At 42.5% G+C, this 113488-nt stretch overlaps 3 protein-coding genes, 1 long non-coding RNA gene and 1 pseudogene across 11 annotated transcripts; 2 read left to right on the top strand and 3 right to left on the bottom strand.

Moving 5' to 3' along the window:
* Positions 1-24110: 24110 nt before the first annotated feature.
* On the bottom strand, positions 24111-91953 carry MRPS6 (mitochondrial ribosomal protein S6). Its single transcript, XM_009202297.1, has 3 exons — positions 91735-91953; positions 41626-41765; positions 24111-24730 (listed from the first exon to the last, which is right to left on the bottom strand). The coding sequence occupies exons 1-3, from the start codon at positions 91777-91779 to the stop codon at positions 24538-24540; spliced, it is 378 nt and encodes a 125-aa protein (XP_009200561.1). The 5' UTR covers positions 91780-91953; the 3' UTR covers positions 24111-24537.
* Positions 29819-30474, top strand: LOC101025242 (annotated as a pseudogene).
* Positions 31686-32282, bottom strand: RPS4X (ribosomal protein S4, X-linked). The gene has a single exon (NM_001168790.1). The coding sequence runs from the start codon at positions 32280-32282 to the stop codon at positions 31686-31688; it is 597 nt and encodes a 198-aa protein (NP_001162261.1).
* On the bottom strand, positions 59444-92272 carry SLC5A3 (solute carrier family 5 member 3). 7 transcript variants are annotated; one of them, XM_009202279.4, is made up of 3 exons: positions 77774-81475; positions 72575-73292; positions 59444-70763 (listed from the first exon to the last, which is right to left on the bottom strand). In XM_009202279.4, the coding sequence occupies exon 3, from the start codon at positions 70429-70431 to the stop codon at positions 68275-68277; it is 2157 nt and encodes a 718-aa protein (XP_009200543.1). In that variant the 5' UTR covers positions 70432-70763; positions 72575-73292; positions 77774-81475; the 3' UTR covers positions 59444-68274. The 7 variants fall into 7 exon arrangements, with proteins under 7 accessions (XP_009200543.1, XP_009200547.1, XP_009200541.1 ...); XM_009202283.3 differs by lacking the exons at positions 72575-73292; positions 77774-81475 and adding an exon at positions 92212-92272; XM_009202277.4 differs by lacking the exons at positions 72575-73292; positions 77774-81475 and adding an exon at positions 91735-91843.
* A 134-nt stretch (positions 92273-92406) lies between these two features.
* Positions 92407-103849, top strand: LOC103882619. 2 transcript variants are annotated; one of them, XR_644520.4, is made up of 4 exons: positions 92409-92642; positions 93898-93939; positions 96553-96637; positions 103261-103849. It is a non-coding gene; the product is annotated as an uncharacterized LOC103882619 (long non-coding RNA). The 2 variants fall into 2 exon arrangements; XR_004183378.1 differs by having other exon boundaries at positions 92407-94045.
* Positions 103850-113488: the final 9639 nt, after the last annotated feature.

The following is a 113488-nucleotide window of genomic DNA, read 5'->3' as shown; positions in this document are numbered from 1 at the left end:
CTGCACTCCACCTTAATCAACAGAGCAAGACCTTGTCAAAAAAAAAAAAGGAATTCTATTACCTAACTGAGCTCAAAAGCAAACAGAAAGCCCAGAAATAAAGGATAACACACAACAGTGAGCCATAGCTAAAGTCTCATAAACAGTCCAAGGCCCATCAAAGTCAAATATAGGTTTAGCCAGCTGAGTTGAGGTTCTGGGTCCACACAGGAAGAGCAGGCCAGACTGGGAACCAGAAGGAGCCACTGGCATAAAGATAGGAGTTACTCAGAGTGACTTTGCTCCTGAAACCGAACTAGAACTGTACCCACAGGCCCAGGAAGCTTGCCTCAGACCCAATCTGAACCTTGGGGGATAGCAAAAGAACTACCTGCAAGAACAACCCCCAAGTAATTACAATGAATGAATATATTATGGTTTCCTCTTGTCCCTGAATTCAGAACTGCCCCCACATTCATTACGGAGTGCAGCAGATCAAAACTGCATCTGCCCAAATCTTTTACCTAATTACCAAGTAGAACTGCACCCACTGGAGACAGTGGCATGGACTGTGCTCCCAACTCCCTTGGCATGGACTGTGGCATGGACTGTGCTCACTTGGAGGAATGTTTGTTGGAAAACATCAAAATCACACTGCAGCTGATTCTTGTCACCATTACTGTACCCTGCTGTGCTGCCCGAGGTCAAGTGCATTCTACAGGAAGCAGCACCCTTCTGAAAATGCCACTGTGGCGCCAGCTACATGGTGGACCTTGCAGATTTGAGAAACTGTCAGAAGGCAGACCGTAAGATAGTGAGGAAGGCCAGACTTTGGAGACACAAGAGCTGGGGGGATCTTCAAAAAGGATTGCGCTTCTTCAAACCCCAGTTTCCTCATCTGAAAACGGGTGTGATCACAACTACTTTTGAAGGTTATCATGCATTAGATAGAATAATACTATAACAAACAAATGAGTATTATGATGATGATGACATTTTTGGTATAAATCAATTACGAGATCGCGCCACTGCACTCCAGCCTGGGCGACAGAGCAAGACTCCGTCTCAAAAAAAAAAAAAAAAAATACCCCCAGTGGTTTGTTTTTATTTTTAGTGTCAATATGTTGCTGGAATTCCTGACAAAATTTGTAATTTATAGACAAAAGCTCAGTGCTTTGGGATGAGAAGAGGGGTCACCTGATGATGAGACAGCCCGGTGGAAGAGGGTCCCTGGAGAAACTCCAACTAGCCTCCCTACTGAGGTGCAGCCTCAGGAAGTTCACAACGTTTGCAGCTGGGAGAGCCTGAGCTTGGCCCCTCCTCTTCCTGCATAGAGCCTGGAATTTGAGCGGTGGCAGGAAAGCACTCTAGCAGGGACCCTGGCCTAGTAAGAGTCCCCGTTTCCCCCTTTGCTTCCTTTTCACTCAATAAGATCTTGTCTTACTCACCATTCAAATCATCCGCGAGCCTGAATTTTTGAAGAACCCCACCTTTAACTGAACTGAAGAAAAATCCTGCAACATTTTTGGCGCCCAACGTGGGGCTAGAGAAGCAGTGAGTGAAATGGGGACTCAAAACCTCTCATTGTTGCTTCTAAGCCTTTTCCACGCCCCCCACCCCTTCTTCCCCGTCATTCCTGGGCCTTTTCATGGCCTTTTCCTTCCTTTTCAGGACCTACCACTGAGCAGCAGCTCCCTACACTGCCAGGGCTGGAAAGTATGGCCCTAAGGTCCCACACAGCCGGCTGGCTGGTTCCCAGCCACATGCTGCTGCCATAGCCTTCCCTTTCCATGGTCAAGGGGTTTAACCCTATTGGACAGTAATTAAGCTTAAACTTGTCTTCCTGGTGGAGGAACCACTTCCATAAGAATAAGAGGTTCTTCCCCAGGCATTTTTAAACTGTTTTTGTTTTTTTTTTTCTTTCCACTTATCTACCTGGTCAACAAGTTAACCTTTAAAGGTTTTTTTCTTTTAGAAGACACTTTACTAGTCCAGGTTCCCTGCGACTACAGCTGTTTGTATTTTCTGTAAAGTTTTAATTGTGAAAAAGGATTTGTGGGGCTAGTCTTGGGCTAAGGTCAATCCGGTGTGCTTTACATGTCTGTATGGTTTATGTTGCAAGCCTCCATCTTGCTTTACATCCTGGCGGCATAGCTGGTAATTGCTTGGCGAGGCTTTGGCAATCCTGCCTGAGGGGATCAGCCCACTCAGGTTTGATACCTGCATGTTTTCCTAGCCCTGTCTTTTAAAGGTCCCCACCCAGCAACTGGGTTCTCTTCTGCCTGTCTGTATGTGTACTGTGTGTGATGCCTGGAAAAAGAGTTCTTGGATCTAAAATGTTTTAAAGGGAAGTTAAAAACTGTGGTATCTTTCAGTTCACGTGACTTTAATCATTAAGAAATAAAAAAAGCTCTAAAGACTATTGGTAAAATGCAGGTCAGATGCAAGGTTTGCTAATTGTTTTGAGGTTACAAAATGCTTTCGGGGTTTTGAGAACTATTCGACTTGTCAGCTTCACAACTGATAGGGACTGGGGACATATGGAACTAACTACACCCTTAATTATGCTGGAGTCAAACCTTGGCTGCACTTAACACACAAATAAAGCAACTTACCAAATTTACCTTAAAGTTAAAAATTGCTAGGAGTTAATTGAAACTACTAGAAATAGATTTACATGCAAAGTGTGTAAGAACAGTAAAATGTGTTTTTTTGGTAACAAGTTATAAGAAGACATGGAAATGTAAACCTTTACCTAGGGTTTAAAGACTGTTTTGACTTAAATAAGGAAGAAACTGAAGGTTCGAAGAAGTGGTGGAAGAATTGTGGAAATTAATCTTGCATAAGAGGATCTCTATGCAAACATATTAGCTAAATTCAAAAGAGTATCATATGTGTAAAAAGTAAAGGTTCCTCTTCAAAAACTTTCCTCCCGATCTAATTAGGAAAAAATAGTAACTTCTCTTAAAAGCAAAATTTAGGCCAGGAGCAGTGGCTTACAGCTGTAATCCCAGCACTTTGGGAGGCTGAGGCGGGTGGATCATGAGATCAGGAGATTGAGACCATCCTGGCTAACACGGTGAAACCCCGTCTCTACTAAAAACATACAAAAAATTAGCCGGGCGAGGTGGTGGGCGCCTGTAGTCCCAGCTACTACTCAGGAGGCTGAGGGAGGAGAATGGCATGAACCTGGGAGGCGGAGCTTGTAGTGAGCCGAGATCATGCCACCGCACTCCAGCCTGGGTGACAGAGCGAGACTCCGTCTCAAAAAAAAAAAAAAAAAAGCAAAATGTATTCAAAGACTTGTGCTAACATTCTTAAATAGCTGCTAGCCACAATAAAAAAATCAATATACTTTATGTTCTTAGGTCTCACAATTTAGCCTAAATATTTGCCTGGCATGCTTATACTGGTCCAAGCAAGCATTAGGTCATAGCCTGTCCCTATTCCTTATTTAAAGGTGTTTTTACCTTTCTCAGCATTCCACAACTTACTTCCTCCTTTCTTTGTTCTCCTCTGCCTTTGCTTCTTTCAAAAAGTTCTAAGTTGCTAGCCAATCAGGACAAATACAAAACGTAAGGTCCAGTTGCAGCCAGTGAAAACCAGACATAGCAGTAGGGTGGACGTGTCAGGTTATAAATGACCCTGTCTCCTTTGTTTGATATACTCTCATGGCAAAATTGCTGGCAAGTGTACCCTTTCTGCAAAAAATATAAAAATAGTCTTGCTGAGAAAATTAAATTTATGTTCAAGTGCTATTTCTTTATGGCACCGGGGAACAAACATTTCAAACATATGGTTTTTCTGTAAATTGAGCATTGAAATAAAAACACAACAAGGAATTCTTAAAATTCTAATCTGCTATTTGGCAAAATTTATAAAGGTTTATAAAAGCTTTTTGTTTCTTTAAATTTCTAAGTCATCATTTTGGCAAAATAAATAACTTATGGTAATCTGGAACTCTATTTCATAATAGCAAATGTTTTAAACCTTGAACATTTACTAGCCTTCCCAAAATCAAACTTTAGTTTCAAAATTGTCTTTCCTGACATCTGGCTTTTTGAATACTTCAGATGTCCCCTGGAGTGTCCAGAAAAGAGAGGTAAACAGGATTATTTGACATGTTTAGGTGCATGGGATTGCCAAAATGATGCTCAATCTTTTTTAGGTTATATCTTGGAAAATAATGCTAATATATGTTCCAAAATTGTATGGGATTTCTAAAATTCTAATGTCTGAGTATATGCTATCAATCACAATTAAGGTTTTTATGTTATTGTAAACCACGGAGACAACCAAACTTCTTTGTCAATTGTGTTTCTAACTGTAACTACTCTGGACATTTTGCTGTTCATAGACAATTGTTGTCTTGTTTTAATCCTTTTCAAAAGATGGTTTATAACAGGCTACAAGACTCTGACAGGTGCTTTCAGATACAATTTCTGATTGTATTTGAGATGATCAGATTTCTGATAACTTTGGAGATTGTGACTTTGGAATAAAGGAAAACGTACAGGACTCATAAAAAGCAGAAATGTTCACAAATATCAAGCAAAACTGGAGTTAACTAAATGAGCTGAGCTCAGAAGCTGAGGCAAACTTTTTGACTTTTTCTTGGAATATTGCTGATCCTTGTTTTGTTTTTCATAGTCAAGGAAACTTGTTTTGAACTATTTATGGCCTTTAGTAATTGAGTAATGTATACTCCTATGAACAAAAATGTGGAGCATGTTTGTTTCTCTCTGCCTGGTTCCTGTAGAATTTGGAAACTATCTGTGAGTATTCTTATGGCAATGTAGTTATTTGCATCAATGCAATAGGAATCCATTTTTCTTTTGCAACAGGACACAATTGGAGAAAGCGATTATTTTACCAAGGCTCTGACTGGAAGGGTATGCTTCCCTTTAAGGAGTCAATCTCAATCTGCAGAGCTGATAAAAGCCCCATGGGGGAAACTGGCCTCATACCCTCATCTATGCAGTCTCTGTACAGGGTTCCTGACCTGTGGTCAGTAAAGAATGTCACTTTCTAACAGGTCTAGGAGCTCCAAGTTTATCTTGGGACTTTAAGAGGAGAGAATCACCCAACTCACAGGTGTTTGAGGATACAAAGTTGGGCTCAGCTTTAAAAGGTCTTATCTGAGACTTCTTGTGGAACAAACTTCCATCAAAGCCAATCCAAAAGGCCTATGTAGAGATAATTATTCTTGCTGCACTTTACCCAAATAATCAAGCCAAGAATAGACTAAACTTCTTTTGCAAACCATTCAGTCCTATGATAATTTGATTTTTTAAACAAACATGAGGACTGGAGAGAGAGAAATCATGTTTCCAAACTTATATTTGTCATTAAATTCTAAACTCACTAGTTGTTTTTATGTTTTTGCCTACATTTTAGACTAACCCTGCTTCTCCAACCAGCAATCTCCAGCTGCAGCTCAGAAAGAACAAGAGGGATGGGTAATGTAAAAATCTGGATCAATATTCTAGTTCTGAGTAATCATCCTGCAAATCCTGCCAGGTGATGGCAATAAATAGGATGACCATCACCCAGAGGCTTTTCGGGGGGAAAGTAAAGCCAAGGGAGCTAACCAAAGCCAAGTGGCATGCACCCAAATCCCAGAAAGCATAACTATAGCTACCAGTTATCTGGGTGTGTCACAGGACATCCTTTCCTCTCTCTTGTTGGAGGACTCAGTTCCACATCTTCACCTTAGCATTCAGCTTATGATAAGAAGTCCATGCAACCGCCCAGAGACATATTTTTATCCCAAACTCAATTCCAAGCTTTGGGTCAAAGTCCTACGAAAGAAAACTGGACCTGAGAGATCCAGATGCAGACAAAAACAGAAGTTAAAAGGCACAGCACAGGTGAGGGTGCCTGATTCCTGCCGATTAAGCCAAGCCCGAGTTTCCTATTTCATGGATAAAGGCCACATTAATATCCATGGCATAAATGAGGTCCAGGGAACTCCAAGGTTACTGACAGTAGGTGGGAAAGAGACATAGGCGAGAGCAGATAGTTTCTATTCTCTAGGCCCTCCCTGCTTCATGGGTGCAAGTCGCTTTGGCACTCATGGCAAGGTCACCAGGACTTGGGGAATGCAAGGATGGAAGATGAGAGAGGACGCTCTTCCCCTTCTCCCTCAAGTACCCCGGGTATCTGTTAGGAAGAGAAGGGAATCAGGGATACCTGCTCCCCTCTTTCTAGATAAGTTGCCATTCATCTTCAGTCTGTACCCCTTTAGAATGCATCCTGAACCCCTGGGACTCGTTTGAAAAAATGCCATCTTTTTTTCCTTTCTTTTCCTCTGTCCTCTCTTCACTGATAGGTAATTGTGTCTCTGTACTACAGGACACTCCCCTCAGATGCATCCTCCAAACTGGAAAGAGTGAATTTCCCAAACCTTAAACTGGCTGGCTTAGGACTGGGTTCAGGAGAAGGAAACCCAGAAGCGCAACCTGCTGGCAAAAGGGTAAAGTTTTCTTAACCAGTTGGGCTTTGGGCCTCCCTCTCCCTGTGCAAACTGGTAAAAGGCCTTGGAATTTCTGAGCTGTCCTTACCCCTCCATTTGTTTCGTATTGGTACATGTTTTTTAATAACCCCATTTTGTCTCTTCTTGCCTTCAGGCCATCAAACTCCAAGCGGTCATGCAACTGGAGCCTCTGACAATAGCCCCTTCTGCCAGGCACCCTTACATAGGCCTCTGAGGGAGCTCCGATTGCTGTTTCTCCAAAACGGCACCCCCTGTCAGCAGGAAGCAGATCAGTCTTCGTCCTTATCCTAAACCTAAGAGCAATTAGATGTACTTCTTTTTTTTTTTTTGAGATGGAGTCTCGCTGCATTGCCCAGGCTGGAGTGCAGTGGCACAGTCTCAGCTCACCACAACCTCCGCCTCCCAGGTTCAAGCAATTCTCCTGCCTCAGCCTCCCAAGTAGCTGGGATTACAGGCATGTGCCACCATGCCCAGCTAATTTTTGTATGTTTAGTAGAGACAGGGTTTCACCATGTTGGCCAGGATGGTCTCTATCTCTTGACCTCATGATCCACCTGCCTTGGCCTCCCAAAGTGCTGGGATTACAGGCGTAAGCCACCACGCCTGGCCATCTGCTTCCCTTTTTTATTTTTTATTTTATTTTATTTTTTTTTAAAAAAACTATCTTACAGATTAGATATGGCTGCTTCTCTTTTATTTGTACAAATTGAAACAGAAGCAATAGGGTGTGATCAAAGCCTTTCCCCTAAATTGTAGGAATTTCGGGCAAGGCATGTGCCCTCCCCTGTGATTCCATTTTCCTTACTAGAAATAACAATAGAGGCATCAGCCCCTTATTTAAATACCTACTCAGCCCAGCTCTGTCGTAAGAAAACACAGTAGAAAATGGTGGCCAGGTGTGGTGGCTCACGCCTGTAATCCGAGCACTTTGGGAGGTCGAGGCAGGCGGATCATCTGAGGTCAGGAGTTCGAGACCATCCTGACCAATCTGGCGAAATCCTGTCTCTACTAAAAATATAAAAATTAGCCAGGCATAGTGGTGGACACCTGTAGTCCCAACTACTCGGGAGGCTGAAGCAGGAGAACTACTTGAACCTGGGAGGCCGAGGTTGCAGTGAGCCAAGATCCTGCCACTGCACTCCAGCCTGGGAGACAGAGTGAGACTCTATCTCAAAAAAATAATAATAATAAAAATAAAAATAAAGAAAAAGAAAATGGTAAGAAATGTAGATTCACACCTAAGAATGAAAACTTTAAATGTAACAAGACTTCGTGTAAAATACAACCAGATCTTTTACAAGCCTGTTTGAGCAAGTAAGGAACACACTTGATTCCAAAGACGGAGGTTTTCCTTGTCATCTTTCCAGAGCAAGAAAGCAAAGACCAGGGTGATGAATAAGTAACTGGGAGCCACAGTGGCTGTAACCAAAGCTAGAATTAAACGATGTTTTCAGTTGGTTTGAATAGAAAGGCGGAGGTGCAAACTGAATAGTGTACTCAGTTTCTTTTCAGAAGCCCAAGCGACCGCGCTCTGCGGCACATGGCGGCCTTGGAGAGAACTATGAGCAATGGAGGAAATGGACTTCGCGTGTGATGCCAGGGGTTGGCCATACTTTGAATCTTGTATCCGCTTCTGTTGCATTGACAGCATTCACATGGAGAGTCCTTTCAAACCTAAAATGTAATTCTGTTGGTCACAGGCACAAAATCATCATGCTACATCTTTTTTTTTCCACAATCAACTAGGGGGGCAGAGCGGGGGAATATTCTTTTATGTGTTTCTTCCCCTATGCAATTCAAAATGCAAGGCAGTAGAATAATAAAATTAAATGCGCCATAATGGAAAAAACCAATTCCACTATAAAAAAGCTTTATTGCTCCATCTGAGAGAGAAGAAAGGGAGCTGGATAGTGTGTGCCTCTTCTCTTTCAAAACCAAACTGTAATAAAAGGCAAACAGGCTCAAAACGCAACAGATAAAACTGGAATTTGCAGCTGTGATCGAGAGACACAGTGAAGCAGGCCTCACACAAAGCGCGCAGCACACGGCGTTTTGTTTTATTCAGGAGACGCCTCTGAGAAGCTCAGGCCCCTTGAGTAGGGGCCCCAAGCCCTCCGCAGTAGAGACCAGCAGGCAGCTGAGTTTTGGACAGATTAGCAGCCCCAGCGTGGGAGACAGGAGTGGAGTTAAACCATCTGCAGATCATGGACCACCAGCAAAATAAGCCCTCCAGGCACACAGGCTGCAGGCACCGCTGTTGCGTTCTATGGCTTGGGCAGGTGCGTCAGCCGCCTCCAACTTTCAGCAGCGGCGGGCGGGTGAGGCAGGGGAGGCCACTTCCTCCCTTTTTTCTTCCCGAGAAAAGCCTAACAGGGGACGTCCCTGCCCTACAAGCGGGTGTCTGAGGCTGCCCTCCCTGTGCCTTTGGGCTTGGGCAGGGTAGGCTGCGACCTCACTCAGGCACTCAGACCTCCTGTTGATGTCACCAGATAATTTTCACGGTGGATGGATGGGTCTCTCATGGCCTCCTCCCTTCATGCCTCTCATCCTAGAAATCGTTTGGCTTGGTCCAAAATGTTGGCCCTGGCGTGGCGGGGATGGCTTGATCCCAGGAGTTCAAGACCAACCTGGACAATGTGGTGAAACCCCGTTTCTACAAAAAAATTTTTTAAATCAGTCAGGCGTGATGGCAGGTGCCTGTAGTCCCAGCTGCTTGGGAGGCTGAGGTGGGAGGATCACTTGAACCCAGGAGGCTGAGGCTGCAGTGAGCCATGAACGTGCCACTGCACTCCAGGCTGGGCAACAGAGTGCGTCCTTGTCTCAAAAAACAAAACAAAAATCAACTCTGTCCTAGACCCTCATTCTCTGTATAGATCTGTAACATGCACCCCACCCCGCACTCCTTCCCCCCATTCTGTTTAAAAAAGACTTTCGCTGACACCCTTTTCCCTCCCGGGGCCCCTCCACCCTCTGGCCATGGCTGAGGCCTGGTTCTGCCCCAAGCCCTCCACTTCCCTCCAGGCAGCCCAGAGCAGCTGCTACTGTTCCCACCCCAGGGCCTGTCACCGTCAGGGAGGAGCTGAGCGCCCCCACAGGTGGCTCCTTTGACTCCCAGCCACTCTCTGCCTTAACTCCTCTGCTCCAGTGAGCTTCCCACCCCGCTTCAGCCACCTTCTCCCGCAGCTGCACCAGAATTTGTCTCTCCCTGAATTCCTTCCCCTCTGAAATCTGATTCTCCAGTTTGACCCTGGCATCCACCAGGGCTCTTGTTTCAGAACCCCAGTCACAACAGGAGCCAGAATTCCCTCTTTCCAGGCTGGGCATGATGGCTCACACCTGTAATCCCAGGACTTTGGGAGGCCCAGGTGGGTGCATCACCTGTGGTCAGGAGTTTGAGACCAGCCTGGCCAACATAACAAAACCCCGTCTCTACTAAAAATACAAAAATTAGCCAGGCGTGGTGACATGTGCCTGTAATCCCAGCTACTCAGGAGGCTGAGACATAAGAATCGCTTGAACTCAGGAGGTGGAAGTTGCAGTCATGCCACTGCACTCCAGCCTGGGCAGCAGAGCGAGATTCTGTCTCGAAAAACAACAAAGAAGAATTCCCTCTTTCCCACCCTGGCTTCCCAGGGTGGCTTCACCCACAACCCACCAGGCAGACCTTGCTTAGCTAGCTGTTAAGGTTGGAAAAAAATCCAATTAGCTCTTGCTCACCAAGGGGTTAACTAGTCATGGGTCACCTGAGGACTGATGCATCTTCCTGCTTCAAGGAATGACCATATATTCATCTCAGGCAGAGGAGAATCAACGTCACACTCTTAAAGTTATTGCCCTAATGTCTCCTCTCCTTCCTGTCAAAGTATTAAGTTTCAAAATCTAAACACGTGACTCTCACACAAATATAAAATGAACACTGAACTTGTTAATGAGCAAGCCAATAGGATAGTAAAGAGGAATCAAAGAGCACTTGTGTAATGGAATTCATAAGCATTTAAGAACAAAACAGAATGCGAGAAGGACTGCTAGGTTAGATACAAAACCAGGCCAGGCACAGTGGCTCACACCTGTAATCCCAGCACTTTGGGAGGCTGAGGTGGGTAGATCACTTGAGCCTAGGAGTTCAAGACCAACCTGGGAAGCAAGGCAAAACGCCGTCTCTACCAAAAAAAAAAAAAAAAAAAAATTAGCTGGGTGTAGGTGGCGAGCAGCCTTGGGTCTTAGCTACTTGGGATGCTGAGTGTGGACGATCACTTGAGCCTGGGAGGTGGAGGCTGGAGTTAACTGTGATTGCACCACTGCACTCCAGCCTGGGTGATACAGCAAAGCCATGACTCAAACACAGACACACACACACACACACAAACTGGTTAATGTCCTACGCAGGAATAAGACCACAACCTTTCTGGTTATCTTTTCTAAGAAACAGAAATTAACAAGTTAACGTGTGACTTCACTGTGTTTAGGCTTATCATCTAGTAAACAGTAAAGTTAAACACAGGTATACTCTCCCTCAAAATAAAGTAACTCCTGGGTCAGCCTGTCAAACAATGTCCCAGCACAACATTGAGAGGACATGCCCCTTTCTGCTTTGCCTTAGTTCTAAGTTTTGGATAATTTTTCCTAACAATTCCTCAAGAGAGAAAATTCTTCATTAGTTATCTCAAAATCCCCAAATATTACTTCAAGAAGAAGAAGGAGAAGGAGAAGAAGAAGAAAACCATAAGTGCATCACTCACACCCCATTGGGTTCTTTTTATTTTATTATTTGTTTGTTTTTGAGATGGAATCTTACTCCGTCGCCCAGGCTGGAGTGCAGTGGTGCAATCTCGGCTCATTGCAAGTTCTGCCTCCCAGGTTCACTCCATTCTCCTGCCTCAGCCTCCCGAGTAGCTGGGACTACAGGCGCCCACCACCACGCCCGGCTAATTTTTTTTTTTTTTTTGTACTTTTAGTAGAGACGGGGTTTCACCATGTTAGCAAGGAAGGTCTCGATCTCCTGACCTTGTGATCTGCCCGCCTCAGCCTCCCAAAGTGCTGGGATTACAGGAGCCAGCCACGGCGCCCAGGCCCCATCGGGTTCTTGATGACCAAAAAGTAACTATTGCCCGATAGGATCTCAGACATGGCCCGACAGTAGGAATGGTATTTTGGCAGCTCTCCAATCACACAGATGGCCACCAGCTCTCCCAGGACTGGGCCTGGCCAAAAATAGAGACATTGAGTTCCAGGACAGGTCATTCAGGAATGGATTAGGTACGTTTACACCTTCGTCAAGATATCATAGGTCTGGAACTTGAAGGAACCTTCTGGCCAGCCTGCCTCAGGAAAATACCCCTTGATCTTCTATGACAGATGAGGCCTCCTCTTTTGAGTCCTCCTAGACTGAGGGAGCCCAGTGTTCATCAATAGCCAGTGTGTCATCAGCCTCCTTGGCAGGGATCGCTCTTAAGCTCTCCCTTTATGAATTTAGGGCCATTTCTGCTTGTTCTGTCCTCTATGAAAATGGCTAACAATTGGTCAATGTCCTCACCTAAAACCTCTTGACTAACTTAAAGACCATTTTTAAGCCATCATTTTCTGTTAGGCTAAACAATCCAAACTGTTACCATCTTAATTCTATTATTAGTTATGCTTTGCTGAGAACCTTTCCGTTCAGGTCTCTCCTAAGAACAGAAAGAATATAATAAGGCCCAGGGACAATGACTTCGTAAACCAGGTTGACGATCTTCCAAATCAAATTAGCTTTCTCTAAATAAAAGCCTGGCATTTCTCTCATGTTTACAACCTAGGGAAGTTTGCTGTGATCACCGTTTAGGTTGTTTCTTATATTATTTTGCTAGTCCTGTCTTTCTTGACTGTCATTGGAAATTTTTTTAATAGGCTTTTTAACACAGGGTCCTTGGTTTTAAAAATTAGGAATTGGAGTTAAAAAGAAGAAAATAAAGTCCTTATCATCACACTCAGAGATAACAACAGCTCATATGTTGGTGCTCAGCATTTAAGTCTTTTTTTTTCCCCAGACAATTTTCTTTTCTTTTCTTTTGAGTTTTGCTCTTGCTGCCCAGGCTGGTGTGCAGTGGCGTGATCTCAGCTCACTACAACCTCCGACTCTTTGGGTTCAAGTGATTCTCATGCCTCAGTCTCCTGAGTAGCTGGGATTACAGGCGTGTGCCACCACGCCCAGCTAATTTTTGTATTTTTAGTAGAGACAGGGCTTCACCATGTTGGCCAGGCTGGTCACGAACTCTTGATGTCAGGTGATCACCCACCTCAGCCTCCCAAAGTGCTGGAATTAGAGGCGTGAACCACCGTGCCCTGCCAATTTTCTTTTAAGAAGAGAACAGGCTGTACTGACCTGCTCTGTAACCTACTTTTTCACATGGTAACATGGAACATGGGTGGACAACTAGTGCCCCACACCCTCCCCCAGCTCAGGGTGGCCTCACCCCTCACAGCATCTGACTGTCACCATTGTCACAAACCCAATTCAACACAAAAGCAGCTCCTACGTCAGAACCAGTCCTCGCAGCGGTTCCGATAGGCCTAGGAGGCAAAATGAAATGGATCTACCCACACTGATTCATTTACCCTGAAGAGAATCAGCTCAGCAAGTGGGAGAACAACACAGCCACAAGCACACAACAGTGCTCAGACAGGAAGGCTTGGGTTGAGATGTATATATACATTTTAATTTCTCAATTGAGAAGTACAAATTGTGTATATGTATGGTGTATAGCTTGATGTTCTGATATATGCGTATATCGTGGAATGGCTAAATCAAGCTATTTAACACATACATAACTTCCCATAATTTTTATGGTGAGAACACTTAACATCTACTCTCTTAGCAATTTTCAATATACAATATATTATTATTGACTCTAGTCACCATGCTGTATGACAGATCTCTTGAGCTTCGTCCCCCGTCTAACTAAAGCTTTGTGTACTTTGACCAGTATCTCCCCATTCTCCCCATTGACATAATTTTGAGCATGGAAACATCATTAGATTGTCACCAATTTGGAAGAAAACCAGCCAGCGTGAGGGTCATCTACAAGGAAGGACTGGGTTGGCCCTAAGCACGCCATTCCGGGCCACCAAACTGCTCCTTCGGTTACCACACTGGTGCCCACATTACAGCCCTGATGTAGACAGCTTGGTAAACCCACCGTGGGGCACACGGCACCCCAAGGAAGTTCCCTTTGTGGGGCAAAGCACGAGGCAGGGGAGTCCCAGGGGCGTGGGGGGCGCTTTCGGGACAAAGCTTGGCTTCTCTTTGTTAACCGTTATTTCATTAAAGAGACGGAGAGGAAATGACAGGAATTGCAGCTAACTCTTCTGAGTTTGTTTTGTTTTGTTTGTTTGAGACGGGGTCTCGCTCTGTCACCCAGGCTGGAGTGCAATGGCGAGATCTTGGCTCACTGCAACCTCCTTCATCTCCCGGGTTCAAACGATTCTCCTGCCTCAGCTTCCCGAGTAGCTGGGATTACAGGTGCATGCCACCACGCCCAGTTAATTTTTGTATTTTTAGTAGAGACGGGTTTCAACATGTTGCCCAGGCTGGATTCGAACTCCTGACCTCAAGTAATCCACCTGCCTTAGCCTCCCAAAGTTACAGGCGTGAGCCACTGCACCTGGCCTCTTTTGAGTTTTTTCCCAGGAAAAATCAACAGTGTCTTCCTGGTGGGAATGACCATCAAACTGCATGACCAATTTGTTGATGCAGCAGGGTGAGGGAAATTTGTGGGGCGAAGCCCCCAGCGGATCCGAGGGGACCGGACCTTGGGCACAGGAGATGGGAGCACCCCTCCCCCGACCCCCACCTCAGTGAGACGCAGCATCAGGAACATTCACCAGAGCGGGGCTGGAGGGCGCAGTCACAGACACAGGACAGCGGAAGCGGTTCAAACATTCGTGGAATATTTCTTCTGATTCCTCCATTTTTTCAGTAAAATAGGGAACAAAGCCAATCAGCAGAGGTAAAATGAGGGCCCAAAGTGCTGGAAGGTTGAGAAGGGAAAGAAGGACCTAGTTCCCTGGGAAGGTAGAGGTCTGGGGAGCCGTGTGCCCCCAGGAGCACCACAGGCCCCTGTGTGGCTGTGGTCATGAGACCAGTCAGCAGAGATGTGCTTTTCCCCAGGCACATCCAGCCCATAGGTGCAGGCTGTGGTCGAGTCTGAATATCAAGAGAGGCCCAGAAAGTTGATTGCAGCGGTAGACTTGAAATGTAAGGAGGGTGGGAGGGCAGTGAGGGCATGAGGAGAGACAATGGATAGCCACTGGGATGAGTGGGGCCCCTGTGGGGTTGAGGGAATGGGGTTGGAGTCAGGGTATAAGAGGGAGTGAGGAAGGAGGAAGAGCGGGATGTTAGAAATTAGGACTCCGGATAATGCCGTTTCTGGCCATGACAGGGCCTGAGGTGTAACCCAGGAGTGGCTGACTAATGGTGGATGGATGGCAGGGTGGTAGGGAGGAGATTGGGTAGCCAGGAGGCCAGGCTTTTGGAAAGGATCACCTAAGTCACCCAGGGTCATGTGAGATTGGATTGGAGACAGTAACGGTGGCTGGGAGCTGAAGCCTTCAAGGAACACAGGAGGTGGCCTGGGGAACCACAGATGACTGAACCCCCGATGGTTTAGCCCAATGGCATAAGATTCATGTCTAAGGGTTTAGAAGGGCAAGGGGGCAATGGTCTGGAAGGAACAAAGAGGATTGGAGATGCCTGCTCTACCTCTTGGCATCGCAGGGAGAAAAGAGCCACTCCTGAGAGGGCTATGGGGGAAGCAGGGGCTTTAAGGGGCCCCAGTTTTTCATTGGAGCAACAAGCAGGAAATGTTTACAGAAGAGGTGGTGACCAGAGACCACTGATGACTGTGACTTCCAGGGGCACTGAGAACAGGTTTCAGGATTGGAGAGGAAGTTGAGTCAAAGGAAGGAATGTATGAAGCTGAGTGGAGACTGGGTCGCTAAGGGTGAGGGATCGTCTGGAGGGCTTGGGATTCTCACGGTGACTGTCATCAACAAGAATAAAGGGCATCGTAATATTAGTCCCAAAGTTCCCAAGGTAGTTAGTAGAGCCAGGCTCTGAGGGTCAGGAGGTGGGAAGCAGGGGTCTGTTAGAGGGAAGCAGAAGTGCAAGGGGAAGCATGGAGAATTCATGGTGGTGGTCTTTTTTTTTGGGGGGGGGACAGAGTATTGCTCTCGTCGCCCAGGCTGGAGTGTAATGGCATAATCTCAGCTCACTGCAACCTCCGCCTCCCGGGTACAAGCAATTATCCTGCCTCAGCCTCCTGAGTAGCTGAGATTACAGGCACCTGCCACCATATCTGGCTAAGTTTTGTACTTTTCAGTAGAGTCGGGGTTTCTCCACGTTGGCCAGGCTGGTCTAGAACTCCTGATCTCAGGTGACCAGCCCGCCTCCCAAAGTGCTGAGATTACAGGCGTGAGCCACCGCACCCGGCCTCATGGTAGTGGTCTTAAACCCTCTCTGAACTGCACTTGTATAGTAAGCATTGCTTTTCTGTTTTCTTAGGTCAGAAAAATGACAAACAATCCAGGAAGGAAATCAGCAAATTATTATGTTTATAAAATATTATAAACAGGCAATTAACAGGGAGAAAAACTCAGAATGACCGTTCCCATGAAAGTTCATGCTTATTAATAATAGAGAAAATATAACTTTAAAGAGACACTTGTTGACACTTATTAGACTGGCAAGGCTTTAAAAAACATAATACCACATAGTGGGAGGTACTTGAAAACAGAAATCTTAAATCTTGCTGATGGGTGTGTAAACCGATGCAATGGCTTTGGAGAGAAATTTGTTAATAACGGAGGTGAAAATGAAAATACCTAACAAACCAGTTCTTCCCTTCTCTAGCCAGCAGTTCTTCTCAGTTCGCACACTCACATATATGCTCCGGGAGGTAGCTAACTAGCAGTAAGTCCATGGCAGCATTGCTTGAAACTGTCAAATTGGAAATGCCCACAAATAGACAAGTGGACAAATTGGGATATAGTCACACATGGCAAACTATATGACAGGAGAAATCAGTGAACTAGGCCAACAAGTATCCACATGATAGATCTCAAAATGAGTGAAGGAATGAAAAAAACAAAGCCTATTACTGAAGCTTGCATACCACGAATAAAAATCCACAAAACAATAATGAGTTGTAGCTGCATATATATGTATCAAAAATATAAAATACGGATATAAATGATACGCACTGACTGATAATGGTTTGGGTCTGTGTCCCTGCCCAAATCTCATGCTGAATTGTAATCTCCAGTGTTGGAGGAGGGGCCTGATGGGAGGTGATTGGATCATGGGGGCAGTTTCTTGTGGTTTAACACCATCCCCCTAATTGTTGTCATGGCAATAGTGTTACCGTGAGATCTGGTTGTTTAAAAGTGTATATAGTCCCTCCCTGCTTTCTCTCTTCCTTCTGCTCCAGCCATGTAAGACATACCTCCTTCCACTTCTCCTTCTGCCATGATTGTAAGTCTCCTGTGGCCTCCCCCAAAAGCTGAGCAAATGCCGGCACCACACTTCCCATACAGCCTGCAGATCCATAAGCCAATTAAACCTCTTTTCTTTATAAATTACCCAGTCTCGGGTATTTCTTCACAGCAGTGCAAGAACAGACTATTACACTGACTTTAGACATGGCTACCTCTTGAGGGAAGGAATAGGATAAGAGGGGGTACAAAGAATTTCAACTATATCTAATATTTTCTTTAAAATAAAAGCTCTGAAAGATATACAGCAAAAATACAGTATCTATTAAATCTGAGTGGTAAGTTCCACAAATTTGTTACATTAACTTGTTATTTTTAGGTATGTTTGGATTTTTACAAACATAGGTTTCTATTTTCTCAATCCATGTGCCAGTTTTAGGAAAGGAAAGGGAGTATGAATAGCGCTACAAGGTGGGGACACTCACTGTTACAGCGTCATGCTTACCAGAACAGAGCTTTAACCCCAAAACCATTTCTTTATGGCTAGGCAGTTAACAGAGATTTCTTTAGCATTTTACTTAGCCACATTTATAAATAACTTCTTCATATTATTTTTAGATCTGGTAAGGTATATGGAAGAGGAACAAGCTTTTAAAACATGTTTTAACTGCTAACTTTATAAAATCAGCGCCTTTAAAATCGCTTCTGATTCTGCTTTGTGAATGACCCTTTGCTGGTGTTTTAAAAGTAATTAAAATGTATTGTATTTGGAGAGTATTCGAAAACTCCTGAGCTGTCATGGTGCCTGCAGAGGGGAGTTGCTATATTTACTAATTATCCCTTTCCACGGCCTCACTAAACCCCATCCAATCTGCCTGTTCCTGAGCCTGGAAGGTAACAGGAGCACCGCATCCAGGCTCTCCTAGTACAGTCTGGCCCTTTCTGGCCACATCACCAAACTCTCTGCCAAGGTACTTTTTTCTAAGGGCTCCTTTCAAAGAGAAGTCCCCTGGCTCACGCAGATGTCACAGTTGCCTAGTAGATGGGAGATGGTGGAGAATGAAAGTTTGTGTGCATGAGAAGAGGAGGCAGGATGGTGAGAGACAAGAATAAGAAAAATAGTGGGAATCAAACTCCCCTTTATTGCAGATAAAAGTTGGAGATTTACAGACAGATGTCAAAGAGACCCTCAGCAGAAAACAAAGCAAAATTCCAGCATCAAATACAGTTAATTCTTGTTATGTGCAGTAGTTAACGTTCTTTCAAGTTGCCATCAACAATGACTTAGAGAACCCTGAACCGGGAAATACAGGGTTAGGTTAGCCTCTGGTCACAACGCGTATGTCAACCCATCAATACATGAGCTTGTTTTATGTGTGTTTCGTTTTAAAGACGTTTACTACATACTGTCGATTAACATTGAACTCAAGGCCAATGGCACTAGAACTCATGGCTGAACAAGCTTATCTAACATGTATCTTCTCCAAAAGGCACATCACAGCCTTCTTGCGCTTAGAACACAGTCCTGCAGCACTACACTTGGCCATTTTAAACAGCAAAAGCACCACAAAAAAGCACACAAATGCAAAAAACATGACACTAAATAGTGAAAAAGACGCTTGTTTACAGTATGAGAGCTGGAACAAGAAGGCAGAGTGTTGCTTTGTTCGACTTGACTTGTCAAGCAACTCAAATTCTTTGCTACTCTACACGTATCCATTGAATGACTGCAAAAGTACCATGGGTATTCATTTTGGGGACACAAATAAATTTTAGCAGGTAAGCAGACTCGCAAATACAGAATCTGCCAATAATGAGCATCCACGATATCGATTAACAGAGCCCAACACCTCCGCCAAAGTGTAATATCTGGTCTTTCACAAAGAGGTGCTTAACATTTTGGGATCCGATTGGACAAAGGATGCTACATCCAACTCACATCATTTAGCTCAATGCAAGCTTTATGGAAACTATGGAGTCTCCCATTTATTTGGAATAGAGAGGTCAAGAGTCCATTTTGCATAATCCTTACTTCAGGCATTGTCTGGTGAACAATGCCTCCTTGTCTCTTCCACTCACAATGGAATCGTCTCAAGGCGAATTGCTTTCTCTGAGAAATGTGAGGATGCTGGTGTTCTGGAAGTAAGGGTTCAGATGCCACGCCCAGACACCAAGGCTGCTCCCCTTCAGCAGCCCAGCGGACCTGAATACTTTGGAGATGAAGTTTGGTTCCATGAGTCTTTTGTTAATCTCACTGGGTTGTGGTGGCGCTAGGAATGTGCAGGATTATCCAGGTATTACTGTTGTCACTTTAAACTTAAGAGGTCAATTTTGGGGGTTGTGGTGTAGCTCTCGAAAAACTACTTTACTACCAGTATGGACTTTTAGTTTCGACATGGTTTTCCTCCTGCGACTAACAGAATGTGTCTTGCCTGTATTTGGCTGTAAGCCCGTGTCGCTTAAAGCTTCATTTTCAGAGAACAAAAAGAATGCTGGCAATTTGAGCCCAGCAAATGACTGTGCTGACCTCTGGGACTCCTTTGCTGTTTTCTTGTGATTAAAGACAGGCCTATTCTGTTTAGAATGAGAGTAATAGTCGGCCCCACAGAATCCAATGGCAGGTTATGAAAACAACAGCTATGCTTATCAGAAGATGAAAAGAAGTGTGCAAAGAATAAGCCTCTAAGAAATTATTTTAACCCTTCCCCACCTCCATATCCTACCAACTACCAAGTTCCTAAATCATTGATGGAATGACTCCTCAGCAAACCAGGCAGTAACTCAGTCCGGTCATTAGAGACTAGGACAGGCTCTTGGCGACCATCTGCTTCACTGGCCACATTTTCCATGTGAGAACGCTTAGGCCAGGAAAAGAAACTGAACATGGTCAAGACTGGTGGGTGGAGAGTTCTCTGAGCAGGCCTCCAACCCAGTCCTATGATCATTCCACTACTGAATTTTTTTTCAAGGTGACTAAGAATCCCACAAATTGCCTTGGAAACTTCCAACTGCCTTGAAACATCAACACCACACGTGTCTGTTCCCAGATGCAGAAAACAGGCCAAGCTGGCAGGTAGCTTCACAAGGCCATTGCAGGTGCAGTCATCTCTCTGATGAGACCTCCTAACGCAAATGGCAGTAGCCCAGACCACAGCAGAGAGAGAAGAATTTGTACTTTTCACACGCTCCTACGCACATTTCAAAGCACACGCCGTTCAGGAAGGGGTCGCCTAGCAAGCACTCGCGCTCTCTAATCCAACACTGCCCACCTTCTTGTAGACATCTGCACCCCTTGCCTCAGCCCTCTTTGTACTTCTCCAGGGCGAATCCGTGGAATTATTTCCTTCCTCACAAATATGCAGGCAGCATGGGGTTTCTCAATTAGGAGGCACGTCGTATAGCAAGTTAACATGCACAAGACTCATTCTTGGCTCTTTGTAAAGATCTTTCAAGAAACACTAGGCAACCTGACTTCCCAGTCTTACCTCCAGCTACAAGCCCTGCAGCTCTGACATTTCCACCATCCTTCCCACCATCACACTGTACTTGCCCTCCTGCCAGGGGCTCCCAAAGCCCACCATGCCGTCTCGCCACCTCTCCACCTGGCCCCACTCTCATTCCAGGCACTAGTCAATCTAGTTCTCCACCCCCCGGCCCGTTTCCTAGCACTTGGTTTAAACATGTGTTATATTTATTATGGGCTGTGTTTTAAACAGCTGAACAGTCCAACCCCCACATCTGTGAGAGCCCTGAGGCCAGGAACACTGCCCCTCTGATCTTTGTGTCCTGCCCAGAGCAGCACCTGCCGTGTGTGTACTCTCAAAAGACACCCCCGGAGCAATGTGGAGAGAAATGAGCAGTGGGAATTACAGAGCAGGGAGAATCATGAGAAAAGGATGCCTGGTCTCCCATTTTCTCCTCACGTTCTCAGGGTTTCCGTTTGAAGACCTGAGATTTAAAACACTCCCAAGGAGCTCCAGCTCCAGGTGCAAGGTTGGAAGGGCCCAGAGGAGCAGGTCATCCAGAGCCTGCCCCTCACAGCGTGATCAGGACTGCAGGGACTGGCAACGTCTACCTCCAGGAGCCTGTAAGCAGGCCAAAATCGGCTCTGGAAAGAGAGACATGACTCCCAACCCCAACTCCTCCTTGTGTGGCCTTGGGGATGTTATCTATTATCCTGTAAGCCTCAGGTGTCTTATTCATAAAACAGAAGAATATTTGGCTCAGGGAGCTGTCGGAAGGGTAAAGGAATATCCGCATTGAGCTCCTGCTGAAAGCACTGTGGGATCCCTCAGGTGGGTAGGGGTACACCAGGGCTCTTCCAGACTCAACTAAAAGCTTGGAAGAGCGGCTCATGTTTTCCATACTCTCTAATCTTTTAACCAAAGACTTCACCTCCATCAACACACATTTGGTCTTTCAGCAAAAGTCTACTGGGCTCCATGGTCCTTTGCTGACACTCCATGGTACAGCGCCTGTCTCCGTACAGACACTTCGTGAACGATCCACGTGAATGGTTCCACCGTGGTGAATGTCACGGAGCAGCTTCTAAGGTACGCCTCAGACTAGCTTCTTGGGCCCCTGGCTCCATCTCATTTCCCACCTCCCCGGGCCACCTTCAATAAACAATCCCCTGGCTTGTCACAGGCCTCAACTGTGGCCATTATCTTTGGACCTGGGACTGCAGACGCTCAGAAGCTCCACTTTGGTAGACTGGAGCCAGCGCACTTTCCTCCAGCCGGGGGCAGGGCCCACAGGCAAAAATAAGCCCTTCCAGAAATGCTGGAAGAGGGAAGGGCTGACTCTGAGTGCTGACAGCATCATGAAGATAAATATCACCTATGTCATCAATCCTGAGCACCACATCTTAAATGTTGATGTTCCTCTTAAATTCCTTTCAGAAGTCTAAGTTTGCTGTCCTAAAATGCAGCCGGTCAAGCCAAGAGTATTGGTGGGATCAAACCAAGTACTTCTGGAAGACTGAGCCTGTCCAAAGAGGCCCATGAATAGTCAAGGCTGCAAATCCCAGGAAGATGCACTTTCCGAGGACGCCAGCCCCCAGGGAGCATCCTGGAGCTGGTGCTTCACCCGAGGCTGGCCTTTGGCCTTTGGTGCGTCATTTCCCATTGGCAACCTTCTATCCCTTTGCGCTTGACTCCTCACAGGCCTCTAGTCTCCCAGATATGGCCCCCCAAATTCCTTGTCACATCACACAACTGGCTCCTCACCCTTCAGAGCTCAGCTTGCACGTCTCCTCCCCACTCCATTGTCTGCACTGCCCCCAGCACCTCCTGTGCCACTAAGTACACCATACATACTTTGTCTACCTCCATGCCACCTCTCAGCTCCATGAGGCCAGGGCCTTTGTCCACTGCTCTGCCGCCAGCACTTTGCCCATCATCGTCCCCTGAAGGACCACAGAGCCTCAGACCACCACCAGCCTGGGCAGGGAGACCGGATGCTCTATCTACTCTTGACAAATAAGTGGCCTGGAAACCACCCACCTGCGCACGCTGCTCCAACACTAGGCATCCCAACAGGCCAGCGGCTGCCAGAGGGTGAGGGCCCCGCAGCTGCTGAGGATCCAGCTATGCACCAACTGCTCCCAGGGGAAAGACGGTGGCTTTGTTTTGGAGCTTCCAAGGAGGGGAACTGGTTGCTGCTCGGCTGCCCTACTTTGCCAGCCTCCTTCCTAATGCTCTCTAAACTGTGCCACAGGATTCTGAACACTTGCATGGCCTGGAATACCCAATGGCATCAGTCGTCTTGTCAGGCGCTGGCAAGTGCAGGAAAAGAAAGTGCCATTGCTATACTCGGGCCACGAGGTCAAACGCCACTGAGTGGTGACAATTCACCCCAGACACCCAAGTGCCTTGTTGAACCTGAGAGGGCAAAGACAACCTTACTGTTACAGGAAGGAAAAAAAACAGACGGCATCAGGATCCCCAGTTCCAGATTCCACCTATCACTGGCAGTTGTGGGGTCAAGGGCAAATCTGAGTGGGGGTTTCCTGGTCCAAACAACAGGTATAGCAATGCTGCCTTCCTGGGGCTGCTGAAAGGAGTAACTGAGGGAACAGACAAAAGTGTGCAGCACGGCACGCGGCGTGCATTTAATAAACTCCAAGCAAAATGGACCTCAGATCGCACTGGGTCAAAGCACATCGGGACGCAAAGTGTCTGCTAGAGAGTTGGTGCTCTCGTGAGCCCTGGCCAAGGGCCTGCGCTTTCAGGAAATTCTGAATAAAACAGGAAGTAGCCTGTTTTCCCAGATAATCCTTTACCCCTTTTATTTCCAGTCTACAGTTCTTAATGAGCCTCTTCACTGAATTATTGCTCTTCAAAGAGACTTTTTATAACTTTTTGCCTCTGGAGGAAGTTAAGCTGGATACCATCTGAGTTCTTAATAAGCAAGGTGACAACACTGGTGACCCAGTGCAGACACAGGCAGCTGCTATAGAGGGAGGAGGCGCTGGGCCAGAGCTGGGAGACCAGGCCCTTCTGGCGCTTTGGGCATCTCTTGCACATCTCTCCATCGTCCGGTCTTGCCATGGTTAAAAATGAGGCGGAGGCCAGAATTCTCAGCTCCTTCGTGCTTTTCAGAGATTCCTAGAACTGGCACTTCCCCCAACATTTTATGCACAGAAGTTCCATCATCTGTGATGGTGCCAGACACCTTGTGCAGGGCACCCCTGTGAAGGAGGAAGGGCTGGTCAAGTCTTTCCAATCAGCCCCAAGGAGACTGAGGATGAGATGCAGGTGACTGTTTTGGGAAACAGCCTCATCCTCACCCATCCTGGAAGCCATGCCACTGCCAGGAGACTACTTCCTACAAGAGGCCTGCCCTGGGCTGAGGGACAGTGGAGGAGGCAGGTGCTAGTGGAAAAGGAATGACAGGGAGCAGCATGAAGGCTGAACTGCGCCAGAACACACATCCCACCACAAAGAGCAGCACCCACCACGACGACGAGTGAGGTGTGTGGGGAAAAGTCACCGATTGTGTAGCGAACCCAGTAAGGAACAGAGAGACACACCCCTCCTCCCCTGCCCCACCCAGGCTCTGGACCCCAGTGGGTACTGGGTAATGCCTCCCCGACACTGCCAGCTACACCAGAGCTGCAGAGCCCTGGAAGTGCACGGCGCTGTGGTAAGTAAAGGGACAAAACACCTCCTGTATTCCTACAATCAAGTTTATTACTCAAAGCAAAAGTTGTCCATATAATACATTGGTCATCAATTTTTATTTCCACATGGTTATACAGGCTGAATGACTAGCTCACGATCCCAGGAGGTATTGTAAGTTTTGCTCTTCAAAAAATGGTGTTACTGTTGTAAGGGGAAAAGTCCTCACTGACAAAGAAATGACACTAATGAAAACAAAATCAAGAATGATCCACTGGTACTGCAGGTTACAGAGAAGCTGTCAATAAGCAGTTCCCCACCTCTCACAAGCAAAGGGGATCAAGGGCTAAAAATACCTTAGAAAAATCAAACAGCACCTGCAACACATGTTTATATAAAGGCCAAACTTGCAAACTCTTCCTTCTCATCCATGCTGCTCAAATGTGAAGGGATACGGCTAAAATCTGGCAAATCTTTTCACTTCCTCCTCTTCTTTGTGGAATATAATTTTTCTTCAGGTGGGACTGGGACAATCCCTTCACATTCTTTTAGTTCCTGGGTCAGAGGGTGTTTGACGATATTCCCTCTAATCACATCTATGTCTCGAGACAAGTGCTCCACCACGCTTTCAACAGTTGTGGTGGGTGCATAAAAATCCACCAAGAAATACCTGCAATAAAATAAAAACTTGTGAGTGTCTGCATTTGAATTGTAACAATTCTACTATTTTGGTCAATGTTTCCACTGTACTTCACTACAGACATCAACTACACACAAACACATACCTTTGTCACAACAGAAACTACCAGCTGACCAGCTAAACAGAATTGCAGTGTTACGCCCAATCTCCCTTTTTCTATGGTCTTTCCCATTACACTCTTGTGAAAATATGAATCCAAACCAGCTTTACGGCAGCAAAAATACACTGTGACACTACAGATGGTATGAAGTACTAGAAAGTATGGGGGAAACTTATAATCCATGGACGAGACTGAATTTTCCAAACTATTAATGAATGTTGTGTGTGTGTGAAAACATCTATTAGCTATTCTTCCAACTTTTTAAAGGATTTTCCCTGTGAACTAACACACCTAAGAGAACCATGAGCCCACAAATATGGGAAAAGATTAAGAAAGGCATGGGACTGGTCTATAACTATGTTCAACATGGACAAGGAACAAAAAGAAAATTACTGGAAGTAAGAAAAAGAATTTACCACTCATCACTCAAACCAGACTAATGTCGATGGGCATCCTGCACGGCTCACTGGTCTTCAAAGATTGACAAGGTCCTCAGCAGCCTGCTGGATGACAGTGCAAGGAAAAAGCCCATCCCTACCCACTCCCTGCTCCTCGCAGACCTAAAAGGTTAAACCTCCCTTGTACTATTTGGTTTGGACAATTATGTGACTAAAGATAAGTTTTCAGCGCAGTATTTCACAATCCTGCAATGTTCTAGCTGGTTAAAACTATGATCTTTTCGGCATCATTTGCCTTGTCTAGCCATACATGTGGTTCTCAGGACTCCCAGGCACATTCCCCTCCCAGGCCTTTGCACTCACTGGTCCTTCTGTTGGAAATGTTCTCTGCCCAACTTCCATGTAGCTCATCCCTTGCTTCTAATTCTAAGCATGTCTCTGTCCAAATGTCACTCTCTCAGAGAGGCGCTCTGTGTGCCCACTCTCCTAAAGCAGCACCCTCCTAGCTCCACCAAGGCCCCTCACTCTCCACTGCCCTCACTCAAGGCTTTGTTTTGTTCCACAGAGCACGTTCTCACCACTGGCACAGTGTGCATTTGCTTACTGTCTGCCTCACTCCACTAAAGCACAATTGCCATAGGAAGAAAGGCTCTGGTGTTATCCCTAGCACCCCGAATGAACACGGAGCAGGTCCAGAGTAAATCTTTGACCATGGTGGTGTTAGCATGAAATGTGGAACTCTCACAGGAAGCTGGAAAGATCAAGTTGAAAAGGAACAAATTCAGCAAGGAAGGAACTTATGAGAAAAGGGATGGCACCTTGTGCAATTCCAGACAAAGGCAAAGAGGTTCAAAACTTGTAAGAAAATTTACCAAGTGACTCTTAAGTCAAGCTTAGTGGAATAATTATTCAAGTAAACATATAATTAAATAAAAGGAGAGAAAAATATATACCAACGAAAAACACTAATCAAAAGAAAGCTCAAATGGCTATACTAACATCAGACAAAGCAGACTTCAGAGCAAAGAAGATTACCAGTGATAAAAAGAGACAATACATAATGACGAGTTCACCAAGAAGATATAATAATCTTAAATATACATGCACCAGATAACAGAGCTTCAACATATAAGAACAGCAGAACTGAACAGAGAAATGGACACGTCCAGAATCACAGCTGAAGCCTTTTAACATTCCCCTTTCAGTAATCGATAGAACTACTTATACAGAAAATCACCAAGGATACAGAAAAAGTGAACACCAACATTAACCGACTGGAATTAACTGACATTTATAGAACCCTTTACCCAACAATCGCAGGATAGACATTCCTCCTAAGTGTACACAGAACATTTATCAAAGTCAACTATACTCTGGGCCATATAACATAAAGGGATTCAAGTTATACACAAAAATCTTGGAAAAATGCCTAAATACTTGGAAACTAAACAGATATCTAAATAAGCTGGACAAACAGGTAGAAGAGAAATCAAAAGGGAAATTACAAAGTACTTTGAATTGAATGAAAAAATGCCACAAATCAAAATTGGGGGGATGCCATGAAAGCAATACTTGTCAGGAAATTCATATATACTAAATGCCTAGGTAAGAAAAGAAAAAAGGCCTCAAATCAATAGTCTCAGCTTCTACTTTAAGAAACTGGGAAAAGAGCAAATTAAATCAGTAAGATGACAGAAGAGAGGGAGAGAGGAGAAATCCCTAACGCAGAAAAAAGAAAACCAGAGAACATCAATGAAACCAAACACTAGTTCATGGAGAAGATGAGTAAAACTGACATGCCTCTATAGCCAGACTGGTGAGTAAAAAGAGGTAAGGTAAATTATCAGCACTGGGAATGAGAAAGGTGAAACGACTACGGATTTCATAAATATTAAAATAATAGGAAATATTATTAAAAGTTTTTGCAAGGTCGGGTGCCGGGGCTCACACCTGTAATCCCAGCACTTTGGGAGGCCTAGACAAGCAGATCAGTTGACACCAGGAGTCTGAGAAAAGCCTGAGCAACATGGTGAAACCTCATCTCCACGAAAACTACAAAAATTAGCTAGGCATGGTGGTGTGTGCCTGTAGTCCCAGGTAATGGGGAGGCTGAAGTGGGAGGATGACTTGAACCCCAGAGGTCCAGGCTGCAGTGAGCCGTGATTGTATCAGTGCATTCCAGCCTGGGTGACAGAGTGAGACCCTGTCTCAAAAAAAAGCATTAAATTTAACAACTCAAGATGAAATGATCAAATTCCTTGAAAAACACAGACTACCAAACCTCACTCAAGAAGATACAGATAAGCTGAATGGCCCTATATGTTATTAAAGAAATATGTGTAGTTTAAACCCTTAAGCCCTATAGCTTATTAAAGAAATACATGAAGTTTAGCAGCTTCCCACAAAGAATACTACAGGCCCCAAACGACTTCACTGGTGAACCACACCAAACATTTAAGGCAAAAATACCAATTCTGATACAAATTCATCGAGAAAAAAGGAAGACACATCTCAATTTGTTCTATGAAGCCAGCATTACCCTATACCCAAACCAAAGACATTACAAGAAATCAGACGAATGTCCCTCAAGAATACACATTTTAAAATTCAAAACAAAATTTTAGCAAACTGACTACTATCATATATTAAAAAATACAACATACCATGACCAAGCAAGCTTTATCCCAAGAATGCAAGATTGGCTTAACAAGATTGAAAAAAAAATGTAATTCAAACTAAAACATATTAACAAACTAAAAAAGAAAACATCATATGATCATTTCAACAAACACAAATGAAAGCATTTAACAAAATCCATAGCCATTCCTGATTTAAAAAAAAAAAAAAAATCTCAGCAAACTAGGGATAGAAGTGACCTCCCTCAAACTTATAAAGAGCATCTTTGAAAAATCTACAGCTGATATTTCACCAACTGGTGAACATCTAAATGCGCTTCCCGTAAGACTGGGAACAAACCAGAAAGCCCACTGTCACTTCTATTCAACACTGAACTGGAGGTTCTAGCCAGTGCAATAAGGCAAGAAAAAGAATAGGTATCCAGACTTATAAGGAAAGAGTGAGACTGCCTTATTTGCATATGACATGACTGTGTTTCAAGAAAGTATTAAAAAATCTATTAAAAAAATTAAAACTAATGAGTTTAGCAGGATTGCAAGATACAAAAATCAATGTTATTTCTATATGCTAGCAACAAATAATCAGACCTTGAATTAAATGTTCAATACTTACAGAGAAATCAGACAAAAGGTATGCAAAACTACAAAATGTTGCTGAAAGAAACAAAACCTATTAGGTGTATCTTGTTCATGGGTACGAAGATTCAAAATTTAGATGTCAACCCTCTCCAAGTTAAACAAAAATTGAGATCTATTATTTATTTTATTCAAATAAAATCATTGAGATTCAGTAGAACCTCAATCAAAACCCTAGAAAATTGATTAGAAAGTTCGTAATGGACCTAAAACAGTCAAAACAACTCGGACAGAGAATGTAAGTTGAAGGACTAACACCACCTGATTTCAAGACTTATTATAAAGCTATGGCCATCAAGACAGTATGATATTCACGTATGAATACACAGAGAGATCAAACGACTAGAACAGAGAGTACAGACATAGAGATTTACAATAAATGGTGCTAAAATAATCCAGTATCCATAAGCAAAAAAAGGGAACTTTATTCTCTACTTGTACCATTTAAAAAATTAACTCAAAATGGAACACAGATTTAAATGTAAAATATAAAGCTACAAAATTAGAAGCTTTTGTAAATTTGGATTAAGCAAAGTTTCCTTAGACACAACACCAAAACCAAAATCTATAATAGAAAAAAATTGATAAATTAGACTTCACCAAAATTAAAAACTGGCTGTTTGAATAAAAAGATAAACCACTAAGATCTGTGAATTACAAGTCTGATAAAGGACTTGTATCTAGAATACAAATAACTCAAAACTTAATTAAAAAAAAATTTTGAACAATGGTCATAAGATTTGAACAGACATTTCACAGAAGACGTATGATGGCAAAGCAGCACATGAAAAGATGCCTAAAACCATTAGTCGTGAGAGAAATGCAAATTAAAACCACAAAGAGATACCTACTAAAGTGCTGTAAAATTAAAAAGGCTGACCACACCAAGTGTAGGCAGGGATGTGAAAAAACTGGCACTCCATGGGTGCGGTGGCTCATGCCTGTATAATCCCAGCACTTTGGGAGGCCGAGGTGGGTGGATCACCTGAGGTCAGGAGTTCGAGACCAGCCTGGCCAACATGGTGAAACCCCATGTCTACTAAAAATACAAAAATTAGCCAGGCATGGTGGCGGGCACCTGTAATTCCAGCTACTCGGGAGGCTGAAGCAGGGGGATTGCTTGAACCTGGGAGGCAGAGGTTGCAGTAAGTAGAGATCACACCACTGCACTCCAGCCTGGGCAGCAGAGCAAGATTCCGTCTCAAAAAAAAAAAAAAAAAAAACTGGCACTCCAGGGTGGCACAAGGTCCATACTGAGCAACAGAGACACGCGGGCTGTGCCCTCAGGATGACCGAGTGGGAGACAGCAGCACCAGTGGTGGCAGAGACCCCTGACACCAAGCTCTCTGGGAAGTGGATGATGTGCAGATCAATGATGCAGCACAAATGATGATGTGCAGATCAGTGACATTTCCCTGCAGGATTACATTGCAGTGAAGGAGAAGTATGCCAAGTACCTGCCTCACAGTGCAGGGCCTTATGCTGCCACATGCTTCTGCAAAGCTCAGTGCCCCACTGTGGAGCCCCTCACTAACTCCATGATGATGCACGGCCACAACAGCAAGAAGCTCATGACTGTGCACATCATCAAGCGTGCCTTCAATTTCATCCACCTGCTCACAGGCGAGAACCCTCTGCAGGCCCTGGTGAACACCATCATCAATGGTGGGCCCCAGGAGGACTCCACATGCATCGGGTGAGCAGGCACTGTGATATGACAGGCTGTGAACATGTCCCCACTACACCATGTGAATCAGGCCACCTGGTTGCTGTGCGCAGGCACTCATGAGGCTGCCTTCCAGAAGATCAAGACTATTGCTGAGTGCCTGGCAGATGAACTCATGAATGTCACCAAGGGCTCCTCCAACTCCTATGCCATCAAGAAGAAGGATGAGCTGGAGCATGTGGCCAAGTCCAACTGCTGATTTTCCTGGCTGCTGCCCAATAAACCAGTCTGTCCTTTGGGGTAGCCCTACCCCACCACAAAAAAAAAAAAAAAGAAAAGAAAAGAAAAGAAAAACCGGCTCTCATATACATTGCTGGTGGGAATGCAAATGACAACGATTTTGAAAAAACAGTTTGGCATTTTTCTAAACATACACCTACCATTATGATCTAGCCATTCCACTCCTAGGTATTTACCCCAAAGAAATTAAAGCATGTGTCCACACAACAACTTGTACACAAATGTTCACAGCAGCTGTACCTATAACAACCCCAAACTGGAAAAAAAAAAAAAAAATTCACCACACACAATGCCATACTACTCAGCAATGAAGAGGAGTAAACTTGATACACACTACTGATCTCAAAACAATTACGCTGAGGGAAAGAAACTAGAATAAAAGGGGACCATACCATCCAATTCTATCTATGTAAGTCTAAAAAAAAAAGATATTCCTCAACTTAAAATACATGCATCTCGATAAACCCATCATAAGTTGAAAATATTTTATGTTGAAAACGCATTTAATACACCTAACCTAACATCACTTAGCCAAATGCCCAGAACACTTACATTAGCCTACAGTTGTGTAAAATCATCTAACACAAACCGTATTTTACATTAAGTGTTGAATAGCTTATGTAATTTTATGGAATATTTACTAAGACTGAAAAACAGAATGGTTGTTTGAGTACTCCAGTACGGCTGCTACTGTATCTGCCATCACTTCCGCACCATCATAAAGTTGAAAAACATCTACAGTGAAAGAAAGCAGATCAGTGGCTGCTTGGGATGAAGGACAAGTAGAGGGAGGAATCAAAGGGGGAGGAGGAAATTTTAGGGTTGGCAAATATGTTTATCATCTTGACTGTGGTGACTTGTGGATGTATACATATGTGAAACTTTATTAAATATACACTTTAAATATATGCAGTTTATTATATGCTAATTATCTCTATAAAGCTGTTGATTTTAAAATGGCAGTTAAGAAGCTGAATGGGCAGTACTTGGTGACTAAGCTGATGTGGGATGGGGGCAACAGGGAGCAATTACAGCTGATGAAGACTCCCAGAGTTCCTTAAGCGACGAAATAAAAATGGTACAAATGAATCCACTATCCCACAAACTTCTTTTTTTTTTTTTTTTTTTAATCCTGCCACAATATTTTTAATTACGTACAAAGGTCTGACATGGCACCCAGGGACCCATTTCACCCACTGCTCTGTTTGGCCGCCAGTCTTTTGTCTCTCTCTTCAGCAATGGTGAGGCGGATACCCTTTCCTCGGGGAAGAGAAATCCATGGTTTGTTGCCCTTGCCAGTAACAAAAATGTTGGAAAGTCGAGTGGCAAAGCCGTTGCCATTGGCATCTTTCACGTGAACCACGTCAAAAGATCCAGGATGCCTCTCTCTGTTGGTGATCACACCAATTCTTCCCAGGTTAGCACCTCCAGTCACCATACACAGGTTACCAGTGTCGAACTTGATGAAATCAGTAATCTTGCCAGTCTCCAAATCAATCTGAATGGTATCATTCACCTTGATGAGGGGATCGGGGTAGCGGATGGTGTGGGCATCATGAGTCACCAGATGAGGGACTCCTTTTGTGCTCACAAAGATCTTTCTCACTTTGCATAACTTGTACTTGGCCTCCTCAGGTGTAATACAATGTACAGCAAAGCGACCCTTGGTGTCATAGATCAGACGGAAATTCTCTCCCGTCTTGTCAATGCTCATGACATCCATGAATCCAGCAGGGTAGGTTATATCAGTTCGGACCTTGCCATCGATCTTAATGAACCGCTGCATGCAAATCTCCTGTCAGGGCATACTTAAGTCTGTTCCTCAGGAAAATGATGAGGGGGAGACACTCTCTCAACTTGTGGGGACCGGTGGATGGATAAGGAGCAAACACACCGGTCAATTTATCCAGCATCCAATGCTTTGGAGCTGCTACCCGCTTCAGATGCTTCTTGGGACCACAAGCCATGGCTGCGTTAGGCAAGGAAAGAGGACCTCCGTCTTCCGGTGCGCGTAGAAATTGGCTCCCACAAACTTCTTGAAGCAGTGACTTGCCCATTTGCTCAGACAAGACTGCCACTTGGGCTCACTCTGAAAACTACACATAATCCTGGCCACATTTTCCAAGGTTTAATTCCACCTGCTTATTTCTACTCCATATATAAGCAGGTAATAGGGTTGCAATGACCCAACTTATGAATTACTTGTTTATTCAAGATTTAATTATTGATTACTTACTTTGAGTTAGGCTCTGGAACAGAGCTTAAAATAGTGTGATCAACCTCAAATCACCTCCTCCTTGCAACCCTCAGCCTTTTAGCCAGTCACTCCCCCTGCCCTGCAATAATTCCATTTGGCCACCTGGTGGGCAGTATAGGGAACTCTCACCCCAACACTTTTTTCCTTCCCATTTATCCATTTGCTCTTTCACTCAGTATTCATCAAAATGTCCTCCAATCTACCACAGACAAGTTATAACCTCACCCTGTCTGCCAACATTCCCACCACACTGAAGTCTATAACAAGTAGTTTTTCTCTGAGCTCCCTCCTCTTCCTCGGCCTTGTCCAGTTTCCCTAGAAGGCTTCCTCTCTTGCTTCATTCCACTTGAAGCCCTGTGCTTAGAGTAATGTGCTGCTGAAATGCCATGCATCAGGAGGGAAGCAAGAGCCTGACATGCTCTGCCCATCAAGTAACCCAGACACCACCACTGCCGAGTGCTCCATGTCCCTCCCTCCAGAGAGTTCACAGGTTAAGCCTGCCCTTCCTTAAAGTCAAGTATTCAATTTATTCAAATAGCACCTCTGGGGCTGTCTTGGTCTTACTTATGATATTGTTCATAGCAAGCACTGCTTTCCTCCATTTTCCATTCAACTGCTTCACAGGGTTAGAGGCTTGTGAGCTAGCCTAGGAGTCTCAACGTGTTCTAAGAGAAAGTATGTTTACAGATGCCAACAACCAACTCAACTGTCCACTAATCAGTTCTCATCCAGCCCTCTGGAAGTGTTCTCTGTATACTCAGCACTCACTCAAAAATCCTAAGAAATACACCCAAAGCTTTTGGATTCTATTTTGTGATAAGAGTAAAACGAATACCCAAGGATGGAAACTGGAAGCCAGATATATCAGAAACCTCATATTTCCGAACTTAACAAAGAAGTGTCTTTCATAAGACTCTCTAATTTTCAAAGTGCTTTCACAGCTTTCAGACAGCTTTTGAGGAAGAGCATGAAAGAGAAGTGGCAGCTCCACTCCGTGTGGCAATTGAGGAAAGGGAAGAAGAGAAAGTGGTGCCGAGTGTTGGTTGGGGTCCAACAGTCCTCTCCCCAGCAACAATACTCCTCTAGGAGTCTTCAAAGTGGTTTCCTACACGTTGCCTCCTTTGAGTCTTACGATTTAATGTAGTTAAGAAGAGAGACTCAAAAAGGTTAAGTAATTAGCCCAAGGTCACTCAGTTATGAAGTGGTCACTGCCAGAATTCAAACAGAGCAGGTCTTTTGACTCCAAGACACAAGAAACCACAGATAGCTTTGGGACCAAATGGGTTACAGAATCACAGAATGGAAGTGCTGGAAAGGACCATAAAGACAACGCAGTCCAAACCTTTCACATGAGCAAACTGAAGCCCAGAGGGGAAGTGATAGGCCCCAGGTCACAAAGTGAGAGTCCAGACCCTACAGCTCCCCACTCTGTATACTATATCTCCTGCTACCTAGTACCCACATGATAGAGGATTCTCAAGGATAAAGAGAAATCCTAGATGAAGACCTGGAAGTCCTAACACTGGGCTTTCCTAGCTTCGGGAGGCTCCCTCTTGCTACCAAAACCCCTCTTGCCTTCACCCTCTTAACTGTTCTGACTTCCTGCCACCAGGCATGACAACGCTCCTTCAGCAACCAACCAAATGAGCACAAGCCGGTATGCACAGCTGGTGACCGGCATCTCATGCGTGTCGTCCTGCTGATCCGCACCCGGGGCTGATGTGGGCAAAGACTGCTTCCACTCCCACGGCTCCCTATTACACCGTGGAAGTTTCCACAGAAAGAAAAATGCCACCGAAATAGCGAAGGTGAGAAGTGACTCCGAGACAGGCAGACCTTACTGTATTCGCCACTCTCCAAAGTTGAACCTCTTACCAACCCCCTCCTGACCTCTTCTCCCAGGGAACCAAGCTGTCCCTCCCAGGCCACGAGACAACTGACCAGAAGTCCATGACAAAGACAATCTCTGCCTGCTTCAGTGACCCAAGTACACAGACAAATGGTGCATTATGGCTTTCTCATACAGGAACAACCTTGACCAATTCCTGGTTGTTTCCAGTATATATCCTTTTCTTCTTACCTATTTATCTGGGCAAACTTAACTTGTTCATGAGCATCTACTATAGCAAACCTCAGGAGGCTAAAGGGATGAGGCACACATGGTCTCATCCTCCTGGAATATGCAGCCCAGCTGGGCAGAGAGCCTGTAAGAGCGGCTTCCACTGCAGTCCTGTGGGAGACTGTGGCAATGACATGGCGGTTACGGACCCGACTCACTGCTGGGCTTTGCTAACTACAGATGACCTAAGGACTGAGAATGAGATTTTTTACAGCTATGACAACACTAAGTACAGTCTCGCATTTCTATTTTTACACATGAAGAAAGTAAGGCCTAGAAACAACCTGTGTGTAGTAGTGGGGCTGGGCGGCTTTTGATGCCTGCGAGGATCCCTTTCTCATGACAGCACAAGTCCACAAGAGACCTACAAAAATGCAAGTTAGGCTGAAAAAATGGCCTTGGAACTCCCTTGATACCTGCTCCCTACATCCTCATGAAGGTTGCCATGGAGAAACCATTCTAACAACCAGAGGAGCTGCTGTTCAAGGGAAGGTGACCAGAAAAGGGGCTCAGTGTCTCCAGGGGAGTTAGAGCCCTCTGTCCCAACTTCCTCCTGACCCTGGGAAAAGAGAGAATCAAGAGGACTCCGCAGCCACAATGAACTATCAGTGTCTGCTTCTTCCCCAGCCAAACTAGGCAGAATCAAAACACAAGACCAGAAGTCCTAACGCACGTGGACTCACGATCAACTCCTCACTCAAGGTACAAACGTTTGGATTTGACTGCATTGCAACTGCCTAGACATGCCCCAAAACTGACATTCTTACTGAACAAAAGCTCTTCAAATAGCTAGTTTTCCATTTTCCACTTCTACTTTTGGTGACTGAATCAATAAACAGACGATCATTTTGGGAAAATAGTCTAAAATCTAATTACGTTACACATTCCCAGCACCTTTGACCATGTGCTACATGGTACAAGTGACACTGTTCCACATACCAGGTAGCCAGGATCCATGCAAACACCAGCATCACCTTGAACACAAAGCCAAGCAGTGTTTACATTTTAAAGGTTTGTTTTCCCATGTGTGGTGCTAATTATAGAATCACTTCTATAAAGTTGCTATCAGCTTCACAAAAGCATCTCTCTTTTCTATAGAAAAGCATGTAACTTTAATGGACACTAACTCTGCAGAAGTGGAAGTGAGGAGATGACTGATGCCAGGCAAGAAGGAACCAAGAAAGGTTCAGTACACTGATGCATTTCTTACTGCAGACACCAGAGGTTCAGAAGCTGGAGCAACAGTGAACTTCTTCCTATGTAGAACTTCCCACATGATCTTCAAGGTGATAATGTGCCCTCCTTTGTATTTCTTAAGACACTCACATGCTCCAAAACTCTGTACTACATGGCCCAAACCCTCTAGAGATCTGCAAACACTAGAGGAAATGGCTTCCCCAAGACAGACTGCGCCCAATACTGGAAAACAATGCCATCAAAAACACTCCATTCACAGCAGCATGGCTGTAAGTCAGCAGCTCTCATGTCCCTTCTGCCCCTCCCCTGGAGAGGACTAGCCCCTCCACCATTCAGTCACCCATGCAGACTGCCTGGAGCTGCCAGCCCTTCCCCCACTCCCCTAGTTGTTCGGGGGAAAAAATGTGTTTTCTTATAGTGCCCTTAAATGTAAAGGTTGTATTTTCTTTATTCACTTTCGTCTTAACCCTGTATTTACAAGTTTTCCATAAAAAGAGCTTGCTTGAATTTGAGTTACATTCTTTGTCTCTCTCACCCTCCCCTTCTCCCTAGCAGACAAGTGGAAATTTCCACTGAAGCACTCAGTGGCTCACAGTGGGTGCGGGGACGGGGGAGGGGGAGGGGAGGGCTTTGCAGCCCTGAAGCATCCTTGAGCCTTTTTGAAGATAGGAAACAGATCTGTCTAAATGCCAGTTCCTAGACCATCTCAGTTAAACCTTGTTGGATTCAGGCTTCACCAAGGCCGTGAATTATTCACCTTCAAACTGAGGTACCCTCTGTATGGAAAAGCCCCATTTCTTTGTATATCTGTTGGGTCTCATATGTTTTCAAAACCACTAACACTAAACCTGCTGCAGAATCCTTACAAATCTTGGGGCACTGCCACTAAAAAGAAACCTCCAAGGCCACAGCAGCCCTGTCTGAAAACCTGGTGTGGAGTACCTACACACGAGAACGGGGTCAGAATGCTGGCAGGAAGGCACGAGAACATGGAAATGTTAGCTAACGGGAAAGCTATAGAGGAGAATCAATCTCCTCTAGAGAGGGTGCCAGCGCTCTTCGAGTAAGCTGCAGACACATTTGGGAAGCAAGTCAGTAAAATTCCACTGATTCACCATGGAGCTGGTTATTTTTATCATTCTGCTTACCCGTAAATAGAAGGGCATCTTATATGTAGGCCAGCAAATCCCTGCTATAAGCACCTATCCAAATGTTAATGCAGATGAGAACAGGCAAAGAAGGGGCAAAACAGGCAAAAAAGGGGCAAAACAGGCAAGAAAAACACCTTCTACTTAAGAGTTCTTATACACAGGCATTTGGAAGCCAGCCCAATCTCACTGCTGTAAAATCAGACCTGGTAGAAACAGAGCAGAGGCATCCTTTTACAAGGCACACAAGCCCAATGCTGAAATACGGACCGCACTTTCTTGTATAGTTTCCTCTCAGTCTCAGCTCAGCCCCATCTAGTGGAAAGAGAACCGCAAGCTCCGTGCAGCCCTGGAGTGAGTGACGTGGTTCTGGCAAAGGGTGACTGTTACTATGATTCAGTAAGATACCTGCCCCTTTTTAGCATGGGTCTAAATGAGCCTCTCCTGCCACTGCTCCCTTCTAGCACAAATGACATCTTTGCCTTTCAGACACCCAGGAATACAGTAAGAATTTTCCACACCAACACCTTGTCTGTCCCGCAGAGCAGATGAGGGTGTCAGGGTGAGCATGTGCAGACACAAAGGGGAGGTAGTCTCAGAGGCCCGAAAGAGACCCCAGCAAATCCAGAGCCGGGAGTGACTCCCAGGCCTCTGAGCCGCCCAGTTCCAGGTCGTGCGCCAATGGTTTATTTAGTGTTAATAAGTTAGAGGCCTGAGATATTGTCCCAATCCCTGATAAGGGTGATCCAAACCAGGCCCCATTCTGCTGCCGGGGGGAACCTTGAATTGCATTTTCTTTTTTTTTTTTCTTGAGACGGAGTCTTGCTCTGTCACCCAGGCTGCAGTGCAATGGCCGGATCTCAGCTCACTGCAAGCTCCTCCTCTCGGGTTCACGCCATTCTCCTGCCTCAGCCTCCCGAGTAGCTGGGACTACAGGCACCCGCCACTTCGCCCGGCTAGTTTTTTGTATTTTTTAGTAGAGACGGGGTTTCACCGTGTTAGCCAGGATGGTCTCGATCTCCTGACCTCGTGATCCGCCCGTCTCGGCCTCCCAAAGTGCTGGGATTACAGGCTTGAGCCACCGCGCCCGGCCGAATTGCATTTTCAAAAACAAGTTTAAAATGGTCCTCAGCTGAACACAAACGACTCCTCCTACTGACCTTCAGAGATTATGAATTAAGACAATTTCTGTGGACTAGTCTGGGAACTTAACCATCAAGTTGTTCCACTGGGAAAATAAGTTCTCAGTTATAAACAACAGACTTACAAATTTCTGGAACATAACCTGCTTCTAAAGTGGAGTCTGACCAAATTAATATTTGAAATATAATGACTATATTTTTATTTTCGGCATAAACTGGAAATAGCCTTAATATAATAATAAACATCAGGTACCATTTCTAAAGTATACCCTCCTCCTCTGGCCAGATTTCCCAGATAACCCTAAAGCCACAGGTTCTCCCTTACCTACTCTTGTCTTCCAGCCTACAGGGCATGTATGTGATAAGGGGGTTGATTTGTGGGGGGAGCGGGGACTGGACATGAGAGAACAGTAAAGGCAATTGCCCAATATCCAAAAGAAGTCATTGGAACAGAGGTGCCTACCTGCCAGCCCCAGTCCTAGCTTTACTCCCTGCTGTGCTGGGCACTTTCACACACACTCCATCAGCTGGTGCCTAGGTTAGCATTATGCAGTCAACTCTCTGATGAGACTGAAAACTCCGAGACCAGGAACCACGACAACTGTGAGAATCCACCTGAGACCTGTGGACACCACTAGGACATACCATTTCTCCCCACAAAACGTAAAAGCAACAAACACATGATACCAACTGTACCATGATAGAATGTGGATTCTCAGAAACATCTAGGCTCACTCCATTAGCCAGCCAAAAGCTGGCTCTCACACACCACTGTCAGGATTCAAATCAGAGTCTTGCTGTAATTTCAGATACATGTCATGGCCTCCAGGGCTGTTCAAAAAGAGTCAAAACTTCGAATGCTAAACATGTAACCAGTAAGACCACTGTTTCTTTCTCAACCACTTCAGAAAAGCGAGCCTCCCAGTACCTAATCCACTTACTACACGTTTCTAACACTTTCTGTGGCTGTGGATTAATGCACATAAAGGATTTACCAAATGAACAAAATGCCTGGTACTGACATGGTTCGTGATTATGGGGTCACTGCCTGAAGCCAAGAGAATATCAGACTAACCTTAAGCTCCATGCTGCAGACATGTAAACATACCACCCAATTCCAAATCTTTATCCAGGTGACTCCAAACTACACTTGCCTCTCATATCCTCATTTCCCAAAAGTCACTGTGGAGAATATTCATGAGTATTATAGAAACAAAAGGTAGCATAATCAAATACAGTGAATAAACGGATCTTACTGAAGGGCTCCTCATCATTTATGTGCCAACGTGCACTATGAATCTTAGAAGGAATTAGATCATGCAAGGCTTCCCACATCTAATTGATCACACACACCCTACTTCTCTTTTTGATGGAGCATCTCTATAAAATTAGTGTTTCAGAGACCACACTTTAAAAAACATTACCTTACACAAATAAATACCAGACACTGATTTATCCCAGAAAATAGGCTTATAGCATGAACCTCCCCCACTGCAGCTGGGCACCACCTTTCTGTATCTATATAGAATACACATATGTAATACAGAACACTGCTTCTCCTTTGCTGAGGAGTCTGAAAGTAAAATAACCGGAAATAAAATCTTTAAATGTCAATGAACTAAGCGACTGCAACGTATTCCTCAGCGAGGCACATGCACCTTTGCGGGGGGAACCCAGAAGTAGGGCTAGTGTTCTCAGCAGTTCTGGCTTGGTCCCAGTGGGCTCTTCCAGGACCTGAATTTATTTCACCCATAAAGAGAAACGGCTACCCACCCCCAACCCCCACCATTACACACAGAGGTCTGAAAATGAACTGAGTGAACACAGCGGTTCCTGAGCCTGGTCCTCAGACAAGTGACGTCAGCATTACCCAGACTACGTGTTAGTGGAGATCCTGGGACGCTAGTCATGCCAGCTCTCAACGAAGTCAAATCCTCTACTTGAAAAAAGGGCAGAAACCCCTGGAAGTACCACACTGAGTGAAGAAACTGACTTCTCTCTCCATTCACTGCCTTCCATCCAACAACTGTGGACAGATTTTATATGCTCCTCTTTAAACAAAAAAGGCAAAAAGATCCATAACTGTGCTGTTAAAACCACACCCATTTGTGATTAAGTTTAAAAGAAACAGACAGACAGACACACATGCTCTCCATCCCTCATTGTTATTATGATTGTGGAAGAAGCCTAGCCACTGTGCATTTCCTGTTGCCTAGCAACGCCTCAGGCATTCTCTTCAGAGGTGTTCTCAAGAAGCCGAACACTAGCACAAAACAAGGTGAAGCAATCAAAAGATGAAATCTGCAGCACGGCAGAAGGTTTAAATGCAGTAAGAAAGCCTCCACGTGAGACGCGACTCCATTCAGGCCCTATCACACGTACTATATCTGCACAAGACAGCTAGATTCACGTGACTAAAAGCAGCATTCTTGCCGCAGAGCACATCTGCAGAGACTGTCTGGTGGGTCCTTGTGGCAATGCATATGGGAGACCCATTACCTCAGTTCTGTGCCCAAAGAAGCTGGAAACGGAGAAACTAGGTGACTTCCTCAAGGCCACAGAGTTGCTGAGCGCCAGAGGGAGCTGACTCTTTTACTCTTGGACTTTTCCCATTGCACTAAAACCTGATTCCCATCTTCTCTAACACCCACTCCTAGGAAATCCTACAACATGAGAAGATTCAAATCTATTCTACAAATTGTTCTCAAAGAACTTCTACAAAGATAGTTATTACTACAGAATCAAATCTGTGACATATATTTGAGGAAGTTGCTGTACACAGTAGGAGACAAAATTCCAAACTGTGAATACTTGGAGTAGGTATAACCATTTTTCTCTTGTGGATTAGGCTTGGGTTACATACGTTAGTCAAAAGCAGCACATTCTGTCATCTGCAACCCATATGTTTAAACCAGATACACTTACGTATGTGGACAGCACTGTTCACTAAAGTATTTTAAAGGCAAAAGTTAAAGAAATGTCAGGGAAAACAGTGCTAAGGTTAACAGGAAAAGGTTCCACAAGCGAGACTTGGTAAGCCCTCTGTTCCTAGGAGGGCCTAGTTTTGAACTCAGATCATACTCCATGAAGGGCCAGCATATCGCATCCCATCTGCAACACAACACTGCTAGAGTGTGTGCACAAAGGACACCCAGGCGCAATGGGGGTCTGAATGTGAAATTTTGAGAACTTCTAATAGTAACTGAACAGTACTCTTTACTAAGCCTATCAAAAACGTTTTCCAAGAACTTCAGGAAGAAACTTACCCGCCTCTGTTGTGCTGCTGATTGTGGGCAGACATCCTATAAGGAAGCGCTTTTTCACCCAGGCTTTCCAAGTCCCTCACTATTGCTCCTCTGTCCATCAGGGCCTCTATCGTACGTTTCAAAGCAGCAGCAGTCTCTGGCTGTTTTTGTTTGTGTTTTTAAAGAAAAGAAAAAAAAATCACAATTAATATAAGAGCTAGAATAATTAAGTCTGCTCAGTTCCAATCATAACAGCTCTACTGGTAGGGATCGTTGGGTAAAAGCAACAGAAGCTGGTTTTGGTTAATTTAAAATAAAACAGAGAGAATTTATTGTAAGGATATGAGATAGCTCACAGATACGAAGGAATATCTGAAGAACCAGGCTTCGGAGAGTTCAGGGACCAGGGCAGCTCCAGGGATCTGGGAGGCAGGAACTAATGAGTGGCTTCTTCAGAGCACCTCGGCCAGGCTGAATCAGTGCCAATCACTGTCAGTCCTTGTATCCCATGACTCAAAATTCAAATTCCAGGAGAAGAGCATCTTGTTGGCAGGACACTTGAACTGCCCATCCCACCAAAACTGTAGCCAGGGGAAAAGGTGTTGTCTCCCAAAGAAAAATTGGGAGATTGTAACCAAAAGGGGGAAAGGATGATTAAGACCCAATCTCTGCCCTCATGGAGCTTACAATCTAATAAAGGACAGATCACGAAATACACATGTATGGAGAGCAGAGGGCAGAACACAGGAAATAGCATGGAGACCAGAGGGTTCACGGAAGGAAGAAACATTCAGCTGGGAGAAGGGTTTCACTAAGGAAAAAACTTTCCCTGAAAGGCGCCTGGAAAATGATGACCAGAGGTACAAAGAATGAATGAACCAGCAACTGAGCCCCAGTGATGGGGTTCGGGGCAAGGAAGTGCTGAGAAGACAGATTGGATATATGCTGGGCACAAGTCTGTGAGTAATTAAGGCCAGTTATTTAAAAAAAAAAAAAAAAAAGCTTGAACAATATAGAATCCCATCACCGAGAGATAGACTGGATGGTGAATTAAACTTTCTGGTGAATTTCTTTCCAGATATCTCTCTATGCATATGTATACACAAGGAATTTTTGGAAAAGATACTTTATAAGGATAAGCCTGAAAACTGCAACGAATACAATGTGGAGAACGAAGGCAAGATGTGGCAAAGAAGAGCACCACAATCTGGTGCCTGGGAGAGTGGAACTGTCATTACAGCTAAAAGGAGAGCTGGAGAAGCTGGTGAGGATAGTAAAAGATGAATCTGATTTAGGACACACTGAATCTCAGATGCCATGGCTCCCCGAGGTTGACCTCTCCAGATGTAAATCTTAAGCTCAAAGCAGGTGGATGAGAAATACACATTTCACAGTCACCTGCACAGATGGCTCTCTGAAGCCCGAGAAGGAGGTGAGATCATTAGAAAGGGTGGAGGGGGAGAGGAAAGGAGATCACCAGTGGAACCTTGTAGAGCACAAACATTTAGGGGCTAACAAGACGACTCAAAGTCAGAGAAGCAAATAGAAAACGTATCGTCAAACAGGACAAGGAAAATCGGGAGACTGCCTCGTCCAGAATGACAACGGGGTAGAGGACAGAGATCAAGAAAAAGCTGCAGTGTGGTAGCTACACAGGCATTTAGCAAGATGGGGCCAGAAAGCAGGCTGCCAAGGTTCCCATGGTAGAGGTGTGAGAACAATGGTGAGGAGGAAAAAACGCCAGGGCTCCAGGGACAAGAAACTTGAGCAACGTGTTTTAGGAGAAAACACATGGGCAATTGGTAGTCAAAAAGGAGTGGACCATGCAAGAGGATAAAATGTAGGGTTTCTAAAATAACAACAATGACAGCTATGATTTACTGGATAACTACTCTATGGTCTAGTGTCTTATTGTTACGTATTTTATCTACACACACACACACACACACACACACAGCCAAGAAGGTTTACAGATTTGGGACTGGATCTCTAGAGAGATGCTGACAGGGCAGCTAGTAAGTGGAAATGTCTGCTGCAAGGATAAGGAAAGCTGTGGAAACCCTTGGGGAGCGAGCCAGAGGCGCACCTTGGCAAAGACAAGGCGCACGTCTCCTCAAAGACCTACGTGAAGAGGTGCAAGCAGGGAGATTTTAAAGTGCAGGAGGAGACTTAAGAAAAGGCTACCTTCCAGAGGTTCATTTGGGGATCAAACGAAGAGAAACTGCAGAACAAGTTTAAGTGTGCATTCTGGCAACCAAACAAAATCCACTATATTTTTAAAATGTTCTTTCTAACAAGTCCTGCTAAAATGGTATGAAATGTGCTAAGTATTGGCTTAAGGCTTAGAAAAAAACATTCTTTACTTTCTTTTCATATTGAAGTCCATTAGGGATTTTAAAAATTCCTACTGAATCATTGTTTATATATTTAACCATCTTAAAACAGAAATTTCCTGAAGACAATAAAAATTGAGGTCAAAATCTCTTCCCATTAACACTAGGTAAAAAGTCTAAGGCAATTTACCCTTACGATTGTATCAAACACATTCCTAGACAGTTCTAATCATATGAAGACTATATTCTTCTCACATTTCATTATGGTTCACAAAGACATCACCATACATCTGCAGAGGACTCATTATTAACAGCAGCACAGTATTTCATTTCACTGAAAATGCTGTTTCTTGACCTGGCATTACATCAATTAACTTATGATAAGGTAAAGGAACAGTCTATCCAAATAAAGAGCGGGGTCTCAGCTTTGTTACCTGCACTGAAAAAAAAAAAAAAAAGAAAAAAACCTTTGATTGATTAGTTTTCTGATTAGCTACCCAAATAAATTTTAATTCCAGTTTTGCCTGATTAAAAAGGAATATATCTCAATATCTTTTTAAGTTCCAACTGAAGTGTTTACAGTATAAAACTCATTACCCTCTTCTGAAGTAAGAGCTCATAAAGTAAAAACATTTTCTTCTTACATCTGTCTCAAAAAGGGGAAAGGCTACCTAACAAGAATGTAACAGGAAAATAAAAATAAAAAAATTGTTTTGCCTTTGGTATGTCAAGGTCAAACTGTACTACTGGAATGGCCACGTTCATCTCACTTTAATTTCAAAACACCCAGAAGTCTAAAAAGAAAGGTAGAAGGAGGAGCAAAAATAATGCCCCATAGACCTTACCTCACAATAAAGCAGGGTTGGCAAACCAGGGCTCTTGGGCCAAATCTGGCTTGCTACCTGTATTTGCAAATAAAGTTGGACTGGAACACAGACAACTCATACATCTGCATAATGTCTATGGCTACTTCTGTGCTAAAGGTAGATCTGTAATTACAAGAGACCATATGGCCCCAGAGCCTAAACTATTTACTATCTGGCCAACCCCTGTTCTACATTGTGATGGGCTGAGGGAAGCTGGCAGGGCCTTAATCCACTCACCCTAAACTGCACCACAAATAAAACCATGAGCCTGGGCCACTGACTGACGTACAGAGGGTGTATTCCTCATGGAATGTGTCATCAGGTAGACACATCGGGTACCACCTAACAAACACCATCAATTTGGCTGTTCAACTCACTGTAGGGTTCGGAACTGATTCCATTAATCCACTATTCCATCCACCAAGCTCCTAGTGTCTTTATCAATGCAGGTTGCCAACTTGAATGTTCCTCATTTAGTGAAACCTACAGCTGTATTAAAATAAAATTCTTAACGCTTAGAGGGGAAAAATTTCTGCTCAATCCAGCACAATGTTCAACTTATAAAAGCATATAGTTTACAGGAAGCCAATGATCTTGCTGCCAGAATTCTCATTTATAAGGTCTCTGAACCACTCAATTCCAACTACTCTAAGAGAAGTTGTGCAGGCTTCTGAGGGGCTTCTCTCACCCACCTGAAAGCAACTCCTTCAACTCTTTCCTTCAACCTACCAATGCGTCAACGAAATACACTTTTGGCAAGGCACAGACTGAGGGCTGAAAACATTCATTTGAAAAAAAAATACAGAAAAGTATGAATGAATGGGAATGGGAACTAGGAAAACTAGGACTACGACTCTAGTCCTAGCTCATTCACTAATGAGTTATACAAACTCATTAATAACTCATTAGTGAATGAGTTATTAAATTTTATCAATTTTAAACTTGTACCTCAGTTTCCTCATCTGCTAAATTAGTAGTTCTCAATTTTCCTGTTGCTACAAGTTTCACATGAATAAACGACATTCATATTGCAATTCTCAACATCTGCTGCAGGCATAAAAAGTTTGATGAAAGTCTATGCCCCCTCATTCTGATATCTTCATCACCGGAAATGCACCCCCATTCCCCAGTTCTCCTGATGTCATTCTTTTTTACTTCTAACAGCACTACAGCGATCTAAAAATATTCTTTCACCAACTAGAACAGAAGCTACAGAAGAGCAAGGACTTTTGTCTATCTTGTACATGACTGTATTCCCAAAGTCTAAAATGGTCCACACATCATGGAACAGGTGCTAGAAATAGCTGTGCCAACTGTACCTCCTTAAGAGGGTCTCTTGCTTACTTACTCCTATCTTTCCTCAAGGAACTCTAAGTTTCCTTCTATCTCTAATATAACTTGAAGCCACTTTTCATATTCAACAAAGCTCACTGCCAAGGTGGTAACTGTACCACTGAGGCAAAATTACAATACTAATGTTTTCCCATTTACTTCACACAGTACCAAAATGCTGTTCACACCAGTACTATATTTCAAAAATACTTACAATTCATCTAGAAGTGAAATTAAACATTAAATATTTTATACATTTCAAATATCAAATTACAGTACACATACAAATATAAATGTTAAAATTACATTATTATAATTATTTGCTGATTAGGTAAGATAAAGTACTACCCCAAAATTTAACTAAATAGTATAATACTTTAAAAAAAAGGTAATTAATCCCAGAAAAAATTAAAGCTAATTTTTTATATTAATTACTAAAACTAATGGTTAGCCTACAAAAGACGACTTAGAGAAAAACCCAACAGCTAACTTCAAATATCTGTAGGGCTATTATGCAAAAGGTAGATTTGTTTTATTTTGATTGGATCGCAAGAGTGGACTAGAATCAAAGGGTAAAAAATAGAGAAACCAAGCCGTATTTTGTAAACAAGAACGCATTTCCAAAAATACATGGTGCATGAAAATGAAGTGGGCTGCCTTATGAAGTAGTGACCTTCCCATCATTTGAAGTACACAAATAGATACAGGATGGCTGTCGGAGTAACATCTGCATGGGTGGGAGGGTGAACTCAACAACTTCTTAAAGCCCCTACCAAGACTAAATACTACTCTAGTAGTCTGAAGGACATTCTGCAGTAAAGCCAGTTTTGAAAACTGCAATTGCATAGTGATGAAGAATACATGTACTCCTAGTAAAAGTTAATGCTGCTGACTAGATTTATGCTAATGTACTAGTTGTTCTACTATACAGTGACCCTGGAGCAACACAGGTTGAAACTGTGTAGGTCCACTTACAAGATTTACAAGCAAATTTTATTCAATAAATATATTAGAAAAATTTTTGAAGAGTCACAACATTTTGGGAAAATAATTTCCTTTTTCTCTAGCTTACTTTATTGAAACACAGTATATAATACACATAACATACGAAATAACATTGGTAAGGCTTCCAGGTCAACAGTAGGCTATTGGTAAAGTTTCTGGGGAGTCAAAAGTTTACACACAGATTTTCAACAATGCACACCCCTACACTGTTCAAAGGTCTAACTGTACATAAAGTGTAATAAGAAAACAACAAAGTATAATGCAGAGAAAAACTATTTTAATAAACCAATGCTGTGTGCTCTGCAAAAACAAAAATACCCCAAATTTTAAAATTTAAAAAAATAATGTTGAAAAAAAAATACTGCAGATTAATCAGTCAGGCTTTTCAAGTGGTCATTTAATTGTCAGGCTATAGTATAGAATTTTAAGAATTGCTTAAGTATGTATTAACTAAAAAGCACTCATGAATATGGTATTTATATAATCATCTTTCTAAGAAACAGTTACATGCAGGAAAACATCAAGCATCTTTATGGGGAGGTCATTTTAAAATAACTTAAATGGCACAAGTCAGGTGTACAGAGGAGATACATACATCCTGACACCTGCATGTGGAGTGAAAGGGCAAAGTGAATGATCTCTTACGGGCAGACCAAATTCTGTGGGTATCAGAAATGTAGGGTGAAACTTAGGAAACTGCCATTTTGGTTCAACTTAACATTTATCTGGAAACATTCCTCTCAAAGTGTCTTCCTCAAGACAAGTATGTCCAACCTGCTCACTGGGAAGCCCATCTCCAAAAGGGTAGCTGCAGGGAAATGGAACACCAAGTCTCTGTCCCTAAAAGGTCTGCGATACAGATAGGAAGACATATACTTGTAAGTTACTCATAAAAGGCAGACTGAAACACAGACAATACTGATGTGAAAAGCAATGATGCCACAAGAACTCAGAAGAAGGAATTACTACCACTAACTGGTTGGTTAAAAAAAGTAGTTTTCAGCCAGACCCTGAAAAATGGAAACCCTGTCAGGAGGGGAAAGAGGGCTACTTTGGGTGCTCTCAGAGTGGGTCTGAACTAACAGCAGACAAAAGAAAGGAAGGGAAAAATTCTGACGAAATTTATATTTGGGATAGAATCAACATGGGTACTAAATTTAGTATAGGTAGAAGCCACTGTTTTATTCCACCTATGGCACTATTTTGCCTAGAACAATAAGATTTCAGTTTCTTCAAACACTCACCTACACTGTTGGTAAAAAATGTAAACTTTCTGGAAGGCGAGTTGGCAACATATATTAACTTAAAATGTGTATACCTTTAACCCCACAGCGACTTCTAGTGTGGGGGATCAGTCAGAGTGGTGGGAAAAACTATAGGGAAAGGACCCAAACCTTCTGAAAGGTTGGAAGGTTCTGCAGAGCCCAAGGGGAGAACAGCTGAAGGCAGCAGTTCTATAACCCTGAGGCAGAGGCCGAGGAGTAGGTACAAGGCAGTGTAGGGGAATTTTATCTTAAACAGGCTTATTTATGTTGACCGGGAACTGACCTTTGATCGTCGCCCACATGACATTATCTGAAAGGGGAGCAACAAGTGTTAATTACCTACAGGTTGTGTTTGCTCTAGGTTTTCAGCCTTGTGTGGGCACTGAACAAAACCAAGCAGCTCCAGCTTCTTGGGGCTGCTCTGGCCACTAAAGCCAGGCAGTCAACTAGCTGCTCTTACATTGCATACCTGTGTCTGAGTACTCATTTCATCCATAGGCCAGGGTCTGCCGGACAGACCCGGCATTCTAGGAATTTAAGAAAACTACCATACCCATGTACCAGACTTAGCTATGAAAAATGCTCTTCATAAAGTTATTACTATAGTGAATGAATGGAAATCTAATTGTCCAATAGGAGACTGGTTCAATAAATGATTTCCACTGATTGAATAAGTACTATACAACCATTTAAAAAATCCACCAAGATCTCAGAAATCACCACTAAAGAACTTATTAATGTAACTAAACACTACCTGTTCCCAAAAACACCTACAGAAATTTAAAAAAAAAAAAAAAAAAAAAAAAACATGGATGATTGGGAGGCTGCAGCGGGCAGATCGCTTGAGCCCAGGAGTTCGAAACCAGCCTGAGCAATATGGTTAAATTCCATCTCCACGAAACACACACACACACACACACACACACACACACACAAAAATTAGCTGGGCATGGTGGGACACATCTGTAGTCCCAGCTACTCAGGGACCTAAGATAGGAGGATTGCTTGAGACCAGGGAAGATGAGGCTGCAGTGAGCCATGACTGTGGTACCACACTCTATCCTGGGTAACAGAATGAAACCCTTTCGGGGTTGGGGTGGGGAATGATCCTCACATACTGGCATAAACACATTTTTAATAAAATAAAATCAGCATGGAGAGTACATCCATATATTTTCCAAAAGAAAAAAGGACTATGTAGACAAACATGGAAAAAGTATGGATGACTATGCAAGGTATTAGTCTTCCCTAGATAGTAAAACAAGTGGAGTATTCCTTTTTTTTTTTTTTTTACACTCTGATTTATTTTATGATGAGCAACTAAAAAGGTGTTTCAGAGACAAACTTCTTTTGAAACAAATTCAATTTTTCCTTAAAAGAATTTCTTCTCCTAAGTCTACCCCAACCACTATCTTGCCACGGATGCCATAATTTGTAAATCCTGTCTTCAAGTCCCAGATCTACACTTGAACACTGAAAACTCATTCACTGACTCCATGTCCATCCAGGCTTTTAATAATATAGTAATAATCAGAGAGGTATAAACACATGGCTTCCAGAGGTTACTGAAAGAGCCTTGCAAGCTGGTACTTCCAGCATCATTAATTATTACAACTGGTTACTCTGTCTCTTGGGGAATGAGAGAAAAAACTGTGATCCAGAAGTACTGGTCCCAGAATCAGAGCGCACCAAAAAGACGTGACAAGACAAGACCAAGTCTGGCCCTGACACCACAGTGGCCAATGAAGCCAAGGGATGTGGAAACAGGAGCCTGCCCATTCTATGGCCATGTGGCCAGGAATAAGGCTCTTGAGACCTGGGAAATCCAACATTAAGAAGTATTCTTTGGGCTACATGATGAAAACAAAAAGAACTCAGCGAAGAATGGAGGTTAAAAAGAAAACAGGAGCAAGAAGCCAATGACTGGTCCAGTAACTGATCTGAGTTCAGCACAGATTAATCCTGGGCCAAAACGAAGGACCCAAGAACAAGGCAGAGGCATCGTTATCTTCTCAGTGAGATAATGCATGGCTGAATTTGCAAAGGTAAAAAGCAGATGACTGAGCAGTAAAGCAACTTGAGCTGCAAGGTAGGCAAAATGCCCTTAAGTCATAAACTACACTTACCCATCCAAGGGGCGCCTGCACCAAGTGCATGCTAAGCCATCAATATCAGCATCGGAATCAAAAGGCTATGAGCGAATACATTTAAAAAAACGAACACACTGGGCAAGAGGGAAGACATAATTATAGGAGATCCAACCTTGTGTGAACTTACTAGTTGTCAGCTATGTATTAGTTATGTGCCTTGGTTAACATTAATCTCTGTAGTTCAATGATTATGTACCTTTGTTCCTTAATCAACTAATCTCTGAGGTTTCAAATCAAAGAGTATCATTCAAATGTTACTCATTTAAGGACAAATTTGGGGGCTCACTTGCATATAATCAATCATTCCTTTCATGATTTTGGGTAAGTCAAAGGATAAGAGGAGAAATCACCAAGGAATTCCTCAGCACTGGAATCACCTGGGCGCTTTAAAAATAAAGATGCCTGCATCTTACCCTCAGATATTTCAATTCAATTGGCTTACGGATTCAAAAATCCTGGACACTAAGATTTTTTTTAAAGCTCCCCAGGTGCAAACAAAAGTGAGAACCACACTCCAGTAGGAAGCTAGCTGGCTTCTCATCCTCCCAAAGATGAATGACTCTGGCTGAATTGCAGTTTGTAAAAGATTTTAAAGCAACGATCTTCTCCAACACTAATTTAAGGAACATAGAAGTTTCACTCTTTCTCACCAACAATATTGGACTCTTGTCTGAATGTGAAATGGAGAAATGACAACCCCAGTATTTGTGGTAAATACTACTATATCAGCTAGAAACAAGCCAAAATGAAGGTACTCTGCTTGCTATTCTGAGGACATTTTAAAGTCCATGATCCTCTTGCTGAGAGGTTTCCATTTCTATACTCCCCATCCCCCTTCAGATGCACTCACAGATAAAAGATAAACGGGAAGATTGGCAGGAGTCCTGGTTACTATGACAGCAAGTAAAGGAAAGGAAATGCCTAAGCTTGTGAAATGGATTGTGGGAACAGGAATCAGGTAGGCATTACTGAGCCACCTGCCTTGTTGATTGCGCGCCTTCATGCACAATTCAGTTCCCTGCCTTCGCCTTATATTTCAACCTCTTCACAGGGTAGAAGGGAGACAGCACTAGTATGACAAGAAAACCAGGGGAGGGAGCAGTCAACCAAAGATTTAGATGGTAGAGACAAAAGGTTTATAAGAAAATGAATCTTCTACATACCCATGTAAAGTTTAGCAAAAATATCACCTGATGGACTGGGTTAAGAGAAGTTCTTAAAATCATACATTCATAGAATGACAAACATGGACTCTGACAAGAAAGTCAGATTTGCATAATTTGCTAAATAGACCAAAAGCATGTCCATAAACTAGGCCAACTGCAGTGTTGCTCAAATTCAAGTGGTGGGAGGAAGGCGCCTAATGAACTGCTCTACTCTGCAGAGCAGGGAAGAGAAAGGGCACAAACACAAAGGAATTACAGGAATAAAAACATGCATCAGCTACTTTTTCAGATGCCACATATGAGGCAGATCATGTGTTGTCTTTGTGTGTCTGGCTTATTTCACTTCACATAATGTCCTCCAGGCTCATCCATGTTGTTGCACAGGATTTCCTTTTTTATGGCTGAAGAGTATTCTACTGTGTATGTATACCGTACTTTCTTTATCCATTCATCCACTGATGGACACTTAGGTTGATTCACATCTCAGCTGTTGTGAATAGTGTTGCACGAACACAGGAATACAGATACCTCTTCGATGCCGATTTTATTCTGTTTATCCAGTAGTAAGACTGCTGGATCATACGGTCGTTCTATTTTTAATATTTTGAGAAATCTCCATACTGTTTGCGACAATGGTTGCACTAATTTATTTCCAACAACAGTGTGCAACAGTTTCTTTTCTCCATGTCCTCGTCAACATTTGTATTTTGTCTTTTTCATAATAGCCATCCTGACAGGTATGAGGTGATATCTCAATGTGGTTTGTTTTTGCTTTTGATAGAGACGGGGTTTCACCATGCTGGCCAGCCTGGTCTCGAACTCCTGACATTAAGTGATCCACCCACCTCAGCCTCCCAAAGTGCTGGGATTATAGGCATGAGCCACCATGCCCAGCCTCAATGTGGTTTTGTGTTTCTCTGAATTATGCTAAATGAAATAAGACAGGCAAAGAAAGACAAATACTGTACAATCTCACTCATGACATTTTAAAAAGTTGGTCTCATAGAAGTAGAGAGTAGAATGGTGGTTACCAGAGGCTTAGGTGGTTATGGGGAGGGGGGACTGGGAGCTGACAGTCAAATGATATATAATCACAGATGGAGGAATAGTTTTTAAAGTGTCCAGAATAGACAAATATAGACAGAAAGTAGATGAGTAATTGTCTGGGCCAGGGGATAGTGGGAAGAGAATAGGTGTGGGGAGGGAGAATTGGGGAGTGACGACTAATGATTATGAATGTTCTAAAACTGACTTTGGTGATGGTTGCACAACTCTGAACAAACTAAAAACCACTGGATTGTACACTTCAAATGGGGGATTTGTAAGATATATGAAGTTTATCTCAATGAAACTGTTTTTTCAAAAAGATCCAGCTACTTTTTATAAATGTGCCTTTCTTCTGTAACCCCGTAGGTATCTCTCTCATTCCACATACACCTTGCAAGTGTAATTATTTAGGAGTCTGTCCCCATGCTTAAACCTCTTCAAGGCTGCTTCTTACTCATGGTTATTAGATGCTGGAGGTCCAAAGAACCTGGCTTACAATACATGTTCAATAAATGTTTGATGACTATATAAGTCAAAGAATAAATAGAAAATTGAGAAATAAAAGTTGCTAACTGTACTTAATACAACTAGAAAGGAAGAAAGGATTATACTGAGTCATAAAATTTAAAAGATCTTCACTGCAAAGAGGAAAACAGAATATTTTTTGAAAGACTGAGATGCATAATGAAGTTAATACACATCCCACTAGTCAAAAGGAGAGATGCAGTGTAAAAGAACTAGAAATAATAAGACAAAAGACAGAAACAAAGGTTAAGGCACAGGCAGAAACGCTTAACAGTATATCCAAACTTCTAAAAATTCTTGGGATTAAAATACAAAACCCAATGGGTGTTCAACTCCTGAAGCACATGGGGAACAATACAGCAACAAAAAAACCTCAACTCTGAAAAGCCATGGAAAACTGGAAACGGAGTCAGCAAGCCCTATGAAGAGACAACAAGACTTTACAGGGGGCCTACCTTAGGGTGTGCCAGTGAGGTTCCAAATTAGACTTGGAAACGGGGCAAGCCCTAGGGAATGGTGGCTCTCATTTTGTTGCACTATTAGCAGTGTCTCTCCTCAATTACTGAAACATGGAGGCCACATATGAAAAGGAACCTCAACTGCCTCGAAGTTATCCAGAGGAAAAAACAGAAGAGCAAGGTGGCGAAGGGTCTGAAATCTATGCCCTGTGCTGTACACCCAGAGTGAAGAACATGCTGTCTGATTTTGAGACTTCGGAGCACATTTATCTTCAACATTTCTCTTCAAATAAAAGTGAGGGAGGGGACAACACTTCAGAGGCAGAACTTGGGAGTAAAAGCCAGAGACAGATTTAAGGTCAATCAGAAAATCCCTTAAAGTTTAGAACTTTCTGAAGGTGGAATGAGTCTCCTTGGCGGGAAGGGGGTGGTGGTGCTGGTTATGTTCTATTTCCTATGGGTGGTGTGGTGACATAGGTATTTGCTTCACAATTACAAGTGATTCTCGTTACTCATGGAATCCATATATGCCTATTTGCCTACTTGATAGAATTTATTTGTAGCCCCCAAATCAATACTCCCAGCAATACTGCAGTCATCTGTAGATATGCACACGTGCAGAGTGTGGTGGAAAATTACAGTTGCTTATTGTACACATTCCCAGCTGAGGTAGAAAAAGGCAATGTCCTGCCCTCGTTTCAGCTCACATATCATAAACAAGTGTCCTTTTGCCGTCTATTTAGTACCATGTTTTCTGCATGTGTGCTTTCTGGGGTCATTTTGTTTTTTAAAATGGCTCCCAAGTGTAGTGCTGAAGGGCTGTCTAGTGTTCCTAAGCTTAAGGATGTGATGTGCCTTAGGGAAAAAAATTTATGCTAGATAAGCTTCATGCAGGCATGAGTTCTAGCGCTATGGGTCTTGAGCACAAAATTATCATTGTTATCAATGTTATTGACAATTAGTAACTATGGTGTCTTTAAACAGAAACATACATAAATCAAGGTCATGTACTGATTGACAAAAATGACACGACCATACACTGGAATGAATCTAACGCAAGGGCCAATGATTCCGAATTCACTCATGCAGCCCTCGAGGTAAATTTACAGAACATAACTACCACAAATAAACCATGTTTATTACACTGTACATGTGTCATTTTATAGAGTATGTTAAAACAATAAAATAGCTTTGATGGGTGGTATTCACACATTGTATAAAAGAATCACCTATACAGTCTTTTTTTTTTTTTTTTAATGAGACAAGATCTCACGCTGTTGCCTAGGCTGGAGTACAGTGGCACAACAGTAGCTCATTGTAGCCTCAACCTCCCAGGCTCAAGCAATCCTTCCGCCTCGGCCTCTTCAGTAGCCAGCCTCTTGAGCAGCTGGGACTACAGGTGTGCATCAGCACATGTGGCTAACTTTTGTGTATTTTGTAGATATGGGGTTTTGCTATGTTGCCCAGGCTGGTCTCGAACTCCTGGGCTCAAGTGATCCACCAGCCTCAGCCTCCCAAAAGTGCTGAGATTGCAGGCAGGAGCCACTGTGCCCAGCCAACTACACAGTTTTTAAGGCCCCTTTGAAATGTGAACAATTTTCATCATTTTGCACTTAGAAATAAGCAGAATTTTAAAACTCCAACTGTGCTTCTGGTAGTCAACATGTTATCTCAGGGAAGTGCAGAAATGGGCAATAGGCTCTGCAATTTCAACCTTAGAAAGGTTAAAGAATGAGTACCAGAATTTCCAGGCAAGACAGAGGATTCAACACAAGCACCTAATTATGCTCCCACCTGAAAACCTACTAGAACTACTGTAAAGAGATTTTTTTCAGCTTTATGGAGGTATGATTGTCAAATAAAAATGATACATATTCAAAGTAAACAATGTGATGTTTTGATGCACCTATTGTGCAGGATTTTTTTTTTTTTTTCCAGGTACAACCTTACAGGAATATGAGAAGAAACAGCAGCAATAATATTTTGGAAGAAAGGAAACAGAAGTAGAAAATCAACAATGGGAAAAACTAAGAATCAACCAAACCAACACCGGGCACCTCTGGGAAGTGGGGGTGAAGTGACACTAAAATAAATACAATTGGTCGAAAGTTGAAGGACTAGTTGGATCCTGAGATGCATATTTGAAGGTTTATACTCTGTGGCAGATAGAAGAGGGCTCTGCATTGGAGGGCACAGGCACAGCTCTAAATGGCAGTACTGTACCAAGAAGAGATTAAGGAAAAAATGCACGCTGTGAACGCTGGGGCCCCTGTGTTCTTTCCCCACTTGGCTCTCACAATCATGGCAAAAGGCCTTTTACCCTTCAGTTTAAAACTCAAAACATTCTGTGGAAAGCCTGACTTATTCTAAAGATATCACAGGACTTAACCCAACACACGGCCAGGCCATTGCAGGCCCAAGCGTGATGTCAGCATGCTCCACCACCCTATTAAAAATAAGCAGATCAGCATATATTGGAGAAAAGCCTTTAACATGGAAGATTAACACAGAAAAAAACTATCTTGAAGTAAATAAAGCGGGAATGGAAGATGACAGTACCTTCAGAGATGAGAAGACACAAGATATAAGACAAGAATAAGAGACTACAAAAAAAGATTTGGGGAACAAAAGAGCTCTTAAAATTGAAAAACTTGACAGAAACTTTCTTCTTTTTCAACAGAAGGGTTGGAAGATAAAGTTTAGAAACTGCCCTAGAAAGAGCAAAAAGAGATGAAAATTAAGAGCAAAGGCATGAAACCAAGTGTACCAGTCAAGGAGGTCCAAGAGCTAAACAAAAGGGGCTCTAAGCAGAAGAGAGCAGGGAGAATCACAGTCCCCAAGCGGAGCTGCCGTTCTGAAAGAACCCTGCCAGGGCCAGCACTGTCCAAGAAAAGCTTCTGTCAAAGCACCTAACTGAAACTTCAGAGCACGGAGGCTAGAGGCTAGAAAATTCCTATGGTCTTATGATTTCACATTTCGGAAGGTAGAATTCTACATTCAGCCAAACTTGTAAACAAATATGAGGTAGAATAAAGACTCTATCCATGCAAAAATTAATTCTAAGGTGTTACAGGATTCAACAAAATGAGCTGCATCAGTATCATCAGATTACTCACTGCTGGAGAAGAGAAATACAAACACCGAGGGAAGGCTAAGAAGAAACCACTGGAGTTGGTTTAGAACTGGAGGCATCTATAGATGTGCACAGTTAGCGACAGGAACATGCTCTGAGAAATGTGTCGTTAGGCAGTTTTGTTTTGTACGATCATAAAGTGTACTTCCACACACCGAGATGGTGTGCCCTACTACACACCTAAGCTATGTGGTGTAGCCTACCGTTCCTACACTACAAACCCATGCAGTTACTGCAGGGAATACCATAGGCAACTGCACAACAACGGTAAGTACTTGAGCATCTAAGCACAGAAAAGGTACAGTCAAAATATGGTATAAAAGATAAAAAATGGTACACCCATAAAGGGCACTTACCATGAATGGGCTGGCAAGACTGAAGTTGCTTTGGGTGAGTGAGTGGTTAGTGAGCGTGAAAGCTTAAGACATTACCGTCCACTTTCATATCCCTGGCAGCAGCGTTTGTTTACACCAGCACCACCACCAATAGGAGTAACACGTTATGGTACGTTACAAGGTCACTAGGCTATAGAAACTTTTCAGCTCCACTATTTTGTAGGACCACCATCATATATGTCATCCATTGTTGACTGAAACACCAGGTCTCTACTAAAAAAACGAAAAATTAGCCGGGTGTGGTGGCAGGCACCTGTAGTCCCAGTTACTCGGGAGGCGGAGGCAGGAGAATGGCATGAACCCAGGAGGCGGAGCTTGCAGTGAGCCGAGATTGTGCCACTGCACTCCCGCCTGGGCGACAGAGCCAGACTCCATCTCAAAAAATAAAAATAAAAAATAAAAAAATAAAGAATAAATAAAAATAATTAAAAAAAGACACGTGACTCTATGCGTATTTCCTAGTTCTGTACGCTGAAAGGGCCCAGAAGTCATGAGACCCCTACAGCAGTGAGTACTCCAAGCCACTCTTACTAAATGCCCAATCCCCAGACTGAGGCAAGGAAATGACACGGTGCACCCAGGACATCTTACTGCGCTGGAAAATGCAAAGCACTCAAGAATTGAGGGAAACATCACAAAGGACAAAGAAACTATAGATAAAGAAACCAGCTAAATCTGGAAACATCTAAGCAAAATAATCATGAATAATAACTCACTGAACAAAATAATCCAGGAGTTCATAGTGACAAATGAACGGGAAAAGGAGAAGCTCTTGAGTTCAGTATCCTCCCCATCAAAAAAAAGGCTAGAAAATAGCCATCATAGTAACAACTTAGGCAGGATTCCTAGATAAATGAATGCTAAAACTAGGGGTTCAAGTTTGATGAGAAATAGGTTATTTACACGGTTTTTAAGTATCCCCCCACTAATTACGTATTACCAAAGGGAAAAAATAGTAACATGGGAGAAACCTGGTGGACACCACCTTAATCAAGTATCAAAGTTACTATCAACGATAATGGGACAACACATCCAATGCTTCCTAATGTGAAGCTTTAGGGGTGTAGCATCACTTTTGTATTTCTGCCAAAAATGCATACTGTGAATCTAATCAAGAGGGAACAGATAAACCCAAACTGAAAAGGGACAGTCACAAAATGATTGGCCTGTATTACTTTAAAAATGTCAATACAGGCTGGGCATGGTGGCTCGCGCCTGTAATTCCAGCACTTTGGGAAGCCAAGGAGGGTGGGATCACCTGAGAGGTCAGGAGTTCAAGACCAGCCTGGCCAACATGGCAAAACCACATCTCTACTAAAACTACAAAAATTAGCCAGGTGTGGTGGCGAGAGCCTGTAATCCCAGCTACTCAAGAGGCTGAGGCACGAGAATTGCTCAGAGACAGAGGCTGCAGTGAGCCAAGATCACACCACTGTATTCTAGCCTGGGTGACAGAGCAAGTCACATTTCCCACCCCACCCCCACCAAAAAAAAAAGTCAGTACTGTGAAAGACAAAAGCCAGTAAGTGATCCAGATTAAAGGGGGCAAAAGACATAAAAGCTAAATGCAATGATCTGGCTTCTGAAAGGGGGGGGAAAACCTGCTATAAAGACATTACTAGACCCAGGAATATTTGAATAGTCTTTTGATTCAAAATCACTGTTTCTGTCCAGAGTTTGATAATTATGAGTGACTGTTCTTAAGAAATATACACACAAAGTACTCAGGGAGTAAAGGGGAACGATGTCTGCAAATAGAATCTCAAATGGTTCAGAAAAAATATTTATGCTTCAGAAGAATGGCAAAGCCAATGTGGCAGGCAGTATGTTAACCCCTGGTGAGCCTGGATGAAGTCAAGTCCTAAATTCCTCATTCCATTCTTAACAACTTTCCTGTAACTTGAAATTTCAAAATTAGAAGTGAAAAAATTAAGAATATTTTAACTTACTCTACGTTTTACATATAATCCTATTCTCAGTCAATACCTGTGAGTCAGTGTTTACAAAGATTTAAAATGTCAAAAATTAGTAGAGGGAAACTCACTGGAAACCATTCATGGGCGAAGGGCAAAAGAAACTGAGGTACAAACTCTTTTTCAACTCTGAGACCCAGAACACTACATTGTGGAGGTGTTCATACTGAAAATACTTAGTCACAGAAATATAAATTTTTCATTTTATTCAAAGTTGGTACAGAATTGCTAACATTTCCATAAAATAATTACTATACTTCAGTTACAGGACAAAATACCACAGAAAGGAATGTACTTTGCAAGAAATGTAGTTCATCTTAAGTTTCCAAATACTTCTGAAGGCTAATGCAGCAGCTGGCAAAATAACACACAGTACACAAGGAACAGTGTATTTTACAGAGTCAGTAATGAAAACTGACAGCTCTTTAGCAGATATGCTTTTTTTTTTCATTTTTTAAACAATAACACTTTCAAAAACACATGAAACCAAGATCATACATGTTTACAATTTTAAAAAATCAGATTGTACACAGTAGGTTAGAATAGACAAGTTAGAATTGTCATGATTTTAACAATCTTAAATCTACAATTTCAACTGTACTCCTTTTTCAATATAGAAATAACCTGCTTTATACCAAATTCTACTTTCTGTTTGCAACTAAAACACTGTACAATGAGATGGATCCAATTAGTCAAATCTTAAAATTAAAAAAGCTGTGAACAACAGAGGGTAAATTGGAAATCCACTTACAATTCAAAAAACTCACTAATAACAAAATTAATGTTCATCAACTTCATTTATAATCACATTTGGTCAACAATGTCTAACAAAAATGACACATGTACACAATACACACCCCCAGTGTACTAACTGGTCTCTTACAAAAAATCTGAACAAAACATCATAAGCAGGACACTGGGAAGAACATTTTTCAATGTAGACATCTTTTAAAAATGCATTAATACTTACATATCAAAATTACTAGATAAAAGCAGCAGCACTCTGCTGACATTTGGCTTAAAAATAAATGAATGAATGAAGCAATTTCACAGGATATTATTAGAAAAAGAATTGGTTTTCTTCTTGAAGAAGACTACTAACTTTTGCACAGCAACTATTTTTGATATCCATCTTATCAAAAAGAAAAAAAAAGCACTGAGAAGTGTAACACAGTTCATACGTGATTGCCAACATGGGTCTGGACAAAAGAAAATGGAATGTCCAAGCAGAGAATGGGTAAATCCCTGCTCTACTTCTGAACTCTGCTGGCAATCTAGAAACTGAAGCAGTAACAGTGGGGGAAAGCAAGGGAACAAATTCCATACCATCATCTGACACTAACGGAGTATGGCATTATTTAAAAAAAATAAAGCTTTTGCATTTTAATAACCCCACAGAAAAGTCCATGAGCAAAAGACTTGATCTGTTTGCCACTCAAAAGTTAGAGATCTCACAGTGAAATTAGAAAACTCTAATTATACATATTTACACTGCTAGGACTACTTTTCACCTAGGCTAATTAAAGCAGTTCTCCATGAAATTATAAATGAAAGGCATTTCTGCCAAAGAAATCTCCAGAAGCATTCTTTTGTACACTTCTAACAAACTATCTTAAATTTAAAAACATGTAAAGGTACAGAACACATAGTATGTAGGATTAACAGGTTGTAACAGCTTTGCATTATCACATGTTGCTAAGCCAAGGATGTTACTCAAACTTCTTTTTCCTGCATTTCTGGTACTCTTCTTCCCCTCATCCCCCCAGGCCTGAGGTTTGATATTCTCAAATAATGTGGTAGGCTCATACCTGGCTAGCTTTTTGCTGGCAAGAATAATCTCTCCCTCAAAGTGTTCAGGTTAACTCTTCTAAAACATCTCATATTAGTCCACACCAGATATAGTCTTCCTTATAGATATATTAGAGTTGACCAAGTCTTTCCCTAAAGAGATAATTATATAAAAGAGTAGGAACAAAGGTAGTCATTTCTCTCCCATTCTGAGAATTACATCTTTTAACACATGGGCAAAATTTAAGACAAAGACATTCATTCATTCTTGATAAACAAGCTACTCAGAGGTGAAGTGAGGAGGTGGAAAAGGGCAATGCTGAGTAGAAGAATATACATTCTCTTTTGCACACACATTAACAGATTTCATCTCATCTAGACTAGAAGAGGGTTAATGGGACAGGTGAAAGAATCCTCTCCATCCCACTGTGAAAAGCAAAGTAGCACCTCTAGCAAATCTGCTTCAGAATTAGTTTGATGCTCAGAACACTCAGATAAAATTATCCTTTATTAAAATGAAGCACAGTCAAGTATAGGAAAAAAATAAAGGTAACTTCATCTCTCACATACAAAAGTACACAAAAAAATCAAAGACGAGTAGTATTTGCCCTGTTAAAAGTATGACTTTCTGCATGTTTGGGGGGGCACTGTTGATAAGAGGTAATATTTCTTAAAAGATTTAAGTTTTTTTTACAAAAAACCCCAATGACACTACAGCTTAAAGCAGAAATGTGTCACCTGTTTCACCCACCAAAAACCTAGATATCCATCCTGTGTCTCCAGTTTCAGGTTGCAGTAAAAAGTCCTCAAACCCCATTTTAGCTAGTAACCCCCAAACATAATTTTGGCATTCTTGACATTTATATTCTCTCCCTCTATCAATGTGGTACAAACTTATTGAGATCATTCCTTTGGATCCCTTACAATTAGGACCAGTTTAGATACTGCATTGTCTTGGGCTTATCAATACTGTAGTCCTCATAGCAACTCTGAGACAAATACCTGGTGGCCTTTATGACTGGCACTTACGGGATACAGAGAATACTATTAGTCTTGTGCTTTCTATGTGTGGATACACTAATGTGTGAACACGATTTTGTGCTTTCTATGGACTTTAGCTTTCTATCATGGAATATAAACTGTTGTCACGTACCTGTTCTCAGATATACCTATCAACCTACAATGGAAAAACAACAAAATTAAGATCACAGAACATAAGTAACTTTAAATTTTTAATTATGGATATAAAAGAAACAACATTTAGGCTGCAACACAAATACAGAACTACTTGGTTTCACTGAAACTAAATAAAGGCTGCAAGTAAAGTATGTAAATATAATGCATGTGTGTGTTTTTTTTTTTACTTCCTTCACTAGTTATGACAAAATTTAAAAAGAATAACAAATACAAATTTTCTGTTAAGAACGGAAAGGTGCAAACAAGCAGAGTCAATACTGGTAACCAGAAGGCACTAATCCAAACACGTAAATTTCATAAGCTGGTTATATTATGGAATACTACATATACTGGCCTTTGCCAGTTTGAGATTTCTACAATAGCAATAAGCCTCGTTTCTATTTCCAATTATAACAACAAAAAGATGAGTTACTAGTGAACATTCCACTTACAAAAGTCTAAGCTACGTTGATAAATTGAAAACTTGTCTAGACTACTCTGTCCAAGAGCAATAAAAAGTAAACACTTTTATCCTTTTATCCAGCAGCACTAGGAAACAGGGTGAATTTACTAAGATAAATTAGGTTGGGGATAGCTACTGCCAACTTGTGCTGTTGTCAAATTCACTGTAATAAGTATTGCTCTTATTAATAGAGCTCTGAATGTAAACAACCTAGAAGTGAGGGGTAGAGCTTCAGTATCATGGGCAACAATTATGTTACAGTGCTTTTCGGTGGTACGGAGCAAAACCACTGTTCCTACACTACGAAGAATCTGAGACCGCTGTGTTTTGTCTTGATTTGCTTGCTCTTCAGCTGCTTACTTTATTCTAGCATCCTTTCTCTTCAAGCAGGCTGTGAACCCAGGTAGCCAAATTTAAGAGTCATTACATAAAGTAAGGTTATTGGTTTAAGTCAACAGCCTCAGACTATTATGGTACTGCCCAAAAAGTAAAGTGTACAAGATTAGCAATCATACAGATACACCAAACAGTTTTTGTTTATTTCTGAATGAAAGACTGTATGCCAATGGTTAGGGTTGTTGGTTACCAGATAAATTAGGTGCTTACCCCAAAACAAAAAAACTAATCCCTCTTTTTATAAAGAAGTTTAGATGGAAACAGAAACACAAATTACATCAATTCTCACAACATTCCTTTAAAGGTGAATCAGTAATTTAAAGCCTTATTCTCAGCATCGGAGAGAGAGAAGTTTAAATAAAAACATTTTAAGTAGCTGAACAGCTAAAGTATTCCAACAGAGGACAGTCTGACAAAAACATTCCATTTTAAGTGACCTTGAGAGAAGAAAAAGATTTGCAGTCCCAAGTTAACCAAGTCTAGCAATCGAAAGATTACTTTTTCACAGTCCAGCCCCATACCTTCCAGTACAAAAGGGTTCCTCTGTATGCCAACTAATCCCAAATTTTTACTTTTACTGAAAAAAAAAACATTTTTTGGCATCAAAACAAACTCCATTGTTTCTCTGCACTCTGACACCATCATTTCAAAGGGGCTCACATAAATGATCACTACTGCTCTCTCCCTAATTTTTGAAAAAGGAATTCTGAGAATAAAATAGTGCTTTTATTATTAGCCAACACAAAGTGTGAGAAAATCATTCTCGAGAATTAACATTTTAAGCTAACAGAAATTCAGTATACCTAAAGCACAATTATATTTAATGAATCATTATTTGGATCTAGAAGTCCTCAATCCTGGGGCAAAATGGCACTTTCACACATCATGCGAATATGCCTTAAAGTGAACTAAGCTGACAAATCAAAATTTGAATTTGCTAAGTGCTGAAAAGACTAGGTGTAGAACTGACACAGTAATGTGAAGGAAGACAAAGAGAAAGACCAGTCTCTCTGAATGGTAAGTGGGCATATACACATATAGAAATATATTCCATTTGTAAAGAAGTCTGCTCAGGCTATTATCAACAATGAAATGCCTTCAACAACCTAGCACCTGGCTAATGCAAAATCTTACAAATATTGAAGCCTCAAAGCATTTTTCTACTAAATTATCTCTACTGTATTAACAAACTTTGTACTTTATAATGCTCAAACATCAAATCAGGGTTTAACAAGCTGAATCTTATTTATTAGTGCCCTAATTTATATGGGGAGGAGTTTAAAGTAGCTGAGAATCAAGGTGCTTCAAGCTCTAGAATCCAATGAAAATGATTCTACATATGCAGATTTTAAACTAATATTTGTTGTCTTTTACCAACGGGCTAATGTCTGTGTCACCCAGGTACTTATCTCACTTAATCATTTTTCTGATTTCTTAGGAAAATTTTGTCCTGGCAGTCTCTGTGGTCACATAATTTAACAGGAATGGTGTTGTGTACATCTCTCTACTCAAACCTAGGAAATAGTGAGGTGTCACCACCAGCGACCCATGTGATCCCCTTCCAGTCATCATGCCTCTAATGAAAATGAGCCAGGGGAATCAACATAACGTAACCCTGTAAGCTTTAACACTGCCAAGCAGGAACAGGGAAGACCTAACCTTTGAGTAGCAAATAACTGAGTAGCCAGTAAGCCACTGTATTTGGTGGTAAAGAATGAAAATAACCCATAGGCTACACCAAATGATATTCAAAGTCAGAGGGGAAGATCCATATGCCCACTATAGAGAAATAAGCCATGGACTGCGAATACAGACACACTCAATTGGCCCTCACAAGACTGAACCCCTTGCTTAGCCTCAGGTTACAGAAGTGCATAACAACTCCCTCAACTCAGTTCTTAAAATGTGAAGTTTCAGAGTGATAGGTCCCAGCTAATTTCTTGAGGTACCATCCCTAAAAGCTACGGCTACATGACCCTGGCCAGCCTCTTTGTGCCAAAGACAATAGATCCTTTGAGCCAAGTGAAAAGGAAGCCCTAGGAGATAAGATCTATTGAATTTAGGCCAAAGGACACAGCACCACTGCTATTGCTTGATGCTTCTCTTATCTGAAGACAAAGCATAATTACCCCCGGGAAAGAATAGCTGGTGAAGAAGAAAGTGGCTCAAGTGTTTACTCTCTGGGGGTGGCAGAACAGAATATTCTTAAAGATTACCAGGGAAATTAGAGGTCCCACAAAATACGCAATAATCATCCTGCATACCAATGTAATACGCCCTTCTCATCAGATCTTGGGACGAAAATTGCCTGAGAAGACAAAAGTCTAAGAACTGGGGATACCATTAACACCTGGTAAGACATTTATTTTTCTCTACCTTCCAAGACCAGTGTCCTCACCTCATTTTGACTTTTAGCTATTCTAGTCAATATCAATCTTCAATTCTGAATCTTAGCTTGAGCTAATATAAAAATATACACATGTTAATGTCTAAAGACCAATGTCATCATTTAGGACCCATTTAATCAGTGTAAAGTATGAACACTTTGCTAGCTTAAGACAGTCCATGTATCATTCCAGGAACAATCATTCTAATGAAATATAGACTGGAGACTGGTCCCTGCATGAAGTTGCAATCAGCAATTCACAAACTTACTGGAGCACATTATCTATTACTGGGAAGCAATAAGAAAGACAAGCTTCAGGGACTTTAGTCTAAATAAAGTGATGTTTATACTGGCAAGAATGAACAACTCTAATGAATATGCTAATAGTCATTCCTTATTTACAGACTTTAGTACTCTAAACTTGACCTACTGCTATATACACACAGACACAAGATGATGTACCTTATGTATCTTACTAAGAGCAGAAAGAAGGTAGAGGGACTCTAATTCTCCAAACTATTAGGACTCAATGTTAAATAAAGGGAGGAAAAAAAAATCACAAACACCTCCTATTCATTTACGCTGGATATGGAAGAGACAGAAAGGCTGCCCAGCCAATATGTCAATTATCACCGAATTAAAAAGCAGTGTCGTTCAAAGAAAATTTTAGTTCTTACAACTTAATGTTAATTTGAAAAATCCAGGATCTTATTACTTTCCCAAACACTGTAAGGTTGTCCCAAAGGAAGAACAGTTCCTTTGAGAAAACAGGACAAAACATTGACAAACCATTTGTCCAGACACATCTAAACAAACCATAAGACCAGATTTGGAGACCTGGTTTCTGTTCTTCCCAAATAAGACTTCATAACCTTGAACATGTCGCAGCCTCAACCTCCAAACAAGAAAAGGATGATCTCTATTTGGCCCCCAAATTATAAACCTCAAGAATAAAACTGACAAAAAAATTCTACAAGGCACTCTAGCAGTCTAAGCTCTTCAGATATACATGCTATTCATACATAAATTATTTTTTCATTTACAGACTCAGTCCATCAGAAAGCCTCCTGATCATGGGAAGACACTATGCTACCTGATGATCTCTAAAATTAACTTTGGACTAATCAAGTCCATCATAATGAAACTAGTTTATAGACTACAAAAAAATTAAAAACAAGACTGAGTTCAAAATCTACAAAAGTATTTATGAAAGTAATTTCCCTAAATACAAGTCTAGTAAAATCATGCAATCTAAAAAGTATCAGAGATTAAAGAAAGTCAAAGAAAGTACATACATAATTTGCTTCCTTCATCTTTCATGGAGGACAAAGGACAGTGTTGAGCACACAAAGACACAGAAGTACATAATCTGCAGAGCTTTTCTCTAACATCTTTTGTACCCTGTACCCACCCACTAGCTGCAAGTGGGTGCCAAGCCATGTCAAGTTAGAGTCCTATAATTACACAGTCCTGTAATACCCTCCACAAGACACACTACTAACCCCAAAAGTTCTTGTTTGGCACCTCTCAAACATGCTATCCATCCTACGGAAAGACTATATTGACAACCTAACAACAGCAAAGTACGCACTGAGTTTTCTGTTACTGATGGCCAGCTTGCATTGAAATATCCTCATGCTCTAAGTCACTATAACAAAAACACAGAGGTTGTGTACAGATGGCAAGTCTTTTGAGGAAAAGAAAAATCAGGGAAAAACTCGGCAAGGATGCAATAAGATATGAGAATTAAATTTTCCCTCTAAAAATTCAACCTTGATATATCATGATCTAATCAAGTAGAGCAATCCAGCACACAAAGGCAGCGTCAATTTTTCTTTAGGTTTCCGGACATATCTTCCAACTAGATCCACTTAGGAAGGCATTTGGCTAATAATTTTTCCAAATAACAAGAACAAAGCTAGAAAATTAGCAGAATATATGAGTAATCATCTGATTAGCGTAAGTTAATTAAACACTGCTTAGGGGCTGGTCCTTTCCAAACTGTATGAACAACCTTAATATGATCAATAAATATGGGGATCATCAGCAACATTTACTTCATTTTCTCCCCCATAATCAATTAACAATACAATCATGACATGTAACTTTACAGGCAGACTTGTTGGTCATTTCAGTATGGTTCACTTAAACTTGAAAGTAGAAAGAAAAAAAAAGGAACTGGAACAAAGTTTTTCCCTAACATTCCATACTGGTGGTACAAAAATACCTACAGGAAAACATTCTTTCTTTTGGCAATCAGAATCCGTAGGCTCATGCTAACAAAATGAACCTGGCAAACAAACTTGTCCTGAAACAAGTATCACACAAACACATTCGATTTTCAGTACATAACTAATTGTACAATGTCTAAGAAATAAGTTTTTCTTAATGGTAGGAGGGCTTACAGAGACAGAAAAAAAATTTAGAAATGAGCAAATCTTCTACTTCAGGGTAAGAAGGTCTGCCAAGACTTGGCAGTGCAGACAGTATACCTTAATTCATGGTAACGTAACATATATTCTGCTCTAAGTGCTCTGTGAGAATAATTGGTCTCTCCTTACTTTGGTATACAAAATTTAAAACCACATTTGCACAATTCAGTCTGTTAGGTTTTGCTTCACTTAAGTTGAAGATTTACTTTCATCCATCTCCGGGAAAATAAAGTCTTGTAAATAGATGATTTTCTGCTAAGTAAAATTTGGCTAAAACCTACAGCGTAAACAATGCCTGAGAGATGCAACAGTTACATAACTTTTTTTCCCCAAAGACCAGTCAGTATTGTCTTAAGTTAGTGTCTCACCATATCCTTAAGTTCATAAGGAGAAATAAACAAACATGAAAATTCCAAGCGAACACACAGCAAAAAGTCCAATATTTAGTATTATTTTAACTTGCCGAGTCTCTTCTAGCATCTGTAAACAAACAGCCTCCTCCTCCATCAGGTCTCTGAGACTCCTCTTGCTGAGGCTCTTACTTTTGAAGCCACAAAACCAGTCTATGAACTTCCAGTACCGACCTCCATCCTCCGTTTCTTTTTTTCTCTCTTTCTCACCCATAAGAGCTGCTTGCCCATTGGAGTAAGCGTCAACTGGTGTTTCTGCCTCTGAATGACCTAAAGATGCCACTGGGTTGCCCTCCTCTCTGCAGGTTACCAACAGATTAACATCTTCAGGCTGAAGGCCCTTAATGCTGTCTTCAGATTTCCCGTTGGGAATGATGTGGTTGATAGTCTCATTATTCTCACTGCATCTCAGAATGCTCTTTTCTTGCATTTTGTATGGTTCCTCTTTCGGGGAGCAGCTCTCCTTCACCACCAGGTTCTTCTTAGACCAAAAGGTGGTGGTACGAATCTGTTCCTTTGTGGGAGGTGGCGTGAGAAGGCTCACAATTACAGTAATGAGTCCCGTGACCCAAAACAATCCTGTGGCCACATACATATAATGGATGTCTTTGATGAAGCCTGGCCTGTTATCAGGTTGGTCACATTCTGGGGCACGGTAGGCAAAGGCCAGTATCAAACGGACTGCTCCAAGAACAAAGCCAGCCATTCCACCATAGAAAGCCCCTTGTTCATTGCAGCGCTTCCAGAAAATTGCCAGCAGGAACAAGGCTGCTACTGGGGGTGTCAGGTAATCTGCTACCTCCTGAATATAAAGGTACATCTGGCCTCCTTGCATCTCCACGATGATTGGCACCCATGCTATGCTGATCACCACCATAAATGCCACAAATATCCTCCCCACAATCATTAACTCCCGGGAGCTCGCGCTCTTGCGGATAAGTTTGTACACATCAAGGGTGAATATGGTACTGGCACTGTTAAAGATAGAGTCCAAGTCACTCATCAGTGCTGCAATCATCACTGCCATCATTAAGCCCCGAAGGCCCACAGGGACCAGCTTCATCACCAGGCGTGGGTAAGCAATATTGGAGCAACCAGCTCTGCTTCCACACACTAGCATGCAGTGCTCTGGGTTGATGCAAGCTATGTCATCAGTAAACAGTATCCTGGAAATCATTCCTGGGACAACTATGATAAACATTGGCAGGAGCTTTAAGAAGCCAGCCATAAGAGTAGAGCCTTTGGCATGAGCAATGTTTTTGGCTGCAAGGACCCTCTGCACGATGACTTGGTCAGCACACCAGTACCATACTGAGGCTGGGGTCTGCCCAAGAATGAATCCAGGCCAAGGAACATCTTCATCTGTTGGATTCCGCAGCATTTTCAGGGCTTCTTTCTTAGGGTAGACATTACAAGAATTTGTGTTGGAAAGGTTGTATGTCAATAAGATGGAAGTGACATCGGGTGAGGCCAACATGTACCTTCTCTTAACTTCCTCAAACCCTCCAATCTCCATTATGCTAATAATCATAAGTGTAAGTGCCCCAATGATCATGAGCAGAGCCTGTAGAGTGTCTGTGTAGATCACTGCAACAAGGCCTCCGGTGACAGTCAGCAAAGCAGTCATGCCAATAAGCAGGATGACAGACACATAAAGATTCCAACCCAAAGACTCCTGGATAAAGAGGGCACCCGAATACAGATCCACTGAGAGCTTGGTGAAAATATAGAGAATCAGAGACAAGGCTGCAAAATAGACCTGAATCCTATGGCCACCAAATCGCTTGGACAAGTATTCAGGCATGGTATATACCCCTGACCGGATGTAAATTGGGATGAAAACCCATCCCAGAAGTTGTAAAAGCAGTAAGGCATTGAATTCCCATGCGCCCACTGCAAATCCACTTGCAGCTCCAGATCCTGCCAGCCCAATGAAGTGCTCACTCCCAATATTGCTCACAAACAGAGAGGCACCAATTGCTACCCAGGTCATAGAGCGCCCCGCCAAGAAGTATCCACTCACGGTGCTTCTATTAGATTTCCACATGGCAAAAAAACCAATGCACATGACCAGGATAAAATACAGGGCCACTATGGCAATGTCTGCTGTGTCCAGTACAGCTCTCATTCTGGTAACTTGTGAATAATAGCGTCCAATGACAGAAGTGTCCAACTTTATTTATTTTTAGTAACCCCAGCCAAGTCTGTAAACCATACGTGAACTGGACTACACAGAGCAACACAGCAGGTCAAAGTCTTTGTCCTTTGGTTTGCTGTCTTGATGGTGGTGGTTGTGATAAACTTTGAAGAAGACAGTTTAAATTTTCCGCTTCTTAATTGGGATTGAGAACTTAGCTCGTACTCTTAATCCACTCTCCACAAGACCATCAGCATTTACTCAGGTGCTGGAGGAGAAATTCTGAGTTGCAGCTAAGTCTAGTGAAGCCTACTGTACCAACCCTGCAAGGCAGCAAAGACAAAAGACAAAGATTGAATTAGAGGAGGGTCTTACCACGTGATGAGGAAACTTTCAGTCTAGCAAACATGGCGCAACAAGACATTCTTTATTAAAAAAAAAAAAATTTTAAATACACTTCAGTTCCACAGGAAAGAGCAATCTATATGATCACAGCTGATACTTATGTCAGTGAGAATATTAATCATTTTGAACTAAGGACAAAAATTAATCAACTTCATAACTAAGTGGCCTAACTTCAGCAGCTAACTGCCTACCACAGCATTGCCCTCTCTTGTCTTACTGTGGTAGTCTCAGATTGGAACAGGTACTAAGATCTTAAAGCACCCTAAAGGGAAGAAAACACTAATTAATAATAAGAGCACAAAAATGAAATCTTAAAATACTATGAATCCTAAGAGAGTATGGGGCTAACTTTATGGCCAGTTAGGGTCCTGGATGGAACCTGGTGGTGTTTACTAGATGTTATCATCTACCCTCAGAAAATTTAAATATAGAAAACCAAGTACTGCCCAGTCTCTGGAAATGTATTGTTACAAAGCTTCTTAAACTCCAGTAAATGGATATAGTAGTCATACAGTAACCTAGAACTTGTGAGACGTCCCCTGCCCTAATGGGAAACAAGATATTCCACACAAAACTAGAAATATCCAACTTACAAAACAACTCAAAAATTGTATTATTTCTGCTAGTTAGAAGACGCTGCAAGAAAATAAAAAGAAAACTTTAAAAGAGGTAATTTCCTTCTCTTCCTTTTCATCAGGCAATATTTCCAAAAGAACCTCTGAGAGGATAATAGCACTGACTAAAGGTGATTTTATTGAGTATTTTTTCCTTTTAATGCTTTTTGTTGAAGGGTATAGGGAAGCAGAGAAAAGAGGGAAGAGGAGAAAAGTTTTCTGAAGACTAAAAAATGATTTATTATTATCTCCGCCAAACCTCAACAAAACAGACATTTGTTGACCATTAGATAAATCTTCAGTAGGACCATCAGGAATTTCTCAGTTCTGGATTAAGATAATCACTCTGCAAAACAGACATTTAAATTTACCTAAAATTAAACGTATTAATTTGATGTCTTTTCTCCTGAAAAAGAGACAAATACTGAATTTTCAAAGTTAATTGTAATTGTAGCTGACAGATCAATACGAAAACACATTTTTATTCAACCTAATGCCTTCCACACATTAACTTCTAAGTGATTTCTCCTTTTGCAGTAAAGCAACCTCAGAGCAAAATGTTTTTCCATGCTTTTTCTGATGAATCTAGGCATTTTCCTTTTAAGTCCTATAAATGATACTAAAGCTCCCTGTTCTCAAAACTGTTCACAGCAGACCACAGTATTAGAAACTTTACAACACACTTCTCACTGACAAAAGGAGCTAAACATAATGCCTAGAGACCACTGCCCTACAAAATTAGGTTCTTAGGTCTAATGCAGAAAAAGCTGCCTGGATAGAAATGTCTCAATCCCACCTGCATGCCTTTTTAAAGCATTAAGCACTACAATAATTATGCTATGAAAAGTGATTTAAATGCTTTCTAAGTGTCAATGGCTGGCATAAATAAGATTGCCAGAGAAAAGCAGAAAAAAAAAAAAAAATCTTGAAAGTTGAGATTTGTATCACTTCATACCTGCGAAATCCTGAAGATGATCATATTTCCATGACCACCTTTCCCACCCCCAAAAGTTTTCAAGTTTTTAAACAAAGGCTTTGACATTATGTAGGAGGAATCATGTAAATTTTAAGTAAAATCTAATCAGATGACTAGCAAACATTATTTAAAAGGGTACCTTTAAATGTTTCTGCGTAAGGGAAGCTTGTCAATTACAATGAAAACTGCTGTGTCAATTACAAGGAAAACTGCTGTTGGCAGTTATGAAATCCTGCCTCCAGGGCTCTCTGCTACCCAATAGCCATCCACGTCATCCTCAGGCCACTTGTTTCAATTTTCAGAAGGCTACCTGGCTAATCAGGTATCACTCTTCCCAATGGCAGTAGCAACCATGCTTTCCAAAGAAGGGAAAGAAAAACATTGGGTATTTGTGGTTTTAACTGGGGGGGAAATAGGGTGGGTTATGCGTCATAGTAGCTGCTGCAGCTTATTTGTTCAGAGAACAAAGTGCTCAAAAAGAAAACAAGCACTTCCTCAATCACTGGGAAGCACTGTTACTATCAGTAACATTGTTTTTCACTGTCAAATCTGATTTATGCAAGGTAGATATAGAAGCTATATTCTGCTGTCTGATGAATGCTCAAACTGCATGAAGTTCTCATGCTAGCCCTAACTCCTAACTTCTCTAGTAAAGTTGCTCTGCCCACAGGAGAGGTAGCAGAGAATAGCCTGACACTAGCTCAAGGCTGAATTCTCAACTCTCGGCCTAGGCTTCCTCAGATCCTTCAAAGCCACTGCAGACAGTTCCCTTCTCACTGGATACCGTACCAGTCTGTGGGTAGGTTTCTAGATTTTTCCAACTTAAAATACATGCAGAGACCAGCACCTGGTAAAGACTGGAAAAGGAAAAACAAAACCAAAAACAGGTCAATTTAGTTTGTAGGAATATATAAAATACTATAATGCAATACAGCTATATTTTACACTCTAGTCATAGTCACAGCCTTGAATTTCAGTCTTTCAAGAGATAAACTGTACATTCCTTAAAAATGGTTCTGAATATACAGTATGTTACATATATATATGTTTTTCTTCCTTTTAAAGAAAAAATACAATGAGCACTGTCCAGGGTTCCCTTATTTTTACAAGAATATACATGGAAGAATCTTCAGCTAACATGAGTCTTTTTAACTTGTATTTTTATATTTATATATGCCTATTGTCACAGTTCACCATTCAGGCAAACCTCTCAAGTAAAAATTATAAGACAATAAAATAGGTACAGTTATGAAAAGCTTGTAAGTGGGTTCCTTGGTAGTCCATTTTTTTTCTTAAAAAGCTTCTGTAATGGGACTATACTTGTAGAATGCAAAAAGAAACAGTCCCCTAGTGGTGATGAGCAGATTGAGCCAAACATTGAACACACAGGTGCTTTGAAACAGAGCAGATTCCCCTTCTTCCCAAAAGAGAAGGCAGCCTTCTCAGAAAGTAGTATTTTATTGTTTTGCAAAGAATTAGAATGCAGTTTTAGTTCTATTCCATGTATCTGGATAAATTAAATTGCAACTGAAGAATTAATCCAAATAGAGAAGTGTAAATGTAAATATTTGCTGCATTTGACCAAATAGACCAAATAGAGACAAAAAGGTAAGACCAAATTTAAATAACTACTTCTTCAGGTGATATAACCACATTGACCAAAATGTAATTAGTTATCATGACCAGATCTCTCCTGTACTATCTGGGTGACCATATCATTTATTTTCCAAACCAGAAAATTATTCTGGAACTATCTGTAAACTGCAGGATATATGGGCACACTATCAAAAAAATAATAAATAATAAAAACTAATAAAATTTAAAATCACCTGCCATAAAAACCAAAAAAGGAACAAGAAAAATTATCTCCTATACTCAGTCAGGGCTTCAAGTCATAATAAGTTCAATGACACAGGCAGGCCTGCAAAGAGTAGAATGCAATAATCTTAAATGTGACCAAACAACCACCTCTTTAGCTTTGGAGTCAATTTACAAACCACACACTCAAGGTACAATCTGAGACGTCTAGCCCAGGACTCTGTCAATGGTAAGCGTGGTAAGTCCTGCTCATCCTCTGATCCAAACGAAAAATATTCACTTAGCTAATAATTCAGGGTTATAGAACACACAGACACCTCTGAAAACCTAATTACCTGAATTACAATCACTTTTGTGTAACCTACCAAAAACAAAAAACATGGGCATACCCAAGCTTGTTTTCTCCCCACCCCAACAGACAAGACAGATTTCATGATTCTGTAAGAAGGGAGGTGGGTGTAGGTACCACATCTATGTAGGTGGCATGGTACAGAAGAAAACAGCACAGCTTTTAAGGGGTGGGATCCATGCTCCGTCACTTCCTAACTGTAGGATCTCAGGCAACAACTTCATCCCTATGAGCCTCAACTGTCTAGCTTTTAAAATGAAACCAACTTGCTCCTTATGATTTATAAGGAATAAGTAACATAGAAAGCTAGTATTGCCCAGTGCAATGGGGAGGGTGGCTCAGTAAATGTCAGTTTACTCCCTACAACCTGAATATACTAGAAGTAATATTAGTTCCTTTCAAATTAAACTGTCAACTATGTGCAAGGCATATTAGGATCTTCCCAAGTTATTTATATATAGAAGAACTAGATAAAATAATGCATTAAAGACGCAGCTCTCTCTAACATTTTAGACTCCCAACTGTCTCATCAACTATTAGCTCCTACTTAAATCACTTCAAGTAAAACACAAAAAGAAAAAATTTATATAAAATTCTTAAGACTTTTCATACAAGCTTTCACTTTTGTCACCTTGACTCAAGGTCTAGGAAAGCAAATTCCAGCTGTGGAAGAGACTACCAATGCTTGGTGCAAAGTGTATGTGTACTCACACAGGACTGTCCTCAACCCTTGCTTACTTTAAAAATGTGGAGCTAGGGTATTGTAGCGGTTCATCAGTAACACAGAGCAAAACAGGTTTTCCTAATACAACTGGCCTGAACTCCAGCCAGTTTTAAATTGTAAGTGGAGCTAAAGACAACACTACAGATTAAGTATCCATAATCCAAAAATCAAAAATCTGAAATGCTCCTCCCAAATCCAAAACTTTTTGAGCACTGACAAGATGCTCAAAGGAAACGCTCACTGGAGCATTTGGGGTTTGGGATGTTCAGATTTGGGATGCTCAGCCACCAAGTAATATGCAATATCCCACAATCCAAACACTTCTGGTCCCAAGCATTTAAGATAAGGGATATTCAACCTGTACCGTAATGCTTTAACCGTACCTAAAATATAAAGAATTGCCCTTAAATCTTTTTGACAAAACATTTCTATTAAACTTGCACCCTCAAGTTTTTAAAAGTTAATAATTATACAAAGCTCTGACTGGACTCAAATGGTGCTGAAGCTGTATTCTGATGCGTGAAGTTGAGGCAGAGTAGAGAGGGACTGCGGCCCTCCTCCCAACCCTCTACCACCAGAACAGCTCTACTTTTATCAGTTTCTCCCGGGACAGGGGTGGGGAGAATGGATAATTTCCCAAGTAAACCATTTCCTCAAATAAAATCTTACTCACCTAGAAAAGTTCATAAACCACCAGATTTACTTCATCCATACACACTCCGCCCAAGATATATTCATTTTAACCCGATTCTACCAACAAGTTTGGCTCATCATGAATTTTTTTAAAGAAATCTCAGAGAAATAAGACCTTATAGATATGACAGTCAATGAGGGAAGAACAACTATGAAACTACTACTGGTTTTAACTTTTATGTGAAAGATACTAGATCACATATAGGAGCCAATTCCCAACAACCCATTTTCTTAAAGATAAATGAAAACATGAAATAACAGGCCAGGCATGGTGACTCGCGCCTGTAATCCCAGCACTTTGGGAGGCCAAGGTGGGTGAATCACTTGAGGCCAGGAGTTCGAGACCTGCCTGGCCAACATGGCAAAACCCCATCTCTACAAAAAACACAAAAATCAGCCAGGTGTGGTAGCACGTGCCTGTAATCCCAGCTACTCAGGAGGCTGTGGCGAGAGGATCGCTTGAACCCAGAGAGGCGGAGGTTGCAGTGAGCCGAGATCACGCCTCTGTGCTCCAGCCTGGGCGACAGAGCGAATCTGTCTCAAAAAGAAAAGAAAATATGAAATAACAGAGCAGTAATGCCTATTACTATGTAATCTCGACCAAAACATTTGTGTAACTCAGTGAGAATTCAAGAAGCTCAACACTATCTGCTTGTAAAAGACTGTTTATCAAAGATAAGTGAACTATAAATAATGGAAATTAAAAAAAAAAAAACTTACACTAACCTAAGTCCTAACACCATCTAGGTACTATGTCTAGTTTTATGTGCATTGCTTTAATCCTTTTAACAATCATGAGATAAGTACAATTATTATGACCATTTTACAGATGAGAAAACTGAAGCCATGAGGTAGTATATCTCACTCCAGGCCACAGTTGTTTGTGTTAAAGCCAGGATGTGCACTCCCATCTGTATGTCTAAATAGCTTTTGCCCTTAATCACTATGCAATACTACCTTCAATGAAAAGGACATTACTGACAGGAAGAAACATTAACGATATTGATAAAAGATCATGCATGTTTAAAAAGTTGTGCTTGAAAATACCCAAGATGGGTATATAACAACTGTTAACAAAGTAAGACTGCAAACAGCACGTAAGATAAAAACCAGTTGAAATCTTTGTGTGATCATATGAATGGATGTGTATGGAGAAAACAAAGAGATTAAAAACAAAAAGAAGTCCCAGGCATAGGCTTCAGATACAGCAAAGCCCGGATGAGTCAGCTGTAAGACCAGACCCATCTATGTTCTCACCATCCAAGTTCAAGGCTTTTTGCCTTCATTCTTTTTATCAGTGTTAGTCATTCCACCAGAGGGGGAAAAATAGTAAGTCTTAAGGCGTATTCTATACTTGACCCAGTCATCACAGGCCATAGGATTCTATCTTAGCCAATCTTTATCTATCAACTCCCAAAACTTTAAAACATTAAGCTGAAAGAATTAGCTGTACAATCTACAGATGCGAGGGTTCTCACAGTAAAATCTATGGACAACTGCTCTTAACGGATGAAGTGTTGTAGCTGCCTGTTGTTCAGGGTTATGAATAATTTGCTTTTGCCCAAAAACACCTGTTCTACTCTCAATCCTCCCCATATCAGAATAGCAACTTCATCCTCACTACTGCTGAGTCCAAAAATTTTAGTCATCCTTGACTGCTCACTTTCTCCCTCAACCCACATGCAATCAATCCATCAGCAAAGCCTGTTGGCTCTACTTAAGATACATCCAGAATCAAAGACAACTACTAGCACCTTGGTTCAAATCACCAATCCATCTCACCCAGATCACTGTCCTGGCCTCTTGTCTCCATGCTTCTGCCCTTGGCCCACTACAGGGCACAAGCACAGCAAGCAGTCAACCCTTTCATCACAATGGACCAAACTAGCCTCTGGGACTGGCTATTTCCTATGCAGGCAACACTTTGTAACCCCAGATTTCCACAAGACTTGTCTCCTCTTCTTTTACGTCTTTGCACAAACTAACTTCCCTGACCATCTTAATGCCTCCTCTCCAACTTTGTATTTATCCACAGTACTCCACACCTAACATGCTATAAAACTTAAACGTTTCTTCTGTCTCCTCACTATCATGTATGTAAACTCCATGAGGATAGAATTTTCTGTGTTGTTCCCTGATGTGTCCTAGTGTCCAGAACACCATCTTACATATTACAGGTGCTCAAATGTTTGTTAAATAAACAAATCAAATATTAACAACTAAGTTCTTCACCATCAAGACTGCTAAACTTCCAATATCCTATATTACCGTAGACAGTGAGCTTTTTAAGCGACAAGAGATGCAGATTAAAGAGGCCTAAAGGGAAAAAGATTCTCCTCCCTCCCCCACCAGTGATCTGCAATCTCAAATAGCTCTAGTTGAGGGTATGTGGAACGACAAGGCAAACCGGACTAGGCAAACACGTTCACTCAGATAAAAATCTAAGTGGACCATGACATAGTAAAAACCTGTATCTAGAGCCACCATCTCCCTCAACCTACCGCCTGCCACCAGACTGGTCCACTTCCCTTCACTGTGCTAACTCCACTGTGTAATGTGTTTCGAGTTTTACTGCTGCAATTGTCAACATCCACCTCCTAGTGTGCAGTGATATGTGCAGACCTTTCCTGTGCGTGTCTGTCTGGCAATTGTTTCCACACAGCTGAAAGAGCAGGTCAGTGCCGGCAAGCAACAATTCCCTTCAGCTCACCCAACAGAAACCCAAGCACCCTGATATGAACTCATGAAGAACTCCCTCTTCCACCTCTCCATTACAGTTGGGTTCAGTTCCCACAAAACTAAAGAAGTTATCTTAGTAACTAGCATTTACCAAACACCATGTGCCAACCACTATTTTCACACTACATGTTTGAGCTCATCTAATCCTCACAAAAACCCCAAGAGGCAGACATGATGATTCCCAATTTACAAATGAGAAAACTGAGGACATCTGAGAGGATCACTAAGGGAGTTCATGAACATCCTTTCTGAAATAAAGATGAAGAATGCATCCTTTTACAACACTTTTCAGGAAGACATACACACACACTAAACCTACAAATAAACACAAGTCAGATAAAATTCAGCTAACTGATGCAAAAGGACTAATGTAATGAGAAAAATCACCACCGGTAAGCCCTGAAGTAATGCACCCAGGCTATGAGTACAGGGATGCTACAACCTTCAGGAGAAAGGCTGCTGGGAGACTTCAAAATGGATGGATGAGGCTGATAATATCTGTACCCACACCAAGAATTAATCTTTTCTCTAAAATGCAAACATGTGTCCCTCTTGATGTGATCTATCCCTCCCAAGACCACTTAAGTGCTCTTACAAAACAAAACAAAAGCTGAATCTAATCAAATTTCTACCTATGGGTCTAGAGAAATTACCTGGAATAGAAGAATGTATATATAAACAGCATAAGTGACCAGCCAAATCCAGAAAGGTAAAGAGTGGGGGAAGCTGTTACAGAGTAAGAGACTTAAGGTCATCAAGTAAACATAACTTGTGGACCTTGTTTAGATTCAGAGTCAACCAAAACTGCAGAGAGACACTTTAGACAATTCAGGGAATTTGAACACGAACATTAGGTGTTAAGGAATTGTAGTTAGGTGTGATAAAGGCACTACAGTTGTTTAAAAGTCCTTATTTCTTACATACTAATTACTTACAGGTGAAATGATATACCTAGGTTTGCTTTAAAGTACTCCTGTAATAACTGATTCAGTCACCAACAGATGCTAAAACCAATGGAAGATTGTTGGAGAACAAAATATTCAGTCTCAAGTTTGTTACTCCATAGATCACTTAATACAAAAGGGAAATAGGGTACATTTACAATGGCGCATTCTGGTGAATGTCATCTAACCAAATGACTGCTTAACAAAGTGGTATGCCTCCCGATGTGATGCACTGACATCTCTATAGAATATTCATTCATGTCAACAATGTCTAATTTAACTCTAATCATGAAAACCAACTACAGTCAACTCCAAAGTGAGGGATTCTGCAAAACAGTAGGCCTGGACTCCAAAACTCCTCAAAGTGCCACTGTTATTAATGACAAAGGCTTTGGAACTGTTCAAGGAGACTAAACAAGTACATACATGATCCTTGATTGAATACTGAATTAAAACACTAAAAACTATTACTGGAAAAATGGCATAAATTTCAGTATGAATTGAATCTTTGGTGGTAGTATCATATCAATGTCAATTTCAAATGTGATGGCTATGTTGTGGTTAGGAAGAAGGCCCTTATTCCTAAGAAAGGTATGTCAAGATGTCTGCAACTCTCAAAATAATGCAGATTAAAAAAAGATAAATAACGCATATTCTAACAATTAGTGATCTATGCAAAAATCATACAAGTGTTAAATGAACTGTTCTTACAGTTTCAAATTTTTTTAGTCATGTTAGCCAAGGGAAATTAATGGAAAAAAATTTTAAGATAAAGAAAATAGAGGTGAGGAGACTGAAAATTAACAGTTGAAGCTGAGCAATGGGTACAATACAAAGTTTCATTAAACTACTGTATTTACCGTTACGTATGTCCAAGTCTGTGTTTTAATTCTTCGGTTTTTCCATTTGTAAAATGGAAATCACTCTACCTAACCTTAAGATGGCTAAGAATTCGAGAGAATTGTATATATGTATGTGTGTATAATATCCATATATGTGTGTACATATATCTTAAATACATACACACACCTACATAACCCCTGCACCCCTACTTCAATCAACTGCTAAGGTTAGGTATTATTATCAACTCATCCAGCCTCCCTCAAAGGCTAGCAACTTTAAGGTTTATAGAGGTAAAACATCCTAACAGGTCAACTTTGTGTTTTTTTCTGTTCTCCGCCTACTTGGTTCCAATTTTATGTTTCTAGAAAAAAACTGTTTCTAGAAGGAAATAGTTTCTACTCATCTTTCCATGTGAGTAAGGCAGAAAACCTAAGCACAAGCATCTTCCTGGTAGACCAGATTATAATTCTCCAGGCCAAGTTATAAACAGAAGATTCAGAAATTGGGGTATTTCCTCTGAAAGATACTTTTTAGATGGAAAACTTTAAAACCTTCTAATTTTCTCTAACATTTGGAGACTATAACACTCAAGAAGTAAGAAGTAAGACCACAAATAGGGTAACTTTAACAGTATTTGGATGGACTGGTAGAAATTATGCCCTGAATTAAACCTAAGAAATAAAAACAGAAACATGGTATTCTAGATTATAAAGGCAGCTGGATTTTCCTCTTATATTGCAAACATAGGGCAAGTAAAGGGATATAAAAATCCAGGGAAATAGGGTCACAACTGTTTTCTTTGGATGCCAGTTGATAGGAAATCTTGAAATTATCAATAGTTGGCCAGGTGCAGTGGCTCACGCCTGTAATCCCAGCACTTTGGGAGGCCGAGGCGGGCGGATCACAAGGTCAGGAGATCGAGACCACAGTGAAACCCCGTCTCTACTAAAAATACAAAAAATTAGCCGGGCGCGGTTGCAGGCGCCTGTAGTCCCAGCTACTCGGGAGGCTGAGGCAGGAGAATGGCGGGAACCCAGGAGGCGGAGCTTGCAGTGAGCCGAGATCACGCCACTGCCCTCCAGCCAGGGGGACAGAGCGAGACTCCATCGCAAAAAAAAAAAAAAAGAAATTATCAGTAGTTTCCAATGAGTCCATCCTAATCAGATAAAATACTTAAGAAAATGACATTAGGAAAAATGTTTTCTTCAATCTTCTTACATACACAAAATTTGCAAAAACTCCTGGCCCTTACTTAGTCCACACATGAGAATGGCATTCCCACGAGACCAATAATGCTACCAAAGTCTGCAAGACAGACTCCCTAATGGAAACTTGGTGTCTTAAAGCTTCAAGATACTATACTTCATGCAACTGTTTTCTCATATGACTATTAACAAAACAGAAGGCAAGCAGTACACCAACAGAAGAAAGGCAATTAAAACAACCCATGACTGGGTCATTTGCTTACTTAACAGTGTCAAGCAGTTAAAAAACAAAACCACACACTTCAGTGCCATACACCTTTCCTACAACATGCCTGACAGAGCCTACTCTCAAATTTAGCTTTTCAACTGAGCAACAGAAATTCACCTTAAATCTGAATCAAAACCAGACTGAACAGATATTTTATAATCAGAATTCATACATAGGGCATCTGAGCACAAAATGAAAAGGGAGCAGATATCTGGAACTTATACTAATTCTGCACCTTTCTAATGGAAGCAAAGACGACACACGGATTTGCAGGAGCATCTTCCCAGCAGCTGAAATGCAACCATAACACTGCACTTCTGATCACCACAATGAGAATTTTCTCAAACTGAATTATATCCACAGCAACCTGGCTACTATAACTGCACTTGGTTTCTTCAGCTGACAAAATTAAAGCACTTAACCACCAGGGTAGGTGTTACAGAGAAACTTTTAAAAACTGAAGTCTAAACAAAGACAAAACCAGGAATTCTCGATTCTGGGACAGAAGCAGAAAAATGCCAGTTTATGAGGATTGAGGGCTGCAATAAAGGAAGTTTTGCTAAGTCTGTGCTTTCACTTGCAATTTCATCTACACCAACCTCTACTGAGGTATGCCCAAAGTGGATAGAAATTCCCTTACCTGGGACTGTAATCATAGTAAAAATGATTGGAAGGGAAAGCAAAACAAGTCAATTATACCATGGGCCAAAAGGTAGGTAAGAACAACCTGGGATCTGAGTTCGTTTTATTTGCAATTTGATGTTATCTATCTGGAGTGGGAGTGAAAGAAACAAAAGACAAAACAAAGTAAAGTTAGTCAAGGTAATAACTTGGCTTCTATTTCATGGAAACACAAAGCCCAGTCAAAAATAAAAATGTCATCACGTCCCTGCTCTATACTCTTTACTAAGAGAGCACCTGAATTTTTTTCATGGTAATACTATTTTCCAAGGATCACGGGTAAACTATTTTTAATTCCACAGATATACTCTGAGCAAAAAAAAATATTTTCTAGACAAAGCAATCTTTGCATGCCAATAGTATTTCAAACACCTAAGAGGTTAATACAATGCGTACAAATCATATTGTACTAATACATGCCTAAAATAAGCAAACACTCAGACACTGAAAGAAAAAGTGGACTGCGAACATCACTCCCTGACAGATTACACGGTGCAGCTCTGAAGCCTACATGTACATTTTAGCCTAAATGGACATATACAACCCAACAATCCTTAACTACAGATACTACTTTTAAGAATTGAATGTGCCTGCCATCACTGAAATTAGTCCTATTGTAAACCAGTGACCAATTAACAAGGTGAGCTTTGTCAACATAGATGCTAAGAGGTTTACAGGCTACCTACAGCTAATTATCTGAATATCTAGATTACAAAATGAGAGCCAACCTAACCCACAGATACATTACATTTGATCCATGGTACCTACGTATTCTTCAATTAGTTGGCAACATCTTAAAAACAAAACAAAACAAAACAAAACCACACACACAGATTTCCTATAAAATCTGGATTTCTGGCTGGTAGTAGGAAGAGAGAAAAAAAGCTGGCAAAACCAGTCCCATACCCCTCATGGCAATAATAGATGGGAGCAGAGTAGTAAGTACCAATACCACTAATTCAAACATTTACTGAGCAAGAACTGTATTTCAGGTTTGATCTAGTTTGGAATTCTGATGAAATAAACTTAGATATAACAATAACTTTTATCTTTTGGAGTTTCATTAATAAACTGGGAATAATGAAAAACCAGGCAATGAAGTTCACAGCAACTTGCCTAAGATCTTGAAGCTACTTTAATGACAGAACTACACTTAACTACCTCCAAGGTCACATAACCACTTTTATCTTCAAATGCCCTCCCAAATGAATTACTTCCATTTTACGAAGAAGGAACTGGGGATCCAAAAGTTTAAAGTCCTTAGGAAGTAGGTGCTAGAATCCAAAACCCAGTCTCAGCTGCCTCTAAAGCTCCTTCTAGTCTCCCAATGCCAGTCTTTTGTTTATCCTATGGTAACACATCCAGTATCTTCATTTCAGATCTTACAAGGTTTTTCTACTCATTTATAATAGAAAACAAAAAAATCAGCTATTTTCTATAAAGCAGAAGCCTTCATACCCAAAGCCATATCCAGTCATAAAACCATATATACGTACCTTAAGTATTTTATTAAGTATTTTATTTAACACACAAACATACATTCATTTGCCAACCTCAATATGGGGGTCATGACAAGCACTTGGAGAATGGAATTGATGACTTGGAGTTCCCTGATGATTTGAGTTCCTTCTGCTTGATCTAAGTGACATCTATAAATGGCATTATCTACAATTTCCAGTTTCAGCTTCATTAAAGTGGAAAGTTTTAAAAGATCCTTGTAAAACACTCCACATACAGAATCCTCCTATTATTTTTCCTCCCAAACTTTGAGTCATTCAGCCATATCTAATTCTACAGCCATTATTTTAATGACTCACCTTTTATCAAGTCTTCCCAAAGAATCCAACTTGGTTTTCAGGAAACAAAGGTTCGCACTCATTTCATCAGCTCGCATGATATTTGAATTATTTTATAGAAACAAGATTATGTCATAAAATAGTCTTGGAAATCAACACAAATTCTGGCAAACATACAACTCACCCAGCGTGAGCAAAGTGCACTGACTTGTAAGCAAACTATTAGCCTGAGGTCAACACGCTGTATCATAGCAAATAACTATTTTAGAGAGATGAGAGTAGTAAAGCCTCAAGGCAGCTTAGTGAGTATCTACCATATATGCAAAACATAGCAGAACAGAAATGAAAGACTCAACTCTCAAGAATTTGTAATCTAGCAAAGGGGGTAAAACACATTCACCAATTAATTATAATACAAAGTAGAAAGTGATCCATGTGATAGGAGACATGTGATGAGACTCATGCAACCAAAGCAAAGATTAGTCTATACTCCTAATGGTGCAGGCCCTTGACATTTGTTTAACGTACCAAATGAGTTAAAATGAACTTGGAAGAACATGAGACTGATTTTTCATGGCAGTGGTGGGGTATTGTTGAAAGGGAGGGCGTTCCAAACAGTAAAACAGCAAGATGCCAGCACCAAATAAAATAAAATGGAATGGTATAAGAATCTGCACAACTTTGTTTACTGGGCATATAAAATAATTTGGAAAAAGAACTGGAAGATGAGGTTAAAAAAATAAGTTGGGAGTCATATCTGAGGCAGCCTCAGATGCGACTTCATGCTGCATGTATTTGAAAATGAGAAGTATGCAGTAATTCAGCAACAAGGTTGATACAATCAATTAGTGTGGGAATCAGAAAGCCATCACTTAACAATGCTTTCTACCATTTCCTTGTTAAAAGTGCACCTATTTAGGTGTTTTAAAGTATCTCAGGGACATATATTTGCACTACAAGTGTATTTACAGGTATTAGCTATCCTCCCCTCAGTAGTATGTCAGGAGACCAGCTAAGAAACTGCAAGAGTCTAAGGAAGAAACAACCATGAGCAGTTCAACTAGGGCAGAGAAGACTATATGTGATTGAGACTGCAGGAAAAGAAAGAACTGGATTTGTTCAGGCCCAGGTGACAGAAGACAGAGAAGCGATAAACAGAAATCAGCAATAACAGAGGCAACTTCGGGGATAGGCAATACATTTAAGTTTTTAACCACACTGAGTTTGCAGTGCCAAGGGGATACCCAGGAGGCCATAACCAGCACAGAAGACAAAAGGAAATGCCAGAGTTGTCAGCTTGTTAAAAAAGGCAGCAAATCATCCACATGAAGGTTAAAGGAATTGTACATAAAGAGAACAGGGCCTGTAATCCCAGCACTTTGAGAGGCCAAAGCAGATGGATCACGAGGTCAGATTGAGACCATTTTGGCCAACATGGTGAAACCCTGTCTCTACTTAAACAAACAAGCAAACAAAAAATACAAAAATTAGCTGGGTCTGGTGGCACGTGCCTGTAAATCCCAGCTACTCAGGAGGCTGAGCCACGAGAATCGCTTGAACCCAGGAGGTAGAGGTTGCAGTGAGCCAAGATCGCGCCACTGCACTCCAGCCTGGCAACAGAGGAAGACTCCGTCTGGAAAAAAAAAAAAGAAGAGGAGGAGGAAGGGAGAAATCACGGGAGTAACATCAGAAAACAGCACCATAAGAAGCCAAGAAAAATGTTGCACCTAGAAAATTGTGTCTATACACTCTAAATCAGGGGCTGCCACATTTCTTCTGTAAAGGACCAGATAATAAATATAAACAAAAGACAGGGTCATGTTCCAATGTAACTTCACTTATGGACACTGAAAAGTGAAAGTTTTATGAAATTCAAATGTCATAAAGTATTGCTGTTTTTTTCCCCACCTATTTAAGTGTAAAATCTTTTCCTACTTCACAAGCCATAAAAATACAGGTGACAGATGAGATCTGGCCTGAAAGCCACAGGCTGCCAACCCCTGCTCTAATTTCAGAGCAACAAAAAGGATAAGAGGTTGAATTAACTGTCACTTTCCAAACCCAAGGGCAGTTCTTCCTTTAGACAAATTGATAACTTACCATTCATTAATTTGATTAATTCCTTAAATAAGGATTCCCCTAAGAGGTAACCACATATGTTGATAACACGTGTCTTAAAAACACTGCCTTCCACTAAAAACAGATAAACTCATGAGTATATTGGAAATTCTAACCAAAGCTAAGAACATGAAACAGGAAAAGTTTGATAATTAAATAGCAACAGCTTTTTATAACATGAGTAATCACACAGTATTTTATCATCTGTTCTCTACCCTTCCTTCCACCTTGATGTTAAACCCCATTCTGGTATTCCAGGTTTCTTTTAGATGAGTTAAACATGCAGTAGTACAAACACAGCAAGACACTAGATTAAAAATATTACTTCAGAATTTCCCAGTCATTGCTTTTGAACTCTTAATTTTCTTGAAACTGATTTTATAATCTAAAAGGTTGGAAGATTCGATAACAGTCTGCATACAATACTAGATATAACCTAGATTTTTAAAATCTAGAAACATCAGTATTGAATGTATGAGTCATGAATTAAGAAAAAAAATTAGTGCAGAATGTCAACTTCTGACAAGCAGTCTTCATACATACAAACCATATCTGGTGCGGAAGGACTCCTTACCCCCAAGCCATTCCTTGTACCTTAGCTGTAGCTCAGGGGCAGGAACAGGACTCCTTCCTTCTTCAATAGCTTGCTGCGGCAATAAGCTGTAACCCAAGAAAATTTAATACCAAATCAAAGTATAACATTGTTCACAGGGTCAAGTCTTCCATTACTGGGTAACTATTTTAAGTTGCCTGGTTTCAAGCAGATAAAACACAAAGAGATTATTAAAGATACAAGGCTAAGCTGTTTAGGGAGGGCCCATGGGAAGAAAAAAAAGACTTGACCACTTGACAACTAGATGTTTCGGGTTGAACTGATGTCTCCCACCAACACACAGCAGAAACTTCACTACTTCCTAGTTGGCAAATGGTTGCCAAGCAAGCTAAGCAAGCCACAAGGACCTAGGGTTGACCTGACTAATACATGAGTTTATTAGCACCCTCCATCTCCAAAAGGTATCTAAAATACAGGTGCTTCATAGGCATTACTTTCAGAACATCCTAACCTCTCTACAACAAATATAAAACTTTTGCCAGGTGTTCTAATCAAAAAAGGCTTGCTAGTTTAGAGAAAAACTCTTCATCACCCTACCAGAAAACCAACTGTTTTCTACATTTTAGGAACTGATTATTATACTTTTCTATATTTAAATTAAACCAAGTCAGAACTTAAATTCAGATTACATAAAACTCCCTACCCTACAAAGTACTATTTCAATGAGCTATCTTAATATAAAATATTATATTTTTGTACATGCAATCATTTAGCAAGTGAACTAGTTATTAAGCCATTAACCTTTAATTCTTCACGTAAAAATTCCTGACCACCAATGAGAAGATTTCAGGAAAAGTATTATCCCAGGGCTTTCATAATCTAAATATGCCAACCGTGAACACCTTCAGGGCAAAGGGCATGAGAAGTAATTGGTGTTCATAAAGTAAATAACTAAAGAATACATATGTATTGCACAGCTTTCCTCAAATTTCTTCTTCCTGTATACCCAAGGCATAAAAAGTGTCTACAAAGTTTCATTTTCTCCTAAACTCCTCTACATTACACAGTATGTGGCTTTACCATTCATGTATTGGCACTTCAGCCTTTTACCTAACTGAAACACCAACCTTTAAAATCTAATTATCACGTAAAACCAAAGGGCTTCAACCATTTTCCCACTCTCAAGAAAACTCTCACCAAATGTATGATCCCTTCTCCTCATCTACCTCAAAGTTCTCACTGCAGGAGGGCAGGGTAGAGGTGGATCTAGACCTCACCATCTCACAGGCAATCCATTTCTTTTTCCATTGTCAGAGAAGGTCTTCCTCACACTGAAGTGAGGCTATCTGGGACTGCAGCCTTGGTCTCTCCTTTGTGGCTATGTCCTTTCACATTACAGCCTTTGAATACTGTGTTTTCCAGAAATTAATAAAACTCTCTTGAAGGTATCTGGTATGGGTGTAACAGGACTTTTGAAATCTTTTTATTCTGGAGACTCTTCCATAAATATGGTCTAAGACTGGTTTAAACAACTAGTTTTTCAAATTGCTTGTCACCTTTAAAGGCCTAGTTTCACAACATCCATCACTTTACTGTCATATTTCAGAATTTAACCACACTTTTACCTACTTCTCACGCTAAAGTAGGGATAAAACAGAAATAATTTTTTTTATGTACACACATTTTTAAAAAATCAAGCTAAATGGTACCTGCAAATAAATTTCTTCTTAGAAAGACTAGTATCATTCATAAATGCCCAAACTTGGAAGTACAAAAGTAGATGCTCATAATCAACTCCCACTTACAAACTGAGAAAAACATAGTATTGGAATTTCTGGGTGACTAATTGTACAATTTCATAGTTCAATAGGACTTATTCCACATAATACACTCTGAAATCTTTCAATGGGGGTTCCCACAATTGACTTTGCTACAATGCAGATACTGTGAGAACCAACACATGATCTGTATTTTAAATTTTAAAATTTAGTAAGCTCAATTTAAAGGAGTCAAGCTAGGGTCAAAAAAAAGTAATGAGGACAGGGAGGAGTTAATACTCTCCAAACAGACTAAGAATGCTCTCCAGGCTGAGTACCATAGAGAAGAAACAGGAGAGCAGCTCTGGGAGTCCAAAGGCTGGAAAAACTATAGTTTCTTAACTTCCATATCCGCTGTTAAAGTTGCCTAACACAGCATTTTCCTCAATTCCAAGATGCATAAATGATTTGGAGGAGGAAAGGAAAATATATCATATTAAAGGGGTAAAGAGGTACATTTAAGAATCTAAAAACGTGAAAGATAATGCAACTTAGAACTGAGGAGCTTCAGTAATACCGTTCTTGCAACAGAAGCCCAAAGTGCCTCAGGTTAAAACTGTGCTTTCTCCAGGGCCTGCTACCGGTGTGCAAACTCACAGTCACATTTTTCATTTCATAAGCCTAGAGTTAACTTTTTAAATCCGTTTCCCCCCAAATAGTCCTCCTATTTTAGAATCCTATTTTCCTACACTGAAAGCAAGCAAACTGGTCTAAAACCTGGAAGTCTTTGTTTGTGACACATTTACAAGCTACAGATAGGTTTTTGAACAAATAAGTGAGAAACTGTTGTTTAATATTACTTTATTTAGGTCAAGGATCTCAACATAACTTCACCATTGTACATAAGTCACCATTGTTACAGCCTTCTATCTACTGCCATGGGGCCTCTTTCTCCAAGAGGCAGTTCACCTTTATTATCTACTTTCTAGGGTTTTTCTTTTTTTTTTTTTTTTGCCCCCTTCCCTCATGCGGAAGATTTACGAGGAAGGTTATTAATTATTTTAACCAAATTACACTCGGTTGATCTGAACTAGAGTAAAAAATGGGTGCTCCACATCCAAAGGCTATGTTATTACAGGACATAAAACAGTATGATAAAAGAAATACATTTAACTTATACTTGCAGCTATGTTAACCAAGATAACTGGCAACTATGGCAAAAACAAAGGGTAGTGCAAGTCTTCATTTCAAAGGTTTCAAAGGGTTACAGAATGCGCAAATATTATGCCTACAGGTTGCCTCTTTCAGTATCACCTGCTACCTCCCCAAAACAAGGAAAGTAAACAAACGGAATTTCAGTAACAAATTTCCCAGGTTCTACACTTCCTAAAACACATAGGTTAAAGGGAGGGCTTAAACAACTTCCACCTAATTAAAAATCTTCCCTTTTAATAATATTTTGTTTTCACTGCTCCTATCCTTTCCGAGTTACATATCCCGGTAAGGGAGGAGGAGGGCCAAGAGGGATATTCAAGAGGCTGAACAATACAATCTTAACTTCTTCCAAATCCATGAAGAACAAGCTGGGGGACACAATGGCATGCCTGACCAGGCTGTCTGGACCTGATAGAGAGGCACTCGAGTCCTTTCCCAGTTTACAGTATGCAAAGCACACTTCCTAACAATCTCCCGACGCTCCGTGATTGTTAGTTTATCAATTGAGCTTAAGTTCAATCAAACTTGGTAATACTCCTCGCAATTGACCCAGAGCCTGATTCAAACGTAAAAATCCGTCCACCCCTCTAGCGCTGTAAGAAGCTGTGCTTCCAAAGTTCGGACGTGGTACAATGATTTTTGTTTATTACACCTGGTGGAGGAAAAACACAAAACCATACACCAAACTACGTTACCGAATTCCGAATTCACGGGAGAATGGGGATTTCGGCGACGACTTGAGGAGTACATGACCCAGGACAGAGGACGAAGTGAGCTGCCTCCGGGCCGCGGGCCCCTGTCCTTGGCCACGCCGTCACCTGAAGGGAACGGGCTGCTGGTTCGCTTAGCATCCCTCCAAACGTGAAATCATCTACCTCAAGATCAATCAAAAGCAGGGGGAATAAAGCGTCTTCTGGAGGCGCAAGAAAGGCCACAACTTGGATGAATGAAACTGGGCTAAGGGCACCGGGAGCGGGATTTTCGCTGAAGTCAGAAAAAGAAAAGTCAAAGATTTTTTTTAACATGAGAGCGACTGCAAGAGACGGGGATACAGACAACTGCACAAACACGCTTTGGAGGAACGCTTTATTGGGCGCGGACGTTCCCGGTGGCCGGCGGGCGCTAGAGTAGAGGCGGGCGGCGGAGGCCGGCAGGCGGCGGAGCGGGACGCAGCAGGCGGCGGCGGGGCCGGCGACGAGGCAGCTTCACGACTGGCGGGGACGGGCCGGAGGCGGGCTGGGCGCTCGCGCGTGTCCTCCCGCGGACCTTCCACTGGACTCCCGAGGGCCGGCGCCTGGATCGGGGTCGGGGCCCGCTCGGGCCGCCCCGCCCCCGCCCGGCCGCTTGCGAGGCACACCCTCCCGGACCGCGCACACGCGCAGGCACACCCCCGCCTCCCGCGCGCACGCGGCCGAGCCCGACCGGCCCACGCGCGCCCCCTCCCCGCGGACGCCCGCCGCCCGCCCGCCGCCCCGGCCTCCTCCGAGGAGTGCAGGAAGGCCCGGGGTCCCGCGGCCAGGGCGCGCGGGGGACGGCGGCCTAGCGGCAGCGGGGGCGCCCGCGCGGGAAGACCGGCTCTGAGGGAAGGTCACTTACCCGCTGCATGGCTTTCAGGATTAAAGCCAGCTCGTAGCGGGGCATGCCTGGAGGATCGGCGAGTGCGGCTCAGAAGCGAGCTGGTTCCCGGGACGCGAAGGGGCGGGACGACGGAGACAGTGGGGGACCTAAAGACTGCCGGGCCGGACGGCTCCCAGGCGGCGAAAGCACGCTCCGGCCGCGCGAGCCCAGGCTTAAAGGCGCTGGCAGCTGCGCAGACGCCGCGCCACGCCCCCTCGGCGCGCCCCGCCCCGCCCGCGCGCCCAGCCGCCGCCCCGCCCCCTCTACGCCCGCGGGCAGCCGCCACGCCCCCTCCGCAGCCCCGCACCCGCCGCGCCGCCCCCGCCCCGACCCCAGCCCAGCCCGCCTGCCGCGGCTAGGGGCGGCGCTGCAGACTCGGCCCACAGCCGCTCGCGGCGGCCGCACGCCCCCTCGCGACCCTGCCTCCCCCTACCCGCCTCCCGCCATGCCTGCTACCTAGCTCTCGAACCGGCTGGAACTTTCTATGCCTTCCTTCTCCTCCCGGGCGGCGGGAGAGTGAGTGCCCGCCAGTGCGCGTGCGCTGCGGTGCGGTCTCGTCCGTGCGCGCGCCCCTCGCCCGCGACTCCCCGGCACTAGGGACCTTCCCGGCGGAAGGCGGGGTCGCGGCCGGGCCGGGGGCTCTGCGGCCAACGGCTGCTCGCGGGGGTTCTGGAACATTCCTGCTCGGGGTCGGTAGAGGGGTGACGCTTGCGCCCCCAGTCACAACCCTCAGGTCTGGCACGGCTGACCAGGCCCCCTACCCGGCGAGGGGCGCGCTGGCACAGGCCGTGGGCCGCGGCGCGCGGGCTCGGGTCTGATTCAGTCCCTTCGCGCTGCGTGACCTTGGGCCGGCTGCCTGTGCTGAAAGTGGGGACCCGATGCTTTGAGTGAGTTGATGCACGTAAACCTCCGAGGACGGTGCCTGGTACACACAGGCGCGATATGGGCGTTTGTGGTGTGCGCCTGACCTGTCCCCACGTGTTGTAGCCGAGGGCAGGCGAACACCTTAACCCTATCTCATTTCTTTAAATGTTTGCTCAGCTCTCACTTAAAGGCTAGGCTGAGTGCTTGGAAGACCCTTTAGCAACTATCTGCGGTGGGCGGGGGCCGTGCCTTCTGCACTTCCCATCCCTTTACACACACACGGTTCTCCGCCCTCCAGCCAGTGGCTCTGCAAATGCAGTTTTATCCAGCGGCCTTTCTTAGAGATTGAGTACCCTGCAGCTGAGGCCACTGCCCCTTGCTTGCCCCATTAAAAGCTCTGTAAGTGGAGTGTTTGTCAGCTTAAAGTGCTTTAATGTTAATAGGTAAAGTTTAGTGAACACTTATTCTTTATCAGGTCCCATGCCAAGGCTGGTGGATGTGTCTCCAAAAATTCTCACAACAGCCCTGAGGTGACAAAGATTCTTTGCTTGGCCAAACTTTAGTCAGGCTTCTGAATCTTCTGCTAGGCCCATCTGTGCACTTCTTGTAAAATCCAATTCTAGCACAGAACCTCCATCCCCTCGTAGCAGATCAGGTTCCTCATCTTTATCCCCCAGTCATGTCTTTTCACTCTGGCCTGAGTTCTACAAGAATCCTTTAGATCGGTTTAGCCAGAATCCCTCTTACCCCGATGGTTCTTCTTAGTGATTTTACATGGCCATAAATTCCTACTTGCCCATGCTGCATTCAGAGTTGAGCCCACTCTCTCTCTCTCCCCTCTGCAAGACCGAGTTTCCCTGATCCCTGTACCCATCGCGTTGGTCCTGAATAAAGTCTTCCTTACCATGCTTTAGTAAGCATCATTGAGTAATTTTTTTAAAAAGAGGCAAGCACTGTTAACCCCATTTTAGGGATTAGGAAATACAGGCACAAAAAGTTTTGTAACTAGTCCAAGGTCATAGTGTAATAGAAACAAAGTACTTTTAGCCATCACTCTACCCTTCTTGCCTCTGGTTCTCCTACCACACAGATGAAAATTCCGGTTGTTATTCAGTGGATTAACCATGTAGTCCACGTAAGCCAAGAATAGAGTACCTTTTGTCACCTTACCCAGAGGTTACCATTTCACATCCCATGCGTCTTTTGTGGCATATAGGAGGTAGGAGATGAACCCAAGTTTTTCTGAGATAACTGGATTTTAACATTTTCTGTTCTTAGACTTGTCTACAACCCATGTTCTTCCAAAGAGAAGCCACACAGGTAATCGAAATTGCCTGGCTAAGTGTCAATTAACTTCACGTTTGGTTTAAACAAGCAGCATACTATAAATAACAGCAGGAAACAAGGAATTTCTGGACCTTCAGAAGTGAGTTACAGGCTGGGCGCAGTGGCCCACACCTGTAATCCTAGTACTTTGAGAGGCTGAGGTGGGTGGATTCCAGCCTGGGCAACATAGTGAAACCCTGTCTCTTCTAAAAATACAAAAATCAACTGGGTGCGGTGGCATGTGCCTGTAGTCCCAGCTACTCGGGAGGCTGAGGCAGAAGAATCGCTTGAACCCAGGAGGCGGAGGTTTCAGTGAGCGGAAATCACACCACTGCACTCCAGCCTGGGCGACAGAGCGAGACTCCATTAAAAAAAAAAAAAGTCACAGATTTTCTAGAATGGTTCCACTTCCACTGTCCCCCCTGTTGTCAGTTACATCCCCCAATTTAGTAATGAGAAAATACAGACCCTGTAGTAATATGCCAAGTCAAACACTGAGGCAGCGCAATGAGCTGACTTCAACTCAGAGCATTTCCTCTTGGAAACTTCCTAGTTTTCCCCTAATGCCCAGGGATGAGTGAAGACCTGGCATCTTCTCTACCCCTCCTTCTAACTTGACAAGTGGTATAAGGAAATTAACCTGACTGCATAATACCTCACCACAGAGTCAGCATCCCCAAGTCCTCCCAATCTGGTAGCCACCCACAGACTCATTCCATTTCTTAAAGGTAGAGAGAGGGCAGCTACTGTGATTTTCCCCCTTCAACCTTTTTTTGAAAAGCACAGAAGCTGCCGGGCACGGTGGCTCACGCCTATAATCCCAGCACTGTAGGAGGCAGAGGCGGGCGGATCACCTGAAGTCGGGAGTTGGAGACCAACCTGACCAACATGGAGAAACCCCGTCTCTACTAAAAATACAAAATTATCCTGGCGTGATGGCACGTGCCTGTAATCCCAGCTACTAGGGAGGCTGAGGCAGGAGAATTGCTTGAACCCGGGAGGCAGAGGTTGCAGTGAGCCACGATCGTGCCATTGCACTGCAGCCTGGGTAACAAGAGCAAAACTAAGTCTCAAATAAATAAATTAATTAAAAGCACAGAAGCAGAATGCTCGTGGCTTCATTTAAAAAAAAATTTTTTTTTAATCACAAGCAATGCTGTTGCAAATTTAGTGTCTTCCTACTATAACTACAAACTTAAATTCACCAAAACAATTTTTAACTTTATACTATGTATAGTCAGTGTAGTAAAAGTATAACATATTACTGCAGCATTTGATGTATTAATTTAAAAATGACTCTAACTCTTAGATTCTCCAAAGCATTTATTATGGTATGTGTTTAAGATTTGATTAACCGAAAGTTTGATTAATTTTCAAGTAAGTTTTTTTGAGGGGGAATAGGAAAGAAGAATAGGAAAAGAAGTTGAAATCCAGCCCTATTTGTGAAAAAGGAACCTCAAGATACACCCTGGGTCAGTTTAATCACCTTTACCTCCTTATTTTATATTGCTGTATAATGAGACTTGACCTTGAGCTTTCTAATCGTTAATCCTCAAAGATGGCCATTATTTTTATTACTGAGTCTAACATTTTGAGCATTAACTATGAACCAGAACCTATTTTAAATTATTTGTATGTATTAACTCTCAGTTCTCACCACAAAGATATGTATTATAACTGCCCCCATTTTACATGTAGGGAAAAGGAGACTTCATAAACATCTTCAGCAACTTGCCCCAAATTATGCAGAAGTCAGAGCCTGCACGCTTAACTCCAATACCATACAGCATTATGTTTACTAGCCAGTGCAAACTGAGCAACTATCTGTCGATCAACCAGCTTTTATTGTAGTCCTACTCTGTCCTCTCCCCTGGGTGACTGCAGTCTCCCACTTCTAGAACCCACATAACGCCCTCCCGTGAGTGGCCAGATTCTCCCCTTGCACAGACTTCTTCCTTCCGCCGTGAAGCATATATAGGTCTCTTCTAGCTAGGGGGGAAAAAAAGCCTTATCATAACCCTGTTACCCTCTCGAGCTGTCATTATTTTCTTCTTTTCACAGCCCCAGACCCACTGCATCTTCTAGCCTTTGCACTCTGTGTTCCCTCATACCAGCCGTCACCACTGGCCTTCCATTTGCCCGCCAAGTAGCAGTTTCCCGGGCATCATTGTCAGGGACCTCTCTGCAGTCCTGAGGGTCTCTTCTTGGCTATCCATGATCCTATACTCTTGGGGTTTTCCTTTGCCTCCTTGGTCCCTGTGTCTGGCTCCTTTTTCCCCTCCTGTCCCTGAATATGGCTGTTCTGCAAGCAAGAAGGTGTCTCAGCAGCAAGGATTTAAGGCAAGACTTGCCCATAACATGAGTTCCCGTGATCCAAGTGCATTGGAGTTTGGCTGTGAACAGCTTTAAACTGATCTTTCCTGCCAGAATCCCGGTTTACTGTAACAGTACAGGGGGGCAGTGGAAAGTGTATAAATGAGTGATCTCCTTGTCTGTAGATAAGGAAGCTGACACGAAAACAAGGTCCATTATTTATCCCAAGCCATAGAGCCCTGGGGTGGCACAATTCGAAGAAAATACTTTTGCTTACCATATTCTCCTCCCTAGGCATGCACTGCGTGCTATGATGCCAGTTTTACTGTTGCTAATGGATTAATCCACTGTGAGTGTGATAACTCCTGTATTCTGAAAGGTGAGTTCTTTTTCTTTCTTTCTTTTTTTTTTTTTTTTGAGACAGTCACCCTAGTAGCTGGGATTACAGGCACCCACCACCATGCCCGGCTAATTTTTCTATTTTTAATGGAGACAGGGTTTCGCCATTTTGGCCAGGCTGGTCTTGAACTCCTGACCTCAAGTGATCCACCTGCCTCGGCCTCCCAAAGTGTTGGAATTACAGGCATGAGCCACTGCGTCTGGCCCTAAAAGGTGAGTTCTAACAGTCATTGGGAAGAGATAAGATAAACACAAATCATCATTCTGCTTGGGAAACCTTGTGTCTCTAAATACGGCCCCCAGAAGGTGGCGAAATGTGCCTGTTTCCAATTAATGGAGACAATGATCCCACGATAGCACCAAATCATCTGCTGAGCTGTCAGTCATCACTCTAATCAGCCTGTCATCTTCTCCTAGATAAAAGTGAGCCTCCATTCATGGTAAAGTGTACTCCAACTCCCCAGTTTTGCATCACTAAGTCCTGGGATTGTTCCCTAACTAACTCCTAGAACCTGGGTCTGTAAAACCCCATTTCTTTGTCTGGCTGTCCTGCGTGTTATCTGTGTTCCTCAGCCGATAGCCCAAATGCAAGTCACATTTCAAATGTATTTCGTTTGTAACTGTTTTATCAGTGAAACCGCTGGTATTTCCTGATCCCCCCTACACTCACCCTCAACAACTCTTTCAGACCTTCTTGGCCATACCCATTTGCTTTGATTCTTCTTTTTCTTCTCTGTAAGCCCCCAGGTGCTACATAGGCTAATTCGTACCTCTCTTAACTCTGTCAGCTTGCGCATGCTATTGCTTGTGTTCCTTGCACAATGGAATACTGTATAGAACTTCTTAGGGCGGACATTTGGAGGGCTCTTTAAACATTTTCTTTCTTTTAATCCTCCAATTTCATGATTATTTTTCTAACTTTCATCAGCTGAGGGGGGTGCGGTTCAACTTGGGCTCTACTTATATGAAAAAAGGTAAAGGAAAGATTGCCTAAATCTCATGTTCTCTTATTTCCAGCCCCACCTCACCCTACCCTACCCAAAAAAAAAAAAAAAAAAAAAAAAAAAACAAGCTTATGGCATGTTTTTGGGAGATATTCTCCTTACTACTTATTTTATTTTTTTTTAACTCTTATGACTTTAAAAAGACAAAATACTGCTTGCATCACTACTTGCTGGAAGAGTTAGTTTTTTCTAATAACAAGATTGTAGTGTGTCCCCCAACAGGCCCACAAGTGTTCTTAATGTTAAATGTCAATAAAGTTGGAGGTATTAAACAGCCTTTCGTTCTTTCTCCACGAGTGCAAAATCAGAAGAGCACACGTGGAAGCGTTTTAGATTTAGTAAAGGGAACAAAGGCCAGGTGCCAGAGGCTGCTGTGTTGGGAGGAAACCGTCTCTGCAGGGGTCTCCAGGGGTTGGGCCTCCCAAGCCAGGTGCTAAACAAAGGGCCTCTCGGGAGGACCCCGCAAAATCAACTGGGGAGCAGTCCTCAGGGCCAGGCGGGGAGAGCTGGGTGAGCCAGGCTGCTCAGCATGAAGGAGTTTTAAGGCTGGAGGTGAAAGGACAGGAGATGAGACCCAAATGGCTTCAAAGGGAGCAAGCGTGCATGCTTTGGAACGCAGAGAAGGGCGTTGTGGTGGCCGCAGAGAGGAGCAGTGGAGTCCAGAATCCACAGGGCTTGACAACTGCTGAGATATGTGAGGGGCAGCTCAACGGCCAGTGTCAACTGCGTTCTTGGGTTTCTTCTCCAGAAACATTCTTGACCAACTAACCTTTGTTCTGGCCACATGCACCTTTGGTATTTCCTCAGCTCCTAAGGTAAGGCTTCTGTTAAACTTCAATTCATTAGCATTTCTTCTCAGATGTTTTATTTTCATCAGTCTTCATAGCAACATGATAATCTTCTGAGGACCTGAGGTAGTAACTCTTATTTCTCTAATAGTCTCTTAATTCGGGGCTTTATCCAAGAGGAGGAGGTCTGTCCCAAAACCTGCATTGGGGGGCTTTAACCAAGAGGAGGAAGTCTGTCCCAAAACCTGCGTTGGGTCCCCACCTAAGTGTCATGACGCCGCCAGGCAACACTTCCTGGTAAGACAGTCAGCATGCAGGTGTCATCTCAAAGTCCAGCCCTCTGTGAGGCTCACGCCACCCCCTGTTGCTGGGACTGACTGGACGTGGTTCTGTTGATCCACATGGGAGGATGCCCTCGTGATCATCAGCCAAGGTTGAACAAAGACCCAGATAAAGAAAACAGAAAACAACCCATTTTTAAAAATTTTTAAATGAACAGACATTTCCTCCAAGAAGATGGCCAATAAGCACATGAAAAGATCTTCAACATCATTAGTTATTAAGAAAATGCAAATTAAAACTGGAATGAAATACCACTGCATACCTATTAGAATAGCTAAAATTAAAAAGACTCCAAAGACCAAGTTCTGGTGGGAAGATGGAGCAACTGAAACACACACTGCTGATGGGAATGTACATTGTGTGATCATTTCAGTAATGTCTTACAATGTTATACACAGACCTACCATGTGACCAGCCATTGTACTCCTAGGTATTTACCTAAGATGAATGAAAGCATGTGCCCACACAAAGACTTGTACACAAATGCGCACAGCAGCTTTGTTTGTAATAATCAATAACTGAAACAACTCAAATAACCATCAACAGGTGAATGGAAAAACAAATTGTGATATACCTATACAATGAAATTCTGCTCAGCAATAAGGAGTAAACTGTTGATATATTCAACAATGCAGATGAATCTCAAAATAATTATGCTGAGCAAACGAAGCCAGACAGAAAAGAGTACATACTAAATGGTTCCATTTATATACGATTCTAGAAAATGCAAACTTAAAGTGACATAAAATGAATCAATGGCTGCTTGGGGTCGGAGTGAAGCAGAGAGATTATAAAGTGGCATAAGGAAACTGAGGGCATGATGGATATATTTATTATGTTGATTAGGGCAATGGTTTCTTGGATATATATACACACGTATCAAATTGTATACATTAAATATGTATGGTTTATTATACATCAGTTATACCTCAAAACTGTAAAAATATAAGTCATTCACATCATTATGCTCAGAGGAAAGTCATTTTGGTTTGTCTGATGTACATCTATCTTCATCTTTCCCTGTTTCCCCTTCCCCAAATTCCTGGATAAAAGGATCAAGATCACATCCTCTTCTGGTATTCAAGCCAATTAAGCCAAAACAAACTAAAAGTCCCATTAAGTTCTACAGGAGATGCAAGAAGTATAAGAAATAGTTTACAGGAGATGCAAAGATGTGTAAGAAATCTAGGTAGCAAGAGAAGATATAAATGTGTTTACAGTTAAATTGTCTTAACAAGATTGAAGTATCTGTTCTGAAAAATAGAAAACATATAAAAAGAGTGTGATTAACTGTCTAATGAAGATTAAGGGCAAAAATTTCCAGAGGGGGATTACTTTGAACTGGGATGGTTCAGGAATGTTTCATGTATGATGTGGGATTTAAGCTGGAATGTGAAGAATGGATAACATTTTATAAATAAGAGGAAAGAGAACGTGCACAAGATGTTTTGGTGGGGTCAGAGGGTGGTGACATGGAGTGAATAAGTTTGACAGGAGGAAAGATTTCAGTAAGAGAATCACGGGACTCAACTCTACAAAGTGGGACCAAAGTGGGAGGGACTTAAGTGCCAGGCAGTGTCTAAACTCCCAGCCTTGATTTCATCTTCACATGAGGAAGAACTTGGGAGATAGTCAGCCTTTCATCACCAGAATCATTCAGCAGAGTGTGTGCACATGTGAGGGATGTGGAAAGGAGCTAAATCTTGAATAGACAAGTCCTTCCCAATTCTGAGCCACTGGTCACAGATTCATGGGCTTCAAAAGCATCTTTGCAGGTAGCACAGGACATTTGTTTCATAGCATCTTGGTTCCTCTTGGAAGTGGTGCCTGACTCTCATACCAGGGTCAACAGAGCCAAATTTTCCCCTTTTCTATCCTACATTTAGTCAGGGAAGGGAAGACATTCAACTGCAGCCAATCAGACTCTTCCCCCATGCTTTTGAATCCTGAGTGGACAACACAGTGACATGAGGAACAGTTAGAGTGACTCAACATGTTGGCCAGACCCTTCCTGCTCCATCCCTGTGGCTTCCAATCTTCCTGGTTACCAGCTCTTCAGAGTGTTGTTGGTTCCTGGCCAGTCCCCTAGTCTCTAGTCCATTCTGTGATTCCCAACTATCATTTCAATAAATTTCATTTTTGCTTTACACAGAGTCTGTACCTTATAGCAAGAACCCTGACAGAACTCTTTGGGTCATAGCACTTCAGTTCCCTGCATAACCTATTGGTATTAGTTCAGACCACTGGGGCTGTATGGCACAAGTCTACTCCCTCTGCCACATGAGCTCCTATGTCTGAAGACAGTTTTATGGTCTATCCTGAGCCCTCCCTTCTCTGGGCTAAATGTTCCCTTGTTCCTTTGGGTACTCCTCATCTCACATGGGCTAAGTTGTTTCCGCAGCCTGGGTGGCTTTTTCCAAGAGTGCGCAACTGCCCACATTTAGACCTTTTGTGATTCAATAAAAGTCACTCCTTTTTTGTTTTCCCTTGCAAAGACTATATTATAGCCAGGGTACTGGTTCAGCTACTGAAACAAAAGTCAAAGTAACAGTGCTTAAACAAGACTTCTCTCATAGAAAGATCTGAATGTAACCAGGACTGTGGACCCAGGCTTTTTCCAGCTTGCTGTCTATAAGACATGGCTTAAATCTCATGGTTCATTATGGCTGTTCTGCTCCCAGCACCATGTTCACATTTCAGGAGCAGTACGGCAAAATAGAAGAAAGACTTCAGTGATTCCCTTTAAAGAAGTGGCCCAGAAGTTGAACCCATCACTTACACTGGTATTCCAGGGATCAGAACTTAGTCCTTCCTGTGGTCCTGCCTTCCCTCGAAGAAAGGCTGGGAAATGTAGCTTTATGTGGCACAGTACAGTAAACTAGCAGTCTCTGCCATAGACCGTATAATGTAATTTGGATATCGCCCTGTAAATTATTCTAAGTATAATAAGATGTTATGCAAGTCACAAATGGTTAATTGCCCATAACTTTCTAACACTCAGTCATTGTTGGGTATTTTGCAGTGATTATCAGGCTAGAGTTACTGAAAGAGTTGAGTTTTAGGTAAATTTGATTTTGTGGGCTTACCAGGGCACATGCCTTGGATCAGTCCCTGTACTCTCAAACCCAAAGGTCAGATCTGCACTGGAATTTTCCACTAATTGAGACAACCAAGTAGCTATCTCTTTTGAAAACAAAACTCACAAGATTGCTTTACACAATGAGTTTAATATATTTTCAGGTATATTAGGTAGAATTCTTTGGGTTACAAATAGTAGAAACTGACTCTAGATGAATTACTGTAAGTGTACCAGATGTCTCCCAGGACTCAAGGCAATATGCAGCTGACAGTCTCAGGAACTGACTAGAACCAAGATGATCTCCACATTTTGTTTCTGTTTCTCTGTCCATCAGCTTTCTTCTCTGTCTGAAAGGACCCTTTTTCTCTGCTCTCCAATCTGTGCAATAGATGATAGCCATTCCCAGGTCCTTGGTCTACATATAATCCCTCTAACTACCAAGGGATAATCCGAGGCTCTCCTTCAATTGGCACTTGATTAGCCTAAACTGGTTCATTGGTCCACCCTTGGGCCAATCAGCCAGGTCTAAAGAGTAGATCAAATCATATCACTGTGCCTGCTAATAGCTATCTGTGAACCCCACAAATTTAGGAGGTTATAGGTAAGGAGAAACAGTTTGCAGCAAAGGGGAGGCTAAACAGGCAACCCAATGGGTATCATGGGTGTCTCCTCCATTCATGCATGTGTTGAGAGTTGTCGTAATTTTAGAAATGTAGCTGTGAGCTCTGTGACACAGAGACACATGGAAACATAAGGGGGTTGAAGAAGAAACCGTGTCTTCCTCGGGCTTTTTTAGTCATAAGTAATAGAAACCCATCCAAAGGTTCTGCTATGGTTTGAATGTGTCCTTTGAAAAATTCATGGGTTGCCAATGTGATAAAAGGTGGGGCCTTTAAGAGATGATTAGGCCAGGAGGGCTCCTCCATCTAGAATGGGATTAGGTGCCCTTTTAAAAGGGCTTGATGGAGTGAATACACCTTGCTTGCCCTTCTGCCTTCCACCATGTGAAGACACAGCATTCCTCCTTCCAGAGGTTGCAGCACTCAAAAGCACCATCTTGAATGCAGAGACCAAACCCTCACCAGACAACTGAACCTTCCAGCATCTTGATCTTGGACTTCCCAAGCCTCCAGAACTATAAGACAATAAATTTCTGTTCTTTATTCAACTTCCTAAGATGTTTTTAGTGCATTTGAAATTCAAATATATCTGATTCTCTAAAACACTTCAAACACCTGACATGGCAAACTCATAAACCTGAAAAGATCTTTGTAAGCCTTTAAGCAATTATTGAAATTTAATAAATCTAGGGAATGAGGTTCCCTTCAGCTTCATGGTGGGTAAGTATCAACTGTTTTCTAGTGTTAATTCTCCCCTGTTTTCCTTTTAGTGAAAATCCTTAAGCTTTAACTGGATGCATGACCACACAACCACAGACTACATTTCCCAGGTTCCTTTGCAGCTGGCTGTCACCATGTGACTATGTTTGGGCCAATGGAATATGAGCAGATATGTGTGCTACAATGAGCGCATTTCCTTAAAGACACTTGCTATAAACTTTCTTCTTTCCCACTTCCTGTTGATGTAGTAGTGAGCCACCATCAACCATGCTTATGAAGATAACACCCTAGGCCAAGGGAGAACCAAAGGAGAGAAGAAACCATTTCCTTAGAAGACCTTAAATCACAAGGCTGCTTGGCCTCCAACTCTGGACCATTCACTACTGACTGTTAACAAAAAATGAAATAAACCTCTATCATCTTTCAGCCATTATACTTTGCGGTTAGATTGTACCCCAGTAATACAACTTCCAAAGACTATCCACAAATTCAATTAATTATATCCTCTTAAATGTTTCAAATTAAAATTGCAAGTGTAATATGCCAGGCTGTCTACTATGTTAGCTTTTCTTCCATGGTCCAATCTCTTTAAATAACCAAAAGATTATAGTGATGATTAAAAACTTATTCCTAACCTTACCACAAAAAGAGTGTGTCTTCCTCCATTTTTTTGCTGCTATAACAGAATACCACAGACTGAGTAATTTATAATGAATAGAAATTTATTTCTGTCAGTTCTGGAGACTGGGAAGTCCAAGATCAAGAAGATAACACCTGGCAAGGGCCTTCTTGCTATGTTATCCCATGGCAAAAAGTGGAAGGGCAAGAGAGAGGCCAAGAGGGGGCCAAACTCATCCTTTTATAAGGAACCCACTCCCACAATAATAGCATTAATCCATTCACAAGGGCAGAATCAAAACCAAAGTATTGTCATATTTTATTGATTCTCATATTGAATCACCCTCTCATTAGGCCCTACCTCACAACACTGTTGCATTGGGGATTAAGTTTCCAACACATGTTTTTTGGGAGAGACAGTTTAACTAAAGCAGAATGCTATATTTTGTTGAATCTAAGATGTAAGATTCGACTTTTTTTTAGGATATCACTAAGGTAGAAGAAATACAAATATAATTTTTGGAAATTTTCAACTTTTATTTTAGATCACCATTTATAATCATATGGTGCCATTGATTTTTTTTTTTTTTTTTTTTTTTAAGACAGAGTTTCACTCTTGTGCCCAGGCCGGAGTGAAGGGCCACAGCCTCAGCTCAATGCAGCCTCCGTGCCCCATCCCCCAGGTTCAAGCTATTCTTCTGCCTCAGCCTCCTGAGTAGCTGGGATTATAGGATGCCCACCACCACACCCGGCTAATTTTTGTATTTTTAGTAGAGACAGGGTTTTGCCATGTTGGCCAGGCTGGTCTCAAACTCCTGACCTCAGGCCATCTACCTACTTTGGCCTCCCAAAGTGCTGAGATTACAGGAGTGAGCCACCGTGCACGGCCTGATATCATTGATTGTAAAATGCATTCCAATTCCCAAGATGTTAAAATGTAATACACAGTGCACCTTAGAATCAATAAAATATGACAATATTCTGGTTTTAATTCTGCTCCTCATTGATTCTACGCTGCTCTCTGCATTTTCCCAGGGTTGCAAATTCACTTACCCAACTAAGGAGAAGAGAGTTGCTGTCTCCAGTTAACTGAGTCTACTGGTGGCAGATTCAGGACCTTGACTCAGTTACAAATTCAAGTTCTTGGTAGCGAAGTAAACACCAGATCTGGACACAGGTGCTTTTTACTTCCAGAATGATTTTGCCTGAGCAGCCATGAATACTAGAGTTGGAATAGTAGGGTTGGAACTTGTCTGCTGTATCAAGAGAGTCCCTCTGTGCCCACATCTTTGCCCTGGGATTTAGTTTCATAACAGTGTATCATGTGTTTTCTGGGTGACTTTCAAATTTCACCTTATGTCAATTTTAACTGAAACCTCTGTCAACTTTTTATCACCTGATTTGAGTGGGCAGACCCTACAAATACGTGCACACTCTCAGCCATACATACACACACCAGGCTAAGCTCTTTGCTGAAAGATTAGGATTCGTTGAACGAGTGCTCTTTGCAACACTCTTTATATTTTTGCCTATCTCATTGACCATTATTTTGTAATTATTACATTAAAGAAGTAAAAACAAGGATTTATCAAAGGTCTCAAGAGTGCATCCTAGAATCCAGGAACAGAACGTACATCCAGGGCTCCTGGGGAACTAGACAAGACATCCTTGGTTTCTCTGGGACTACATGTAGCTTGTCTCTGCTCTGCTCATGAAGTGTCTGACATCACCCCACCCTCCCCATGCCATCTTGTCTCTCTGGAGACAAGCACTCTCTGCCTCTACATGCCCACCATGGAAGATGGCTAGCCCATAGCCCAGGTGTCCTGAGGACACGCATGCCAAGTTCAAGTGACAACAGATACCACCATCTCCAATCAGGAGGAGGAATCTCACTTGACATTCATCTTCAGATCCATCTGAATCCATGAGAGTACAGTGATGGCATACAAATGCTTGCTTCCCAGAGAAGAACTATCCAAGAGAATTGTGGGCAGAGCGGGTCTCGCCAAAGGTGGCTGGTTGGCAGCAGTACAGCTTGGTGGTCAAGAGCATGGAGCCAAAACCAGACTGCCTGTGTCCAATGACTGTGTGCCCTTGAACAAGTAACTGAACTTCTGTGTGGTTCAGTTTCCTCACCTGTAACATAGTCAGACCTAAGGCATAGTGTCGTGTCCGAGATACCACACACAATACACAAAAAGTACAGGGCAGCCTGTGGTGTGGGAAGTGCTTAATAGCGGTTTGCCATTATTGCTATGAAGTCCGGATGCTTTAAAAGAAAAATTGATTCAAATCACCAAGCTCTGCTTGACTCTTATTCCCCAGATGTCCCCTCTTTCCACAGCTGGGGAAACCTGACTCCACTTGAAGGCTCAGTGGCACTCCAGGAGCTGAGAAAAAGCAGATCCTAATGAGCAGAAGGGATGTAAGGAGGTCTAATTTGGCTCTAACACACTGCTCCATCAGTGTTAACCTGCAGCACATAATGGGTTTGCAGTGCCGTGAGGCTTCAGTAGAATGTAAGCTCCAGAGAACAGGGCGTTGGTCTAATCATGGTAAGGTCCTGGCCCCTGATACAACGCCCTGACACATAGAGGGTGATGAATAAATATTTGCTGGCAGAATAAGGTAGGGATTTCCTCTAGATCAAACTTGTCCAACCCGCGGCCCATAGGTCAAATGCAGCCCAGGATGGCTTTGGATGTGGCCCAGGATGGCCCAGTATGGCTTTGAATGCAGCCCAACACAAATTCGTAAACTTTCTTAAAATCTATGAGTTTATTTTGCAATTTTTAAAAAAGCTCATCAGCTATTGTTAGTGTTAGCGTACTTTATGTGTGGCCCAAGACAATTCTTCTTTCAGTATGGCCCAGGCCGAAGCCAAAAGATTGGACACCCCTGCTCTAGATGGTGGACTGTCCCTGCTTAGCTGGGGATATCAACCTCTGCACCCCCTGTGAGGGTGGTACCTGAAGGCTTTGCCTAGGTTGAGTCCCCAGGGAGGAAGACAAGAGGAAAAAGGGGGGGTCCAGCTGGAGGCTTGAGGAGCCTCAGCCTTGGAGCCATGGGTTCCATTTGGGACATAGGTCTCTGCCATTGCTGCTCCCCCCACATCCTCTCTCCCTGGAGGTGCCTTCAGCATGATCCCCCTCAGAGGGCCTGAAACACAAACAGCCTAGGAGGAATAGAAGACAGCAGGAATCTTCCAGTCTAGAGTAGGGCAGGGATGGGTGTCCTTCTCCTTTTCTGGGTCCACAGCTGTGCAAAACAGTAACACTGCAGCACCACTGGCGTTTTTCTCCCTCCTCAAGTGGAAAATATTTATCCTGCCTAGAGCAGCTACAACACACACTGGTGTCCCATATCTGTGCCCAGGTCCCTATCTTACCACGCCATCCAGTCCCAGTCTCCCTTCCTGTCCTCTTGTTAGCAGAACTCCCGGGTACCAGGAAGCTTACCCCACCTCAGCCAGCGTGCCCCTCTGTGCCATCTTCTCAGTTTCCCTGAGGGGATACCTGTGGTGCCATCGCTCCAACCTTGCTGGTATTATTTCCTTGAGGCCTGGAAGTCTCTTGGCCTGCCCTGCTTAGCTGGAGCATCCCACAAGAGGATGCATACCTCACTCCCATGAGCCCCACCCCAGGATTTTCGTAGCTACTGTCAGGGACAAGTTGTAGGAAATGGGCCTCAAATGCTTTCCAGAAGCTTCCTTGCTCACTGCATGTAAAGCTTTAAAGCCCTCATTTAATCGTCTTCTTTCCACATTTTAAAAGTCAACACCCCTGAGATGGGGCGGTGGTTCGCACCTGTAATCCCAGTACTTTGGGAGGCTGAGGCAGATAGATCACTTGAGGCCAGGAGTTACAGACCAGCCAGGCCAACATGGCAAAACCCTGTCTCTACTAAAAATACAAAAATTAGCCAGGTGTGGTGGCTCATGTCCGTCATCCCAGTTACTCAGGAGGCTGAGGCATGAGAATTGCTTGAACCCAGGAGGCAGAGGTTGCAGAAATCTCGCCACTGCACTCTAGCCTGGGTGACAAACTGAGACTCTGTCTCAAAATAAAAAAAACAAAACACACAAAAATGAAAACAGACCCCAGGGAGGGAGTCTGGTTCCGCCCAGGAGGCTGTGCCCACAAGCTTCTGGCTAGTCTCGGCAAAACCTCCCCAGATCAATAGATAAGCCAAGAGGAGGAATCGGGTCAGAGAGAGTGGGAAGGCCAGGCTGGGGACAGGACAGGGACAGCCCATGCTTGAGGGACAATCAAGAAGAGGAGGTACCTGTCAAATTAGGCTTCAGGGTTTTAAAAGATTGTTATTTGTATTTTGCTATTATAAGATTACTATAACCTCACTACAGAAAATTTGGGAAACAAAAAAATGCCCGTAATCCAAGCTGAGCCAGTGTTGACACTTTAGAGGTTTCTTTCTAAACTTCTTATGGATATGCGTTATTTAATCAGACCATACATATAATTTTATATTCCATTTTTTCATTGATATCTAATCATGAGCTTGTCCCTGTTTTTAACTAACATTCATAACTGTTATTTAGACGTGCTGTGTTATATTCTACTCCAGGAAATGCTGGTGTCCATTTAATCTTTCCCCTGCTCGTCGATGTTTCAGTTGACACTTTTTCACTCTTCATTTGTGTAGCAAATCCCTAGATGAACATCTTTGTTCACTGGCTTTTTCTGCATTTAGGAATGCTTCCTTTGCTTGGCCTTCCAAAGCGGAATTTCTCGAAACATTGATGGCTCCTTGGGTCCACTGCCAAATGTTTTTTTTCCAAATAGGGCATCAGCAGTGCTGAGCAGGCCTTGGGTTAAAATCAGAGCTGGTGTCCAGGCTCGGTGGCTCATGCCTGTAATCCCAGCACTTTGGGAGGCCCAGGCAGGAGGATCACCTGAGATCAGGAGTTCAAGACTAGCCTGGCCAACATGGTAAAACCCCGTCTCTACTAAACATACAAAAAAAATTTAGCCGTACATGGTGGTGCATACCTGTAATCCCAGCTACTCAGGAGGCTGAGTCGGGAGAATTGCTTAAACCTGGGAGGTGGAGGTTGCAGTGAGCTGAGATCACACGCTGCACTCCAGCTTGGGCAACAGAGCAAGACTGCATCTCAAAAATAAAAATAAAATAAAATAAATCAAAACTATGGGAAACTGAGGCCAGAACAGCAAGGATCCTGTGTTCTCAGTACCTGAAACACTGCAGTAAAATTTCTCCGGAGCTAGGCTAAGAGGTCAGAAGATCTAGGAAGAGGATCTAGGGATGACTGGAAATGCCTGAATCGTGTGGAATCAGTGCCAAAAGAAAGTGAGTAATGAGTCTAGACATGTAATTGCCCACGTGCATATGGTGCCTCCAGCTGTACCACCCTGAACAGCTGATTGCTCAAGTGCTATACGGTAAAGACCAAGAGGTGGAAAATTACAGGCAAAGTACAGGTGAAGGCCAGGACCCCAGGGACATATTTTTTAAAGAAGCTCTGGCCGGGCGCGGTGCTCACTCCTGTAATCCCAGCACTTTGGTAGGCCAAGATGGGTGGATTGCCTGAGGTGAGGAGTTCAGGACCAGTCTGGCCAACACAGTGAAACCCCGTCTCTATTAAAAATACAAAAAAACTAGCCGGACCTGGTGACATGTGCCTGTAATCCCAGCTACTCGGGAGGCTGAGGCAGGGGAATTGCTTGAACCAGGGAGGTGGAGGTTGCGGTGAGCCAAGATCACACCACTGCCCTCCAGCCTGGGCAACAGAGTGAGACTCCGTCTGAAAAAAAAAAGGAAGAAGAAGAAGAAGAAGCTCTAATCTCCTGGGAGGTGTTATGGAAAGTTACTCAAAGGCAGAAACTGCCTCATCCCAGTGGTTTCTGAAAGCCACCCCACCCTGCACTTTGCCCAGGGAACCATATAAAAAGGGAGTTCCAGCATCCACTCCCTTCTTGGTTCCAAGCTGCCTCCCTCAGCCCATTCCTCCCACCTCATTCTATCTTGGATTTTATTTTTTCAGCTTCCAACCTGGACATTCTTTCACTATTAAAGGTGAAAATGACACGGTCCTCTTGCAGCTGCCATTGACTCCCCCAAACCATAACTGGTTCCACTGCCACCAGCTGGCCAGCTTTGGGTCACCTCTACTGATTCCTTCCATCTGCCCCCAAGACCACTGTTGTGCCCACCCCACAGGGCTCCCTCTCTGAGTGCTCTCCTCCTACTGTCTGGTTTCCAGCACTGCCCAGACCCTGCTGATGTCCAGACCTTCTTGCAGCCCAGACCTGTCTCCTGGGCCCCAGGCCCAGGTTTTGACTGATCATTAGACATTTCTACCCGGGTGTTCCAGGAGTCGGCTGAACCCAGTATCTTGCCTTTAGGCTGCACCACCTCCAGTCTAATGTCCTGTGAATGGCCCCACCACACACAGAGGCCTTGTGCCAGAAATCGGAAAACCTCCTAGAGGTGACCTTATTTCTTACTTCCATCCAGTAGGTCACCAAGGAGCTCTCAAATCCATTCCTTCCTTGCCACCCACCTCACTCCACAGCCCTCAAATGCATTCCCACATGTATCTTTTTACCTGCCTCACTGACCCGGGTCTTCCCTCTTCTACTCCCGGGTTCCCAGAGTGGTCCTTCTCAAACAGCACGTCAATCAGATCACATCTCTGTTTACGTAAAACTCTAACTGCCTCCTGGAACGAGGGGTACTGGGGATAACATTCCAAATTCATTGATTCACTCATTCAGGAAATATTTACTGAGGGCCTTCCATCTGACAGGCACCACACTAGCACTGGGAATCCGCTGGAAAATAGAGCAGACATGGGGAAGTGATATCCACTGATATTCAGAGTCATCTGTGAAGGACTGCCCCATGTACATCAAGTTTGATCCCTCACATCCCAGCCATATTCTCCACCGTGAAACTCACGACCCCGCAGCTCGCGAAGCATGGCGCTTCCCCACCCAGAACAAGCTGCTTCTCCAGCCCTGTTTATGCTTCCCCATTCTTTCTTTGGATAATCACTATTTGCTCTTCCCAACTCAACTGTATGCTCAGCTCCTCTCGAAAACTTTGCCAACACCCTTCCCCAGGCCGCTTCAGATCTACCTGCCCTTCCCCTATGCCACCAGCACCTGTGTTTACCTCCATAATTGTATTGACCACACAGTGTAGTGACAGTATTTACTCGCCTATATTCCCTTTCCCACCCACTTCCTACACACACACACACACACACACACACACACACACACATACACATATACATACATTTATGAGCCCCTTAAGATAAGGGCCTGGGTGTTTTTATCACCAGTGCCTAAAAATGACTAGCATATGGTCTGCATTTGGTAAATAAACCATATGAAAATAACATAGATCATTCTTATTGTTGAGTTAATAAAATATTTGTTGACTACATTTATTTATATAGTTCATTATAAATGCAAGTTAGTGTCTTGGTCACCTTGGATATATTTAATAAACTTTTGAGAGTAGCATGAAGTTCACTGGGCCAGTGCTTCCTAAACAGATTTTTATTGAATGCCTACTATGTGCCAGGCATCATTTTGGCACAGAGAATATGGCAGTGAAAAAAGTAAAGTCCCTCTACTCTTAAGGCTTGTATTTGAGTGGGAAAAGGCTGACTATAAACACATAAATAAATGGAAATCTCAGAGAGTGACAAATGCTATGAAGGAAACATCATAACGGGAGGAGGAGGCATTCTTGAAGGTGGGAGAACAGCCTCCACATTAGCTGGGGTGATTTGGGAAGCCCCCCCCCTTTTTTTTTTTTTTTTTAAAATATGGAGTCTTACTCTGTCACCCAGGCTGGAGTGCAGTGACACGATCCCAGCTCACCACAACCTCTGCCTCCTGGGTTCAAGCAATTCTCCTGCGTCAGCCTCCCAAGTAGCTGGGATTACAGGTGCCCACCACCACACCCAGCTAATTTTTGCAATCTTATTAGAAATGTTTTTATTAGAAATGGGATTTCACCAAGTTGACCAGGCCAATCTCGAATTCCTAACATCAAGTGATCAACCCACTTCGGCCTCCCGAAGTGCTGGGTTTACAGGCCTGAGCCACTGCACCTGGCCTGGGAAGACCCCCCTTAACCCCGACTTCCTCATCAGTGAGTTGGGAATGATGACAGTACTGAGGTGCTTGGAGACTTAGGAGGATTACATGAGAAAATATGAATACAGCACCAACACTTAATAAAAATTGTCCTTATTGCAGGGTTTTTGTTCTGTTTTGTTTTGTTTTTGAGACAGAGTCACGCTCTGTTGCCAGGCTGGAGTGCAGTGACGTGATCTCAGCTCTCTGCAACCTCCACCTTCTGCGTTCAAGCTATTCTCCTGCCTCAGCCTCCCAAATAGCTGGTACTACAGGTGCGTGCCACCATGCCCAGCTAATTTTTTGTGTTTTTAGCAGAGTCGGGGTTTCACCGTATTAGCAAGGATGGTCTCAATCTCCTGACCTCGTGATCCGCCCGCCTTGGCCTCCCAAAGTGCTGGGATTACAGGCGTGAGCCACCACGCCCAGCCTATTGAAGGGTTTTAAGCAAGGAAGAAAGATGATCTAATTCACACTCTTTTTTGAGGGGAGGGGGAGGGGGATGGGTTTTGAGACAGAATCTCACTCTGTTGCCCAGGCTGGAGTGCAGTGATGCAATCTTGGCTCACTGCAACCTCTGCCTCCTGGGTTCAAGCGATTCTCCTGCCTCAGCTTCCCGAGTAGCTAGGATTGCAGGCACACACCACCACGCCTGGCTAATTTTGTGTAATTTTAGTAGAGATGGGGTTTCACCATGTTGCCCAGGCTGGTCTCAAACTCCTGTCTCGAACTCCTGTCAAACGATCCACCCGCTAAGCCTCCCAAAGTGCTGGGATTACAGGTGTGAGCCACTGTGCCTGGTCCCTAATTTACACTCTTAAAGGAGCATGCCAACTGCAGATGGAGAATGAATGGCAGGGGTGGTAGGAGAGGGAGGCCACCCCGCAGGCTGTGGCGATGGAAAGAATGATGAAGTTTCTAACTTTCTGTTTCTAGAAGCTGATCTAGTCAAGTATCAGAGATTTACCGACATGTGCCCCTGGAAAGGCCAACTTTAGAAGATGATCTCTTGGTTATGAAGAGCACATTTGTGCCTGATGGAATATGTGAAAACATGCCTGTATTTCCTGCCACACACATGTCCTGCATCAAGTTCTACTGTGATCATCACACCTGGGCCATTGTTCACATCTGCTTCTAAAATGACTGGTACCACTGCACCTGGGCTGTCTTCTTGGGGTTTCATTTTCATCACTAAGTCTATTAAATTCCTCCTTAAGGTTTCATGAGTATTTCCCCTGCGGTTTCCCAGAGTCCTACAAGCTGCTCAGCCATTGTTATCTTTTGAGACTTTTAAAAGCTTTGATTAACTTAGTAAATAACAACACATACAAATTTTTTTTTTTGAGACAGGGTCTGACTTTGTCACTCAGACTGGAGTACAGTGGTGCAATCTAGGCTCACTGCAACCTCGACCTCCTGGGCTCACGCAATCCTCCCACCTCAGCCCCCCCCCACCCCTCACAAGTAGCTGAAACAACAGACATGCACCACCATGCTCAGTTAATTTTTGTTTTATTTTTAG

This window comes from Papio anubis, chromosome 4 (genome assembly GCF_008728515.1).
Source record: "Papio anubis isolate 15944 chromosome 4, Panubis1.0, whole genome shotgun sequence".
In the NCBI taxonomy this organism is placed as follows: Eukaryota; Metazoa; Chordata; class Mammalia; order Primates; family Cercopithecidae; genus Papio; species Papio anubis.
Note: the sequence above shows the minus strand (reverse complement) of the source record. Positions and strands in the feature narration are given on the sequence as shown.

Bases quoted from the DNA above. Each gene is read 5' to 3' on its own strand.
- RPS4X (NM_001168790.1), bottom strand. From the start codon at position 32,282: ATGCAGCGGTTCATTAAGATCGATGGCAAGGTCCGAACTGATATAACC.
- MRPS6 (XM_009202297.1), bottom strand. From the start codon at position 91,779: ATGCCCCGCTACGAGCTGGCTTTAATCCTGAAAGCCATGCAGCGG. The intron at 41,766-91,734 runs GTAAGTGACCTT...AAACAAAAACAG, and splicing joins TCCTGAAAGCCATGCAGCGG to CCAGAGACTGCTGCTGCTTT. The intron at 24,731-41,625 runs GTAAGTTTCTTC...ATTTTATTGCAG, and splicing joins CAGCAGCACAACAGAGGCGG to GTATTTCTTGGTGGATTTTT.
- SLC5A3 (XM_009202283.3), bottom strand. From the start codon at position 70,431: ATGAGAGCTGTACTGGACACAGCAGACATTGCCATAGTGGCCCTGTAT.